At 45.6% G+C, this 144,179-nt stretch overlaps 3 protein-coding genes across 9 annotated transcripts in view; all 3 read left to right on the top strand.

The window, feature by feature from the left end:
* Nucleotides 1-7,202, top strand: part of LOC135546350 (uncharacterized) — a 9,888-nt gene extending 2,686 nt beyond the window's left edge. The window contains exons 1-2 of one of the 2 annotated variants that reach the window (XM_064974704.1): nucleotides 3,940-4,071; nucleotides 5,985-7,202. In XM_064974704.1, the coding sequence (XP_064830776.1) occupies nucleotides 6,174-7,175 (1,002 nt within the window). In that variant the 5' untranslated portion in view covers nucleotides 3,940-4,071; nucleotides 5,985-6,173 and the 3' untranslated portion in view covers nucleotides 7,176-7,202. Of the gene's footprint in view, nucleotides 1-3,939; nucleotides 4,072-5,984 lie in introns of those variants that run through there. The other variant, XM_064974703.1, reaches the window with a different exon arrangement.
* Nucleotides 7,203-45,675: 38,473 nt separating this feature from the next.
* LOC135546351 (stAR-related lipid transfer protein 13-like) lies at nucleotides 45,676-117,173 on the top strand. Of its 2 annotated transcripts, none has more exons than XM_064974706.1 (14): nucleotides 45,676-46,147; nucleotides 87,417-87,488; nucleotides 91,698-91,779; nucleotides 97,217-97,280; nucleotides 98,172-99,568; nucleotides 99,864-100,034; nucleotides 100,156-100,315; nucleotides 110,789-110,987; nucleotides 111,690-111,786; nucleotides 111,824-111,922; nucleotides 113,286-113,400; nucleotides 113,652-114,148; nucleotides 114,312-114,488; nucleotides 114,624-117,173. In XM_064974706.1, the coding sequence occupies exons 1-14, from the start codon at nucleotides 46,024-46,026 to the stop codon at nucleotides 114,739-114,741; spliced, it is 3,372 nt and encodes a 1,123-aa protein (XP_064830778.1). In that variant the 5' UTR covers nucleotides 45,676-46,023; the 3' UTR covers nucleotides 114,742-117,173. The 2 variants fall into 2 exon arrangements, with proteins under 2 accessions (XP_064830778.1, XP_064830777.1); XM_064974705.1 differs by lacking the exon at nucleotides 45,676-46,147 and adding an exon at nucleotides 59,593-59,918.
* Nucleotides 117,174-120,145: 2,972 nt separating this feature from the next.
* Nucleotides 120,146-144,179, top strand: part of LOC135546348 (neurobeachin-like) — a 334,302-nt gene continuing 310,268 nt past the window's right edge. For all 5 annotated transcript variants that reach the window (XM_064974700.1, XM_064974698.1, XM_064974697.1 and 2 more), the window contains exon 1: nucleotides 120,146-120,621. In XM_064974700.1, the coding sequence (XP_064830772.1) occupies nucleotides 120,358-120,621 (264 nt within the window). In that variant the 5' untranslated portion in view covers nucleotides 120,146-120,357. The remainder of the gene's footprint in view (nucleotides 120,622-144,179) is intronic.

Here is a 144,179-nt window from a genome sequence, read left to right as displayed (position 1 = left end):
GGCAAATACAGCTGCACCATTGAGAGCATCCTGACTGGCTGCATCACCGCTTGGTATGTCAACTGCTTGGCATCCAACCAAAAGGCACTACAGAGGGTAGTGCGTACGGCCGAGTACATCATTGGGGTTGAGCCCCTTGCAATCCAGGACCTCTATACAAGGAGGTGTCAGAGTAAGGCCCTAAGAATTGTCAAAGACTCCAGCCCCCCAAGTCATAGATTGTTCCCTCTGATACCGCAAGGCTGAACCCTGAACAGGACCCTGAACAGCTTCTACTCCCTAACCATAAGACTGCTAAATAGTTAATGAAATAGTTAACCAAATAGCTACTGGGACTCTCTGCATTGACCCCTTTCACACTCATTCTTTTGACTCATCACGTACGCTGCTGCTACTGCTTATTTTCTTATTGTTATACTGGTACTATGTGTATATAGCCAAGTTATTGTTACTCATTGTGTATTTATTCCTTGTGTTATTATTATATAAGGCGGTGTGATTTCTGCATAATGCCACTTTAAATATGCACTCTGCAGAAATTGCTCCTCCCTTTCCTGGTTCTTAAAATTCTAATAGTTCGCCTAATTTCAGTTTATTTGACAAAAAAAGCAAGTATTGTGTGAAGAATCATTGTACCATTTAAATCGCTGTGAAATATGTATTCCATAATCAAAAATGTTGTATTTTCAGCTGTTTGAAGCAGGTGTACAAAACCAAAAGTAAAAGATGCAAAACTTAACTTAAAACATAGAAAAACAAATAGCGCACATAGAACAGATCTACAGATCTTCAGCATTTGTGTATTTGAGCAGTTGTTATAAGAGCTAGAGTCAGGGCCATGGTCCAAGATGCAGTAGCTGCTTGGCTCTCAGGGCAGCAGGGTATGTGTGTGTGTGTGTGTGTGTGCGTGCGTGCGTGCGTGTGTGCGTGTGTGTGTGCGTGTGTGTGTGCGTGCGTGCGTGTGTGCGTGTGTGTGTGTGTGTGTGTGTGTGTGTGTGTGTCAACAGAGCAGTAGGCTATACTGTAGCTACATGGGCACCAGATCTCTGATTCTCCATAGCTGTTTCATGGATAGCTGTGTCTCAGCTTCGGAGTCATCAGCAGGGTAGGCTAGTGGTTAGAGTGTTGGACTAGTAACCGAAAGGTTGCAAGTTCAAATCCCCGAGCTGACAAGGTACAAATCTGTCGTTTTGCCCCTGAACAGGCAGTTAACCCACTGTTCCTAGGCCGTCATTGAAAATAAGAATTTGTTCTTAACTGACTTGCCAGGTAAAAAAATAAATAAATCCATTATACCATACACACTTAGAAAAAGGTGCTAACTAGAACCTAAAAGGTTTATTTTACTGTCCCAATAGAAGAACCCTTTTTTGTTCCAGGGTAGAACCCTTTGTTTCCCGGTAAAACCCTATTAGGTTCCATGTAGAACTCTTTCCACAGAAACCAAAAAGGTTTCTACCTTGAACCAAACAGGGTTCTCATATGGGACAGCCGAAGAACCCATTTTTGCAACCCTTTTTTCTAAGTGTGTACAGATCAACCATACTAATAAATAACCATCCATTACAGCATACAGATCATCCATACTAATCAATAATCATCCATTGATCACGCCCTGACCATAGAGAGCCCTCGTGTTCTCTATGGTGTTTTAAGTCAGGGCGTGACTAGGGTTTTTTCTAGTTTTCATTTTCTATGTTGGTGTGAGTATGGTTCCCATTTGGAGACAGCTGATGATCGTTGCCTCTAATTGGGGATCATACTTAGTGTGGTCCTTTTCCCACCTGCGTTGTGGGATAGTGTTTGTGTTTAGTGCTATGTGCAGTACGAACTTTGGCGGGAGTCACCAAGGAGTATAGGAGGACAGCGACGACGCTGGGGTCCGCGGCCACAGAAACCCCAACATTACGGTCGAGGCAAGGAGAGAGCCGGAGACCGTTGGGGAGTCGATGGAGCAGTGTGAGGAGGGAGATGATGGTTAGGTGTATTCTGCTGTGCATTCGCCCTGAAGAGCGCCTTTCCCAGCCTGGTATGTCCTGTGCCGGCTTTCCCGCACTCGCCCTGAAGAGCGTGTCATCAGTCCGGTGAAACCTCTGCCGGCTCCACGCACCAGGCCTCCAGTGCGCCTCCCCAGCCCGGTACATCCTGTGCCGGCTTTCCCGCACTCGCCCTGAAGAGCGTGTCATCAGTCCGGTGAAACCTCTGCCGGCTCCACGCACCAGGTCTCCAGTGCGCCTCCCCAGCCCGGTACATCCTGTGCCGGCTTTCCCGCACTCGCCCTGAAGAGCGTGTCATCAGTCCGGTGAAACCTCTGCCGGCTCCACGCACCAGGCCTCCAGTGCGCCTCCCCAGCCCGGTACATCCTGTGCCGGCTTTCCCGCACTCGCCCTGAAGAGCGTGTCATCAGTCCGGTGAAACCTCTGCCGGCTCCACGCACCAGGCCTCCAGTGCGCCTCCCCAGCCCGGTACATCCTGTGCCGGCTCCCCGCAATCGCCCTGAAGAGCGTGTCATCAGTCCGGTGAAACCTGTGCCGGCTCCACGCACCAGGCCTCCAGTGTGCCTTCCCAGCCCGGTACATCCTGTGCCGACTCACAGTCCAGACCTTCCAGCGACGGTTCACAGTCCAGACCTTCCAGCAACGGTTCATAGTCCAGACCTTCCAGCAACGGTTCACAGTCCAGACCTTCAAGCAACGGTTCACAGTCCAGACCTTCAAGCAACGGTTCACAGTCCAGAGCTTCCAGCGACGGTTCACAGTCCAGACCTTCCAGCGACGGTTCACAGTCCAGACCTTCAAGCGACGGTTCACAGTCCAGAGCTTCCAGCAACGGTTCACAGTCCAGACCTTCAAGCGACGGTTCACAGTCCAGAGTTTCCAGCTACGGTTCACAGTCCAGAGCTTCCAGCGACGGTTCACAGTCCAGACTTTCCAGCGATGGTTCACAGTACGGTGCCATGGCCGGCGCCTTCCTCTGCTCCGGTGCCCAGTCCAGGCACAGCGTCCAGTCCCGCTCCATAGCCGGAGTCTTCCTCTGCTCCGGTGCCCAGTCCAGGCACAGCGTCCAGTCCCGCTCCATAGCCGGAGTCTTCCTCTGCTCCGGTGCCCAGTCCAGGCACAGCGTCCAGTCCCGCTCCATAGCCGGAGTCTATCTCTGCTCCAGTGCCCAGTCCAGGCACGGCATTCAGCCTGGCTTCATGGCCGGATCCGCGGTCTGAGCGGGTGCTACGTCCCGCACCGGAGCCACTACTGACGCTAGTTGCCCACCATAACGCACCCCATCTAGGTTCAGGATTTGCGGTCGGAGTCGCACCTTTGGGGGGGTTTCTAATCAATAGTCATTAATTTCACCATACAGATTAACCATACTAATAAATCATCATTCATTACACCATGCAGATCATCCATACTAATCAATGGACTTTTAGCTCTCCATACATACAGAAGGCAAAGTTCTTGTACAGAGAATATGAGGACAGTTGCAAAGGCATTCATGACTGAGTTTAAGCTGAAGCATGACCTCACAGTTGGGGTTAGTGTATCTATCTGTGAAATGTAGGGAATGCAGTCACTGATGTAACTTTGTTATCAGCTTGTTTGGAAAGAGCTGTCTGAGAAAAGCCTCCCTTTGTACCCTGAACAGATGGGGATCCCTACACAGAGTGGAGTGCTAATGGAATGTGTGTGTGTACAGCTGCTGCTGTCAAGAGTAGCTATATTCCTGTGTGCAGAGATGTCACTGCCATAGTGTTAGAAACGGATCCAGACTTGAACGTTGCGACTGCAGCCAGATGTTCAGATTCATTGCTAGCAGCTCCTCTCTAGGGCTGTGTTCCAAATGGCACCATATTCCCTACATAATGCAAAACTTTTGACCAAAGCCCTGTGGACCCTGGTCAAAAGTAGTGTAATGCATAGGAAATAGGGTGCCATTTGGAATGCAGCCTGAATATGAGCTCCGCTGGACTCTGGCTTCACCCTGCTGTACTTAGTTCACTGCTAGTAGGAGAGTCAGAAGGGGAGAGACGAAACACACTTACAAAATACTAGCTTAGTAGATCTGTGCTTAAAGGTAAAGTTATTACTATTATTTTAGTTGAGATGGATGTGTGTGATGGATCTGAACCCGAGGACAGCAGGCAGTCTTTGAGAAATGTCGCTGTGAGGTGTTTATGACTTGGAACTAATGTTTTTTTTAGTCTGTTTGTATTAATGCAGTATCTTCTCTAATGCAGTATCTTCTATGTATCTTCTCTAATGCAATATCTTCTATGTATATTCTCTAATGCAATATCTTCTCTAATGCAGTATCTTCTATGTATCTTCTCTAATGCAGTATCTTCTATGTATCTTCTCTAATGCATGATCTTCTTTGTATCTTCTCTAATGCAGTGTCTTCTCTAATGCAGTATCTTTTAAGTATATTCTCTAATGCAATGTTTTATCTAATACAGTGTATTTTCTAATGCAGTATCTTCTTTAATGCAGTATCTTCTCCAATGCAGTATCTTCTCTAATGCAGTGTCTTTTCTAATGCAGTATCTTCTATATTGCTGTATCTTCTCTGTATCCTCTCTATTGCTGTACCTTATCCGTATCCTCTCCAATGCTGTATCTTCTCTGTATCCTCTCCAATGCTGTATCTTCTCTGTATCCTCTCCAATGCTGTATCTTCTCTGTATCCTCTCTAATGCTGTATCTTCTATATTACTGTATCTTCTCTGTATCCTCTCTAATGCAGTGTCTTATCCGTATCCTCTCCAATGCTGTATCTTCTCTGTATCCTCTCTAATGCTGTATCTTCTATATTACTGTATCTTCTCTGTATCCTCTCTAATGCAGTGTCTTATCCGTATCCTCTCCAATGCTGTATCTTCTCTGTATCCTCTCTAATGCTGTATCTTCTATATTACTGTATCTTCTCTGTATCCTCTCTAATGCAGTGTCTTATCCGTATCCTCTCCAATGCTGTATCTTCTCTGTATCCTCTCTAATGCAGTACCTTATCTGTATCCTCTCCAATGCTGTATCTTCTCTGTATCCTCTCTAATGCTGTATCTTCTATATTACTGTATCTTCTCTGTATCCTCTCTAATGCAGTGTCTTATCCGTATCCTCTCCAATGCTGTATCTTCTCTGTATCCTCTCTAATGCAGTACCTTATCCATATCCTCTCTAATGCAGTGTCTTATCCGTATCCTCTCTAATGCAGTACCTTATCTGTATCCTCTCTAATGCAGTACCTTATCTGTATCCTCTCTAATGCTGTATCTTCTATATTGCTGTATCTTCTCTGTTTGTTTAATGTTGTAACGTTATCTTCAATCTTTGTTTTGCTGTATCTTCTCTGTATCCTCTCCAATGCAGTACCTTATCCATATCCTCTCTAATGCAGTGTCTTATCCGTATCCTCTCTAATGCAGTACCTTATCTGTATCCTCTCTAATGCAGTACCTTATCTGTATCCTCTCCAATGCTGTATCTTCTATATTGCTGTATCTTCTCTGTTTGTTTAATGTTGTAACGTTATCTTCTATCTTTGTTTTGCTGTATCTTCTCTGTTTTAATGCTGTATCTTGTCTGTTTTTAATGCTGTATCTTGTCTGTTTTTAATGCTGTATCTTGTCTGTTTTTAATGCTGATTATTGTCTGTTTTTAATGGTCTATCTGGTCTGTTTTTAATGCTGTATCTTGTCTGTTTTTAATGCTGTATCTTGTCTTTTAGTAATGCTGTATCTTGTCTGTTTTTAATGTTGTATCTTGTCTGTTAGTAATGCTGTATCTTGTCTGTTTTTAATGCTGTATCTTGTCTGTTTTTAATGCTGTATCTTGTCTGTTTTTAATGCTGTATCTTGTCTGTTTTTAATGCTGTATCTTGTCTGTTTTTAATGCTGTATCTTGTCTGTTAGTAATGCTGTATCTTGTCTGTTAGTAATGTTGTATCTTGTCTGTTTTTAATGCTTCATCTTCTCTATTTGTTTCAAGTGATCTGCTGTTTGATCTATGTGAAGGTTGGTGTTGCTAAGCCAGGTGATGAGGATGTCTGAGAGGAACATGGCAAATCCATATAGCTCTTTCATCAGTCAGCAGTCCCTCTGGATCTACCTGACCACCAGCCACACCACCAGACTACCTGTTCCCTAGTAACACACTGTAACAGACTGTAGAGACAACATGGACACAGCTCTGATGTTTACTCTCAAGGTGGGACAATCTCTGGCCATGTCAGGATCACCAGGCAGGACCTTCTCACCACAGACACAGCCAACGGCACAGACACAGATACAGAAACAGACACAACCACAGACACTAACACACCAGTCCTCTTCAGACTGTGCTCCAGAGTCTTCTCATGATGACGACAGCTCCACAGAGAGCAGAGAGGATGTCTGTCTGCCAGGACCTCTAAGCCTGGAGCTGTCGAAACTGGAACTAGACAACCAGGACACACCCCAGCAGGACAGGGAGGCTGGTTGTGAATATAACAGTACTGGAGCCCCTGGGATAGAAGGAGATCTAGCTGTTAGTACTGGAGGTCCAGGAGGGCCAGCAGAGTCTGGTTTTGATGTCTCCCCCCCTGACCCTCTAGACCTAGACCAGATCGTCTGTCCCGCGGGTCTAATCAGTGAGCCAGGCAGTGTCACATCACCATCGCCTGATGATGCCAATAACAATGGATTGGATTTACACAGCAGTTCTCCAGGAGCAGCTGAGGACCACTGCCTAGCCTCCAATGTTCCTTCTCCTAGGATAGATGGAGATGTGGATGTTCTTGCTCCTAGGATAGAGGAAAACCTGGAAGTTGAGGACAGTAACAGATGTGTAGAATCAGGACATACCCTGGATGCTAACCTCTCTGGTCAGCTAGAGGACATGGTACTGGGCCATACCTCACCCAGGCAGACAGAGACAGGCATGGAGCTGGGCCATACCTCACCCAGGCAGACAGAGACAGGCATGGAGCTGGGCCATACCTCACCCAGGCAGACAGAGACAGGCATGGAGCTGGGCCATACCTCACCCAGGCAGACAGAGACAGACATGGAGCTGGGCCATACCTCACCCAGGCAGACAGAGACAGACAGGAGCTGGGCCATACCTCACCCAGGCAGACAGAGACAGGCATGGAGCTGGGCAATACCTCACTCAGGCAGACAGAGACAGACATGGAGCTAGAGGAGGAGTCACCCAGGCAGACAGAGACAGACATGGAGCTGGGCCATACCTCACCCAGGCAGACAGAGACAGACATGGAGCTAGAGGAGGAGTCACCCAGGCAGACGGAGACAGACAGGGAGCTAGAGGAGGAGTCACCCAGGTGGACAGAGGCAGACAGCCAGGACTACTCAGAGGGACCTGTGGAGAACAGACAAGTCCCTACTGATCTGGAACACACAGAAGACAACCATGTCTCCGTCCCTCTAGTCCCAACAGAGAATGGACATATCCCTACCCTTCTGGTCCAATCAGAGACAGAGTTCAGCCACGTCACTATCTCTGAGGTCCAATCAGAGGCTTTTAGCTCCATCCCTTCTCTAGTGGTCAGTGTAGACAACAACATGGATCCCTTCACACATCCCTCCCTTACCCTGGCCCTATTTGAGGCCCCCTTGGTAGGGCTAGGCCTCTGCGATCACCCCTGCATCATCAAACACAAACCTAGCTCCATCACCTTCTCACACTTCACCTGTAGTCCCTCCACCTGCCACTCTAGCACCGACCACAGCGTCTTCATCAACAATAGCTCTGACTGCAGGGAGTCTTCCTCAGAGAAGGATGATGAAGGTGATGATGAAGATGGGGATGATGAGGACACATTCCCAGAGCTGCTTCAGAGCAGGGAGTTCCTGGTCAGTCGGAGGAGAAGGAGCAGCAGCAGAGACAAAGTAGTTAAGGAGAGAGGATCTATGAGTCCCCAGGCGGAGGCACCAGTCAGCTCTACAACCAACTCTACAGCCAGCTCCCACCTCTCCTCCTCCTCTAAAAACCAGAACCACAGCGGCTGCGAGGCAGAGACTGAGACCAGCAGCACAGAGGTAGGCTACTGTTTATTGTCATTACAGACGCATTTTAGAGACACAACTGTAAAGATCGTCCCACCTGTATTCCTCACATATTGATGTAATATTCATGTCCACCTGAGGTCATCTGGTTCAGTAGAGGTGTGTTTCAAAGTTCATGTCAGGGTTATTGACTGTGTACTAACTGTAGCTCAACACCATTAGATACAGTGTATTAATGTATATGAATCCATCGTATGTTAATATAATCCAGCCTGTTCTCTCAATGAGGAATGGTGACTGTTTCTCCCCCAGGCCGTGTATTTCCTGCCTCTTTGCCAGGGGCCATATGATCAATGGTCTCAGAGTTCTGCCTTATAGATAGATGATAATGAATATGATTACATGGACAGAGGGGACCTGATCCAAGAGGATAATGAATATGATTACATGGACAGAGGGGACCTGATCCAAGAGGATAATGAATATGATTACATGGACAGAGGAGACCTGATCCTAGATGATAATGAATAAGATTAAAATTGACAGAGGGGACCTGATCCTAGATGATAATGAATACGATTACATGGATAGAGAGGACCTGATCCGAGATCACCACTCATACTCTGAGATGCTTGATACAAAAAAAGTATTATATTATTTAATTCCACTAAGGTTCAGTACAAACACAGTGCTTTGCTATACAAACACCTTCAGTAGTCTTTTCCCCACTGTTTGTTGTTATTACATTCTGAGATATTACTCTGCTGGAATGAGTGTGTAGGAGTACATTGATCTAGTATTTTCCCCAGCGTTTAAAAACACAAAACCCAGCAGGTCTTGCAGGAATGCATACATAAATGCACACATGCATCCTTAAACAGTTTGTGCTTTCCCTCCGGTTTTGACAGAGCTCCTATGCAGGCATCGTTGGGTATATTACAGTAGCAGTGAACATAGTCTCCTATTACCAACAGCTAGATTCTCTTCTTCAATCTCTATAGTGCACTCCTCGGCTCTGGTCAAAGTAGTGCATTATAGGGAATAGGGATCCATACTGCCGCAGCTCTGTTGTGTTTTCTTCCAGCCGTCCCCCTGACCTTGGTAGTTACCAGGCTGTGAATCCATCCCTCCAGGTTTAATAGTTACCAGGCTGTGAGTCCATCCCTCCAGGTTTACTTGTTACCAGGCTGTGACTCCATCCCTCTAGGTTTAATGGTAGTTACCAGGCTGTAACCCCTTCCCTCTAGGTTTAATGGTAGTTACCAGGCTGTAACCCCATCCCTCTAGGTTTAATGATAGTTACCAGGCTGTGACTCCATCCCTCTAGGTTTACTAGTGTCACGCCTTGGTCTTAGTATTTTGTGTTTTAGTTTAGTAGTTAGTCAGACCAGGGTGTGACATGGGTTTATTATGTATTGTAGTTTCATATTGTGGTTTGTAGTAGTTGGGATTGTAGCTGATTAGGGGTGTGGTTGTTTAATAGGTTTGGCTGCCTGAGGCGGTTCTCAATCAGAGTCAGGTGATTCTCGATGTCTCTGATTGGGAACCGTATTTAGGTAGCCTGGTTTTCGCTTTGTATTTCATGGGTGATTGTTCCTGTCTCTGTGTAGTGTGCACCAGTCAGGCTGTAATAGGTTTCACGTTCTGTTTTTTGTTTTTGTATTTATTAGTTATTCGTGTATAGTTCGTTCGTTTGTCTTCCTAATAAACATGAGTAACTTACACGCTGCATTTCGGTCCGACTCTCCTTCAACAAAAGAAGAACGCCGTTACAACTAGTTACCAGGCTGTGAGTCCATCACTCTAGGTTTAATGGTAGTTACCAGACTGTGAGTCCATCCCTCTAGGTTTAATGGTAGTTACCAGGCTGTGACTACATCCCAAAAGGTTTAATGATAGTTACCAGGCTGTAACCCCTTCCCTCTAGGTTTAATGGTAGTTACCAGGCTGTAACCCCATCCCTCTAGGTTTAATGGTAGTTACCAGGCTGTAACCCCATCCCTCTAGGTTTAATGGTAGTTACCAGACTATGAGTGACCCCATCCCTCTAGGTTTAATGGTAGTTATCAGACTATGAGTGACCCCATCCCTCTAGGTTTAATGGTAGTTACCAGACTATGAGTGACCCCATCCCTCTAGGTTTAATGGTAGTTATCAGACTATGAGTGACCCCATCCCTCTAGGTTTAATGGTAGTTATCAGACTATGAGTGACCCCATCCCTCTAGGTTTAATGGTAGTTATCAGACTAGAGTGACCCCATCCCTCTAGGTTTAATGGTAGTTATCAGACTATGAGTGACCCATCCCTCTAGGTTTAATGGTAGTTATCAGACTATGAGTGACCCCATCCCTCTAGGTTTAATGGTAGTTATCAGACTATGAGTGACCCCATCCCTCTAGGTTTAATGGTAGTTATCAGACTATGAGTGACCCCATCCCTCTAGGTTTAATGGTAGTTATCAGACTATGAGTGACCCCATCCCTCTAGGTTTAATGGTAGTTACCAGACTATGAGTGAATGGTAGTTACCCCCCCATCCCTCTAGGTTTAATGGTAGTTACCAGACTATGAGTGACCCCATCCCTCTAGGTTTAATGGTAGTTACCAGACTATGAGTGACCCCATCCCTCTAGGTTTAATGGTAGTTATCAGACTATGAGTGACCCCATCTTCCAAGGTTTACTGACATCTAAAAGTCTCTTCTGGATGTTTATGAATCATGTTTACATCTATGGTTTAACTTTACAAGTGTCAGAGACACCAGATCTCTGACAGTGCATAGCTGTCATTCCTCAGCTAAACCGTTTTGTAGATAACAACATATAACAGCATCCCTAACCCTGGAGATAAGAACATACAGTAAAACAGAGGGGAGAGGTTAGGTAGGGTACACTCCCACTGTCTCTGCTGATAGCCCTGGCAGGCTTTACAGGCTGTTTGATACAACACTGGGAATTGGCTGTTTGTGAGCATAAAGGTTGTTTGGGGAAAGGGAGGAGGAGTGCTTTAAATACCTGGAATTGGTTTAAACTGTGACCTTGTCAAAAGTTGCACATTAGATAGGAACCAGGGTGCCATTTGGGACGCGACCAGGAGATCTGACAGGCAGCACTCATGTTTGTTCTTCAGGCAGGCCATTTTAACTGCAGCTTTTCTTACTAGCCATCTGAGGGCACCATTGCTACATCGTAATCCTACAAGTAAACCTATTCTCTCTCTCTCTCTCTCTCTCTCTCTCTCTCTCTCTCTCTCTCTCTCTCTCTCTGTGCATCAATCAGTTGGTTATGGTATGTTTGTGTATACTGTAAAAAGACACATGTTGCTGTGATGTTGTTTATATTTCTATAGTTTATAAGTGAAAGGATTCTACTGGTGTGACTGTTCTCACCAGGCAATAGACCTGGGAACATAGCGGGTAACTCCTGGAAAGTTAGGAGAGACTGGGTCTTAAGTTAGGAGAGACTGGGTTTTAAGGTAGGAGAGACTGGGTTTTAAGTTAGGAAAGACTGGGTCTTAAGTTAGGAGAGAATGGGTTTTAAGTAAGGAGAGACTGGGTTTTAAGTAAGGAGAGACTGGGTTTTAAGTAAGGAGAGACTGGGTTTTAAGTTAGGAGAGACTGAGTTTTAAGTTAGGAGAGAATGGGTTTTAAGTTAGGAGAGAATGGGTTTTAAGTTAGGAGAGACTGGGTTTTAAGTTAGGAGACACTGGGTTTTAAGTTAGGCGAGACTGGGTTTTAAGTTAGGAGAGAATGGGTTTTAAGTAAGGAGAGAATAGGTTTTAAGTTAGGAGAGAATGGGTTTTAAGTTAGGAGAGACTGGGTTTTAAGTTAGGAGAGACTGGGTTTTAAGTTAGGAGAGACTGGGTTTTAAGTAAGGAGAGACTGGGTTTTAAGTTAGGAAAGACTGGGTGCCTAGCCGTTGTGCCCTTTCACATGCCTCCCTGCTCAAACTCTAACCCAGTCATCTCCAGTCCTCTCCCTGACTGGTGATCTGTACCTCTCTCAGTGGGTGGTACAGTCCAGGCACGGTGCCCAGAGCTCACGCACTTAACTCCTCATTACCATGTCAAAGACCCAGCCGTGGGGTTTACAATGTGGCCAATTTGCCCTGATGAAGTTATCGGCCCTCTCACATTTAGCTATCTTCCTGAAGATAACACTACTCATACCGGCAGCATTGCCATGGTATCAGTGTTTCTCACTATTGATGGGACCAGAGAATGGAGAAGAAAGGAATCATGGGTAGTGTCTTTCTCAGCTTCAAGCCTCTGGAATTCCACTCATTCTGAGGAAATGTGTTCGCATTCCGAGGCAGGCAGGAAGCACTGTGTGTGGCTGTCAGAGAGAATGGAAACAGTGGGAGACAGTGTGTTGTAGTGTGCTCCAAATATAGCACAGAGACAGACTGACAGATTGAGGAGTTTCCCCTGTCAGAGATCAACCAGCTGACCTTAGGTGGACTGACTTCTGCTCTGATCACTAGCACCCTACTGGTAACATCTTTATGTGTTCGGAACTCTCTAGAGGAATTAACACCTCTAGTTCCCTGTCACTACATTGATTGTTGTTTCCCACCAATTGTATTTCCTATATTTTCTTGTCAATTCCCATTTTGTTTTCATTCTGATGAAGGCCATTGACGGCCAAAACGTCATGGCTTTAACTTGAACTAGAATAAAAAAGGATCAAGATTTTAATTGATAGGGAAAGTCGTTCCTATATACTGTATGTTGTGAGTGTGACTCTGCCTTTACATTGAAGAAGGAAGAACAGGAAGCCAATGGGAGGGTCACACCCATCTCCACCCAAGGAGCCTGTGGCTCAGACACCAGCACTACCGTAGCCCTGCTAGAGAACACAACCCTCAATAGGATGATTGTTAGGAGGAAAGGGGTTTTAATGCAGCATGAAGAAAGAACTGGGGGCACAGGGACTCCTGGGGGCCCTAACAGACAGAACACAGAGCCGGGGGCCAGGGGCTTCCAGGGTCCAGGGGCTCCAACAGACAGACAGACACACTCAGAACACAGACGACAGTTCCACAGTTTAATTCCAGGAAATGAATGAATGGCTTTGTGTTGGCTGCTTGTCTTCTGAGTCACACCGTTGCGCAACAAGGGTCTCAAAGAGAGAGCGAGAGATTGTAACCTCCAGATCCTCTAACACAGCTCATGTTTGTCTCTGGATGCATCCCAAATGACACCCTATTGCATATGGGCCCTGGTCAAAAGTAGTGCACTATAAAGGGACCAGGGTGCCCTTTTCCACACATCCAGAGACAAACATGAGCTGTGTTAGAGGATCTGGACTGGAGGTTAAGGTCTGTGTTATGACGTGATGGCTGCTGAGAACTAGGTGGTGAAGCTATCACATTTCCCTCTATGGTGGTCTGTACTGTTTACTGCTGTTAACTTTCACTCTGACATTTATAAAAGTATTTTATTGCTCCTCTAATGATCTCTTAAATGTATTTAGAGTTTTTAGTTGTCACCTGGTGCTCATAACCTTCTCCTACTGTCTGAACTATTTCAATGTTATTATCCTGAGAATTCAATGGTAACTCTCTGAATGATCTTATTTACTACTCCAACTACAGAGTAGTGATTGTTGTGGTCCTCACTCATTTACCTTTGTTTCTGATAACTGCATGCTCCAGTTTAGTACATGGTGTCACAAAAGTCTGTTTCTGCAGGCTCTATAGGTTTCTCCAGTGTTGTCTAATCACACACTCTTCCCCCTGCCTTTCTCTTCCCCCAGGAGTCTCCCCTGGTCCAGCCTCAGACCCCATGGTGTGAGTCTATGAGCCAGCTGATGAGGAAACTGGACCAGCTCAACCTGGACATAGAGGAGGCTCTGAGTGCATCATCCTCCCCCTCGGACACACCCTGCACGGCACGCAGACAACAGGTCAGTCACACACACACCATGCACCGCACGCAGACAACAGGTCAGTCACACACACACCATGCACCGCACGCAGACAACAGGTCAGTCACACACACACCCTGCACCGCACGCAGACAACAGGCCAGTCACACACACACCATGCACTGCACGCAGACAACAGGCCAGTCACACACACACCATGCACCGCACGCAGACAACAGGCCAGTCACACACACACCCTGCACCGCACGCAGACAACAGGTCAGTCACACACACCATGCACCGCACGCAGACAACAGGCCAGTCACACACACACACACTGCACCGCACGCAGACAACAGGCCAGTCACACACACACCCTGCACCGCACGCAGACAACAGGTCAGTCACACACACACCCTGCACCGCACGCAGACAACAGGTCAGTCACACACACACACCATGCACCGCACGCAGACAACAGGTCAGTCACACACACCCTGCACCGCACGCAGACAACAGGTCAGTCACACACACACCCTGCACCGCACGCAGACAACAGGTCAGTCACACACACACCATGCACCGCACGCAGACAACAGGCCAGTCACATACACACCCTGCACCGCACGCAGACAACAGGCCAGTCACATACACACCCTGCACAGCACGCAGACAACAGGTCAGTCACACACACACCCTGCACCGCACGCAGACAACAGGTCAGTCACACACACCCTGCACCGCACGCAGACAACAGGTCAGTCACACACACACCATGCACCGCACGCAGACAACAGGCCAGTCACATACACACCCTGCACCGCACGCAGACAACAGGTCAGTCACACACACACCATGCACCGCACGCAGACAACAGGTCAGTCACACACACACCATGCACCGCACGCAGACAACAGGCCAGTCACACACACACCCTGCACCGCACGCAGACAACAGGTCAGTCACACACACACCCTGCACAGCACGCAGACAACAGGTCAGTCACACACACACCCTGCACCGCACGCAGACAACAGGTCAGTCACACACACACCAGGTGTCACACACACCCTGCACCGCACGACAACAGGTCAGTCACACACACCCTGCACCGCACGCAGACAACAGGTCAGTCACACACACCATGCACCGCACGCAGACAACAGGTCAGTCACACACACACCATGCACCGCACGCAGACAACAGGCCAGTCACACACACACCCTGCACCGCACGCAGACAACAGGTCAGTCACACACACACCCTGCACCGCACGCAGACAACAGGCCAGTCACACACACACCCTGCACCGCACGCAGACAACAGGTCAGTCACACACACACCCTGCACCGCACGCAGACAACAGGTCAGTCACACACACACCCTGCACCGCACACAGACAGACAGCAGGTGACATGACCATGTTAATTGAAATGCGAGCCATGTACTGACCAGTGGTACATATGGGAAATGTATACATTCTTCTGCAGCCTATCATGATGCCACATGCTTTTTCATGCTCTCTGCTGTCTATAATCAATTACTGAGCTTTGTGAAGAGGAAATCCAGATGGATTATTGTTATAGTCATTCAACAGGTGTCTAACAAGACTATAAGTCCATGCTGCTATATCATGTACTGTCCATTACACATACATTCACCTAGCTAAGCCCCTGACCCAGACAGAGAGAAGACTAGACTCAGGATCAGTCCCAAATGGCACCCTATTCCCTTTATAGTGCACTACTGTTGACCAGAGCCCTATGGGTGCCATTTGGGACGCATACCTCAGAAGCCTGTAGGTCTGGGAAGGACTGTTCCGTCATAAGCCTTAGGATAACTGTGATATATGTTGATATACATACAGTTTGTTGTCATACAGTGGAAGCTGTCTGTCTGGAACACTATGGCCATTGTCAGGCTGTCTTTGATTTCGCTTCTCTGACTGCTGCTGGCATCCATTTTATGTTATAGTATGTAGTGTGTCTAGCAGTAGTCTTGCCAGGGTGGTGGGCCAGGCGGGGCGGAGACAGACAGACAGCCATTGTGTAGAGATGTTGTTACCGGGACCTTGTAGCTCTGGTCCTACATAAGACTCCTCTCATGGAGGCTTGCATCATGACATACCCCAGCAGTCAGTTAGCAGAGGGCAACAACAGACTGTATGGTTCTGTATGTGATCAGCACAGAGGTCTTGTTGTGTGGGTAGAGGAGGTTGTTTGTATGATTGAGCACGTTAGGAATGGTTACAGAGTGGATTGCAGAGGGGCACATGCCTGCAGGCATCAAATCAACAGCCATAACACACATTCACTGAGACAGCTTTAACTAACAGCCAGCCGTTGGTGGAGGAGATCACACAACGTCTTTACTAGGGGGAGTTGACAAGGTCCTTTGTCCTTTCAAAGGACGATTAACACATGATACAGGCTGCCTTGTCACTATCTGTTACTGTCTGTCCAATAGAATTGGAACTGAGGACTGCGTTCCCTGCCGCTGACCATCCCAGAGACAGACAGACAGACAGACAGACAGACAGACAGACAGACAGACAGACTGGCTGACTGACTGGCTGGCTGACTGACTGACTGGCTGGCTGACTGGCTGGCTGGCTGGCTGACTGGCTGGCTGACTGACTGACTGTGTTGACGGTTGTTGTTGTGCTGTTATTGCAGTATGGAGCTGTGTCTGGGACGGCAGTAAACCAATCTCTTAACGAGGAGGACAGTACACTGCTGCAGCGAGGGGAACCAGATACAGAAGAATGTCTCAGACAGGACCAACACAAGACCTTGGCCACAAGTAGCTCAGCCAAAGGAACCAGAGCCAGGACCAAGAAGACAGTCGTAAGTTCCTATCAGAGTCTCCCCCCTCCTCTCGACTCCTGCATGCTCTGTGCCTGTCTGTCTGGGTCTGGGTGAAACCATTTGGTAGAGATATCATCAGTTAGCTCTCACTTTACATACAGTGCCTTCAGAAAGTATTCATACTCCTTGACTTATTTCACATTTTGTTGTGTTACAGCCTGAATTCAAAATAGATAACATAGATGTTTTCCCCACCCACATACACACAATAGCCGATAATGACAAAGTCAAAATATGTAAAAAAAAAAAAGTTTTGCAAATCTATTTAAAAAAGTATTCACATAAGTATTTACACCCCCTAAGTCAATACATGTTTGTATCACCTTTGGCAGTGATTACAGCTGTGAGTCTTTCTGGGTAAGTCTCTAAGAGCTTTCCTCACCTGGATTGTACAATATTTGCATATTGCACATATTGCACATATTTTTTTTTTTGATCATTGATGGAAAACCCTTTCCAAGTCTCGCCATAGATTTTCAAGCCGATTTAAGTCAAAACTGTAACTAGGCCACTCAGGAATATTCAACGTCATCTTGGTAAGCAACTCCAGTGTATATTTGGCCTTGTCTTTTAGGTTTTGTCCTGCTGAAAGGTGAATTTGTCTCCCAGTGTATGTTGGAAAGCAGGTTGAACCAGGTTTTACTCAAAATTTTTGCCTGTGCTTATCTCTATTTTGTTTATTTTTGTCCTAAAAAAACTCCCTTGCCGATGACAAGCATACCCATAACACGATGCAGCCACCACCATGCTTGCAAATATAAAGAGTGGTACTCAGTGATGTGTTGTGTTGGTTTTGCCTCAAACATAACACTTTGTATTCAGGACATAAAGTGAATTTCTTTGCCACATTTTTTGCAGTTTTACTTTAGTGTCTTACTGTGTAAAAGTTAAATAAGATACAAATATTACAAACAGGATGCATGTTTTGTAATATTTGTATTCTGTGCATGCTTCCTTCTTTTCACATTTAGGTTAATATTGTGGAGTAACTACAGTACAATGTTGTTGATCCATCCTCAATTTTCTCCTTTCACAGCCATTAAACTCTGTAACTGCTTTAAATTCACCATTGGCCTCATGGTGAAATCTCTGAGTGGTTTCCTTACTCTCTGGCAACTGAGTTAGGAAGGACACCTGTATCTTTGTAGTGACTGGGTGTATTGATAGACCATACAAAGTGTAATTAATAACTTCACCATGCTCAATAGGTGGCCTTCTTTGCGAGACATTGGAAAATCTCCCTGGTCTTTGTGGTTGAATCTGTGTTTGAAATTCAACTGAGGGACCTTACAGATAATTGTATGTGTGGGGTACAGAGATGGGGTAGTCATTCAAATATCATGCTAAACACCATTATTGCACACAGAGTGAGTCCATGCAAGTTACTGTGTGACTTGTTAAGCACATTTTTAGTCTTGAACTTATTTAGGCTTGGAATAACAAAGGGGTTGAATACTTATTCACTCAAGACATGTCAGCTTTACTTGTTTATATGAATTTGTAAAAAGTCTACAAAAATAATTCTGCTTTGACATTATGGGGTATTGTGTGCCGGCCAGTGACACACAACATCTCAATTGAATACATTGTATATTCAGGCTGCCTTCAGCTAGCTACAGAAAGATAGACTTGCTCTCTACGAATGTAAACAACATTCCTCTTATTAGCTGGGAAATGTAATTCATGGACTAAGGATGGCAGCAAGCATTAACGTTTTAAGTGATATACTGTACATTTTCTTTTTGTCCAGATGGGATAAGGCAGTATTCAGTGTGATGGCGATTGCGTCATCTGTGGTCCTGTTGGGGCGGTATGCAAACTGAATTGAGTCTAGGTTGGCCAGTAAGGTGGCGGTGATATGATCCTTGACTAGCCTCTCAAAGCACATCATGATGACAGAAGTGAGTGCTACGGTGTGGTAGTAATTTAGTTCAGTTATCTTTGCCTTCTTGGGTACAGGAACAATGGTAGCCATCTTGAAGCATGTGGGGACAACAGAATGTGATAGGGAGCGATTGAATATGTCTGTAAACACACCAGCCAGCTGATCTGCGCATTCACAGAGTTCAAGTAACAGACACATCTCAACATCAACTGTTCAGAGGAGACTGCGTGAACCAGGCCTTCATGGTCAAATTGCTGCAAACAAACTACTACTAAATGACACCAATAGAAGAAGAGACTTGCTTGGGCCAAGAAACACGAGCAATGGACATTAGACTGGTGGAAATCTGTCCTTTGGTCTTATGAGTCGGAATTTGAGATTTTGGGTTCCAACCGCCGTGTCTTTGTGAGATGCAGAGTAGGTGAACGGATGATCTCTGCATGTGTGGTTCCCACAGTGAAGCATGGAGGAGGAGGTGTGATGGTGTGGGGGTGCTTTGCTGGTGACACTGTAGGTGATTTATTTAGAATTCACACTTATCATGGCTACCACAGCATTCTGCAGCGATACACCATCCCATCTGGTTTGCTGTAAGTCGGACTATCATTTGTTTTTCAACAAGACAATGACCCAACACACCTCCAGACTGTGTAATGCTAATTTGACCAAGAAGGAGAGTGATGGAGTGCTGCATCAGATGACCTAGCCTCCACAATCATCTGACCTCAACCCAATTGAGATGGTTTGGGATGAGTTAGACCGCAGAGTGAAGGAAAATCAGCCAACAAGTGCTCAACATATGTGGGAACTCTTTCAAGACTGTTGGAAAAGCAGTCCTGGTGAAGCTGGTTGAGATGCGTAGCACTCACATGTGTAGCCATGAAGTGCTTTGAAAGGCTAGTCATGGCTCACATCAACACTATTATCCCAGAAACCCTAGACCCACTCCAATTTGCATACCGCCCCAACAGATCTACAGATGATGCAATCTCTATTGCACTCCACGCTGCCCTTTCTCACCTGGACACAAGGAACACCTACGTAAGAATGCTATTCATTGACTACAGCTCAGCGTTCAATACCATAGTACCCTCTAAGCTCATCACTAAGCTATGGGCCCCAGGACTAAACACCTCCCTCTGCAACTGGTTCCTGGACAACCTGACGGGCCGCCCCAGGTGGTCAGGGTAGGAAACAACACATCCGCCGCGCTGATCCTCAACTCAGGGGCCCCTCAGGGGTGCATGCTCAGTCCCCTCTGTACTCCCTGTTCACCCATGACTGCATGGCCAGGCACGGCTCCAGCACCATCATCAAGTTTGCCAACGACACAACAGTGGTAGGGATGATCACCAACAACGATGAGACAGCCTGTAGGGAGGAGGTCAGAGACTTGGCCGTGTAGTGCAAGGACAACATCCTCTCCCTCAACGTGATCAAGACAAAGGAGATGATTGTGGACTATAGCAAAAAGGAGGACCGAGCACACCCCCATTCTCATCGATGGGGCTGTAGTGGATCAGGTTGAGAGCTTCAAGTTGCTTGGAGTCTGCATCAACAACAGGCTATCATGGTCCAAACACACCAAGACAGTCGTGAAGATGGCACGACAAAACCTATTACCCCTCAGGAGACTGAAAAGATTTGGCATGGGTCCTCAGATCCTCAAAAAGTTATACAGCTGCATCAGCTGCCTGGTATGGCAACTGCTCGGCCTCCGACCGCAAGGCACTAGAGAGGGTAGTGCGTACGGCCCAGTACATCCCCGGGGCTAAGCTTCCTGCCATCCAGGACCTCTATATCAGGCAGTGTCAACATTTTTAAAGACTCCAGTCACCCTAGTCACAGACTGTTCTCTCTGCTACCACACAACTAGCTGTACCGGAGCGCCAAGTCTAGGTCCAAGAGACTTCTTAACAGCTACACCAAAGCCTTAAGACTCCTGAACAGCTAATCAAATGGCTACCCAGACTATTTGCACCCCCCACACACCCTGCCTTTACACTGCTGCTACTCTCTGGTTATTATCTATGCATAGTCAATCAAATTTCAATCAAATTTATTCATAAAGCCCTTTATACATCAGCCAGTGTGTGTGTGTGTGTGTGTGTGTGTGTGTGTGTGTGTGTGTGTGTGTGCGCACGTGCGTGCGTGCGTGTGCCAGGCTCTATAACACTGACCTCGGGTCAGGGTTAATGATAAGCCCAGGATTACTTCCCTACAAGCCCCAGGCTGACTCCAGGATCTAGACCACCCCTAACACATGCACACACCCCTTGGCCTCTTACATGAGGGTTCTGGAGTAGGTGTGAAAGCAGTGGAGAGAGAGAATGTGATGTTAGAGTCTGAGCTGCTGCTGTCATGATGAGGGGCTCAGAATAACCTGACCAGGGTAACTAATTACTGTCATGTGACTGGAAGGCTATGAGTTGATAGAGAGGCTGCGACCCAAATTACACCCTATTCTCTATATTGTGCACTACTTTTAACCAAAAGGTTTTATGACCAAAAAAAGTGCACTATATAGGGAATATGGTGCCATTAGGAACACATACAGAATGTTTGGAGTCATTGTTTATCATGATGTTGTTATGGAAGTTCCCCCTGACCCTGCCTGTCTGTAGGTTAGGGTCACCATTTTTCAATTGGTTTCAACATGATGTAATGGGTCCTATGTGTAGCTGGTGTAGAGAGTCAGGCGCAGGACAGCAGATATGAGTAATCAACATACTTTTACTCAAAATGTAAAATATACAAAGTAACAAATACACGCACACCATGACAGACTGAAAATACAATAAACAATCACTCACAAAAAAACATGGGGAACAGAGGGTTAAATAATGAACAAGTCATTGTAGGATTGAAATCAGGTGTGTAAAACAAAGACAAAACAAACGGAAAATGGAAAGTGGATCGGTGGTGGCTAGAAGGCCGGTGACGTCGACTGCCGAACAACGCCCGAATGAGAGGGACCGACTTCGGCGGAGGTCGTGACATATGACCCCTGTTGTTTTGACATGCAGATTCTTGTCCACAATGGTTTGCTAGATGGAAAGGGTAATTCATTCCTAACATTCTGGTTCCACCTCCACCTGCACCCACTGCGTAGTGACTGTGAGGTATCTGTTCTGTGTTTGATGCTTGAGGGTGAGACCATCAGGTATGTGTCCGGTGTTTAAATGTTCTGCAGCACATGTGTTCCTGTTTGTCTCAACATGACTGCAGCCACTGCATTCCTGAGACCTTACACTTCAAATAGAGAAAAGTTCCTCCTCAGAACCTGGAAGGACAGAGCTGGTCTGATGGTCCTGGCAGACATAGGGTCAAAGCATCAAAAGACCCACAGACAGACACACATCCAGAAAGGCAGCAGTGAGGGATGAATTATAAATGATCCTCTGACATGCTAGAAGGTCTTCCTATTGGTTGTGACCCATTGAGACAGTGTTCTAAATATAGCCAGGTGTTATAGTGTCTGTCCAGGGGTTGGATAGAGGAGGCAAAGGATGAGGCTGGTCTACTGCTTTACTGGTCTACTGATCTACTAGTCTACTAGTCTACTGTCTAGTCTACTGGTCTACTTGCTGGTCTACTGTTCTACTGGCTGGTCTACTGGTCTACTAGTCTGCTGGCTGGTGTACTGGTTGGTCTACTGACTGGTCTACTGGTCTACTGGCTGGTCTACTGGTCTTCTGATCTACTAGTCTACTGGCTGGTCTACTGGTCTACTGGCTGGTCTACTGGTTGGACTACTGACTGGTCTACTGGTCTACTGGCTGGCCTACTGGTCTACCGGCTGGTCTACTGGTTGGACTACTGACTGGTCTACTGGTCTACTGGCTGGTCTACTGACTGGTCTACTGGTCTACTGGCTGGTCTACTGGCTGGTCTACTGGCTGGTCTACTGGTCTACTGGCTGGTCTACTGGTCTACTGGCTGGTCTACTTGTCTACTAGCTAGTCTACTGGTCTACTGGTCTACTGGCTGGTCTACTGACTGGTCTACTGGCCTACTTACTGGTCTACTGGTCTACTGGCTGGTATACTGGTCTACTTGCTGGTCTACTGGTCTACTGGTGCCTACTGGCTGGTCTACTGGTCTACTGGTCTACTGGCTGGTATACTGGTCTACTGACTGGTCTACTGGTTGGCCTACTGGCTGGTCTACTGGCCTACTGGCTGATCTATTGAGACCACATCTGACGAGGAGCAGAGCAGACGCCCAATGATCTCTTTCTATCCCTTATTTTTTCTTAGACTTTGAGTAAAACTAGGGTTATTTTCCCAGGGACATAGATTGTAGGTCTGAGGTTTTATTTTACAACCGAGACAACTATCTGAATGTTGTGGAGAGAGATGGATTCAGTCCTGTGAGTTCAGCCCATAGATACGTGTTATGAGTTAGGGGTTGTGGATCATGGCTATGCCTTGGCGTAGAGGCCAAGAGGAAGTCTCTGGAGATATGCTGTTAGAAGTCACAGAAGAGTAATGGCCGTGGAGAGACCTCATCCATCCTACACTGCCCTGAGCTATGATGAGAGGCCTGGATCGTTACATATAGCTGCATCCCACATGACAACTCATTCCCAATATAGTGCATTACATTTGACTTGGGCCCATTGGGCTCTGACCAAAGTAGTGCACTATGTAAGGAATAGGGTGCCATTTTGGAGGCAACCATATACAACTATAGGTCTGGTTATATAATATCAGTCATGGGTTTGGGGTTCTCTGTATTTCTCTGTGAACAAATGTGATTCAGGTTAGTCGCGCATGCCAATGAAACACAATGAATGATTGGTGGGGTAACCTCAGACTTCACTCTGTGGGGTTGGGTGTGTTCCGGACTATTAAATCCATCCCAAATGCAACCCCATTCCCTGTATTGTGCACTACTTCTGCCATTTTGGATGCATCCTAGACAGACAACAGGGCTCTGTGTTGGGTTGAGAGTGTACTCTACATAGACCACAGGGCTCTGTGTTGGGTTGAGAGTGTACTCTACATAGACCACAGGGCTCTGTGTTGGGTTGAGAGTGTACTCTACATAGACCACAGGGCTCTGTGTTGGGTTGAGAGTGTACTCTACATAGACCACAGGTCTCTGTGTTGGGTTGAGAGTGTACTCTACATAGACCACAGGTCTCTGTGTTGGGTTGAGAGTGTACTCTACATAGACCACAGGTCTCTGTGTTGGGTTGAGAGTGTACTCTACATAGACCACAGGTCTCTGTGTTGGGTTGAGAGTGTACTCTACATAGACCACAGGTCTCTGTGTTGGGATGAGAGTGTACTCTACATAGACCACAGGGGGGAAGGGGGGGAGTTGAGAAACGCAGGGGAAAGTCAAACACAAACGTCAACGTTGTTCATGGATGTAAAGAAATGCATGATGGGGATTATGTAATTCCTTACAGATCTCGTGTGAGCTTTGTACGGCATCCCATTGCCAGTTACAATGTATAACAGCATCTCAGAGAGTACTATTAGAAAGCATGGACATGTCCCATAGTCTGTTAGGAATGTTTTCCACTTGTGTTGTCTGAACTAGTTGATTTATTTAGTCAGTGCAGTAGACAGGTAGACCAGACCAGTTATCAATCACTAAAGACCAGACATGTCAGTCCATATAAAACTCTTGGTTGTTGTAGCAGAGGTAGCTTCCTGATAGGGCTGTCTTCTTTCTGTGTCTTGTCACCTGACCCCTGACCTCTAACCCATAACCCGACGTGGTGATTGCTCAGAACTGAAGCGGTGTGGTATAACCTTAGAGATAGACGACTCTAGAGCCCAAAGGCCTGTTTTAGCTTGAGCAGTGCTATTGAGGACTTTCAACATTTTGAAGGTGTTAGCTGGGAGAGACTTCCTAGGGGTTAAGGAAGGATCACATAATTCCATACAGGTTACCTGGAGGGATCAGCCAATGCATTAGAGTCATGAGGAAACATTCCATAACTGCAGGTGTCAGTAAATAGCCAACCATGGCTTCATACCAGTTCAAACAACACTCTCCAGGTGGCAGTGTGCACCCTTTGTTTGTTTGACAACTCATAGGAGAAGAAAATCTACTACTTCAAAATGGAGATGGCCTCAATGGTGCGATGCCCATGCTCTCACAGATGCCACAATGGGACATATCCAATGATGCAATGTCTTTCTAGGTCCATGGGTATAACTAAACCAGTGAAGAGGAAAATGGAAGGACACTAACAGGACTTTATCCGGGCTGTCGAGTGACAGAAATAAATCTAGGACAGTCTTTGAAGCCCTTTGAGTAAAGGACAAACTGGTATCTCCATTGGGGCCATTCAGTCAGTTCTAGTAGGCTAATTTTCATCACAGCTTTATTTGTAGTTGTGGGTCAGAGCCTGTTATTAGATCTATTATGTTAACACACGTCAGTTTAGAGTTTAGACAGTGAACTTTAACACCTTCCCACAAAGAAACTGTCTTCCTATTCTATCCTCCTGATACCTACGCTCCCAGAGCGCTAAGAACCTTGGCGTGATCCTGGACAACACCCTGTCGTTCTCAACTAACATCAAGGCGGTGGCCCGTTCCTGTAGGTTCATGCTCTACAACATCCGCAGAGTATGCCCCTGCCTCACACAGGAAGCGGCGCAGGTCCTAATCCAGGCACTTGTCATCTCCCGTCTGGATTACTGCAACTCGCTGTTGGCTGGGCTCCCTGCCTGTGCCATTAAACCCCTACAACTCATCCAGAACGCCGCAGCCCGTCTGGTGTTCAACCTTCCCAAGTTCTCTCACGTCACCCCGCTCCTCCGCTCTCTCCACTGGCTTCCAGTTGAAGCTCGCATCCGCTACAAGACCATGGTGCTTGCCTACGGAGCTGTGAGGGGAACGGCACCGCAGTACCTCCAGGCTCTGATCAGGCCCTACACCCAAACAAGGGCACTGCGTTCATCCACCTCTGGCCTGCTCGCCTCCCTACCACTGAGGAAGTACAGTTCCCGCTCAGCCCAGTCAAAACTGTTCGCTGCTCTGGCCCCCAATGGTGGAACAAACTCCCTCACGACGCCAGGACAGCGGAGTCAATCACCACCTTCCGGAGACACCTGAAACCCCACCTCTTCAAGGAATACCTAGGATAGGATAAAGCAATCCTTCTCACCCCCCCTTTAATGATTTAGATGCACTATTGTAAAGTGGCTGTTCCACTGATGTCAGAAGGTGAATTCACCAATTTGTAAGTCGCTCTGGATAAGAGCGTCTGCTAAATGACTTAAATGTAAATGTAAATGTACTTACAACCAAAAATTAAAGCAGGAAGCACCAGTGACTCAGTCAATAAAAAAGTGGTCAGATGAAGAAGATGCTAAGCTACAGGACTGTTTTGCTAGCACAAACTGGAAAATGTTCCGGGATTCTTCCTATGGCATTGAGTAGTACACCACATCAGCTATTGGCTTCATCAATAAGTGCATCGATGACGTCGTCCCCACAGTGACCGCACATACATACCCCAACCAGAAGCCATGGATTACAGGCAACATCTGCACTGAGCTAAAGGCTAGAGCTATCACTTTCAAGGAGCGGGATTCTAACCTGGAATAATAAATCCCGCTATGCCCTCTGACGAACCATCAAACAGGCAAAGTGTCAGTACAGGACTAAGATCGAATCATACTACATCGGCTCCGACGCATGTCGGATGTGGCAGGGCTTGCAAACCATTACAGACTACAAATGGAATCACAGCCGAGATTTGACCAGTGACACGAGCCTACCAAACTAGCTAAACTACTTCTATGCTCGCTTCGAGGCAAATAACACTGAAAAATGCATGAGAGCACCAGCTGATCTGGACGGCTGTGAGATCACGCTCTCCGCAGCCGATGTGAGTAAGACCTTTAAACAGGTCAACATTCACAAGGCCGCAGGGCCAGACGGATTACCAGGACGTGTACTGCGAGCATGCGCTGACCAACTGGCAAGTGTCTCCACTGACATTTTCAACATGTTTCAAGCAGACCACCATAGTCCCTGTGCCCAAGAACACTCAGGTAACATGCCTAAATGACTACCAACCTATAGCAGTCACATCTGTAGCCATGAGGTGCTTTGAAAGGCTGGTCATGGCTCACATCAATACCATTATCCAACCCTATGACTGAAGAGGACAGAAATGTAATAATACAATTCGACCCTCTTATGCTGAATCTCACAGTCAATAAGCAGGGATACTTTGGTAACAACATCAGTCCCTTCACCTCATAGTGTTCTGCCTGAGACCGAATATTGTCTGTATGTCTCCACCTGTTAACCATCTCACTCCTCTGCTGTTGGACAGAGGATAATATTTGTAATGTGTATGTGTTTCCTCATACTGTAGGCTGCTCTACCATGGGTACATCCCAAATAGCACCCTATTCTCTATATAGTGCACTATATAGTGCACTATTCCGGCTGTCCTATTCAGCCACCCATGGCGCTGCACAACCAACAACTGACCTCTAATATCACAATATATTTTCTCTGGAGACAAAGTATAAACACCATGGGACCACGCAGCCGTCATACCGCTCAGGAAGGAATCTGACTCCTGGAGATTAATGTACTTTGGTGAGAAATTCCAGAACAACAGCAAAGGACCTTGTGAAGATGCTGGAGGAAACAGCTACAAAAGTATCTATATCCACAGTAAAACCAGTCCTATATCGACATAACCTGAAAGGCTGCTCAGCAAGGAAGAAGCCACCACTCTGCAACTGGATCCTGGACTTCCTGACTGGCCATCCCCAGGTGGTCAGGGTAGGTAACAACATTTCCACCACGCTGATCTTCAACACAGGGGCCCCTCAGGGGTGCGTGCTCAGTCCCCTCCTTTACTCTCTGTTCACTCATGACTCCACAGCCAGTCATGATTTCAACACCATCATTACATTTGCCAATGACACAACAGTGGTAGGCCTGATCACCGACAATGACGAGACAGCCTATAGACAGCCTATAAGGAGGAGGTCAGAAACCTGGCCGTGTGGTGCGTAATCAAGACAAAGGAGATGATTGTGTTCTACAGGGTAAGGAGGACTGAGCACACCCCCATTCTCATCGACGGGGCTGTAGTGGAGCAGGTTGAGAGCTTCAAGTTCCTTGACCAACAAACTATCACGGTGCAAGCACACCAAGACAGTCGAGAAGATGGCACGACAAAACCTATCCCCCCTCAGGAAACTGAAAAGATTTGGCATGGGTCCTCAAATTGTCAAAAGGTTATACAGTTGCACCATCGAGAGCATGGGCACGTCACTGTCTGGTATGGCAACTGCTTGGCCTCCGACCGCAAGGCACTACAGAGGGTAGTGCGTACGGACCAGTACATCACCGGGGCCAAGCTTCCTGCCATCCAGGAACTCTAAACCAGGCAGTGTCAGAGGAAGGCCCGAAAAATTGTAAAGACTCCAGCCACCCTAGTCGTAGAATGTTCTCTCTGCTACCGCATGGCAAACGGTGCCGGTGCGCCAAGTCTAGGTCCAAGAGGCTTCTAAACAATTTCTACCCCCAAGCCATAAGACTCCTGAACATCTAATCAAATGGCTACCCTGACTATTTGCATTGCCCACCCCCTCTTTTACGCCGCTGCTATTCTCTGTTATTATCAATGCATAGTCACTTTAATAACCCCCTGTATACAGTCTCGCTATTGTTATTTTACTGCTGCTCTTTAACTACTTGTTACTTTTATTTCATAATCTTAATCTTATTTTTAAACTGCATTGTTGGTTAGGGGCTTGTAAGTAAGCATTTCACCTGTTGTATTCGGCGCATGTGACTAATACCATTTGATTTGATTGGATTTGAATGATGCAGAGGTTGAAGATAAAGCTCACCACAAGTCATTAGTGACACACTCCTGATGGAAACACAATAACACGCGAGTTTACATTAACATAAAACACTGGCGACTCACTGGTGTGGTGGTAAGCCTCAATGGAAAAGCACCATGTTGTAGTGCACCCTGGTCAACAGTATTTCCCCATTATAGAGATTCGGATGCCATTTGGGATTAAAACCATGTGGTTTGTCTAAATTGGTCTAATAACACTGGACAGTGGATGTTATAAATACTTAAGCGATGTACAAACATGAGCCAGCTGTCCATATTGAACCAGCCATCAGGTCTCTATGGCAACACAGTAAAGCAGTCAGCAGCCATATAGATCAGCCATTAACCCTTAACTTTTATGGCTGTGTCATTACCAGGATACAATTCAGTTCAATATTCCTCACCTCTCTGAATATATCCTCTGTGGCATTACTAGGATACAATTCAGTTCAATACTCCTCTCATCCCTGAATATATCCTCTGTGGCATTATTAGGATCCACAGACACCTGAGCTGTATAACACTGTAGTATTTATAACATTTTGAAAAGCGGTGTATTCTTCAACCAATCTGTTTTGTTGTTGTTTGTGACAGCCATGCAGTTAGAGTGGTATTGAGGGCTGCAGTAAACTCTGTTGTTGTCTGACTCACCATTGTCTGTTTCTCTTCTTTGCAGATGTGCAGTAAGATGACCAATGCAGGTGCAGGTAAGGCTTTTTCATGTTCATGTTCATACATGTTTCACCAGGCTGTGTTGGATTTGGCATGTGCCCTAACTAGAACCCCATTCCCTACATATTGCTCTGTTCAAAAGTAGCACACTATAAGAGGGAAAATAATTAAAAAAATACAGTGCCATTTGGGACGTAGCCACTGTTATTAGATTGTCTTCAGATGGTTCTCGCTGAAGGACAGTTTTAATTCTCAGCACTGTTGGCCTGACACTCTTCTCTGTTATCCCAGGGTCTGCTCTGTTAGTCCAGGGTATGCTCTGTTAGTCCAGGGTATGCTCTGTTAGTCCAGTGTATGCTTTGTCAGTCCAGGGTATGCTCTGTTAGTCCAGGATATTCTCTGTTAGTCCAGGGTATTCTCTGTTAGTCCAGGGTATGCTCTGTTAGTCCAGGGTATTCTCTGTTAGCCAGGGTCTGCTCTGTTAGTCCAGGGTATGCTCTGTTAGTCCAGTGTATGCTTTGTCAGTCCAGGGTATGCTCTGTTAGTCCAGGGTCTACTCTGTTATCCCAGGGTATGCTTTGTCAGTCCAAGGTATGCTCTGTTAGTCCAGGGTATGCTCTGTTAGCCAGGGTATGCTCTGTTAGTCCAGGGTATGCTCTGTTAGTCCAGTGTATGCTTTGTCAGTCCAGGGTATGCTCTGTTAGTCCAGGGTCTACTCTGTTAGTCCAGGGTATGCTTTGTCAGTCCAGGGTATGCTCTGTTACTCCATGGACTGCTCTGTTAGTCCATGGTATGCTCTGTTAGTCCAGGGTATGCTCTTTTAGTCCAGGGTCTGCTCTGTTAGTCCAGGGTCTTCTATTTTAGTCCAGGTTATGCTCTGTTAGTCTAGGGTATGCTCTGTTAGTCCAGGGTCTGCTCTGTTAGTCCAGGGTATGCTCTGTTAGTCCAGGGTCTTCTCTGTTTGTCCAGTGTATGCTCTGTTAGGCCAGGGTATGCTCTGTTAGTCCAGGGTATGCTCTGTTAGTCCAGGGTCTTCTCTGTTTGTCCAGTGTATGCTCTGTCAGGCCAGGGTATGCTCTGCTAGGCCAGGGTATGCTCTGTTAGGCCAGGGTATGCTCTGTTAGTCCAGGGTCTTCTCTGTTTGTCCAGGGTCTTCTCTGTTAGTCCAGGGTCTTCTCTGTTTGTCCAGGGTTTTCTCTGTTAGTCCAGGGTCTGTTGTCATTCAGGGAGCATTCCAAGTGTAACAGAGGTGATTGAGTGAACCTTTCTCGGATGACCAGTAACCTTGCATGAGACCTGAAGTCGTGCATTAGCCAATGCCTGGACTTTAGCTCAGTGGGCTTACACATAAGACCTGCATGGTTTCAAAACCAGTACGTCACATAAGGCTTGCCTGCAAGTGCTGTGGTCTTGTTCTGTAGGATGGTACGGCTGTTGCTGTGAGACAATGGGGTTGTGAGTGACGGATGGGGACAGGTGTGCCAGCCAGGGTCCAGGTTTCACTCCCCAGCTGTGTCTAGAGAATGTCCAGAGAATGTCCCTCCTGACACACAGCCTGCCAGGCTCTTCTTTTAAAGACCTATTTATACTGACTGCCTGGCTTGGTGGGACACAGATAAAATTAGGAGGCATGCCAGATCATTGTTACTAGTACTACATAGTTACTGCTGAGGGAACTATTTGTCGTGTTTTGGCCCTGGGGGCAGCTGGGGGATTATGGGGCGATGCCATTTTAGTCTCAGGTTCCACTCTCACATGAACTCTATGATCAGGAGGGGTAATGGGGAGTACCAGGGGGTATGTCAGTAATGTACAGGAGACCCTGTTCACATTCCATCACTCTCACCTATATGTAGGAATGTCTGCTGTGTGGTCTGGCTGTGATTTATGAAGTGCTCTGTGACTGATCACCACTCATACCATAATCTAGAGTATCCCTGCTAATGGTTGTACATCTATGGGCTTTGTGTGGTATTTACCTTGTTGATGACTTCAGTAACTATTTGTCAACACAAACAAGACATTTCCTTCCCTATTGTCCTGTTGATGTCATATTTGAGTACAGTGTGTTTCTGCCATCTCTGCTTTAATAGAGTACAATATATTTAGCCACAAGACTCTCGACATGCCGTCTCCCTTTTACAACCATATGCTGGCTGAAATAAGACAGACAAAAGTCGGTGTCAAAGTCAATCTGATGTGGTCAGAATCACCTACAATAAGGTGAAGCGTAGTTAACGGAACATCTGTCTTCAATAGAAACACAGCTTATGTCCCAAATGGCACCCTATTCCCTATATAGTGCACTACTTTTGACCATAGCACATATGGGACACTGGTGAACAGTAGTGCACAATACAGGGAATGGGGTGCAATTTGAGACGCCGACACAGTCAGGGTAATAACTGTGAGTAGGATGATGATGATGACGTAAAGAGATGAAGCTAACTCTGAGCGCTGATATTCTCTGTCTATATTTGACAGCCGTACCGTAGAGACTGTATAGACTGCATGATGTCATGTTACTGGCCCAGATGGTCTTCAGAATCAATGGTTATGTCCCAAATGGCACCCTTTTCCCTATATAGTCCACTAATGTTGACCAGAGCCATATGGGCTCTATAAAGGGAAAAGGGTGCCATTTGGAACACAGCCTATAACATAGCACCAGTCATCATAACCACCAGTTCACCTCACTATAGTGACATAGTCCAGCCGAGGAAACCTCTCTGGGCCCATATCCCAAAAAGCCCCGCGTGTGATTAAACACACCATGTACATATATACCCAAACCACATTTGAGCACTGTCTAGGGTAGAGGTTAGGGTGGTCAGATCTCTGGGTAGAGGTGAGGAGAAACATAAGTCAGACGGAGGCTTAAATTCTCATCTCTCTGAACCATGGCCTGTGTGACCTGAAGGTATTATATGTGTAGTCTCCTGACCATAGCTTATGGCCTTTAAAATCTATAGTGATGTATATCTGTTGCTATGTTCTCATGTTGAGCGGAAACTCCAAGCATATATGGGAAAACGCCATACCTTTCTGTCCAACAAGAATGTTTTTAAACCCCAGACCTTTCTGCCCACTATAATGTTTTTAAACCCCAGACCTTTCTGCCCACTATAATGTTTTTAAACCCCAGACCTTTCTGCCCACTATAATGTTTTTAAACCCCAGACCTTTCTGCCCACTATAATGTTTTTAATCCCCAGACCTTTCTGCCCACTATAATGTTTTTAAACCCCAGACCTTTCTGCCCACTATAATGTTTTTAAACCCCAGACCTTTCTGCCCACTATAATGTTTTTAAACCCCAGACCTTTCTGCCCCACTAAATTTTAAAAACAATCCAGAATATTTTTGTTTGCTTGTTTTCCCTCAACTCCCAGAAGGACAGGTTCAGGGACAGTTTGTTAGTTTTAACAAAAATCAACAGCTTATATTTTAGAACATTTTACCAACACTTCACGACAGAGAGATGGAGATGGAGAGAGGGAGACAGGGAGATGGAGACAGGGAGATGGAGACAGGGAGATGGAAAGAGGGAGCTGGAGAGAGGGAGTTGGAGAGAGGGAGATGGAGAGAGGAAGCTAGAGAGAGGGAGATTAAGAGAGGGAGATGGAGACAGGGAGATGGAGAGAGAGAGCTAGAGAGAGGGAACTAGAGAGAGGGAGAGAGGGAGATGGAGAGAGAGAGCTAGAGCGAGGGAACTATAGAGAGATGAAGAGAGAGCTAGAGAGAGGGAACAATAGAGAGATGGAGAGAGAGCTAGAGAGAGAGAACTAGAGAGAGGGAGAGAGGGAGATGGAGAGAGAGAGCTAGAGAGAGGGAACTATAGAGAGATGAAGAGAGAGCTAGAGAGAGGGAACAATAGAGAGATGGAGAGAGAGCTAGAGAGAGGGAACTAGAGAGATGGAGAGATGGAGATGGAGATGGAGAGAAGGAGATGGAGAGAGTGAGATGGAGATGGAGATGTGACACAGTGCAAGAAAATAGCAGTTGCACTTAGCCACTGTGTCGTTCAGACGTGGCCTGTAACCTGCAGCTTTAATAACCGTCCGGGTGTTTTGTTATGGTAAACATCACCTTGGCTGACCTGCCCTCTCACAGTGATGGGACAGGACACCGCAGTGCCCTAGAACTGTCGATCACTGTCCTAGACCACACGCACACACATACGCGCGCACACACACACACACACACACACACACACACACACACACACACACACACAACACACACACACACACACACACACACACACACACACACACACACACACACACACACACACACACACACACACACACACACACACACACACACACACACACACACACACACACACACACACACACACACACACACCACAGATCTCCTCTCTGAATACATCCTCTAATCTGTGTTGACTGGTACAATCTAAAGCCAGTTATTCTGTGGTTCTGTGAAAACAAAGGAAGAGCTGTGTGGAAAGGGTTCATTCTCTTAATAAGACTCTCTGTGTCTGAAGGCTCCATTGGGTTATTAAGACACTGTGTTCCTCACACCTCTCTGTGTCTGAAGGCTCCATTGGGTTATTAAGACACTGTGTTCCTCACACCTCTCTGTGTCTGAAGGCTCTATTGGGTTATTAAGACACTGTGTTCCTCACACCTCTCTGTGTCTGAAGGCTCTATTGGGTTATTAAGACACTGTGTTCCTCACACCTCTCTGTGTCTGAAGGCTCCATTGGGTTATTAAGACACTGTGTTCCTCACACCTCTCTGTGTCTGAAGGCTCCATTGGGTTATTAAGACACTGTGTTCCTCACACCTCTCTGTGTCTGAAGGCTCTATTGGGTTATTAAGACACTGTGTTCCTCACACCTCTCTGTGTCTGAAGGCTCCATTGGGTTATTAAGACACTGTGTTCCTCACACCTCTCTGTGTCTGAAGGCTCCATTGGGTTATTAAGACACTGTGTTCCTCACACCTCTCTGGGAATGACTCCAGGGCAAAGCATTCAACAACCTGGCTGACTTCCCTCACCAGGAAAAAGGACGCATCTTTAAGACTCTTTGTAAAACGGTCTTTCTTCTTTGGTTTACTTCCTCTTCACTCTTCAATTTCACCTTGTTATAATAAGGACTTGAGGCATGCTGCTGGTCCTATTGACTCTACTGTCAGGCTGCTGCTTTGATCAACTCTGCAGAGTACTGACTGACTGACTGGTTAACCATGGAGGAGTCCTCCTCCTCATGATTACACCCCAACACGTCAGATCAGGCTATACCCTAGTACATTCATTTGCAGCGAATAGTTGTGAGTAGAAATGCTCTTTTGGAGGTTTCCTAATCTAATGGATGCTAACTGTTTTGTTTATATGTGATTTACTATAGAGTTCTGCACCATTAATATGAACTTGGCTGAAGCTGAGTGTAGTCAATTGATGTTGCCACAGGGACCATTCCTGGAACAGTAGGGAACACTAGATCAGGAACATTAGAAAACTTGGGAACACTATTAAAGATAATGTGGAATAATACCTCTGTGAAATTCTGCATGCTGCCAAGCTGTTTCTTCCCCTCAGACTCCCATAACATTGCTGTGGTCAGTGTGATCATTCATCTTGGTGTAAACAAGGTATGTACTAGCCCAGTCAGTATATACAGTATTCTAAATCACTACTCTGGGTCCTGGGTCCAGATGACTCCAGTGCCTGTTATATAACTCCAGGCCAGGCTGGTGATAATCATCCAGAAGATGTGTCTTTTATTTTTGTTTGACTCATCTCTGTCCCACCAGAGGCACATCACATTGCTCCCAGCTGCCTTCTCAAACCGAGGCCTCCTTCTCTCTCACTCTCTCTTTCTCGCTATCTCTCTCTTGCTCTCTCACTCGCTCTCTCTCCCCAGCCTCTCTCTCTCCCTCCCATCTCTCTGCAACCTCTCTCTTCCTCTTCCACCTTCAACTAATTTCTCCTATTTCCTTTCTCACCCTCTTTTCCCTCTGCCAGTGACCCTAGACTTCTGCAGTTTCTCTGCTCCTCTACCAGAACACTCCCAGGCTGTCACATGCACACACACTCACACGCACACGCACACGTACAGGCACACACACACACACACACACACACACACACACACACACACACACACACACACACACACACACACACACACACACACACACACACACACACACACACACACACACACACACACACACACACACACACACACACACACACAGGATTGATGATGAGGGAGAATGGGGTATCACCTGTAGAACCGTAGACAGAACACATGCAGAATGTAGGCACAACTTAGTGTGAGGGCGAGTATGTTGAACTCAGACAGTCCCTATCTTACTGATGCGTTTATGATCACATCTATGTATGGCGTCAGTCAAGGTCATAAGGGGGACAGAGGGGGAAGAGGGCCGAGGGGGAAGAGGACAGAGGGGGAAGAGGACAGAGGGGGAAGAGGACCGAGGGGAAGAGGACAGAGGGGGAAAGAGGACAGAGGGGGAAGAGGATCGAGGGGGAAGAGGACAGAGGGGGACGAGGACAGAGGGGGAAAAGGACCGAGGGGGAAGAGGACCGAGGGGGAAGAGGACCGAGGAGGAAGAGGACCGAGGAGGAAGAGGACCGAGGGGGAAGAGGACAGAGGGGGAAGAGGACCGAGGAGGAAGAGGACCGAGGGGGAAGAGGACAGAGGGGGAAGAGGACAGAGGGGGAAGAGGATCGAGGGGGAAGAGGATCGAGGGGGAAGAGGACCGAGGGGGAAGAGGACCGAGGGGGAGTCTAGCAGAAGGTGTGTGTAAGGGGGGGGGGGCACTCACTATGCCCGGTTGGAGAAGATGACCAGCGACAGAACTGGAACAGAGATGTCAGGACAGATCTATAGATTCTATACAGAAATACGTGACATATTCCCTACACAGTGCACTACTTTGACATGAGACATATGACCCTGTTTAAAAGTAGTGCACTACATAGGAAAATAGGGGTTAATTTGGGAAGTAACCACAGTGTTATGGAGAAGTGGCTGAAGGATCACCGGCTGGATGAAGCATGTCGTTGCTGTGGCCTCAATAGAAAACAGGTGTTCTCTCCAAGGTGGCCTATATATTTAGTGAAGGCGCTGTGTGCGTTCGTTTGTGTTTTCCAGTGAATGTGGCCTGGACATTCAGTGTTTTTATCCTTTTTGCGACCTTAAAATACTATAGTAGACAGCAGGTCTGGACTGTGTTGATGTGTCAATAGTGACTAGGCTCAGAACTTGGAACTCCTGGAAAACCTGTTACCATGTCATCAGACTGTTACTCACTCCCCCTCCTCTCATTGGCCAGCATGGTCTGATCTATGACATCATGTGTTATATTTACTAGCCAGTCGTCATGTGGAGCTTTATAAAGAGCTCCTGGCCTGGCCAGAGAATGAAACATTACACACGGGGAAAGATGGATAGTAACTTGTGGTTTCGTGAGGCCACATACCAGCCAGGTGAAAAAACGGTCCTAGGTTTAAAAAAGACTCTTTCCTATATATACAGTCATTAGAGAGACTCTTCTTCATTAGGCTTCGCAGAAGATGTGAGAAACTACTTCAACTACTTCAAACTACTACTAGAAACCATTAGTAATGTTGTATTAAAGCTTTTGTCATTTGAAATGCCACGTTACTTCTGATGCCTTGTATCCTGGATAAAACCATGAGCATGGCCACCAAATCCCCATCATTACCAGATTGAATGACCCAATATAAATCCATCCTGTAGTTTGATTGTGCCATTGTGAACAGTTAGTCCATGCTGCCTGCACTGTGTCACAAATGCACCTGCTTCCCTATATAGTGCACTACTTTTGATAAGCGCTCTGGAATAGGGAAAAAGGTGCATTTGTGAGGAAACAGGGTTTAGTCAGAGTTAATGAGGCAGGATGGCCATTAACAGCCCAGGACTCTGCTCTGGGACATGCCTACAGAGCCAGCATGACCACCTCCATTTCTGTTGAATGGCAGTCAGTCTGTCTGTCCTCTCCTGGCTGTGTGTTTGTCCAGTGGAGCTTGGCTGTGAGGAAGCATGCAGCAGGAGCTTTACATAGCTCTGTGCTTTCACCTGTACACTGCTGTAACATTGGTACATCAACACCCTCTAATAACAAAAGGCTACTTTATGCCTCTTTACAGAGGATTCAACTACAGTGTGTGACTCAGTAATCAAAGAGCAATAAGAGAGAGACAGAAAGAAAGACAGAGAGAGAGAGAGAGGAGAGAGAGAGAGAGAGAGAGAGAGAGAGAGAGAGAGAGAGAGAGAGAGAGAGAGAGAGAGACTACGGTGGGACTCCTTGGGGAGATTCACCTATTGTTCACCTCTTGGCTACAGCACAGTGGACTATATGATTACAGACATGGACCCTTTCTCTCTGAGCTCAGTCATTGTCAAGCCCCACTAACACCTCAGTCTGATCACAGCCAAATTACGTTGTTCCTCAAAAGAACAGACATGGAAACAACCACACATTCACAGCCCAGTAAGCTGTACAACATCAGAAATTCATACAGATGGGCCCAAAACAGCACAGAAGAATACCAGAAACCAACCAGTAACCAAAATAGAGATGGATACCACATTCACTCACAGTAAATATGGTATCAATCTACAACATCAAACGGCAAAAGAAGCACAACTTAAATTGCTAAAAAACAAAACAAAGAAGACCACAGATGACAACTGGTTTGATTCAGATTGTAAAATCCAACCAAAAGCACAGAGACCCAAATAATGGTGAATTACGCCTTCATCAAAACTTTATAAACGTACACTCAGAACCAAAAAGGCCCAGTACAACAGCAAGCAGCTGACACTAATTGAGGAGTCCAGAAACACAAACAACTTCTGACAAAATTTGAAATAACTAAACAAATCTAAACAAGAGGAATTAGTGATACAAAATGGTGACACATGGACAACCCATTTTAAAACACTCTACAACACCGTTCAAATTGACACAAACGCAGAACAATGCCAAATTCATGAGAAGTTGAATGGATTAGAAAAAGCCATAAAGGACAATAGAAATCCATTGGACTCCCCATTTACTGACCAGGAGCTCTATAAGAAACTTCAGGCCCTCAAATTTAAAAAAGCATGTGGACCTGATGGCATCCTAAATTAGATGCTCAAACTCACTAGTGCAAAATGTCAATTGGCTATATTAAAACTGCTTAATTTGATCCTGAGTGTAGGTTACTGTCCTGACATCCGGAATCAAGGACTCATAACCCCAATTTTTAAGAACAGAGACAAATTTGACCCTAACAACTACAGAGGCATTTGTGTGAACAGTAACCTGGGAAAGATGTTCTGTAGTATTATACATTTAAACTTCCTTTATAGCACAATGTTTTGAGTACAAGACAAATTGGATTTATACCAAAACATTGTACGACTGATCATATTTACACCCCAAATACCCTGATAGATAAACATGTTCATCAAAATAATACCATCACGTATGCTTATGACATGACGTTGGCCAGTTGGGGGAGGTTTATGGCCCCCATAAATACCTTTCCCCTTTTCCCTCTCTCTACTCTACCGATGTGACTATTGAAAATCCCTTTGTTAACATAGAGAGTCTGGTAACATCAAAAGGTGGGAAACTGAACCATATTTCGGTAATCCAACCAGTTGATAATATGCATTGGTACTTAATTAATATGTTGTCACATCAGTTGGCATCTGAGACATTATTACTGATGATAGGATGACATAAACTGTATCTTGGAAAGTCTACACATTCCAGTTATCAGATTCACATGGAATTGTTGTGCAATTTAAACATTTAAATGTGAAACTATTTGTGAATAGATTAAATATAATTTTAGCTTCTTAATGAGAGTTTACTCGGAAGATAACAGCTCTATAAACAGTATTTTGTGGTGCCACGACTTTCTAGTTAATTACAATTACCTGATGAGCTTAATCAGGTAATATTAATTACAGAGAAATTATTTTATAGAATAGCATGTCATATCACTTAATCCGGCATAGCCAAAGACACAACACTTGCTTTATTGACTTCCAAAACACATTTGATTCTATTTGGCATACAGGACTGTTCTACAAAGTTATTGAAAGTGGTGTCGGGGGTAAAACATATGACATAATTAAATCAACGTATACTGGCAATACATGCAGCATCAAAATTGGCAAGAAAGGAAGAGAATTCTTTAACCAGGGACGGGGCCTTCACCAGGGTTGAAATCTGAGCCCTGTACTCTTCAATATTTACATTTGGCCACTATTCTAGAAAAATACTCAACCCCTGGTGTTAGTCTACACAATTCAGAGTTTAGATGCCTGCTCTTCGCAGATGACCTATGCCTGCTATCACCCACAGCACATGGCCTACAGCAGAGTCTGGACCTGCTAGAGCAGTACTGCCAGACCTGGGTCCTGGCAGTAAACCACAAAAAATATAAAAATAATTCATTCTGAATTCTGCATGCAGAGACCAATCAACCTGCACATGTGTCCTCTACTGTATGCTTATTGTTATTGTTCATTGTATGGTTATTTTGACCTGTCACGTTCTGACCATAGTTCTGTTATTTTTTTATTTTTTTTGGTATGGTCAGGGCGTGAGTTGGGGTGGGCAGTCTATGTTTGTTTTTCTATGTTGGTTTTTGTGTTCGGCCTAGTATGGTTCTCAATCAGAGGCAGGTGTCGTTAGTTGTCTCTGATTGAGAATCATACTTAGGTAGCCTGGGTTTCACTTTTGGTTTGTGGGTGTTTGTTTCCGTGTGAGTGTTTGTTGCCACACGGTACTGTTTCTGTTTTCGTTCATGTTCACGTTTATTGTTTTGTATTTCATAGTGTTCAGTTTATATCTTAAAATAAAACGTTATGGACACTTACCACGCTGCGCATTGGTCTTCTGATCCTTCTCGTTTCTCCTCCTCAGAAGAGGAGGAGGAATGTCGTTACATGACCCTTGGTTATTGTTGTTACTGTTTTGATTTTGATTCTCATTATTTTTATATTGTAAATATCCAAAGTAAGCTTTGGAAATATGTACTGTACGTTGTCACATCATGCCAATAAAGCAAATTGAATTTAATTGAGAGATGGAGAGAGAATTCAGAGAGAGAGAGAAATTCAGAGAGAGAGAGAGAATTCAGGGAGAGAGAGAGAATTCAGAGAGAGAGAGAGAATTCAAAGAGAGAGAGAGAATTCAGAGATAGAGAGAGAATTCAGAGATAGAGATTACACAGATCCACAAAGAATTCAAAAACAAATCCAATTTTGATAAACTCCCATATCTACTGGGTGAAATTCCACAGTGTGCCATCAGAGCAGCAACATTTGAGACCTGTTGCCATGAGAAAAGGGCAACCAGTGAAGAACAAACACCATTGTAAATACAACCCATATTTATGCTTATTTGTTTTATCTTGTGTCCTTTAACCATTTGTACATTGTTAAAACACTGTATATATATAATATGACATTTGTAATGTCTTTATTGTTTTGAAACTTCTGTATGTGTAATGTTTACTGTTAATTTTATTGTTTATTTCACTTTTGTATATTATCTACCTCACTTGCTTTGGCAATGTTAACACGTTTTCCATGCCAATAAAGCTCTTGAATTGAATTGAATTGAGAGATAGAGAGAATTCAGAGAGAGATAGAGATTGAATTCAGAAAGATATTGAATTCAGAGAGAGAGACAGGGAGAGAGATTGAGATTTAGAAATTGAGATTGAATTGAGGGAGAGAGAGACAGAGAGAAAGATTGAATTGAGAGAGAGAGAGAGAGAGAGGGGGAGAGAGAGAAATTGATAGAGAGAGAGAGAGATAGATAGAGAGAGAATTCAGAAATCAAGAGAGAATTCAGAGATAGAGAGAGAATTCAGAGACAGAGAGAATTCAGATATAAAGAGAGAATTCAGAGATAGAATTCAGAGATAGAGAGAGAATTCAGAGATAGAGAGAGATAGAGATTGAATTCAGAAAGAGATTGAATTCAGAAAGAGATTGAATTCAGAGAGAGACAGAGAGAGATTGAAATGAGAGAGAGAGACAGAGAGAAAGATTGAATTGAGAGAGACAGAGAGAGAGAGAGGAGAGAGAGAGAGAATTGAGAGAGAGACAGAGATAATTGAGAGAGAGAGAGACAGAGAGAGAGATTGAATTGAAAGAGACAGAGAGAAAGGGGGGAGAGAGATGGGGAGGGAGAGAATGGGGGTGAGAGGGAGAGAGAGAGAGAGGGGGAGATGGAAAGGAGAGAGAGATGGAGACAGAGAGAGAGAGAGAGAGAAATAAAGAGAAAAGAGAAAGAGGGGAGAGAGTGAGAGATAAAGACAGGAAAATACAGACATTTGTATGTTCTGTGATTCATGTTTAATACTCTGGCTCCCACACTTTATCTTGCTAGACAAACATATGAAATCTATCCTTCACAAAACATTATCCATCCACCCCCTTTCCTCCTCTTCTCTTCCGTCTCTTTCTCTTAGTGTGTGTGATTGTCCGTGCATAAGCGTGTGTGTATGCATATGTGCGTGTGCGTGTGTGGGGAGGGGGCGGGTTGGGTTCAGTGCTAATAGAAGCCAGGTGGTGCAGACAGTAAATGGGTTCCCATGGATTATAGTGGCTAACAGAGCCATTACATGCCATGTCATTCTCGTCTTGTTAAACAGTGAAGAAACAATAGCCTTGTTAGCTTGGCTTGCCAGTTACACTCTCTCTCTTCATTTCACTTTGTAGGCCTTTGAGTGGTCACTCCTGTTATTACAATCCTGAAACTAACAGTCTATTACAGTCTAGTATGATATGAAATGTACATACTTTAGCAGCAGGCATCATCATGGTGTGTGTGTGTTTGTGTGTGTGTATGTGTATGTGTGTGTGTGTGTGTGTTGTGTGTGTGTGTTTCTGGAGAACCCTACTCCTACTCTCTAACCCCTAACCCATCATCTAAACCCACATACACACCACATGTTGCTCCTCTGAAAAAATTAAAAAGCATCTTGGGAATATATGGCCGGGAAATGTATAGTGCTTGAGTGAGATGAGCCTGTAAGAGTGGGGCGAGGGAGAGACTGGGCCGTGAGAGTTCCCTGGTGCGTCTTGTTTCCATTAGGTTGGGAATGTTATCCCCTGACTGTTGAGGGGGCGTGGCCTGGGATCTCATCATCCAATCACAGAGCAGAATCAGCTTCTCCACATCTGGGATTTTCTCACTGCGCCGATCGGACAACATTCCACACATACACATGCACCCACGCACCCACACACACACACACACACACACACACACACACACACACACACACACACACACACACACACACACACACACACACACACACACACACACACACACATAATGTAAACATGCGAGAGGGAGAGAGAGATGGAGAAAGAGAGAGAGAGATAGAGATAGATGGAGAAAGAGAGAGAGAGATGGAGATGGGGAAAAAGAGAGAGAGAGAGAGATGGAGATGGAGAAAGAGAGAGAGCATGTTTCTCAACGAGATGAGGAGTGGTTTGAGTGGCTTGTCCAAAACAAACATTCAGAGTCAGAGAGGAGATTATTGATATTTCCTCTCTCTGCACCTCCCCCCCCTTATCTCTCTCTCTGGCATGGGAAACATATGTTAAATATTGCCAAAGCAAGTGAAGCAGATAATATACAAAAGTGAAATAAACAATAAAAATGAACAGTAAACATTACACTCATAGAAGTTCCAAAAGAGTAATACATGTTATGTACATATACAGTGTTGTAACGATGTACAAATGGTTAAAGTACAAAAGGGAAAATCAATAAACATAATAATGGGCTATATTTACAATGGTATTTGTTCTTCACTGGTTGCCGTTTTATTGCGGCATCAGGTCACAGATCTTGCTGCTGTGATGTCACACTGTGGTATTTCACCCAGTAGATATGGGAGTTCATCAAAATCGGGTTTGTTTTCAAATTCTTTGTGTATCTGTGTAATCTGAGGGAAATATGTGTCTCTAATATTGCCATACATTTGGCAGGAGGTTAGGAAGTGCAGCTCAGTTTCCACCTCATTTTGTGGGCAGTGTGCACATAGCCTGTCTTCTCTTGAGATCTAGGTCTGCCTACAGCGACCTTTCTCAATAGCAAAGCTATGCTCACTGAGTCTGTACATAGTCAAAGCTTTCCTTAGGTTTGGGTCAGTAACTGTGGTCAGGTATTCTGCCACTGTGTACTCTCTGTTTAGAGCCACATAGCATTGTAGTTTGCTCTGTTTTTTTGTTAATTCTTTCCAATGTGTCAAGTAATAATATTTTTTTTTCTCATGATATGGTTGGGTCTAATTGTGTTGCTGTCCTGGGGCTCTGTGGGGTGTGTTTGTGTTTGTGAACAGAGCCCCAGGACCAGCTTGCTTAGGGGATTCTTTTTCAGGTTCATCTCTCTGTAGGTGATGGCTTTGTTATGTAAGGTTTGGGAATCGCTTCGTTTTAGGTGGTTGTAGAATTGACTGGCTCTTCTGGATTATGGTAATTAGCAGGTATCGGCCTAATTCTGCTCTGCGTGCATTCATTTGTGTTTAACGTTGTACACGGAGGATAGTTTTGCAGAATTCTGCATGCAATCTTCATTTGGTGTTTGTCCCATTTTGTGAATTCTTGGTAGGTGAGCGGACCCCAGACGGACGGACGGATTAAAAACTAAACTAATTAAAAAGGCAGACAAACTAAACGGAGCACAGAGATATATACACACAAAATGTTTCCCTCAGCCATTACATGCGGAATGGTCGGTCGGTCGGTCTCAGTCTAGCCATAATCTTCTATAGAGATAACAACAGCCTTTGTTCGGGCTGGTAGAGGTTTTCATAATCAGGGTCGGGGTCAATTCAGTGTGTGTACTCGTGTGCGTGTGTGTTCCTTCAGGCATTCTGCCCAATGGGGCATGGACAAGTGGAGCTGAAAATAGCAACAAGCAGGTCACCGCGGAGGAGTTCCATGCATAGCATAGTTATTAGCCTTTATAGAGAGAGCAGCAGTGTGTTGTTCTCCAGTAAGATATAGCCTGGTGCTGACCATCCAGTGTGTTGTTCTCCAGTATGATATAGCCTGGTGCTGACCCTGCGGTGTAAATCACCAGCCTTAACCCTATACCAGGGAAGAGCAATGAGCGGTGAATGTCCTGGTGGAAATTAAGTAATGTTATCCCAGCTGGACACAGAGAGGGAGAGAGTGAGGGAGAGAGTGAGGGAGAGAGTGAGGGAAATAGAGGGAAGAGTTAGGGAGAGAGAGAGAGTGGGGGAGAGAGAAGGGGAGATAGGTTAGAGGGAGGAGAGAGGGGGAGAGAGAGGGGGAGACAGAGAGGGAGAGAGAGTGGGAAAGAGAGGGAGAGAGAGAGGGAGAGAGAGGGAAATAGAGGGAAGAGTTAGGGAGAGAGGGGGGGTGTGGGGGGGGGTTACAGCAGAGTTCAGGTCAGGAGGCAGGATTATCTATTATAGAAGCTGTCTGTCAGTGTCCAGCTGGTCCTTGTGTATTGGGCTGAACAGGGAGTAAGACAGATATTGCACTTCTTCTACACTGTCTACTTCTACTCATGGCACCCCGATTATCTCGGTAAAGCATTTTTTACTTTTATATATGAAAAACGTTGAGTAAGCTACTGCAGACTGAATCGGTTGTTGTCACGATAACATCTGGAGTTGAACTTATTATGATATTGACACAGCAAAGTCACTATGATGTCTGGTGTGATATTGACACAGCAAAGTCACTATGATGTCTGGTGTGATATTGACACAGCAAAGTCACTATGATGTCTGGTGTGATATTGACACAGCAAAGTCACTATGATGTCTGGTGTGATATTGACACAGCAAAGTCACTATGATGTCTGGTGTGATATTGACACAGCAAAGTCCCTATGATGTCTGGTGTGATATTGACACAGCAAAGTCCCTATGATGTCTGGTGTGATATTGACACAGCAAAGTCACTATGATGTCTGGTGTGATATTGACACAGCAAAGTCACTATGATGTCTGGTGTGATATTGACACAGCAAAGTCACTATGATGTCTGGTGTGATATTGACACAGCAAAGTCACTATGATGTTTGGTGTGATATTGACACAGCAAAGTCACTATGATGTCTGGTGTGATATTGACACAGCAAAGTCACTATGATGTCTGGTGTGATATTGACACAGCAAAGTCACTATATGATGCTGGTGTGATAGGCTTAACTTTCCTCTCCTTCAGGGGCGTTTGACCTCTGATAAGTTTGTGTATCAGAAAGAAAAATACACTTCATTTTAACTCACTTTTCTTCTTAACATAAAACCCAACATCTCTATCAATCAATTTTGCTGTAGCCCTAATTTCAAATTTTCTGAAACATTCCATGTTTATTACTTATTCACAAGAGTGCAAGCTCTGTATAGTGTAGTGAAAGTGAGTGTAGCCTGGTGAGTGAGAGGGAAGAAGGGAGGGAGGGAAGTGGAGGGTTGAAAGATAAAGGGAGGGAGAGAGAGCAGCGAGAGTAGTCTATCTGTGAGTATAGACTGACCGTCACCGTGGTGGAAACTTCAAACGCCACACATCTGGTCCTAGCTTTGTCCAGCACCGGGGCTGCCGAATCAAATATCGTTTAATTGAAGGACTTGGCAAAGATGGATACTTTATACAGAACAGGTATCTGTTCTTCGGTCAAATGTATGGCTGGTTAATTAATGGTTACACTCTACTCTGCGACTGTAACTCAGTCCTAATCAGATGAAGACCCATCGGCGCGAGCGCAGTGGTGGTGCATTAAGAGGAAAGACGCAATAACGGGTTCATGAGGATCGGGATTTGTTTTATTATGACGGACACACGGATTTACTATGACAACTAAGCGCAAATCGATGAAACTGAAGCTGCGGCGGTGTTTCAGTGAGACGCTGCGCGATTCCACGTCGAAAGCCTGGGATCTACTATGGAAAAATGTCAGGGAGCGAAGACTCGCAGGTCAGTCTTCAAAAAGTATCGGTGTAGTATTGAATGCACACTATATTTATTTGATATGTATTTATTCTGTTAGAAAATAGCCATTCTTAACTTTATTAGATTAAAACTTTTTTTTTACACAAATAGAGTCCAGCATATAACTGTTTTCCAACATGATTTTATTTATTAAACAAGTAGCTTAAATAAGCCCACTAATTTACAAACTTGGCTGTAGTTAATGTTCTAATCAATCAAGTGAATGTTGAAGGGGCAATCAGCAGTTGCTAGATCCAGTTTTGGACGTATACATTAATGATATGTAACCTTACCCATTGATTCTTGAAGAGTATATCTTATAAATGCCTCATATGAGTTTAGTTCAACTGTCATACCCCATCAGAACCCAAAATATAAACTTGTTTTACTGCAATGTCTGTAAACACAGTTAATGTAAACAAAAACGACGTAGCCTCAAAACATGGTTACAACTATAATTGTGATATCATGGATGGTCAGTCCTTGAGTCCATAACTCTGTCTATGAATTTGAATGGTTGTCCAGCCCCATCAGTCAGCTTTTTAACGAAACAGGTACGCGGAAAACGCTTTGTTATTGTTCCTACTGATGATTGCTGCTTTAAACTATACATCGTACCGCTGATTGGTGGATTGACCTAAAGCAGCCCAAATCTGATATTTTTCCCAAGAATTGGTCTTTTGACTTTTCACATCAGATCTTTTTCAGAGCTGATCTGATTGGTCAAAAGACCAATTAGTGGAAGAAAAAAAATCAGAATTGAGCTGTCTGTGTAAACGCAGCCTGTATGCACAGAATACATTCTGCACAGTTGTCCTCATAATTCTTCTTCTACAGTAATCATATCCATTAACACGTGTTCACCAGGTGTACTTACCTTAGTTTTACATGTGACTTACCTGGCTCTTATTTTTTTTTTTTAAAGATCTTCTAATTTACAATAATAATTATAAATTACCAAACCAATTTGCAATACAATTGCACTTTTTATTCACTGCTGGTTGGTTATAATGATTGATTTGGATTGAAAGTAAAACAATATCACAATATATGTGAATAATGTTCTCACATGTAGCACCAAAGCAAGACCCATGTGAGTTTGTGCTAAGCCTGTAGTAGAAGATGTATGAAACGGTGGGTTCGAGACCAGACTCCCTACTGCCACTGCCGCTGAATGCTATACTTAATGGTTAGACGTGTTTCCTGGATTAGTTTGCCTCATAATTCAAATGTGCAGAATATGCATCCCAAATAACATTCACTGTATATAGACTTAAAAAATATATATATTTTAAATTCTCTACTGTATTATTATTGACTGTATGTTTGTTTATTCCATGTGGAACTCAGTGTTGTTGTTTGTGTCGCACTGCTTTGCTTTATCTTGGCCAGGTCGCAGTTTTAAATAAGAACTTGTTCTCAACTAACCTACCTGGTTAAATAAAGGTGAAATAAATGTAAAAAAATAATTCCCTTTATAGTGCACAACTTTTGACCAGGACCCATAAGGCTCTGGTAAAAAAGTAGTGCACTATACAGGGAATAGGATGCCATTTGGGACACATCCACTGATAGTTATTTCCTTCAGGTACCTTTCTGCCAGAGATTTAAAATACAGCTGGAGCTGCTTGCTGGGATAATTATATTGTATTTTCAAAAGAGCTGCTGAATCATGGTCTGTGTGTGTAGGGAGACCAGTACACCACTAGGGGGTGCCAGTCAAATTATCCATACAGCAGGACAGTAGTCTAGTATTTTATTAAATATTTTAGAGGGATATGTTCTCCATCTATATTTCAGTATTATAATGATGTTATGATGTTATGTGATAGATGTTGACCTCAACTGTCCCAGGAGACTGTAATTGAATCAGATTGGTGCCAGTTATGTCTTCTTATTGCAATAATATGGGCTGGTTTCCTGGACACAGTCCTGACTGTGCACTTTCAATTGTGATTTTCCATTGAGTTTGGTTTTTAGTCCAGGACTAGGCTTAATCTGTGTTGCAAATTTTATTGCAACACTGTAGGGGATATAGAGTGCCTTCGGAAAGTATTCAGACCCCTTGACTTTTTCCATATTTTGTTATGTTAAGCCTTATTCTAAAATTAATTAAATAAAACAAATCCTCAGCAATCTACACAACACCTCATAATGACAAAGCGAAAACAGGTTTTTAGCATTTTTTGCAAATGTATAAAACATAAAATTCAGACCCTTTGCTATCAGGTGCATCATTGATCATCCTTGAGATGTTTCTACAACTTGATTGGAGTACACTTGTGGTAAATTCAATTGATTGGACATGATTTGGAAAAGCACACACCTGTCTATATAAGGTCCCACAGTTGACAGTGCATGTCAGAGCAAAAACCAAGCCATGAGGTCAAAGGAATTGTCCGTAGAGGTTAGAGACAGGATTGTGTTGAGGCACAGATCTGGGGAAGGGTACCAAAAAATGTCTGTAGCATTGAAGGTCCCAAAGAACACAGTGGCCTCCATCATTCTAAAATGGAAGAAGTTTGGAACCACCAAGAATCTTCCTAGAGCTGGCCACATGGCCAAACCGATCACGGGTCTTGGTCAGGGAAGTGACCAAGAATCCGATGGTCACTCTGACAGAGCTCTAGAGTTCCTCTGTGGAGTTGGGAGAGCCTTCCAGAAGGACAACCACCTCTGCAGCACTCCACCAATCAGGTCTTTATGGTAGAGTGGTCAGACGGAAGCCACTCCTCAGTAAAAAAGCACATGACAGCACGCTTGGAGTTTGCCAAAATGCACCTAAAGACTAAAGCCTCTCAGACCATGAGAAACAAGATACTCTGGTCTGATGAAAGATGGAACTCTTTGGCCTGAATGCCAAGCGTCACGTCTGGAGGAAACCTGGCACCATCCCTACGGTGAAGCATGGTGGTGGCAGCATCATGTGGTGGGGATATTTTCAGCATCAGGGACTGGGAGATATTTTCAAAGTACAGCATCTGATCCAGGGACTTGGAGACTAGTCAGCCAAGATGGCGACAAGTCTCTGAAATATCCCAGCCACCCATCCAACCTGATCCAACCTGAGCTTGAGAGGATCTGCAGAGAAGAATGGGAGAAACTCTCCAAATACAGGTGTGACACTCTTGTAGCGTCGTACCCAAGAAGACTCAATGCTGAACTTGCTGCCAAAGGTGCTTCAACAAATTACTGAGTAAAGGGTGTGAATACTTTTGTAAATGTGATATTTTAGTTTTTATTTTTAATAAATTTGCAAATTTTGCTTTGACATTACTGGGTATTGTGTGTAGATTGATGAGGAAAAAAATATAATTTTATCAATTTTAGAATAAGGCTGTAACGTAACAAAATGTGGAAAAAGTAAAGGGGTCTGAATACTTTCCGAATTCACTGCACAGTATGTGATGAACCTTCACAATATTGTCTCTGTCTTGTTTTAGCAACATGTCTGTCGAGTCTCTGTGTATTTAATGTTGTTTAAATCCTGTCAGTCCATCTCAGCTGTGGAGTACTGAAACACCTCTCGAGTTTAACTGACTTTAGAGTCCTGTGGCTGCATTGCTGCTTTGTTGTTGCTGCGTTGTTTGAAAGGTTGACACATGAATCCAACATTCTATTCCATATTTGTATCCTGGTGATATGCCATGATGCCATGTATCTGGCAGCCCATCCATTGGACCTACTACTAGCCTTGGCCTGCTGTCTGTTTAGAAGCACTCTAAACAATCAGGGACTGTTTATGGGCTGGGCTGCTGACTGTCTGGCCTGTGTGTGCATGCGTCGATCAGACTTGGCTGGCTGGTGTTCTATTGCTTCTAACTGTCATAATGAGTCATCATTTTAACACATCTATTACATTTTTATGAGACCATTAAGTAACAGCACCTCTTTGGAAATGGTCTGGTCCTATGACCAGGTTGTCCTATGCCTGTAGGTTGTTTTCACTGAGGAGTAATTCTGACATCTATAACAGAAACAATAGTTACATGTCCTATAATCCAGCTCCATGAGAAGACCTGGCTGACATTGAGGGATAAAGTCTCTCTTCAGCTGGCACCTGCTCTAGAACATGTGCTTGGCGTGAATAAGAGACTCCCAGCCAAGACTGTCCTCAAAGTGAAAGCACCTGCTACAGTCATATTGGTCCTGTGATTTCTCTCTGTGTCTTCAGTTCTTACAATCAAACAGGACATTCCTACTGCAGCCCAGCATTATACCCAGTCTAACAGGTTGTTTTTTTGGATCATGGGGTGGAATTCATCAGTCATTCTGAAGCTACCACAGGACAGGAGCCAGAACAAAGCCAGAGTCATGCAGGGCTACCATCGTTTCTCTCTGAGTAACTCCCCACTTCATACCAGACCAGAGCCTAAACATTTACCCAGTTGCTTCTGATCAGTCCTGAATCCAACCACCTAGTAATACTATCTCCAACCCTGGGTCCAGCCACCTAGTTATGCTATCTCCAACCCTTGTTCCAGCCACCTAGTAATACTATCTCCAACCCTGGTTCCTGCCACCTAGTAATACTATCTCCAACCCTAGTTCCAGCCACCTAGTAATACTATCTCCAACCCTGGTTCCAGCCACCTAGTTATGCTATCTCCAACCCTTGTTCCAGCCACCTAGTTATACTATCTCCAACCCTGGTTCCAACCACCTAGTAATACTATATCCAACCCTGGTTCCAGCCACCTAGTAATGCTATCTCCAACCCTGGTTCCAACCACAAAGTAATGCTATCTCCAACCCTGGTTCCATCCCTACTACCTGTTGGGATAAATAATAAAAATGTATTATAGCAGATAGAAGCAGATAGAAACACATAGCACCACATAGCACCTAGCAACACATAGCACCTAGCAACACATAGCATCTAGCAACACATAGCATCTAGCAACACAAAGCACATAGCAACATATAGCACCTAGCAACACATAGCATCTAGCAACACAAAGCACATAGCAACACATAGCACCTAGCAACACATAGCACCTACCAACACATAGCACCTAGCACCACAAAGCACATAGCAACACATAGAACCTAGCAACACATGGCACCTACCAACACATAGCACCGAGCACCACAAAGCACGTAGCACCACATAGTACCTAGCAACACAAAGCACCTGGTAACACAGAGCACTAGCACCACAGAGCACCTAGCACCACATAGCATGTAGCACCACAGACCACCTAGCAACACAGAGCACCTAGCAACACATAGCACCTAGCAACACATAGCACCTAGCACCACATAGCACCTTGCAACACATAGCACCACATAGCACTGAGCACCACAGAGCACCCAGCACCACAGAGCACCTAGCACCACAGAGCACCTAGCACCACATAGCACTGAGCACCACAGAGCACCTAGCACTACAGAGCACCCAGCACCACAGAGCACCTAGCACCACAGAGCACCCAGCACCACAGAGCACCCAGCACCACAGAGCACCTAGCACCACATACTGTAGCACCTAGCACTACAGAGCACCTAGCACCACATAGTACCTAGCACCACAGAGCACGTAGAACCACAGAGCACCTAGCACCACATACTGTAGCACCTAGCACCAAAGAGCACATAGCATCACAAAGCTCAGACTATAGGAATGATCAGAGCAGTGCAGCCACCCAACACACCAGAGACAGGGACCTCCACCCCCTCACTTCCATGAACTAACACCCTTAGTTTGTGTGTGTGGGTGTGTGTGTGTGATTAACAGTAGAGTCAACACATGAAATCATTTGCACAATGTCACAGCACCACCCAATACCTGAACAAACAGTTTATCCACAGTACCACAGTATAACAGCTCCTGGTGTGTGTGTGTGTGTGTGTGTGGGGGGGGGGGGGATAGCTAGTCAAAGCCAGAGGTAGTGCATGAAAGCATATAGAGGGTTGTGGTGCTCTGAAGTGAAGGGAGCTGTGGGTGAATGGTGGTCTTTGTTTCTCAGGGAGGGTCCTGCCAGCCAGAGGGACAGGGGCTGTTTGACCGTTTTGTCTGCATCCCAAATGGCACCACCCTATTCCCTATATAGTGCACTACTTTTAACCAGAGCACTGTAGGGAATAGGGTGTTATTTGGGCAGGGTTCATGTAATCTGTTACATGTAAGGGATTACAAAACCGGTAACTGTAATCCGTTACACTCCTAGCCTATATATTGTAATCAGATTACAGATAACCTTTGAATAACTAGATGATTACTTCGAGAATTAATTTAAATTCAGAAAAACACATTGACACTGTTTTCTCAATAACATTGAAATCAGCATTGAAAAAAGGCGGAAGTTTTAGTTTGTTCCACCTGAGCGAGTCTGACCACAAGTCAGAGACCACTATGATGACACACCAAATGTGTTTGATGGATCACTGGAAAAGAGCAGGAATAGGCTTTTGTAGGCTACAGTCAAAGCTATGTCTTCCAATGGTTATCCAACTTGAATAAATGCTTGGAGGTAAGGATGACAGCAGTGGTGTAGACTACGACGATACGGATATCACTTATTATTGAAATCTACATAGCACATTCATGTGAATCAGTGTGATTCTCATTTAGCTATTTGCGCCTTGCGGATTGTGGTTGTTGTGGATGGCTGTTCACAAATCTAAATGTGTATTTGAACCCAATAATGTTTGAATTCAAGAAGTTTAAGTTGCCTATCAATCATTGTTTTTCAAACCAGTGGACATCCAGTGAAAAATGCGCTCTTGCAACAGCTGCATATTGCGGATCCCAGCCTATGGAATAAAAATTGGCCGTTTATTGCTCAATCTAATTCATGTCGATAAAAACAATTAAATTCATAGGCCTTTTAAAATTATAAACTTGAATTAGCTAACACAACGTGCCATTGGAACACAGGAGTGATGGTTGCTGATAATGTGTAGATATTTCATTAAAAATCTGCGGTTTCCAGCTACAAGTCATTTACAACATTAACAATGTCTGCACTGTATTTCTGATCAATTTGATGTTATTTTAATGGACTTTTTTTTTGCTTTACTTTAAATAACAAGGACATTTCTAAGGGACCCCAAACTTTTGAACGGCAGTGTACATTTTTGTCTTCTTCTGTAACGGTTGTCGTATGAAGGAGAAGAGGACCAAGGTGCAGCGTGGTATGTGCCCATATCTTTTAATAAAGAACTTGAACAGTGAACAAAAACAATAAACCAACAACGGAAAACAGTTCTGGCTGGTGCAGACACACAACAGAAAACAGACAATAATCACCCACCCAACACAATAGAAAACAGGCTCCCTAAATATGGTTCTCAGTCAGGGACAACAATTGACAGCTGCCTCTGATTGAGAACCATACCAGGCCAAACACAGAAATAGCAAATCATAGAAAAACATAGACAACCCACCCAACTCACGCCCTGACCATACTAAAACAAAGACATAACAAAATAACTAAGGTCAGAATGTGACATCTTCTAATGCCTCTTAAGGGGAAAGTAATCAAATTACATTACTGATGACAATTTTGGACAGGTAACTAGTAACCGTAACGGATTACATTTAGAAAGTAACCTACCCAACCCTGTATTTGGGAGGCACCCTTTGACTCTTAACTTGGTGGTGTGCCCTCTAGCAGCGCCAGTCCCATGTGGAGCCCTGTGCTGCTGGACACAGGCAGGCTGTATGTTGAGAGGGGTGACAGCACCAGAATGGCCCGCTGAGACTGGGAGTGGGTGGGTCTGCTCTGTTTGCAAGGATGTGGACTCTGTTTTAAATGTGAATGATCACTTCTATTGTTCCATCCTGTTCCAAATTCAACAATACTACTGGAAGGTTATCAAGTTTCACGATCTACTTTTATTATTATTTAGTTTAAACTTCACTATTGCCAACTGCTGTAACGCGGTTCGTCTGAGGAAGAAGGAGTAGACCAAAGCGCAGCACGTATTCATATTTCCTTTAATTAACTGAACACTAAATACAAAAGAACAAGAGAATAAATGAAAACTCAAACAGTCCCATATGGTGCAAACACTGAAACGGAAAACAACTACCCACAAACACCAGGTGGGAACAGGCTACCTAAGTATGGTTCTCAATCAGAGACAATGATTGACAGCTGCCTCTGATTGGGAACCATACAAGGCCAAACACATAGAACTATAACACACAGAACAAACATAGAATGCCCACCCCAATTCACGCCCAGACAAACTAAAATAGAGACATAAAAAAGGAACTAAGGTCAGGACGTGACAACTGTATCTTATCATCATATCTCAATCTCAAATTCTAGAGGCTGTAATGTTGTGGCAGTAGCATGGCTGTTTTGATGAACCGGAAAGTTACTGGGGTCTGTATTAACCAGTTGATATTCATTATAATCCCAGTGTTTCGGCTCAATGGTTTCTTCTTCACAAGGTGCCGCAGGCTTCCTGTCCTGTTGAACACCACTGTGAATGGAGACGGGCTGAGCGTGGTGTTAGAGAATGGGTGTGGGCGGGGGCCTGGGGGTGGAGAGGGGGTTGTTGGGGAATGGTGAGTTTGGGGAGGAGAGATGAGCATTCTCCCTCTCGTTCATCTCTCTCCTTCTTTTTACTCTCTTCATTCTTTCAATTCAATTCAATTCAATTCAAGGGGCTTTATTGGCATGGGAAACATATGTTAACATTGCCAAAGCAAGTGAGGTAGATACTATTCAAAAGTGAAAACATTCCACTCACATAAGTTCCAAAAGAATAAAGACATTACAAATGTCATATTATGTATATATACAGTGTTGTAACAATGTACAAATGGTTAAAGTACAAAAGGGAAAATAAATAAGCATAAATATGGGTTGTATTTACAAAGGTGTTTGTTCTTCACTGGTTGCCCTTTTCTTGTGGCAACAGGTCACAAATATTGCTGCTGTGTTGGCACACTGTGGTATTTCACCCAATAGATATGGGAGTTTATCAAAATCGGGTTTGTTTTCCAATTCTTTGTGGATCTGTGTAATCTGAGGGAAATATGTGTCTCTAATACGGTCACACATTGGTGCAGTAGGTCAGGAAGTGCAGCTCAGTTTCCACCTTGTTTTGTAGGCAGTGTGCACATAGCCTGTCTTCTCTTGAGAGCTAGGTCTGCCTACAGCGGCCTTTCTCAATAGCAAGGCTATGCTCACTGAGACTGTACATAGTCAAAGCTTTCCTTAGGTTTGGGTCAGTCACAGTGGACAGGTTATGGAAGGTTTGGGAATCGCTTCCTTTCAGGTGGTTGTAGAATTGAACGGCTCTTTTCTGGATTTTGATAATTAGCGGGTATCGGCCTGTAACTGCTTTCTTCTGTTGAAGGAGGCGCGGACCAAAATGCAGCGTGGTACTTTTGAGACATATTTAAAAAACACGAACAATACAAAAACAACAAAACGGAAACGTGAAACAACCTAAACAGTCCTAATCTGGTGAAGACACAGAGACAGGAACAATCACCCATGAAAACACTAAAAGAATATGGCTACCTAAAAATGGTTCCCAATCAGAGACAACGATAATCACCTGACTCTGATTGAGAACTGGCAGCCATAGACTATGCTGACAAAACACACCACAAATAAGCCCATGTCACACCCTAGCCTGACCCAATAAATGAAGATAAACATAATAAATATAGACCAGGGCATGACAGAACCCCCCCCAAGGTGCGGACTCCCGGACGCACATCAAAACAATAGGGAGGGTCCGGGTGGGCGTCTGTCCATGGTGGCAGCTCCGGCTCTGGCGCGGGACGTGGGACCCACTCTATAAATGTCTTAGTCCCCCTCCTCGCGAGGATAGTCCACCTGGATGGCCTAGTAGTCCTCACCCAGAACCCCACTAGACTGAGGGGCAGCTCGGGACTGAGATCTGAGGGGCAGCTCGGGACCGAGGGGCAGCTCGGGACCGAGGGGCAGCTGGGACCGAGGGGCAGCTGGGACCGAGGGGCAGCCCGGGACCGAGGGGCAGCTCGGGACAGAGGGGCAGCTCGGGACAGAGGGGCAGCTCGGGACAGAGGGGCAGCTAGGGACTGAGGGGAAGCTCGGGACTGAGGGGAATCCCGGCACTGAGGGGAAGCCCGGCACTGAGAGGAAGCCCAGCACTGAGAGGAAGCCCAGCACTGAGAGGAAGCCCAGCACTGAGAGGAAGCTCAGCCAGATATTTGGATCCGGCAGATCCTGGCTGGTTGACGGTTCTGGAAGATCCTGGCTGACTGGCAGATCTGGAAGAATCTGGTTGACTGACAGATCTGGAAGAGTCTGGCTGACTGGCAGATCTGGAAGAGTCTGGCTGACTGGCGGATCTGGAAGAGTCTGGCTGACTGGCGGATCTGGAAGAGTCTGGCTGACTGCGGATCTGGAAGAGTCTGGCTGACTGGCGGATCTGGAAGAGTCTGGCTGACTGGCGGATCTGGAAGAGTCTGGCTGACTGGCGGATCTGGAAGAGTCTGGCTGACTGGTGGATCTGGAAGAGTCTGGCTGACTGGCGGATCTGGAAGAGTCTGGCTGACTGGCGGATCTGGTTGCTCCATGCTGACTGGCGGCTCTGGCTGCTCCATGTAGACTGACAGCTCTGGCGGCTCCTTGCAGACTGACAGCTCTGGCTGCTCCATGCAGACTGGCAGCTCCGGCTGCTCCATGCAGACTGACAGCTCCATGCAGACTGGCAGCTCCGGCTGCTCCATGCAGACTGACAGCTCCGGCTGTTCCATGAAGACTGACAGCTCTGGCTGTTCCATGTAGACTGACAGCTCTGGCTGCTCCATGTAGACTGACTGCTCTGGCTGCTCCATGTAGACTGACAGCTCTGGCTGCTCCATGTAGACTGACAGCTCTGGCGGCTCCTTGCAGACTGACAGTTCTGGCTGCTCCATGCAGACTGGCAGCTCCATGCAGACTGACAGCTCCTTGCAGACTGACAGCTCCTTGTAGACTGGCAGCTCCTTGCAGACTGACAGCTCCATGCAGACTGGCAGCTCCGGCTGCTCCATGCAGACTGACAGCTCCATGCAGACTGGCACCTCCGGCTGCTCCATGCAGACTGACAGCTCCGGCTGTTCCATGAAGACTGACAGCTCTGGCTGTTCCATGAAGACTGACAGCTCTGGCTGTTCCATGAAGACTGACAGCTCTGGCTGCTCCATGTAGACTGACAGCTCTGGCTGCTCCATGTAGACTGACTGCTCTGGCTGCTCCATGCAGACTGGCATCTCCGGCTGCTCCATGCAGACTGACAGCTCCATGCAGACTGGCATCTCCGGCTGCTCCATGCAGACTGACAGCTCCGGCTGTTCCATGAAGACTGACAGCTCTGGCTGTTCCATGAAGACTGACAGCTCTGGCTGTTCCATGAAGACTGACAGCTCTGGCTGCTCCATGTAGACTGACAGCTCTGGCTGCTCCATGTAGACTGACAGCTCTGGCTGCTCCATGTAGACTGACAGCTCTGGCTGCTCCATGCAGACTGACAGCTCAGGCTGCACTAAACAGGCGGGAGACTGCATCAGCGCTGTAGAGGAGGAAGCCTCTGGCTGCGCTAAACAGGCGGGAGATTCCAGCAGCGCAGGAGAGGAGAAAAGCTCCGACAGCGCTGAACAGGCGGGAGGCTCCGGCAGCGCAGGAGAGGAGAAAGGCTCCGGTAGCGCTGAGCAGGCGGGAGGCTCCGGCAGCGCAGGAGAGGAGGAAGGCTCTGGCTGCGCTAAACAGACAGGAGACTCCAGCAGCGCAGGAGAGGAGAAAGGCTCCGGTAGCGCTGGAGAGGTGAGGCGCACTGTAGGCCTGATGCGTGGTGCTGGCACTGGTGGTACTGGGCCGAGGACACGCACAGGAAGCCTGGTGCGGGGAGCTGCCACCGGAGGACTGGTGTGTGGAGGTGGCACTGGATAGACCGGACCGTGCAGGCGCACCGGAGCTCTTGAGCAACGAGCCTGCCCAAATTAACCTGGCTCGATGCCCACTCTAGCCCGGCCAATACGAGGAGCTGGTATGTACCGCACCGGGCTATGCACCCGCACTGGAGACACCGTGCGCTCCACAGCATAACACGGTGCCTACCCGGTCTCTTTAGCCCCCCGGTAAGCACAGGATGTTTGCGCAGGTCTCCTACCTGGCGTAGCCATACTCCCTGTGAGCCACCCCCCCAATAAATTTTTGGGGCTGACTCTCGGGCTTCCAACCGCGTCGCTGTGCTGCCTCTTCATACCAGCCCCTCTCCGCTTTCACCGCATCCAGTTCTTCCTTGGGACGGCGATTTTCTCCAGGCTGAACCCAGGGTCCTTTACCGTCCAGTTCGTCCTCCCATGTCCATTCCTTCTCTCGCTGCACCTTGGGGCGGCTACACTCCCCTGGTTTAGCCCAGGGTCCTCTCCCGTCGAAGATTTCCTCCCAGGTCCAGAAAGTTTTGTCAACCTGCTCCTGCTGTGGCTGTTGCCTGTTACCACGCCGCTTGGTCCTGTTGTGGTGGGTGATTCTGTAACGGCTTTCTTCTGTTGAAGGAGGAGCGGACCAAAATGCAGCGTGGTACTTTTGAGACATATTTATTGAAGAACGAAAAAACACGAACAATACAAAAACAACAAAACGGAAACGTGAAACAACCTAAACAGTCCTAATCTGGTGAAGACACAGAGACAGGAACAATCACCCACGAAAACACTCAAAGAATATGGCTACCTAAATATGGTTCCCAATCAGAGACAACGATAATCACCTGACTCTGATTGAGAACCGCCTCAGGCAGCCATAGACTATGCTATACACCCCACACAACCCCAAGACGAAACACACCACAAATAAGCCCATGTCACACCCTGGCCTGACCCAATAAATGAAGATAAACATAATAAATATAGGCCAGGGTGTGACACGGCCTCTCTCTCTCTCTCTTTCGCAGTCTCTCTCTCTTTCTCCCGGGCATCAGCCTAATTCTGCTCTGCATGCATTATTTGGTGTTCTTTCTCCTCTGTCTTTTACCTGAGTCCATTTGTCAGCGTGGTAGAGAGACTCCCATCTCTTGAGTAAACTTGTAGGTCATCATTGTAAATAAGAATGAGTTTTTAACTGACTTGCCTAGTTAAATAAAGGTTAAATGTAAAAAACAAATTTACTTGCCACTTGTGTGCAAGTCCACACTCCACAGCGGAGGATTGTTTTGGGCAGGGCGGGTCCTAACAATACTGTTTTTCTAAGCCCTCCCATGTCCTCCTCCCTGTCTCGTCCTCCTCCCTCAGTCAGTTCACAGGCTTTCTTCTGGTATTTATATTTCCCTCCAGACCCGCGTTCAGGAGTTCAGTCGGTTCCTCTCCCTCTCTCACACAGACAGACACTGGATTGAGCTCAGCAAGGTGGGCAGTACTATAAGTACTGATCTGCCACTGGCTGCTGTCTGATCACCTGACCTGGAGAGGTGTAGCTGGCACTCCTCCTCCCTCCCCTCTAGCCTCTCAGCTCTCCTTCCGAGCCCCAGACTTTCAGATCAGAGGCCAGCGTAGAGGGTGTTTGTGTGTGCAAGTCTAGCAGTGCCAGTGCTGCAGTAGCAGTCATGTACAGGGATCTGTCTGACAGTCACTCTGAGTCCCAGGGACCAGACAGTGAGTGTCTGGGCAGCAGTATGAGTCAGGACAGCCAGGATTGTCTGGGCAGTATGACCCAAGAGAGCCAGGATATCTACCTAAGGATGGACCACCACCGCCGTCGCTCCGGATACCGCCTGGGACGCATAATTGCCCGGCAACAGCTGCTCCGGAAGATAGCTGGAGGTAGGAGGAGGAATGGTAGCTCTAGTCCAGGGTGTTGTGTGCGGCTTGCTGTCACGGCCTTAAGCGGTAGCAAGCCTCACCTGTTGCACTGGACTAGAGCTAGTGGAGTGGATACTATAGTAGGAGTGGTGGTGGAAACTCACTCTAAGTGTGTAAGGACATGGCAAGGTGCATGTCATGGAGTAATTCTGGTGTTGCTTAACTTAATAACACTTTTAGCAAGCTGTGTAAAGGGTGACTAATATTGTTGCTCTAGACTAGCACACCACAGTGTTCCTACATTCCAGAGGGTTGATTTTGTGTATGTAACATACCTGGGCTGTGTCATTCGCTGAATTGTTGTTTTGATCCTAAATACGATATGCAAGTCAAGACAGATCAGAACACCAGAGTAGGCGTGTGTTGGGAGCATGACAAGCTATCAGCCCCACCTGAACCTTGATACAGGAGGTGACCTACAGGGCCTTAAGAAAGTATTCACACTCCTTGACGTTGTCCACATTTTGTTGTGTTACAGCCCGAATGTATTAAATGTAGATTTTGTGTTACTGGCCTCCATATAATGTCAAATTGGAATTAGACATTTTTACAAAATAATTAAAAATGAAAAGCTGAAATGTCTTGAGTCAATAAGTATTCAACCCGTTTGTTAAAGCAAACCTAAATAAGTTTAGGAGTAAACATGTGCTTAACAAGTCACATAATAAGTTGCAATAATAGTGTCTAACATGATTTTTGAATAACTCATCTCTGTACCCCACATATACAATTATCTGTAAGGTCCCTCAGTCGAGCAATGAATTTCAAACACAGATTCAACCACAAAGACCAGGGAGCGTTTTCAATGCCTTGCAAAAAAGCAAACATTGAATATTATCTCTTTGAGCATGGTGAAGTTATTAAGTACACTTTGGATGATGTATCAATACACCTAGTCACTACAAGAGAGGAAGGAAACCACTAGGATTTCACCATGAAGCCAATGGTGACTTTAAAACAAGTTTAATGGTTGTGAAATTAACTTTATGTCCTGAACAGAAAGCGTTTGAAGAGTACCACTCTTCAAATGTTTAAGCATGTTGGTTGCTGCATTGTTTTATGGGTATGCTTGTCATTGGCAAGGACTGGGGAGTTTATTACAATAATAAGAAACGGAGTAGCGCTAAGAAAAGGCAAAATACTAGAGGTAAACCTGGTTCAGGCTTCTTTCCAACAGAGACTGAGAGACAAAGTTACCTTTCAGCAGGAGCACAAGTCCACATTTACACAGGAGTTGCTTACCAAGACGACATTGAGTGTTCCTGAGTGGCCTGCTTACAGGTTTGACTTAAATCGGCCAAGGCAGCAGCTACTCTTCTTGGGGTCCAAACACATTAAGGCATTTACATTACATGTAAAACGAAATATAAAATAGTACATCATATAACATTATTACACAACAACATATCTACAATACAAAATGTATAATACCACCATACAATAATATTACAATGTACGTGTGTGTAGAGTGTGTGTGCTAGCGCTTGTGTGCAAACGCTTATGTCTGTACCTTTGTGTGTCTCTCTTCTGGGTCTGCTCTTGCTTGATGATGTATGTGATATCAACAGAGAGGTATATTTTCTGGGTGATTTAAGTATTGACTGGCTTTCATCAAGCTGCCTACTCAGGAAAAAACTTTAAACTAACCAGTGCTTGCAACCTGGTTCAGGTTATCAATCAACTAACCAGAATAGTTACAAACAGCACATGAATGAAATCATGAACATGTATTGATCACATCTTTATTAATGCTGCATACATTTGCTTTAAATCAGTATCCAAATCCATAGGATGAAGTGATCCCAATAAAGTTACCATATTTAGGAAAACTACAGTTCCAAAGTCTGGGTCTAATATAGTGTATAAGATGTCATACAATACGTTTTGTAGTGATTTTTATGTCGATGTTGTTAAGAATATTTGCTGGTCTGTGGTGCATGATGAGCAGCAACCAGACGCTGTACTTGACACATTTATGAAATTGCTTATTCCAGTTACTAATAAGCATGTACCCCTTAATAAATGACTGTAAAAACTGTTAAATCCCCTTGGATTGATGAGGAATTGGACAGTTTTATGCTTGAGTGGGATGAGGCAAAAGGTATGGCAAATAAGTCTGGCAGCATAACCGATTGGCAAATGTAATGCAAATTGAAAAATCATGTGACTAAACAAAAGAAAAATACACTATACTATGAAACAAATTAATTATTTAAAGAATGATAGTAAAATGCTGTGTGTCACCTTGGTATAAAGGGTCGGGAGACAGGCGCAGGAATGTGTATGTCATGCCCTGACCTTAGAGATCCTTATTATTCTCTATGTTTGGTTAGGTCATGGTGTGACTCAGGTAAGGAAAGTCTATGTTTTCTATTTCAGAGGCAGCTGTCTATCGTTGTCTCTGATTGGGGATCATATATAAGTTGTCTTGTTTTCTGTTTAGTGTCTGTACCTGACAGAACTGTGCGCTTTCGTTTTCACTTTGGTTATTTTGTTTGAGTGTTGTTTTGTTATACAAATCATGAACACTTTCTATGCTGCGCTTTGGTCCACTCCTTTCAAAGAGAGCCTTAACAGTGTAATAGTTTTAAAAATGTCTTTACCCAAATTACAGCGTGCCATGTACAGGCATGGGGATGAAGACCAAACAAACACGTATACAAAACACAGGGTTGAGACCCAAACAAAAGAGCGAGGAGTACCTCGAATAAATACACAAGCGCACACAATGATTATCACAAGAGACGTGACGCGTAATCATCTGCGCAATACAAATGGTACGAAAGCCAAAACACAGCACAGGTACTCACACGACCAACGGACATTGGGACAATAATTGACAGCTCAATGGTGAACCAAAGGGCACACTTATACAATTACTAATCATTGGGAAATGGGCACCAGGTGTGCGTAATAAACAGTTCCGGAGGGATCCATGACCCCCCCCCCCCTCCATCTCGAAGGACCATGTAAAAACTATTGGTCGCTAAATCTGGAGAAATGATGGACCATGTAAAAAAAGGTTGGCTGGTATGCCATCACCCGTCTGAGCGGGCGGCTGTGAATGCCCTCTCCCACTATATACTTATAACTGATTGGTTTGGTTCTGCCCACTATAGTTCGCTCCGGTTAGAACATGATGTTGAGGCCCATACTGAACACTTGGTCACCACCACATGCACACACACGCAGACACAGTTGTTTCTATTTGAGGATGATGCTTATATGATTGTGGTAGTCCGAATGACTTTCAATCTAATTGTTGTGGTGATTTTCATGCACGCACAACATTCAAACATTTGTGTTATTGTCGACAATAGCAAGTCCTCCGAAACATGCGTCTTCACCCTTCAGATGACGATAGCACTCTGACCTGAGTGTGCGGGTGCAGTGTCCAGATGCACATTTCCAAGTGTTCTGAGCTTAGTCATGGACTAAAACGCTGTTTCAAAGGAGATTCTTCATTGATCATGCTATTTATTCCAGGATGTTCGCAAAACTGGCCCATAAATTGCGGGTACTATCAATACACTCAACCTTTTGTCACACACAGTTGTATTAGAGTCTGTCCAGTGAACTGACCTCCTCCATCCCCTGTTGTGGCCTGTCTCTCCTGGCTGGAGCATTCCAGCTGGCCAGCTGCATTGACGTAGCAGGCTAGGAGAGGGAGGGACTGGGCTACCACACCTGGGTTCAAATACTATTTGAAATCATTTGAAATACTTTATCTGTGCTTGAGGCAGAAAACCCCCTCTATCTTGCACTCCAGACAGGCTAGAACAAACACTCAAAGTATTGGAAAGATTGCAAATATGATTTGAAACCATGTCTGGGGTTTACCCGGCCATAGTGACTGGTAATATAGCAGACTGTGGGAGGGAGTGACTGGGAGCTACTGGTAGTTTGTATAGTTTCACCCTGAATTCCCGTGAAGCTTGTCCAGGGGTCTTAGTCATGTTTCCCATCTGATGGCATTGCAGTGAGACTCCAGCTACGAATGTGTGGGAGTGTGTGTGGGTCCCATTCAACTGCTTACAGCCAGTCAAAGAGAGTCCATACCAATGAGCTGCTACAGTGTACAACATTCCCAGACCCATTTTGTATTATATAAACATTTGGCAGAGTAGGCCTACAGAGCTGCGACTGTGGTCCAATATCTAGCAGGGTTTTCCTGGTCCACAGAGTGAAGGAATGAGCCAGTTTATCTGCAGCTGGGTATGAGGATGAGGCCAGTCTCTCTGCAGCAGGGTATGAGGATGAGGCTAGCTTCTCTGCAGAAGGGTATGAGGATGAGGCCAGGTTCCCTGCAGCAGGGTATGATGATGCCAGCTTCTCTGCAGCAGGGTATGAGGATGAGGCCAGCCTCTCTGCAGCAGGGTAGGTATGCATCCCAAATTGAACCCTATTCCTATATAGCTCCCTACTTTTGGGGATTGGGGGCCAGGGCCGGTCCCATTTGGGACTCAGCCTATGTGTATGAGGGAAGAGGCCGGTGTTCTATTCTAGAGGAATGTGTCTCTTTCCTGTCAATATTCCTGCAGTCCAACTCAATCTCTCTCTCTAGATCTATAGAGCAGACTGACTGCATCTCTCCCTATATCTGCTGCTGCTGCTATTAAGGGGAGTGGAAAAACCCAACACTTCACATCCGAATATAACTATATAGGTCCTCTGTGTCCAATTCCCCCATACTCACGAACACAGACCCTCACACACGTGGTTATCATCCCATTTGCCCCTCTGGCCGTACACAATACCCCCTCTGTCCACAGTCAATGATCTTTTCATGCCGTCATGGAGAGAAATTTCTTGCAGAATTCCTGTCTAACGCCCAAAGTTATTTTCACCCGAACTTCATCCCTTTCATCCCAATTTGCTTTGGATGATGTTCTACTGGCAAACCCATTATAAAATACAGAACCCAGAAGATTAGTCAACTGCTCAGTCAGAGTTAATGCAATAGATCATGCCTGGAGTAGTGGATATTGGTGCTTTGGCCCTGGTATGTTTATCAAGACTAAATTCCTGTATAACTGGCTGTCTATTTCTTTCTCTATATATCTCTACCTATATCTATAGTTGCACATGTATCTGTAGTGGGGATATACTGCATATCAGTGGAGGCTGCTGAGGGGAGGACGGCTCATAATAATGGCTGGAATGGAATAAATGGAATGGCATCAAACACATGGCAACCATGAATTTGATGTATTTGATACCATTCCACCTTTTAAAATGTTTTTTATTTGACCTTTATTTGTACAGGTTTTTTCTCATTGAGATAACATCTCTTTTCCAAGAGAGACCTGGTCCAATAGCAGCAGGGGGAACAACATTTCAGACAAAACAACTTACATACACTAAAACAACATTAAACAAAACTATAAACACACATACAGTACAACAATTACATATTACATTAAAAACACAAACGTCTTGACTAAAAACAGCTGGCCTAAAAACAATTACACTCTTCTATGATATTTATATCGATCAAGTGTTTAAACTCCACCAACTCCACCATTATTATGAGCCAGGTGTCTTTTATACTGATAACAAGTTCAAACAGGTGCCATTAATACAGGTGGAGGACAGAGGAGCCTCTTAAAGAAGAAGTTACAGGTCTGTGAGAGCCAGTAATTTAGCTTGTTTGTAGGTGACTAAATACTTATTTTCCACCATAATCTGCAAATAAATTCATAAAAAATCCTCCAATGTGATATTCTGGATTTTTTCTCTAATTTTGTCTGTCATAGTTGAAGTGTACCTATGATGAAAATTACAGGTCTCTCTCATCTTTTTAAGTGGGAGAACTTGCACAATTGGTGGCTGACTAAATACTTTTTTTGCCCCACTGTATATAACATCACTAAAATCTAAAAACCGACAGTAATGTACATCGTACCAGCTCCTTCCTGGCCTCAAAAGAAAAACATGCCTTATGCCAGTAATACAATCCTATTTTCAGCTTGAGCTTGCTTCAAGTTCTCTACATGCACAGTGAAGCTCAGCTTATCATCAACCCACACACCCAAATATTTGTACACTTTAACTTGCTCTATAGTATGTCCAGCCAATGTAGCAATGACATGATTTGTAACATGCCTGGCATTTGAAAATACCATGCATTTTGTTTTACCCAAATTTAGAATCAGCTATAAATCCTACAGATTCTGCTGTATGATGTTAAATGCTCTTTGGGCATTTTCAAAAGCTGAAGATAAACTACTACCACTTGAATAAAGAACAGTATCATCTGCATAAAAATGAACATCCGCTGTTTCAGTAAGATCCCCAATGTTGTTGATATACAAAATGAACAACAGTGGGCCCAAAATAGAACCTTGCGGAACACCTGAGCACACCTCTATGGACTCAGATTTACAACCATCCGCCATTACACATTATGTATGATTTGATAGGTAATTTATAAACCAATCTAGAGCATGACCAGTAATTACACAACATTTTAACCTTTGCACTAACACAGCATGGTCCACGGTGTCAAAAGCCTTCGACAAATCAATAAAAACAGACATACAATGTAACTTCTTATCAAGAGCACAGTGGATGTCATTTAAAACCTTCAATGTTGCTGAAACAGTGCTGTGGTCAGACTTAAAACCTGATTGCATTCCATCTAAGATGTTGTTTTCTTGGAAGTAGACCTTTAGCTGCCTACTAACTAAGGACTCCAGTACCTTTGACAGTACAGACAATTTTGAGATGGGTCGATGGTTGTCAAGTAGCGAAGGATCTCCACCTTTCAGGAGAGGCAGTACAAAAGCGGATTTCCATAACTTGGGGATTTCCTTAACATCAAGCGTGAGGTTAAAAATACATGTTAAGGGGGAGCAATGATGTCTGCAGCTAGGTGTAGGAGGCGGGGTCTAGTTCATCAGGGCCAGGGGATTTTTTAAAATACATTTCTTTCAGGGCTTTACACACTTCTGAAACAGAGAAGGATGAAAAGGAGAACCTGGTGAAGGAGTGCACAGGGGTGTCAGGTAAATTCATAGGGGGCTCAATTATACCTTTGACCTTTTCAAATAAACTACCTGCATCTATAAAATGCCAATTCTAGGCTTTCAGAATGGAGGTTCTCTCAGTTAAAATCGGTGTATCGACCAACAATTGTTTGGGAAGCTATGTATATTTTTTAAAGACTGAAATGGTGCTTTACTGTGGTAGAAGTCTAAACCATGAAGAAGGCTGGCTTGCTGACACCGTTTGTTTTCTTCATGTCTTCACTGAGGGGTCTGTGTTTGGAACAAGTCCTCCTGTCCAGTCTGACCTCCTAGCTGACCCCCGAGCCTGATCCTCTAGTGGCCCTTCACAACGGCCCTCTGACCACCCTCTGAATCTCTTGTTGTAGCCAGTGGCTCCATTCTCTCTCTGTGAAGACAATTTGCTCTCTCTCTCTCTCTGTCTCAGCGCTCAGGACACTGTTGGCACCTCATCTACTGGTAGGAGTTACAGCCTGGCAGCTGAATAGTAATAGGCTGGAGATAATCTGTCTGTCTCCTCAGGAGGACTGTGATAACTAGCAGTGTGGACTGAAGGTGCAAGGTTGTTGTGTACTGTAGATTACACGACTTGGTGGTTGTGTACTGTAGATTACATGACATGGTGGTTGTGTACTGTAGATTACATGACATGGTGGTTGTGTATTGTAGATTACACGACTTGGTGGTTGTGTACTGTAGATTACATGACTTGGTGGTTGTGTACTGTAGATTACATGACATGGTGGTTGTGTATTGTAGATTACATGACTTGGTGGTTGTGTACTGTAGATTACATGACTTGGTGGTTGTGAACTGTAGATTACATGACTTGGTTGTTGTGTATTGTAGATTACATGACTTGGTGGTTGTGAACTGTAGATTACATGACTTGGTGGTTGTGTACTGTAGATTACATGACTTGGTGGTTGTGTACTGTAGATTACATGACTTGGTGGTTGTGTACTGTAGATTACATGACTTGGTTGTTGTGTACTGTAGATTACATGACTTGGTGGTTGTGTACAGTAGCTGTATGATTTAAGGGTTATTATGCATCATAGAACCAGGCTACATGCCTGCTAGCCACCATGATAACCCTCTGTAAAATATAGCCATGTTGATCACATTAAGGATACAGTACCTTAACAGGAAGAAGCTTCGGCCTCCCAGGTTTCGAGGTGGGCTGAAAGCCTGTGACAGAGCCTACGCTGTGCCCTACTAAACACGACCCTGATGGTGACAGAGCCTACGCTGTGCCCTACTCAACACGACCCTGATGGTGACAGAGCCTACGCTGTGCCCTACTAAACACGACCCTGATGGTGACAGAGCCTACGCTGTGCCCTACTAAACACGACCCTGATGGTGACAGAGCCTACGCTGTGCCCTACTAAACACGACCCTGATGGTGACAGAGCCTACGCTGTGCCCTACTCAACACGACCCTGATGGTGACAGAGCCTACGCTGTGCCCTACTCAACACGACCCTGATGGTGACAGAGCCTACGCTGTGCCCTACTAAACACGACCCTGATGGTGACAGAGCCCTACTCAACACGACCCTGATGGTGACAGAGCCTACGCTAAACACGACCCTGATGGTGACAGAGCCTACGCTGTGCCCTACTCAACACGACCCTGATGGTGACAGAGCCTACGCTGTGCCCTACTCAACACGACCCTGATGGTGACAGAGCCTACGCTGTACTCCTACTGATGGTGACAACACGACTCCTGATGGTGACAGAGCCTACGTTGTGCCCTACTAAACACGACCCTGATGGTGACAGAGCCTACGTTGTGCCCTACTCAAATGGTGACAGAGCCTACGTTGTGCCCTACTAAACACGACCCTGATGGTGACAGAGCCTACGCTGTGCCCTACTCAACACGACCCTGATGGTGACAGAGCCTACGCTGTGCCCTACTCAACACGACCCTGATGGTGACAGAGCCTACGCTGTGCCCTACTAAACACGACCCTGATGGTGACAGAGCCTACGCTGTGCCCTGCCCTACTCAACACGACCCTGATGGTGACAGAGCCTACGCTGTGCCCTACGACCCTGATGGTGACAACACGACCCTGATGGTGACAGAGCCTACGTTGTGCCCTACTCAACACGACCCTGATGGTGACAGAGCCTACGTGCCCTGTGCCCTACAGAGCCTCAACACGACCCTGATGGTGACAGAGCCTACGCTGTGCCCTGCCCTACCCTGATGGTGACAACACGACCCTGATGGTGACAGAGCCTACGTTGTGCCCTACTCAACACGACCCTGATGGTGACAGAGCCTACGCTGTGCCCTACTCAACACGACCCTGATGGTGACAGAGCCTACGTTGTGCCCTACTCAACACGACCCTGATGGTGACAGAGCCTACGCTGTGCCCTACTCAACACGACCCTGATGGTGACAGAGCCTACGCTGTGCCCTACTCAACACGACCCTGATGGTGACAGAGCCCTGATGGTGACAGAGCCTGTGCCCTACCCTGATGGTGACAGAGCCTACGCGACCCTGATGATGGTGACAGAGCCTACGCTGTGCCCTACTCAACACGACCCTGATGGTGACAGAGCCTACGACCCTGATGGTGGCAGAGCCTACGTTGTGCCCTACTCAACACGACCCTGATGGTGGCAGAGCCTACGCTGTGCCCTACTCAACACAACCCTGATGGTGGCAGAGCCTACGCTGTGCCCTACTCAACACGACCCTGATGGTGACAGAGCCTACGCTGTGCCCTACTCAACACGACCCTGATGGTGACAGAGTCTACGCTGTGCTGATGGTGACAGAGCCTACGCTGTGCCCTACTCAACGCGACCCTGATGGTGACAGAGCCTACGCTGTGCCCTACTCAACACGACCCTGATGGTGGCAGAGCCTACGCTGTGCCCTACTCAACACGACCCTGATGGTGACAGAGCCTACGCGGTGCCCTACTCAACACGACCCTGATGGTGGCAGAGCCTATGCTGTGCCCTACTCAACACAACCCTGATGGTGACAGAGCCTACGCTGTGCCCTACTCAACACAACCCTGATGGTGACAGAGCCTACGCTGTGCCCTACTCAACATGACCCTGATGGTGACAGAGCCTACGTTGTGCCCTACTCAACACGACCCTGATGGTGACAGAGCCTACGTTGTGCCCTACTCAACACGACACTGATGGTGACAGAGTCTACACTGTGCCCTACTCAACACGACCCTGATGGTGGCAGAGCCTACGTTGTGCCCTATTCAACACGACCCTGATGGTGACAGAGCCTACGTTGTGCCCTACTCAACACGACCCTGATGGTGACAGAGCCTACGCTGTGTCCTACTCAACACGACCCTGTTAGTGGCAGAGCCTACGCTGTGCCCTACTCAACACAACCCTGATGGTGACAGAGCATATGCTGTGTCCTACTCTGGTGATGGTGGCAGACAAGGACTTCTTATCTATTTCTCTAGGGAAAGTGGTGTCGCACAGGCTACAGGCCAAATGACAATCCTGGTCCCATTTAGCAGCAGTACTGCCTCTCCTACAGCCTGTGTGTTTAACCTGACAGCTGTCATGTGCAGACCAGCCCAGTCATAGAGCAGGCTAATGATTGTCTACATACCTGATATCCAGTGTAACGATACACAAAAGTCATATATTAACAGAACCAGGCTGGAAAACTCTCACTGCTCAGCTCAACTCAAAGGTCAATCACGTTCCTGAGGGGAAATGCTTACTAGCGGAATAATTTCCCAGTGCAGTGAAGTAGCACAAATCAAGTCAATAACTAGGTACTAACTAATTGTATCTCAGTAACAGTTACTGAAATAATACTTTTTTAGGTCAGTATGTATTAACTGTGGACTGTGATTGTGTCATTTGAAAGTGAAGTCCAGGCCTCTCTTGATCTTTACATTAACCTCAGATGGAGTGTGTGTGGGAGTATGTTTGTATGTGTGTGTGTGTGTGTGTGTGTGTGTGTGTGTGTGTGTGTGTGTGTGTGTGTGTGTGTGTGTGTGTGTGTGTGTGTGTGTGTGTGTGTGTGTGTGTGTGTGTGCGTGCGTGCGTGCGTGCGTGCGTGCGCGTGTGTGTTGGAACATACACAGGGTGTTTTCATGGCAATTCGAGTGGAATAAGATATTAGAGATGAGAGGTTATTGGTTGTGCCTCCTGGTGATTCAGTAGCCTGTCGTCACTGTTCCACTCGGTTTCCTCACGTCACTGGGTTCATCCTTTCTGCTGTCCTCCTCTGGCAGTGATGTGTAACTGCACCACCACATGGAGTGTGTGTGTGTGTGTGTGTGTGTGTGTGTGTGTGTGTGTGTGTGTGTGTGTGTGTGTGTGTGTGTGTGTGTGTGTGTGTGTGTGTGTGTGTGTGTGTGTGTGTGTGTGTGTGTGTGATCTCCTAGCCCTGTATGAGTGATAGCTGTGGTTCTGGGTCAGAGAAAACTGGCTGTTTGTCTGTTTGTCAGTTATTCATGAGGATCTATCTCCAGTTGTATTACACAGCTCATGGAAAACCAAATGACAGTGTTTGCTATGCAATCAAAGACAGGAGAATTACAGCATACAGGCTTACACACACACACACACACACACACACACACACACACACACACACACACACACACACACACACACACACACACACACACACACACACACACACACACACACACACACACACACACACACACACACACACACACACACACACACACACACACAACACACACACTGCTTATAATAGGTGATTTACAGAGGGCTGCTGTCAAAGTGGTGCACATGCATGTCCATTAGCAGAAGGACAAGGTTACTAACTACATAGTACTCAGTGGTGTTATACACTGCACTGGGGGGGGGGGGTAGAACAGAGAGAGAGAGAGACTGTCAGTAAGACTGTTGTGGTTGTGGCAGCAGTAGCAGGAGGACAGCCAGGCATGCAGTGGTGTGGTGTGGGGACCATCTCTCTCTCTCTGTCTCTCTCTCTGGCTGGAGCCTGTTTCCTCTCCCTGTATCTGCACCCAGAGACCCACCAATGCCAACAGGTACCTCTCTACTCTCTCTCTACAGCCTGCCCTATACAGTACCTCTGGCCACAGGTATTAGCCCTCTCTATAACTCTCTGGCCTCACACAGGTCTGTGGATTTTTCATGCCGATGTCTAGTTTGATAACACTGCTCTATATCTCGTAGACCAAAAACAACAGAAGATAAAAAGGCGTTGTTTGATGTTATCATTCTTCTGAGAAAAGAAAACTTCTGAGTTAAGTGTAATCATTTAGTAGCTACCGGTAGTTCACTATTTGGGAACTTACATCAGTCATCTGGTATGGTAGTGTTTCTATGTCCCATACTGAACTACTCAGGTTATCTCTTAACGTTAACAACTAACACTCTGGATGCATCCTGAATGGAATCATATTCCCTATATAGTGCACTTATTTTGACCAAAGTCCTATGGGCCCAAAATATAGGGAATAGGGTGCCATTTGCGACTCATGGTCTGATTCCTGAGCGGCGAGGAGGGCTGGTGGTGGTACACAATGTGTTGAGAGGGGGTGACAGACGTATGCCTTGTTGAATTGAAAAAGGAAATCTCCAAAAGCCAAAGTTAGTGTTTTTCTCTCCTCTATGAAGGGCCTCCAAGATAGCTGTCAAAACACTTTAGCATGTGTGGGAAAATGGCCCCGCTCCATCGCCTGGAAATGTTTATGTAGAATTTGGGGCTGACGTGGGGGCTAAAGCTTGAGATTGATCACTGTATGTATCTCACAGAATGCATGGCTGTTTGATTTATGATCTGTTTGGAGCTGCTGGCTGAGTGGGGTAGAGGTGTGAGGGGCTGTGGAGAGTGTACGGGACGGGATCTGTCGAGGTGTTTTCTCAGCCCTGTCTGGGGTCGGGAGGTTCCCTGGTATAGGCCTCTCTTCCAGGATTTCTCTTCCAGGACTTGGTAAAGGGATTCATGTGGGTCAGGGTGAGGTTTAGATCTGAGAAGTACTATGGTCAAGAGTAGTGGGGAGACGGGAACACCACTACTCTATGAGACCAGACCCGACCACTACCCTATCCTTCCCTCAGCCAGGAACAGGTCTGTAAATCACAGTGATGCTTGAAGAAATGTAAAGCTCGGGTGTATCTCTGAGATCATGACCGGTCTTCACCATGTATAAGCTCTGATTTAGAACATATGTGATGTCTGCTTTTTTAAAACAACTTGAAGTAACCCCCCATGTCTTTAACACCCCTTGAGGATGCATCATTCTAAAAGGTTCCATGTGTTTAAACTAAAGGGGCAGCAACCATATAACAAATTCAGAGTCAGAGGGGGGTTTTACATCCCTGTGGGCGTTGGATGTTTTGGTGCTGTTGTCATAGTAGACATTGTAGACAGTGGTGGGTGTGAGAGTGGCTGTCAAGGTATGTTGTTGTAAGTATGTCTTTGTGTCTTGTGTAGTTGAGACATGGTATGTGTCACTGTGTTGTCTAAGGTATCTTTTGTTCTAATAGCATTAGAAGTCTGCTCTGTGCTGGGTGAAAGGATTGGTGACTATTTTGGAAGAGAGAATCGGAGAGTCAGTTTAAGAGCTGTTTTTCTGCCAGATAAAAGGCTGGTCTTTCTGGGTGATCTTCTGAGCTGTTCCACGGGGTGCATGCAGTGTTGCTACAGCTGTGCTGTTCTTGTTTCAACTCCATACCAGAGTATGCAAGCGGAGCTGAGCTGGAGTGGAAATTTTACTGGAGCGCAAGAGCGAGATTCCCAAAGGCTGGAGCGTCGGCCTTCTCGCCGGCTCCAAATTCACGGCAGTAGCTCTCCAGTAGCTCTCCAGTAGCTCTCCAGTAGCTCGCCCTTCACGAATTCAGGACATGTCCGGCCCACCATGTATTTGTAGTCTACTTGTGTGCTGCAAAAGCCCCTTGCTTTAGCTACTGTTAAATCAAATGAAATTGTATTTGTCACATGCGCCGAATATAACAAGTGCAGACCTTACCGTGGAACGCTTACTTACAAGCCCTTAACCAACAATGCAGTTTACAAAATAGAGTTAAGAAAATATATGCTAAATAAACTAAAGTAAAAATTAAACATAATAGGATTACATAATAATAACGAGGCTATATACAGGGGCTACCTTTACCGAGTTAATGTGCGGAGGTGCAGGTAAGTCAAGGTAATTGTTGGTGCCTTCCTCTGATACTGCCTAGTATACAGGTCCTGGATGGCAGGAAGCTTGACTCCACTGATATATTGGGCCGTACACACTACTCTCTGTAGCTCCTTACGGTCGGATGCCGAGCAGTTGCCATATCAGGCGGCGATGCAACCAGTCAGGATGCTCTCAATGGTGCAGCTGTAGAACCTTTTGAGGATCTGGGGACCCATGACAAATCTTTTCAGTCTCCTTGGTGTGTTTGAACTATGATTGTGGTGATGTGGACACCAAGGAACTTGAAACTCTCAACCTGCTCCACTACAGCCCTGTCTATATTAATGGGGGCCTGTTTGGCCCTCAGTTTCCTGTAGTCCACGATCATCTCCTTGCTACATTGAGGGAGAGGTTGTTGTCCTGGCACCACATGGCCAGATCTCTGACCTTCTTCCTGTAGGCTGTCTCATCGTCGTCGGTGATCAGGCCTACCACTGTTGTGTCGTCAGCAAACTTAATGATGGTGTTGGAGTCGTGCTTGTCCATGCTCTAGGGCAACGTTGTGCTCTAGGGCAACGTTGTTTAGATGGAATTTGTATTGGTGGTCCTGGCCCCTGGACCTTTTTTGGAACACCATTATTTGTGTCTTACTGAGATTTACTGTCAGGGCCCAGATCTGTCAGAATCTGTGCAGAAGATCTAGGTGCTGCTGTAGGCCCTCCTTGGTTGGGGACAGAAGCACCAGATCATCAGCAAACAGTTGACAATTGACTTCAGATTGTAGGAGGGTGAGACCAGGTGCTGCAGACTGTTCTAGTGCCCTCGCCAATTCGTTGATATATATGTTGAAGAGGGTGGGGCTTAGGCTGCATCCCTGTTTCACCCCCTGGCACTGTGGAAATAAATTAGTTTTTTTTGCCAATTTTATCTGCACATTTGTTGTTTGTTTAGATGGATTTTAAAATATTGTATGTTTTTCCCCAACACCACTTTCGATCAATTTGTTTAGCAGGCCCTCTGGCCATTTGGTAAAAAGCCAATTTCACATTTGCTCTGTACATTGTTTTCGCTGAGGAAATGTACAAGTCTGCTGGTAATGATAATGCAGAGGATTTTCCCAAGGTTGCTGTTGACACATATCCCAAGGTAGTTATTGGGGTCAAATTTGTCTCCACTTTTGTGGATTGGGGTGACCAGTCCTTGGTTCCAAATATTGGGGAATATGCCAGAGCTGAGAATGAGTTAAAGAGTTTAAGTATAGCTAGTTGGAATTCGTAGCCTGTATATTTTATCATTTCATTTAGGATACCATCAACCCCACAGGCCTTTTTGGGTTGGAAGGTTTATATTTTGTCCAGTAGTATTCAATGTAATTGAGAATCTAGTGGGTTCCGGTTTGTCTTTAATATTTGATTCTAAGATTTGTATTTGATAATGTACATGTTTTTGCTGTTTGTTCTTTGTTATAGAGCCCAAAAAATTGGAGAAGTGGTTTATCCATACATCTCCATTTTGGATAGATAACTCTTTGTGCTGTTGTTTGTTTAGAGTTTTCCAGAAGTGGTTAGATTCTATGGGATTCTTCAATTACATTGAGCTGATTTCTGACGTGCTGTTTCTTCTTTTTCCGTAGTGTTTCCGTATTGTTTTAGTGATTCACCATTGTGAAGGTATGCTCTCTCTCTCACACTCCCACTCTCTCGGTCTCTCTGTTTCTGTCTCTCTCTTCCCCTCTCTCTCTCTCTCTCTCTCTCTCCCACTCTCCCACTCTCTCACTTGCCTCACATGGTGTTGGGTAGATGAGGGAGTGAGTGGGAAAGAAAGGAAAGGGGGGTACCTAGTCAGTTGTACAACTGAATGCCTTCAACTGAAATGTGTCTTCTGCATTTAACCCAACCCCTCTGAATCAGAGAGGTGAGGGGGGCTGCATTAATCGACATCCACGTCCTCGGTCGTATGAGGAACAGTATGTTAACTGCCTAGCTCAGGGACAGAACAACATATTTTTACCTTGTCAGCTGGGGGTTCAATCCAGCAACCTTTCGGTTACTGGCCCAACGCTCTAACTGCTAGGCTACCTGCTGCCCCATTCACTGCCGCCCCTATCACAACCCTCCTGGTAGAAAGTATTGAAGTATGGGCTGTGGTATGGGGGCATGAGGGGGTATTGTGTGGCCTGTTTTACGGGGGCTTGAGGGGGTATTGTATTGAAGTATGGGCTGTGGTATGGGGGCATGAGGGGGTATTGTGTGGGCTGTGGGCTGTGGTACGGGGGAATGAGGGGGTATTGTGTGGGCTGTGTTACGGGGCATGAGGGGGTATTGTATGGGCTGTGGTACGGGGGAATGAGGGGGTATTGTGTGGGCTGTGGTACGGGGGAATGAGTGGGTATTGTATGGGCTGTGTTACGGGGGAATGAGGGGGTATTGTGTGGGCTGTGTTACGGGGGAATGAGGGGGTATTGTGTGGGCTGTGGTACGGGGGAATGAGGGGGTATTGTGTGGGCTGTGGTATGGGGGCATGAGTGGGTATTGTATGGGCTGTGGTATGGGGGCATGAGGGGGTATTGTGTGGGCTGTGGTGACGGGGGAATGAGGGGGTATTGTGTGGGCTGTGTTACGGGGGCTTGAGGGGGTATTGTATGGGCTGTGGTACGGGGGAATGAGGGGATATTGTGTGGGCTGTGTTACGGGGGCTTGAGGGGGTATTGTGTGGGCTGTGTTACGGGGGCTTGAGGGGGTATTGTGTGGGCTGTGGTACGGGGGAATGAGGGGATATTGTGTGTAGTGGTGGTGGAGAGGTATTAGGATGTAGCCCTGAGGGTGGCAAGAGGACCATGATGGAAACATGGGGATGTTAATTAAAAATAGACCCACGTTGTTCCCACGACACTGGCAGAGTGACTTGGGGAATGAGCCTGAAGCCGGCGCTTGGAAGGGGGTAGGGGGTATGGGGAGGGTAAAGTGTACCAGCAGAACCTGGGGCTAGGCTATATTAATAATCCATCTACTGCTTCGCCAGCACTCTGCTAGGCTCTCACTGGACCTATTACTGCCTATTCCTGGCTCTGTGTACAACTACCTACGTACAACCAGTCACTTAGGGTCTCTCCATTGAGGCTACAGACTACTATTTATAGACAACTACTTAAGCCTCAATTAGCTCTTCCTATTGTCCATGCACAATTGAACTCTGTCAGACAAGGAAATGTTAGACAGAGACAGTAGGAAATGTAGGCTTGTTTCAGACATGAGACATCTGTGGTGGTGGTTGTGGTTGACTAGAAGGGGCATATTGTTTCCTCCTGCCTGTCTGTCTGCCTCAGGCTGTTAATGTAAGGTAGTGTGATCACTGAGTATGTGTTTCTGGTGTTATTCTAAGGTAGTGTGAGTCTGTTTGTGACCAGACTGCCGTCCCTCCTGAATCCTTCCCCAGGGCAGTCAGACAGACAGCAGGGGAGTATTGCCCTAAACTATTGTTTTCACAGCCACAACTCTTGCTCACTCTTTTTATCCATTCTTTCTTTCTTTCTTTCTTTCTTTCTTTCTTTCTTTCTTTCTTTCTTTCTTTCTTTCTTTCTTTCTTTCTTTCTTTCTTTCTTTCTATCTCTTTCTTTACTCTCTCTTTCACTCTCTTTCACTCTCTCTCTCTCTCTCTCTCTCTCTCTCTCTCTCTCTCTCTCTCTCTCTCTCTCTCATGCAATAAATAGTAAATAGGGAGTAGGGTACCATTTGGGATGCTTTCTGAGGATCTAAGTAAGATTCATGGCTGCTGATTGTTGACGGTTTATGTCATGGTTTTATGTCATGCTTTGGTTTTCCCCACTTTAGCTGCCCACGATTTTCCATTCCGTCGATTTGCTGGAAAAACATCTGGATCAAGAAACTTCCCCTCCACCCCGTCCTCCCTCTCCCTCCCCGTCCTCCCTCTCCCTCCCCTTCCCGCCTCCTCCCTTACTCCCCCTCTAAATCTAACAATGTCCAGCTCTCTGACTGTGTGACAGGGAGGAGGTGGTAGAGGGGTAAGATCTGGGATGAGTAAAGGATTCTCAAGCCACGGATCCAAACTATACTCTTTTTTTTATGTAGCATTTGATTGTAGTGATGAGGTTTCATTGGAATTACGTCTTTGGAGAGAAAAGTCCCACATTGCACACAGGCATTGGTACGCACAGCTCCTGTTGCTTGGATCCTGGCATGATGTTCTCTGCCAAAAATGTGCCGAGAGAGATGTAGTGGGCAGAACTGGGTAGGAGGGTACCGGGGGGTAGGGTAGGGGTAGGGGAGGGGTAGAGGAGGGTAGAGGAGGGGTAGGGGAGGGGTAGAGGAGGGTAGAGGAGGGATAGAGGAAGGGTAGGGGAGGGGTAGAGGAGGGGTAGGGGAGGGTTAGAGGAGGAGAGTGGTAGAGGAGGGGAGGGTAGAGGAGGGATAGAGGAGGGGTAGGGGAGGGAAGAGGATGGGGTAGGGGAGGGGAAGAGGAGGGGGGTAGGGGATGGGTAGAGGAGAGGTAGAGGAGACATAGAGGAGGGGAGGGTTAGAGGAGGAGAGTGGTAGAGGAGGGATAGAGGAGGGGTAGGGGAGGGAAGAGGAGGGATAGAGGAGGGGAGGGTAGAGGAGGGATAGAGGAGGGGTAGGGGAGGGAAGAGGAGGGTAGAGGAGGGGTAGGGGAGGGAAGAGGAGGGGGTAGGGGAGGGGTAGAGGAGGGTAGAGGTAGAGGAGACGTAGAGGAGGGGAGGGTAGAGGGGGTTAGGGGAGGGAAGAGGAGGGTAGAGGAGGGATAGATGAGGGAAGAGGAGGGTAGAGGAGGGGTAGAGGAGGGAAGAGGAGGGGGTAGAGGAGAGGTAGAGGAGGGTAGAGGTAGAGGAGGGGAGGGTAGAGGAGGGGTAGGGGAGGGTAGAGGAGGGATAGAGGAGGGGAGTGGTAGAGGAGGGGAGGGTAGAGGAGGGATAGAGGAGGGGTGGGGTAGGGGAGGGAAGAGGAGGGTAGAGGAGGGGTAGGGGAGGGGTAGAGGAGGGAAGAGGAGGGGGGGTAGAAGAGAGGTAGAGGTAGAGGAGAGGTAGAGGAGGGGAGGGTAGATGAGGGGTAGGGGAGGGAAGAGGAGGGTAGAGGAGGGATAGGGGAGGGAAGAGGAGGGTAGAGGAGGGGTAGAGGTGGGATAGAGGAGGGGAGGGGTAGGGGAGGGGTAGAGGAGGGAGAGGTAGAGGAGGGAGAGGTAGAGGAGGGATAGAGGAGGGGAGTGGTAGAGGAGGGGAGGGTAGAGGAGGGATAGAGGAGGGGAGAGGTAGAGGTAGAGGAGGGGTAGGGGAGGGGTAAAGGAGGGTAGAAGAGGGATAGAGATGGGGTATAGGAGTAGAGGAGGGGATGGAGGAGGGGTAGAGGAGTAGAGGAGGGATGGAGGAGGGGTAGAGGAGGGATAGAGGGTACAAGGAGGGGAGAAGAGTGGGGAATAGCGGAAAGGGGTGGTGCTGGAGAGAGATCAGAGGGTGGCCACATGGCGGTTTGAGGGTAGATGGAAAGAGAGAGAGAGGGAGAGAGAGAGAGAGGGAGAAAAGGAGAAGGGAGTGAGAAACAGGGATGTTTGGATGTGAAAGGGATCCGTAGAGATCAGAATCGCTCAGCAGCAGGTCGTGGTACTAGGAAGCTGGAATCTAACGTTACTTACTGCTGTGTGGGAAGAGGAGAACTAATACATCTGTAGAACCCGATCATGACTGTATGATGAGGATAACCAGTGAGTAAACCACCATCTGTTTCTTACAGTCTGGTCATTACATAGTTGAGAATATTTGGGATTTTCTATTATCTTGGACCAATACAGGGAGCATTTGTATCTCAAGAGTTACTCTTATAAGTCTAGTGTAGTGATTGTATTTTTAGTTTCGTTAAAATCATGTTGTATAGGTGTTGATCTACAGTTAACAGTATAGCTAGTTAGCTTTGTTAACCACTTGTATCATTCCGGACTCTCATGCCTCTCTGTCATGTTGTTGGCAGCCAACCAGGCAGTCAGGGTTAGGGTAATGATTAGGGCTTGTACTAGCAAGGTCAGCTCAACCCTCCACCAGCCACTCTCCAAGTCTGTATCCCTATGAACCCTGGTCAAATGTAGTGTACTATATTATTAGGGAATAGGGTGCCATTTGGGACACTACCAGGGAATGCTCCTATAAAGGGAATCTTGTTGCGCAAGAAGAGGAAGGAGCATCCCCTGTAGGGATAGGTTGGTCGGCCACACACACACTTTAGTAACACACCTACTTCTGGTGACCTTCCGGACCTTTGTCCCTCCACCGTGCAGGGTTTCATGTCATTTTGGCAATGCAACATTACACTGCACACAGTAACATGATTACACTGTACACAATAACATGATTACACTGTACACAGTGTTACAGCCATGGTTGTGTAGTAACAGGCAGTTCTCGTCATGGCTCGCTGACAGACCTGGGGTACGTCCCAAATGGTACTCTATTTTCTATATAGTACACTACTTTTGATGGGCCCTGGTCAAAAGTAGTGCACTTACAGGCAATAGGGTGCTATTTGGGATGCAGTCCAGCCGTTTCTCCATGGAGGAAAGGAAAAGGGACTTTGGAACGTCAGTTGGATCAGAATGTCTCGAGATTGTGGAATTCCCAGATCGTATTCCCTGTTCTGTTCCCAACAGTCCCACCTCCAGCTGTGGGACAAAGAATGGAGCTGGAGGCACTCTCACCATGTGGTTTAGTAGAACAATAGAGCTCGACTGTACTCAGTACAATGTACAACTGGCAGGACAGGCTAGTCGGAAGAGAGAGAAAGACCTGAACTCACAGAAACTCTTAGTTCTTTTACTTCTGTGACCTCTGATGCTGCTATCTTAAGACTAGTGACAGTGACTGGAGGTTTTCCTTTTCTATCATGTGTCCTGCACTCAAAGACTTGTACGTAGATAGAGTTGAGCACGCTGATCCTTTGTTCCACTAGGAACTGTCTCGTTGGCCAGCTTAGTGTCAGTTATCTTTGCTGCTGGGAGATTTCTCATGTTGACTCAACCTGTGATGTGATCCTGTTATGGAGGTCATTGGAGTGATTAGTGATCTGACGTGAATGTAGAGGTAAACAAGGACGTTGTCATCCAGGGACCATCTCTCTGCATTTCAAATGGTACCCTAAACCCTTTATAGTGCACTACTTTTGACCAGATCCATATGGGCTCAAAGAGCTCTGCTCAAAAGTCTTACACTATTTTTATTTATTTCATCTTTATTTAACTAGGTAGGTTAGTTGAGAACAAGTTCTCATTTACAATTGCGACCTGGCCAGGATAAAGCAAAGCAGTTTGACACATACAACAACACAGAGTTACATGTGGAAAAAAACAAACATACAGTCAATAATACAGTAGAAAAATAAGAATATATACGATGTGAACAAATGAGGTGATATAAGGGAGGTAAAGGCAAAAAAAGGCCATGATGGCAAAGTAAATACAATATAGCAAGTAAAACACTGGAATGGCAGATTTGCAGTGGAAGAATATGCAAAGTAGAAATAGAAATAATGGGGTGCAAAGGAGCAAAATAAATAAATAAATACAGTAGGGGAAGAGGTAGTTGTTTGGGCTAAACTATAGATGGGCTATGTACAGGTGCAGTAATCTGTGAGCTGCTCTGACAGCTGGTGCTTAAAGCTAGTGAGGGAGATAAGTGTTTCCAGTTTCAGAGATTTTTGTAGTTCGTTCCAGTCATTCAGAGAACTGGACGGAGAGGCAGCCAAAGGAAGAATTGGTTTTGGTGGTGACCAGAGAGATATACCTGCTGGAGCGCGTGCTACAGGTGGGTGCTGCTATGGTGACCAGTGAGCTGAGATAAGGGGGAACTTTACCTACCAGGGTCTTGTAGATGACCTGGAGCCAGTGGGTTTGGCGACAAGTATGAGGCGAGGGCCAGCCAATGAGAGCGTACAGGTCGCAGTGGTAGGTAGTATATGGGGCTTTGGTGACAAAATGGATGGCACTGTGATAGACTGCATCCAATTTATTGAGTAGGGTATTGGAGGCTATTTTGTAAATGACATCGCTGAAGTCGAGGATCGGTAGGATGGTCAGTTTACGAGGGTATGTTTGGCAGCAGGAGTGAAGGATCGGTTGAAGAGCATGCATTTAGTTTTTCTTGTATTTAAGAGCAGTTGGAGGCCACGGAAGGAGAGTTATATGGCATTGAAGATTGTCTGGAGGTTAGTTAACACAGTGTCCAAAGAAGGGCCAGAAGTATACAGAATGGTGTCATCTGCGTAGAGGTGGATCCAAGACACACAAGCAACAAGAGCGACATCATTGGTGTATACAGAGAAGAGAGTCGGCACAAGAATTGAACCCTGTGGCACCCCCATAGAGACTGCCAGAGGCCCGGACAACAGGCCCTCCGATTTGACACACTGAACTCTATCAGAGAAGTAGTTGGTGAACCAGGCGAGGCAATCATTTGAGAAACCAAGGCTGTTGAGTCTGCCGATAAGCCTTTGCCAGGTCGATGAATACGGTTGCACAGTATTGCCTCTTATCGATGGAGGTTAAGATGTTGTTTAGGACCTTGAGTGTGGCTGAGGTGCACCTATGACCAGCTCTGAAACCAGATTGCATAGCAGAGAAGGTGCGGTGGGATTCAAAATGGTCGGTAATCTGTCTGTTGACTTGGCTTTCAAAGACCTTAGAAAGGCAGGGTAGGATAGATATAGGTCTGTAGCATTTTGGGTCAAGAGTGTCCCCCCCTTTGAAGAAGGGGATGACCGCAGCTGCTTTCCAATCTTTGGGAATCTCAGACGACACAAAAGAGAGGTTGAACAGGCTATTAATAGGGGTGGCAACAATTTCGGCAGATCATTTTTGAAAGAAAGGATCCAGATTGTCTAGCCTGGCTGATTTGTAGGGGTCCAGGTTTTGCAGCTCTTTCAGAACATCAGCTGACTGGATTTGGGAGAAGGAGAAATGGGGAAGGCTTGGGCGAGTTGCTGTGGGGGGTACAGTGCTGTTGACCGGGGTAGGGGTAGCCAGGTGGAAAGCATGGCCAGCTGTAGAAAAATGCTTATTGAAATTCTCAATTATAGTTGATTTATCGGTGGTGACAGAGTTTCCTATCCTCAGTGCAGTGGGCAGCTGGAAGGAGGTGTTCTTATTCTCCATGGACTTTACAGTGTCCCAGAACGTTGTTGAGTTTGTGTTGCAGGAAGCAGATTTCTGCTTGAAAAAGCTAGCCTTGGCTATTATATAACTGCCTGTGTATATTGGTTTCTAACTTCCCTGAAAAGTTGCATATCCTGGGGGCTGTTCGATGCTAATGCAGAACGCCATAGGCTGTTTTTGTGTTGGTTAGGGCAGTCAGGTCTGGAGAGAACCAAGGGCTATATATGCTCCTGGTTCTAAATTTCTTGAATGGGGCATGCTTATTTAAGATGGTGAGGAGGGTGTTTAAAAAACAGGCATCCTCTACTGACAGGATGAGGTCAATATCCTTCCAGGATACCTGGGCCAGGTTGATTAGAAAGGCCTGCTCGCTGAAGTGTTTCAGGGAGCGTTTGACAGTGATGAGTGGAGGTTGTTTGACCGTTGACCCATTACGGATGCAGGCAATGAGGCAGTGATCGCTGAGATCTTGGTTGAAAACAGCAGAGGTGTATTTAGAGGGCAAGTTGGTTTTGGATGATATCTATGAAGGTGCCCATGTTTACAGCTGTGGGGTGGTACCTGGTAGGTTCATTGATCATTTATGTGAGATTGAGGGCATCAAGTTTAGATTGCTGGATGGTAGGGAATAGGGTGACATTTGGTACACACACTCTCCCTCTGGGAACTGTTAATATTTATTCAGTTGGTGGTCTGACCTGTCGGTCTGTGGACCAAAGTCACTAGTCATTGACATGTAGACACAGCGCTGTAATAACACAGGTTAGTGACAACACAGGTTTGTCACAACACAGGTGAGTCACAAAGTAAATGGTCTCTGTGTTTGAGAGAGGAGTGGGGTATAGTATAGCCACAGAGTGGGGGTTGGAGAAAGGTGTGGTACAGACAGGACAGATTAAGTTTCAGTGGAAGGTTATCTCTGTCACAGACAGTTCTGTATGGAGACCTAGGTGGGATGAACTGTGATAATCAACTCTTACGATAAGTGAGTCACAGAGTGTCAGACACAGACAGGCGCGGGAACAGACAAACCACACTGCAGTCCTGGTCGTGGTCAGTCCCTGGATGGGAGAACAGATGCTTCTGGAAGTGGTGTTGGAGGGCCAGTAGGAGGCACCTTTTCCTCTGGTCTAAAAACATTTCAATATCCCAATACCCCATGGCAGTGATTGGGGACATTGCACTGTGTAGGGTGCTGTCTTTTGGATGGGACGTTAAACAGGTGCCCTGACTCTCTGTGGTCACTAAAGATCCCATGGCACTTATCGTAAGAGTTAACCCTGGTGTCCTGGCTAAATTCCCAATCTGGTCTTCATACTGTTCCATCATGGCCACCTAATCATCCCCAGTTTACAATTGCCTGATTTACCCCCCCCCTCTCCCCTGTAACTATTCCCCAGGTTGTTGTTGTAAATGAGAACATGTACTCAGTCAACTTACCTGGTAAAATAAGGGTAAAAAAAAAAACATGCTGTGATACCTGTTTGGAGTGGAGTGGTCCTCTGTCCTCTTTATCTACACCAGACATATTGTTGAGGTGACTGTCGATGGATATGGGCTGAGGGATGTTCCCATTGTGTTGATCTACAATGATATTAATAACACTAGCTGTGATCTAGTCAGTCTACACACCGACGTACCTGGAGTATACTGCTTCACTGCACAAGACTTCACTGTGGAGTTGGGATCATATTGGAACAGGAGGGCAGGTTCTAGAACATATCAGATCTGGACGGTCTATGTCTGTAGTGCCAGGCTCGGGGAGTTGAGAATGTTTTTGTTCATAGTACATGGAAAATAAAGGGAAAGTGTTTTTCATTTTACTAGATCATCTTCTAGTAACCTATTGATTTTGTAGTGAGAGTGGTGTTTTGGCTGAGAAGTGAGAGGAGTGAGAGGGGTCTGGTGTGTAAGTTGAGGAGTGATAGAGGAGGGAGACTGAGAAAGAAGTGACAGCAGTAAGTGAGAGTGAGAGAGGAGAGAGTGAGAAAGGAGGGAGAGGGGTCTGTTCTGTTAGTTAGACAAGAGAGGCCTGTCTGCTTCCTTTCATGTGGGTCAGGAGCTTGGAATCAGAGAGGGGATGTCACCCCTCAGGTGTCAGCATGGTCAGGTCATGATCCCACCTCAGGGGTCACTGCTTGGGGTCACCTGTAGGGGACAGGGTTAGGGTTAGGACAGGACAGCTGCTCTGTCAGGAGGCTGCCTGGACACTTAAATGCAGGTTGTGTTGCAGCCCCAGCCCCTTTGATTATTGTGCTGACCACCATATACACTACATGACCAAAGGTATGTGGACAACTGCTCGTTGAACATCTCATTCCAAAATCATGGGCATTAAAATGGATTTGCTCCCCCCTTTGCTGCTATAACAGCCTCCACTCTTTTGGGAAGGCTTTCCACTAGATGTTGGAACATTATTGCGGGGACTTTCTTCCAATTCAGCCACATTAGTGCATAAGTGAGGTTGGGCACTGATGTTGGGCGATTAGGCCTGGCTCGCAGTCGGCGTTCCAATTCATTCCAAACATGTTTGATGGAGTCTGTGCAGGCCAGTCAAGTTCTCCCGCACCGATCTCAACAAACCATTGTGTATGGACCTCGCTTCGTGAAGTTGGGGGCATTGTCATGCTGAAACAGGAAAGGGTCTTCCCCAAACTGTTGTCACCAAGTTGGAAGCACAGAATAATTTAGAATATCATTGTATGCTGTAACGTTAATATTTCCCTTGAAAAACAGCCTCAGACCATTATTCCTCCTGCACCAACCGTTCTCCTGGCATACACCAAACCCAGATTAGTCCGTCGGACTGCCAGATGCTGAAGCGTGATTCATCACTCCAGAGAACGCCTTTACACTGGTCCAGAGTCCAATAGTGGTGGGTTTTACACCACTCCAGCCAACACTTGGCATTGCTTATGGTGTTCTTAGGCTTGTATGCAGCTGCTCGGCCATGGAAACCCATTTCATGAAGCTACCAATGAACAGGTCTTGTGCTGATGTTGCTACCAGAGGCAGTTTGGAACAGTTTGGACAGATGATTTTTACATGCTACGTGCTTCAGAACTCGGCGGTCCGGTTGTGAGCTTGTGTGGCCTACCACTTTGTGGCTGAGCCGTTGTTGCTCCAATACATTTCAACTTCACAATAACAGCACTTACAGTTGACTGGGACAGCTCTAGTAGGGCAGAAATCTGACGAACTGACTTGTTGGAAAGGAAGCATCCTATGACGGTGCCAGATGGAATGTCACTGAGCTCTTCAGTAAGGTCATCTTTTATGGAGATTGCATGGCTGTGTGCTCCATTTTATATACCTGTCATCAACGGGTGTGGCTGAAAAAGCCGAACTTGAAGGGGTGTCCACATACTTTTGTATAGTGTATCTAGTGAACATAAGACTGTCAGTCCAGGACAGTTTGATCTGCTGGCCTTGCTTTGCTATGATATCTATATTTAGCATGATTAGTAGATTTCTTCTGTTTGAGAAGTCTAATCTTTTGTAAATCAGATAAAAAATACACACAACAAAAATGCAGTGTTGAGACAATAAAAATGATAGCTATGACTTTTAAAGGTGCAGTTCTAGAAATACATATCCCATGTCTTCCTGTGCTGATCCCTCTGCTGTCCAGCAGTGCATCCTGACTTCTTTCACCCCTCCCAGAGCTCTGTGGTCAGGTTATAGAGCTCAAATCCAAGCTGGAAGAGTTAGAAGTTTAGAGAGGTTTTATGTCTGTCTACCTGAGGGACCAACTATCTATCACCTTAGTTCAAGTTCAACTTTTATTGTTACATACAGTACCGTGAAATACTTAGCTTACATACTATCTAACAGCTTTATGGTTTCAATCTCAATCTCTGTTTCTGTTTTTCTGTTCTTCCAAGAGAACAGCCTTCCATGGTGGTTGCTGGTTGCTTATAGTCGTCATAAAGGCATTTGACAGGCTGTATTTTTGTTGTTGTTGACAAAAAAACATTTGGACAAATGGATGGATTTTCTTCCCATAATTGATAAGACACAAAAGTTCAATTGTTCAGTGAAACCCAGTGAAACCCCCTACCCACCACTCCATGTTGGACATAATGTTTATTGTTTTTAGTCTGAATGACAAGAAATGTTTTCTTGTTCTGTTTCAGAACTCGAGGCGAAGGAGGCGTGTGATTGGCTACGAGCGGCAGGATTCCCCCAATACGCTCAGCTCTTTGAAGGTAATAAACTCAATCACCCAATAATACACCAGAACAATGCAACGCTGGCATGTGCACACACACACACACACACACACACACACACACACACACACACACACACACACACACACACACACACACACACACACACACACACACATAAAGTCATAACAGGCCAACTATAAAACAAACGGCAGTTTTATTTTGAAACGTAACATCCATTGTGAAATGAGCTACTGTTGATTTCAGCTTTGTCTAGAATGTCATTGTGTACTGTAGCATTAAGATTTCCCTTCACTGGAACTAAGGGGCCGTGCCCGAACCATTAAAAACAGCCCCAGGCCATTATTCCTCCACCAAACTTTACAGATGGAACTATTTACAATTGGAACATTCGGGTTATTATGCTGATGTTGCTTCCAGAGGCATTTTGGAACTCGATAGTGAGTTATGGAACCGAGGACAGATGATTCTAACACACTACACGCTTCAGCACTCGGTGGTCCCGTTCTGTGAGCTTGTGAGGCCTACCACTTCGTGGCTGAGCCGTTGTTGCACCAATACATTTCCACATCACAATAACAGCACTTACAGTTGACTGGGGCAGTTCTAGCAGGGCAGAAATCTGACGAACTGACTTGTTGGAAAGGATGCATCCTATGACGGTGCCACATTGAACTTCACTGAGCTCTTCAATAAGGCCATTCTATTGCCAATTGTTGTCTTTGGAGATTGCATGGCTGTATGCTCGACTTCATACACCTGTCAGAAATAAGTTTGAATATGAGGAGTGAATCATCTGGCACAGTCTGGCTTCCTCTTACACTGCCCAGCCCTACCCAACCCAACCATGTCCCATGTCGTGTCCTTTCCATTCCTCTCCTACGCTGTCATGTCCTCTCCTCTTATGTCCTCTCCTCTCATGTCTTCTCATCTCCTCTCATGTCCTCTTCCCTCCTCTCATGTCCTCCTCTCATGTCCTCTCCCCTGCTCTCCTCTCATGTCTTCTCCCCTCCTCTCCTCTCCTCTCATGTCCTCTCCTCTCCTCTCATGTCCTCTCCTCTTATGTCCTCTCCAATCATGTCCTCTCCGTTCCTCTCATGTCTTCTCCAATCATGTCCCCTCCCCTGCTCTCCTCTCATGTCTTCTCCCCTCCTCTCCTCTCATGTCCTCTCCTCTCATGTCCTCTCCTCTCATGTCCTCTCCTCTTCTATTATGTCCTCTCATGTCCTCTCATGTCCTCTCCTCCCATGTCTTCTCCTCTCCTCTTAAGTCCTCTCCAATCATGTCCTATCCTCTCTTCTCATGTCCTCTCCTCTTCTCTCATGTCCTCTCCTCTCCTCTTATGTCCTCTCCTCTTATGTCCCTCCTCTCATGTCCTCTCCTCTTATGTCCTCTCCAATCACGCCCTCTCCTCTCCTCTCATGTCCTCTCCTCTTCTATTATGTCCTCTTATGTCCTCTCCTCTCCTCTTATGTCCTCTCCTCTCATGTCTTCTCTTCCTCTCATGTCCTCTCCTATGTCCTTTCCTCTTATGTCCCTCCTCTCATGTCCTCTCCTCTCCTCTTATGTCCTTTCCAATCATGTCCTCTCCTCTCATGTCTTCTCCTCTCCTCTCATGTCCTCTCCTCTCCTCTTATGTCCCCTCCTCTTATGTCCCTCCTCTCATGTCCTCTTCTCTCCTCTTATGTCCTCTCCTCTTATGTCCCTCCTCTCATGTCCTCTCCTCTCCTCTTATGTCCTCTCCTCTTATGTCCTCTCCTCTTATGTCCCTCCTCTCATGTCCTCTCCACTCCTCTCATGTCTTCTCCTCTCCTCTCCTCTTATGTCCCCTCCTCTTATGTCCCTCCTCTCATGTCCTCTCCTCTCCTCTTATGTCCTCTCCTCTTATGTCCCTCCTCTCATGTCCTCTCCTCTCCTCTTATGTCCTCTCCTCTTTTGTCCCTCCTCTCTTGTCCTCTCCTCTTTTGTCCCTCCTCTCATGTCCTCTCCTCTTATGTCCCTCCTCTCATGTCCTCTCCTCTCCTCTTATGTCCTCTCCTCTTTTGTCCCTTCTCTCATGTCCTCTCCTCTTATGTCCTCTCCTCTTATGTCCTCTCCAATCATGTCCTCTCCTCTCCTCTCATGTCCTCTCCTCTTCTATTATGTCCTCTCCTCTCTATTCATGTCCTCTCCTCTCCTCTTATGTCCCTCCTCTCATGTCCTCTCCTATCATGACCTCTCCTCTTATGTCCTCTCCTCTCCTCTCATGTCCTCTCCTATCATGTCCTCTCCTCTCATGTCTTCTCCTCTCCTCTCATGTCTTCTCCTCTCCTCTTATGTCCTCTTGTCTCATGTACTCTCCTCTCCTCTTATGTCCTCTCTTCTCATGTTCTCTCCTCTTATGTCCTCTCTTCTCATGTCCTATCCTCTCCTCTCATATCCTCTCCTCATGTCCTCTCCTATCATGTCCTCTCCTCTCCTCTCATGTCTTCTCCTCTCTTCTTATGTCCTCTCCTTTCCTCTTATGTCCTCTCTTCTCATGTCCTGTCCTCTCCTCTCATGTCCTCTTCTATGATGTCCTCTCTTCTCTTGTCCTCTCCTCTCCCCTCCTCTCATGTCCTATCATCTCAGGTCCTCTCCTATCCTCTCATGTCCTCTCCTCTCCTCTCATGTCCTCTCCTCTCCTCTCATGTCTTCTCCTCTCCTCTTATGTCCTCTCCTCTCATGTCCTATCCTCTTCTCTCCTCTTATGTCCTCACTTGTCCTCTCATGTCCTCTCCTCCTCTCATGTCCTCTCCTCTCATGTCCTTTCCTCTGGCAGTCTCATTTGCACAGCTGTCCTCAGGAGTCTCAGGTCTACAGCTTCTTTTAACTCACTCAGGGAGGGAGGAGAGAGAAAAGTGACAGAGCGACAGGGGGGACTGCTGAAAGAGAGAAAGAGAAAGACTCAGTTGGGCTTTGGTCTGGATAGTTCCTGGCTAGAGTTACTACCCAAACATGTCCAGCCCACTAAAACAAAGAGGTCATGGGAAAAAGTTTTATCATCATGGTTTAGAAGCAGCCAGCTCTCCTCACCCCTACTACCCTCTCCTCCTCACCCCTGTTCCCCTCCTCCCTCTTCTTCCCAGCAGCCTCGGTGCTCCAGGTCTTTTGAAGTGAGAGGGTGTCATGAATCTCTTAGTGACAGGGATTGTAGCCTGTTGTAAAGGAGACAGTTTGTTTGTATGTGCGTACGTGTGGCTGCATGTGCGATTGTATCAGTGTGTATGTTAAGCCGCTGCTACAATCTCTCCACATTATGTCCCTCTGTATTCAGCGCCATACAGCCTGCTCAGTAAAGGAAACAATGTATTTTTTATGTGTATCTTATGGCCTACACTGGCCAAATCTGGATGACATTGGGCCAAGTGTGCGCCACCCTATGGGACTCCCAATCACAGCCAGTTGTGATACAGCCTGGATTTGAACCAGGGTGTCTGTAGTGACAACTCTAGCACTGAGATGCAGTGCCTTAGACCACTGCGCCACTCAAAACCTCACTTCATGTGAAGCTGTTGTATTGAGGCAGATGAGTGGACTTGAAGATTGAGTATAAAGTACATTTTTAAACAATTTCACAATTGCTGACGGCTGCGGTTCCCCTGACCCAGATCTGTCTGAGTGTATTCTGATATCTGTGTTTCTCCTTATGTGACAGACCATGCTGCGTTGCTTTTCATAAAACAGTTAATGAAACCACATGAATGCAGTAGGATGTAATATTGAGGGTCTTAAGTGAATCTTTGACTGCGTCCCAAATGGCACCCTATTTCCTACATAGTGGACTATGGGCTCTGGTCAAAAGTAGTGCACTATGTAGGCAATAAGGTGCCAATTGGGACGCAGATGGTGTGTTACATAGCAGGAGGCCAATACCCAGAGACAGACGTAATGCTGCTGCTGCTGCTACTGCTCAATGTCTCAGCGCCGTTATTTGGGCAAGCCCTGTCTCTCTTCATTACCATCTCTCTCTCTCTCTCTCTCTCTCTCTCTCTCTCTCGCTCCTGGATAGGTCTCTGGAAACAATGTGCTTTCCTTCTCATAGCTGTTCCGTTCAACTTCCTGAGTTAAAAAGTGAAGCTGGTTGTGATCTGCCACGTGTCCAGCCTGCTGCCCTATTAAGGAGCTAGATAACTACTGAGAGGAGAGTTGTATCTTTAATCTAATAGCAGCATTTAATCTGTTAATCTGTTTCCTCCTCCTCAGACTCCCAGTTCCCCATCGACATCTCTCCTGTGAAGAAAGACCATGACTTTCTGGACAACGACCTGGTGGAACCTCTCTACAGGTGAGTGGATTAAACCTGGTTGGATTTTCCATACTGCTTCCATACATTTAGTTGACGTTGACTGTGTGAGTTTGTATGCCAGTCAGTAAGGTAACACCAGAGAGAGTGTTTGGGCCTCAGGGAAGTTAAATGGATCTCCACCGCTTAAAACGACAGAGTGATAATCACTGTGAGCAACAAGCAACTCACGCATCTAGCAGTCCTTCACTAGACAGACGTCACAGAAACCTCACACTAACGTTACACAGCCACCATAAGACAACAACAGCACAATAGATGATCAAACCGAGCAGACCAGAGGAGTATACTGCAAAGTAAGATCAATGATTTAGCCAGCTAACTAAAATATTGTGAAATCCCTTTTTCTTTTATGGAAAGATAAAATTGAAATGGGCAATCTCTAATTGACTCAACAACCAAAAACGCATACAGTGCTTTCAGAAACTATTCAGACCCTTTGAATTTTTCCACATTTTGTTACGTTAGTCTTATTCTAAAATAAATTGAATATATTGTTTTCCTCAACAATCTACACACAATACCCCATAATGACAAAGCGAAAACAGGTTCAGAATTCTTTGAAAATGTATTACATGTATAAAAAACCTAAATACCTTATATTTACATACTGTATGTATTCAGACCCTTTGCTATGAGACTCGAAATTGAGCTCAGGTGCATCCTGTTTCCACTAAACATCTTTGAGATGTTTCTACAACTTGACTGGAGTCCACATGTGGTTAATTCAATTAATTAGATGTGATTTGGAAAGGCACACACCAGTCTATATAAGGTCCAACAGTTGACAGTGCATGTCAGAGTAAAAACCAAGCCATGAGATCGAAGGATTTTTTTGTAGAGCTCCGAGACAGGATTGTGTCGAGGCACAGATCTGGGGAAGGGTACCCAAAAAATGATGCAGCATTGAAGGTACCCAACACAGTGGCCTCCATCATTCTTAAATGGAAGAAGTTTGGAACAACCAAGAATCTTCCTAGAGCTTTCCGCCCCTCCAAACTGAGCAATCAGGGGAGAAGGGCCTTAGTTAGGGAGGTGCCCACTCGGACAGAGCTCCAGATTCCCTCTGAGGAGATAGGAAAACCTTCCAGAAGGACAACCATCTCTGCAGCACTCCACCAGTCAGGCCTTTATGGTAGAGTGGCCAGACGGAAGCCACTCCTCAGTAAAAGGCACATGACAGCCCACTTGGAGTTTGCCAAAAGGGACCTAGATGATTCAGGCCATGAGAAACAAGATTCTCTGGTCTGATGAAACCAAGATTGAACTCTTTGGCCTGAATGCCAAGTGTCATGTCTGGAGGAGAATTGGCACCATCCCTACAGTGAAGCATGGTGGTGGCAGCATCATGCCTGGGGATGTTTTTCAGCGGCAGGGACTGGGAGACTAGTCAGGATCAAGGGAAAGATGAACGGAGCAAAGTACAGAGAGATCCTTGATGAAAACCTGCTCCAGAGCGCTCAGGACCTCAGACTGGGGCGAAGGTTCACCTTCCAAAAGGACAATGACCCGAGGCACACAGCCAAGACAACGCAGGAGTGGCTTCGGGACTAGTCTCTGAATGTCCTTGAGTGGCCCAGCCAGAGCTCGGACTTGAACCCGATCTAATTTCTCCGGAGAGACCTGAAAATAACTGTGCAGTGATGCTCCCCATCCAATCCGACAGAGCTCGAGAGGATCTGCAGAGAAGAATGGGAGAAACTCCCCAAATACAGGTGTGCCAAGCTTGTAACGTCATACCCAAGAAGACTCAAGGCTGTAATCACTGCCAAAGATGCTTCAACAAAGTACTGAGGAAAGGGTCTGAATACTTATGTAAATGTGATATTTCAGTTTGTTTTTTATTATAAATTTGCAACAATTTCTAAAGACCTGTTTTTGTTTTGTCATTACAGGGTATTGTCTGTAGATTGATGAGGAATAAATCAACTTAATCTATAAGGCTGTATCATACATTTTTGGGGGAAAAACTCAAGGGGTCCAAACTAGCCCTGCAGACAATGCCTCCCAGCTCCCACCTCCCTGTGAGTGCCACCCCCCTACACCATCCTTGACTTCTCAGCTCTGACACTTTCTCCCTCCACACTGGCCATGGAGCTGAGAGGAACACTTTCTCCCTCCACTCTGGCCATGGCCTGAGAGGAACACTTTCTCCCTCCACTCTGGCCATGGGGCTGACACTGGCCATGGGGCTGAGAGGAACACTTTCCACTCCCATGGGGCTGAGAGGAACACTCTCCACTCTGGCCATGGGGCTGAGAGGAACACTTTCTCCCTCCACTCTGGCCATGGGGCTGAGAGGAACACTTTCTCCCTCCACTCTGGCCATGGGGCTGAGAGGAACACTTTCTCCCTCCACTCTGGCCATGGGGCTGAGAGGAACACTTTCTCCCTCCACTCTGGCCATGGGGCTGAGAGGAACACTTTCTCCCTCCACTCTGGCCATGGGGCTGAGAGGAACACTTTCTCCCTCCACTCTGGCCATGGGGCTGAGAGGAACACTTTCTCCCTCCACTCTGGCCATGGGGCTGAGAGGAACACTTTCTCCCTCCACTCTGGCCATGGGGCTGAGAATAAGAAAAAAATCTTATTTTCAATGACGGCCTAGGAACAGTGGGTTAACTGCCTGTACAGGGGCAGAACGCCAGATTTGTACCTTGTCAGTTTGGGGATTTGAACTTGCAACCTTCCAGTTACTAGTCCAAAGCTCTAACCACTAGGCTACACTGCCTCCCCTGAAGTTAGGTGCCCTCAGCACTCTCTATAGGCTCTACGGGCTCCAACAGCTACTGTAAGGACTATGGGAACTAATCTAAGCTGAGTCGGAAATGGCAACCTATTCCCTATAGTGCCATACATTTGACTAGAGCTCTATGGGCCCTGGTCAAAATAAGTGTACTATATAGGGAATAGGTTACCATTTGGGACACACATACTGTAACCTGTTGGCTCCAGAGCAGCAGGAGAAGGCTAGAGGCTAGCATCTTCTAGCTTTTTACTGTCACAAAATCCACATAAAACCCTAGCATGGGACAATATCTGGAGTGGCAAAACGTTATGACTGTCACGCCGCAAATCTTCTGTCAAGTGCCATTTTGCTGGCGTGGGATTGGTTAGGAATGTGTCGTCATGTTTACCTCTTGTTGTTGTTGTTGTCGTTGTTGCTTTAGGCAGGGCAGCTTGTTGGCCTGTGTGTTTCTGTGTCATTTACTTTTGCAGTTGACCAACCTCCCAAACTCTCTGCCAGGCTAGCTGTTCCACAGGCCACTACTCTCCTACTCTCTGCCAGGCTAACTGTCCCACAGACCCCCTACTCTCCTACTCTCTGCCAGGCTAGCTGTCCCACAGGCCCCTACTCTCCTACTCTCTGCCAGGCTAGCTGTTCCACAGGCCACTATTCTCCTACTCTCTGCCAGGCTAACTGTCCCACAGGTCCCTACTCTCTGCCAGGCTAGCTGTTCCACAGGCCACTACTCTCCTACTCTCTGCCAGGCTAACTGTCCCACAGACCCCCTACTCTCCTACTCTCTGCCAGGCTAGCTGTCCCACAGGCCCCTACTCTCCTACTCTCTGCCAGGCTAGCTGTTCCACAGGCCTGTACTCTCCTACTCTCTTCCAGGCTATTTGTCCCACAGGTCCCTACTCTCTGCCAGGCTAGCTGTCCCACAGACCCCTAGTCTCCTACTCTCTGCCAGGCTAGCTGTCCCACAGGCCCCTACTCTCCTACTCTCTGCCAGGCTAGCTGTTCCACAGGCCTCTACTCTCCTACTCTCTGCCAGGCTATTTGTCCCACAGGCCCCTACTCTCTGCCAGGCTATATGTCCCACAGGCCCCTACTCTCCTACTCTCTGCCAGGCTATTTGTCCCACAGGCCCCTACTCTCCTACTCTCTGCCAGGCTAGCTGTCCCACAGACCCCTAGTCTCCTACTCTCTGCCAGGCTAGCTGTCCCACAGGCCCCTACTCTCCTACTCTCTGCCAGGCTAGCTGTTCCACAGGCCTCTACTCTCCTACTCTCTGCCAGGCTATTTGTCCCACAGGCCCCTACTCTCTGCCAGGCTAGCTGTTCCACAGGCCTCTACTTTCCTACTCTCTGCCAGGCTATTTGTCCCACAGGCCCCTACTCTCTGCCAGGCTAGCTGTTCCACAGGCCTCTACTCTCCTACTCTCTGCAAGGCTAGCTGTCCCACAGGCCCCTACTCTCCGCCAGGCTAGTTGTCCCACAGGCCCCTACTCTCTTACTCTCTGCCAGGCTAGCTGTCCCACAGGCCCCTACTCTCCTACTCTCTGCCAGGCTAGCTGCTCCACAGGCCTCTACTCTCCTACTCTCTGCCAGGCTATTTGTCCCACAGGCCCCTACTCTCTGCCAGGCTAGATGTCCCACAGGCCCCTACTCTCCTACTCTCTGCCAGGCTATTTGTCCCACAGGCCCCTACTCTCCTACTCTCTGCCAGGCTAGCTGTCCCACAGGCCCCTACTCTCCTACTCTCTGCCAGGCTAGCTGTTCCACAGGCCTCTACTCTCCTACTCTCTGCCAGGCTATTTGTCCCACAGGCCCCTACTCTCTGCCAGGCTAGCTGTTCCACAGGCCTCTACTCTCCTACTCTCTGCCAGGCTATTTGTCCCACAGGCCCCTACTCTCTGCCAGGCTAGCTGTTCCACAGGCCTCTACTCTCCTACTCTCTGCCAGGCTAGCTGTCCCACAGGCCCCTACTCTCCGCCAGGCTAGTTGTCCCACAAGCCCCTACTCTCAGACTGCATCCCAAATGGCACCCTATTCCCTATATTGTGCAATACCTTTGACCGTAGTGCACTATATAGGGGATAGGGTACCATTTGGTACATAGTCACAGCCTTCCAGGCAGTTTAACTGTTTGTAGGGTGTATTGTAAATTCCCATTGTTACTCTAGAAACTTGTGGGTGGGATTTAATAGAAACCAACTTGAACTCTTTGGTTAGAGCTGGTTAGCACAGTTTTCTGTGGGTTTTTAAAATCCTACTGGAAAGAAGGAGAGAGTGACTAAGAAGGAGCAGGGACATGAAGTCTGTGTGTAGCTGGAGAAGCAGCAGAGACTAGTCCATTAGCTGCTGATGGAGAATCTCTGTGAACCACAGCGCCTCAGCAGTCTTCACCAATTAGGTCCCTGTCAGGGAGAGAGAAGCCAGAAGCAGACGGACTGGCAGGGAGATAGAGCGAGAGAGGCCAGAGAGCATCTGTCCATTAACATTAAGTTATTAGCCACAGTTAGCAGGCATGATTAGGTTTGTGCAGCCCTGGCTGGGTAGTCGTCAGACCCACAGTCATTTAACTCCTGGACTGAACAACTGACTGTGTCTATTCCTGGTGACTTCTCTCGGAGAGAAGGATGATCTCTGAGATTGTTATTGTTTACATCCATCTGGCTTGTTTCTCTTCCAGACGACTCAACACCTTGAACAAGTGTGCCTCTATGAAACTAGATGTCAACCTTCCTAAGAAAAAGGTAAGCAGAGGTTTTAATCATTATAATATTATTCTATATGATGACCGTTATGATCCTGTTCAGTTGCACAGTGATATTGTATAACAGCTTTAGTCAATGCAAGGCTATTATCTATACCTGTCTAAGGTATTATGGTAATAATTACTGAGGACATCGGCCAAGTAGTAGTCCTGTAACAACAGAAAACTCCTCCTCCTCTTACCCCTCTATCCTTCCATCCCTCTTTCCTTCCATCCCGCTAACCCAGATCCTGTGATATGTGAGATGTGTCCATTGTCGTATTCCCTAAAGTGTGCACTACTTTTAACCAGAGCCCTATTAGCCCTGGTCACATGTAGTTTACTATAAGGAATAGGGTGCCATTTGGGACGCACACATCACCTCTGTTGTTTCAACTTCCTTCAGTGTGGAGGGAAGTCCCTCTAGGCTTCAGGACATTTACGATTGGTTTATTTATGGCTGCAAAAACCAGATTAGGAGGTTATATCATCATGATTATGTGATCGATGTATAGAACTGTAATGTGATTATAACTGAACAGACACATCCTCTGGCTCCGCTGTTAACTGTCAGGAAAACACAGATGACATTTGTCTCTCCTTCCTGGAACAGATAGATATACAGACAGGCTGTGATGCTATACCCTCACAGATCTCACAATATCTAGCTTTCCCATCAGCTTATAACTACAACCAATCATTCAGATTGTGTCTTGCCACCATGTGTTGATAACAGTGTACTGGCAGTGCTATGTGTCTTCTCTCTTCCTGTGTGTCCAGAGGGAAGACTCGGATGAGTGTGTTTATGTAACTGTTAACTGGTTTAGATTTCTACCTGACTAGGTGATCATGTGTTGATAATTGATTTTGTGTTGTCTTCCTGTGTATTCAGAGTGAAGACTCTGATGAGGAGGACCTGCTTGCCATCAGTGACAGATGGACGTTTGAGTGGACGAGCCGCCGCTGGTCCAGACTAAAGGGGGAGGGGCGGAGTCCCAGGGAGCGGGAGGGCCGGGGCCTGCGGAACACTACCAGTAGCGAGAGTGTTCTAACTGACCTCAGCGAACCAGAGGACTCATCTCTCCACAGTGAGAGCAGCGGGGGGAGTGGCCACCAGGCTGTGAGCACAGAGGACTCAGACTGCTCTAACCGGAACTACTCTGACTCTGCAGCCATGCCTGAACCTGACTCCAAATCCCTTACCCTGCCACACCTCCGTAAGCACCTCCCCTATTACGGCTCGTTGCCCACCAAAAACAACCGTGCCGGACGGACCCGAGCCAAGGACTTCCTGCGCCACATGGAGACGCTACGTTCCCGGGGCACGTTGGATAGGGGGAGGAGCAAGATGCTGGTTATCAGCGCTCCGGTACTGCAGATGGAGCCGCAGGCCCTGAAGACGATGCGCTGTGTGGAGATCACCAATGGGGACGGGTCAAGGGCGGAGGTACCCACTGGGGGACCAATCCTAGGGCTAACCCCCCAGTGCCCCTCCAGCAGCGAGGGCAGCCACTCCAGCGGCAGCACCGTCTCCTCCCCCAGTCTAAAGGAGAGGAAGCCCCACTCCCAGCGGACGGACCGGTCTGACGCCAAGCGCAGTGGCATGTATCTGGAGGACTTGGCTGTGTTCTCCAGCCTGCAGGGGAACAGTGGCGTGGCCGAACACAACCGGCATAACGAGTTCCGCTCCTACGAGGACCTGGTGGTCCACATACCCAAAGACCACAAGCCTGGCACCTTTCCCAAGGCCCTGTCCATAGAGAGCCTCTCCCCCACCTTGGGGGCCTCTGTCCCCTGGCACAGCTGCAGCCTCAATCCCCTGGAGCCCCAGTCCGACCCCAACCCCCGACCTGACTCTAACCCCAGGGAGTTCCACCCCCGCCCCGCCACCCAGTTCTGCCCACGGGGCAGTAGGATCAGTGTGTACGACAACGTCCCTGGGTCTCACCTCTATGCCTCTACTGGAGATCTGTTGGACATGGAGAAGGAAGACCTGTTCCCCCACCTGGATGACATCTTGCAGCACGTCAACGGCCTGCAGCAGATAGTGGACCGCTGGTCCAAGAACATGCTGCCCTCTGCAGGCCTGGACAGACAGGGGATCCAGTCTGCAGGTATGGCGTCTTCCAGCCAGATCACGCTGGACTTTGAGGGAACGTCTGTTCTGGAGGGACAGAGCACAGCCAGTGACAGGGACAGAGACCGTGTGTCACTCATTGAGACTCACTGTACAGGACACAGAGAGAGGAGGGACTCAGGCGTGGGAGCATCGCTAACCAGACCCAACCGGTAAGAATCATAGTCCTCAAATGTTTATTAACATCTCAGTGTTTAGTTCCTTGTAGAAGTCATTATCCTGTCCTTATTTCCATACTGATAGTGCTAAACACTTACTCAAAATGTCTGTATTTTAGAGGTGAAGTCTTGCATCCGAAATGGCTCTCTATTCCCAAGATTGTGCACCTTTTCCCTGCATACTTTCCCTTTAGGGATATGATCAAAAGTAATGTGCTATATAGGGAATAGGGTGCCATTTGGAACGTATATTAATTGTTGTCCTTCTTCTCTCTCTCTCTGGCATTAGTCTGCGATGGCCCAGCTTCCAGATGTCCAACCGGCTCAGCCACTCAGTGGCCTCGCTCCAGATCACCAACCAATCAGCAGGCCAGCTCAGCCTGCTGCAGAAGTTCTCTCTCCTCCGCCTCACTGCCATCATGGAGAAATACTCCATGTCCAACAAACACGGATGGACCTGGTGAGCACTATCAATCAATCAATCAATCAACCAATCAATCAACCTAAGCTTGTCAAGGCTGCACCCTATTCCTGTGTGTGTGAGTAGACATGGGACTCATCCTGTGTTGTCTCTCTGTCAGGTCAGTTCCAAAGTTCATGAAGAGGATGAAGGTTCCTGACTACAAGGACAAGAACGTCTTTGGTGTTCCTCTGATTGTTCACGTCCAGCGCTCTGGTCAGCCCCTCCCCCTCAGCCTGCAGCAGGCCCTTCGATATCTCAGGAGCCAGTGTCTTGACCAGGTCAGTCTCTCTCTGTTAAACTGTGTAACAGTAGACTGTCAGTCTCTCTCTGTTAAACTGTTCTATAGCAGACTGTCAGTCTCTCTCTGTTAAACTGTTCTATAGCAGACTGTCAGTCTCTCTCTGTTAAACTGTTCTATAGCAGACTGTCAGTCTCTCTCTGTTAAACTGTTCTATAGCAGACTGTTAGTCTCTCTCTGTTAAACTGTTCTATAGCAGACTGTTAGTCTCTCTCTGTTAAACAGTTCTATTGAAGACTGTCAGTCCCTCTCTGTTAAACTGTTCTATAGCAGACTGTCAGTCTCTCTCTGTTAAACTGTTCTATAGCAGACTGTTAGTCTCTCTCTGTTAAACTGTTCTATAGCAGACTGTCAGTCTCTCTCTGTTAAACTGTTCTATAAACTGTTCTATAGCAGACTGTCAGTCTCTCTGTTAAACTGTTAAACTGTTCTATAGCAGACTGTTAGTCTCTCTCTGTTAAACAGTTCTATTGCAGACTGTCAGTCCCTCTCTGTTAAACTGTTCTATAGCAGACTGTCAGTCTCTCTCTGTTAAACTGTTCTTAAGCAGACTGTCAGTCTCTCTGTTAAACTGTTCTATAGCAGACTGTCAGTCTCTCTCTGTTAAACTGTTCTATAGCAGACTGTCAGTCTCTCTCTGTTAAACTGTTCTATTGCAGACTGTTAGTCTCTCTCTGTTGAACTGTTTTATTGCGGGATCACGTGACCCTTGAACGAGATGGCCGCATGAACTAAGAGCTCCGCACAAATAGTTTCCAATTCCTAATCTTACCTCCACTCCAAGTTCAAACTCATTTAGCTTTAGTAAGAAAAAGTCATGGCGGCTACAAAAGGCGACACTACAGGTGACATTTTTACCCGGACTCAGGTATTAGCGACGGAAAAAGCCTCCAAGAAGAAGCTAGCTTCAGAAAAAACTAGCGCCATTCCAGGAGCAAGAGAACCCGCTCCCCCCGAGGCACAACGAATGCCAACCTCGCACTCTGTCGAAGACATCCTTTCTGAGTTGAGATCCCAACGTACAGAACTAAACACTAAATTAGATGCCATTAACTCTCAGCTCAGTGCGATAGGGGGCAAGGTGACAATCCTGGAAAACGTGTTGCCTGACATCAACAACAAGATAACCATAAACGCGGGGCGCCTGGACGAGGCAGAGGGGCGAATCCTATCCATGGAAAACTTATTGACAGATGCCATGGAAACAATAGCATATGCTAAAAAGAAAATCGAGCATCTGGAAGAGAAAACAGAGGACCTGGAAAACAGGGGGCGAAGGAATAATTGTGTTCTATTCAATCTGGGCGAAAAAGAAGAGGGAAACATGCCACTGATCCGCTACCTGCAAGACAAACTTCCCGAGTGGCTCCACATGTCCACCGACAGGCCCATAGAACTCGAGAGAGCTCACCGAGCACTGAGGCTCCCACCAGCAGCCAGACAACCACCGCGCCCAATCACCATACGTTTCCTGAGATTCACCGACAAGGAACGAGTCCTACAGGCGGCGAAAAACAACACCATCACAGTGGGAAACGCCAAACTCGATTAACACCAGGGCCTGTCAGTTGGAATATGCCGAACGCGCCGAGAATTTGACGAAGTGAAGAAATACTCCATTGACCGAGGCATCTTCAGGGGATTCAAATACACAAACGAGCTCAGGATTCTTCACCAAGGAGCCTTGCGACAGTTCAAAACTCCCGAAGAGGCTAAACGTTTTTTGAAAGACAATCCTGGCCAATGAGAAACAGACCAATGACCAAATGCGATTAATGCCATTACTAAAGGAGGTAAGACAACATATAGCCGATATCCAAAGATCCACCCTCTAAATGTCATTATAGCTGTCCAATTTATATTTATTTTCCTTTAGCTGAGAGGGATAGGCCCAACATAACCTAGGCCTACTAATGTTTCAGCCTACTTTTATTTCCCTGTTTTGTTGTTGCTATTATTACTTGGGGTTCCCTATGTCCCTTGGGGGAGGTATATGTAGGCTGGGCTATTGATTTTATTTTTCTCCCCTCTTTTACTATGATCTGGACGAGAGCAACTGTGTCATTTACTCAATGCGGGATGGAGAGGATGAGACATTTCTTTGGTGGGGAGAGGGAGACGTTGTGCGTTGCTAACTGTTCCCGGTTTTTGTTTTATTCGGAACACATAATTGAGACTGAGCGGGGGGGGGGGGGGGTAATAGATCCAACGGGATGTGTCGAGTTGTTTGGGAACTCGGCTGGGGTGTTCAGAGATTATTATTTTATGTACACCATTTATTTACCTTTTATGGGACTGATAGATATCTGGAGATAGACTAATAGCTCATCTATGGACTATACATACTACTCTAATGTCCATTACACCTACTCCCGTATAGATTACATTTTTATCCCAAAGAGTTTCATAAATTCAGCCACTTGTACTATCGGAGCCATAGCACTTTCAGATCACGCCTTTGTTCACCTCCGCTTTGACCTCTGCAAAATCATCCCGAGGTCAAAGAGCTGGAAATTCAACACCTCCATGCTATCAAACGAAGCGTTCCATACATTGGTAACTACATGGATAGACAACTACACAAAGATTCTCCTGTTTCTCCGGCCACAATGTGGGACGCTGCTAAAGCCACACTAAGGGGCCATCTAATTGCATATGCTTCCTCTAAGAAAAAAGCAATGGAAGCACACAGGCTAGATCTTGAGGGAGCTGGAATGCTGTGAAAGAATACATAAACAATCCCCAGACAGCACCTCTGGAGTCATCTTAAAGCAGCCAAAGACAAACTGAATTTGGACTACACTCGGGAGATAAAAAAAAGGTTTTCTTTACTAAACAGAAATACCATGAGTATAGCAATAGGCCCAGTAGATTGCTTGCTTACCAATTAAAAAAGGAACAGTCAGAGCGTACAATCATGGCTATCCACACAGCAGAGGACGAGGTCACATATGACCCAAAAAAGATCAATTTAACTTTTCATGATTTTTACTGCAAACTATATACCTCTGAGAGAAAACACACGGAGGCAGAACTCCAATCTTTCCTGGATGCAGAACTCCACTCTTTCCTAGAGGGAATCTCGCTACCTAAACTATCAGAGACCGACCAAGAAGATCTCAACTCCCCCTTCACTCCTGAGGAGATCCTGGAGGCAATTACCTCCATGCCACCCAATAAGTCCCCAGGCCCAGATGGATTCCCCAGAGAGTTCTACAAAGCTTTTTGGCCCCAGCTCAGCCCTATCTTCATGCCAATGCTGGAGGATTTTTGCAAAAACGGAGTTCTCCCAGACTCAATGCACACAGCTCGCATTACAGTGTTGCTAAAAAAGGACAAGGACCCCCTATCCTGCTCATCCTTCCGGCCCATAAGCTTGTTGGATTTCGACTATAAAATAATTACCAAATTGCTCGCCAAAAGACTAAACACTCTTCTTCCCAAAATAATAAAAGCGGACCAAACCGGATTTATTAGAGACAGATACTCTTCTGATAACATTCGCTGTCTTTTTGATATTATTGATCAAGTAAACGCACAGAAGACCCCTGTCCTGCTGGCTTCACTGGATGCTGAGAAGGCGTTTGACAGGATGGAGAGGAGCTTTCTGTTTTCAGTCTTAGAAAAGTTCAATATGGGCCCAAATTGTATTAAATGGATCAAATCACTATACTCTCATCCAAATGCCATGGTGACTACCAATGGACTGAACTCTGACAGATTCCCTTTGGAACGGGCATAAGACAGGGGTGCTCGCTGTCCCCCCTACTCTACTTGTTGGGGGCGGAGCCTCTGGCAGAGCTGATAAGGAGCAATCCAAGTATTATGGGTGTTTCTGCAGGCGGCCTGCAGCACAAGATTTCGCTTTACGCGGACGATGTCTTGCTCTACATATCCAACCCTGAGAAATCCCTCCCTCTCATTTTAGACACAATTGCTCAGTATGGCAAGTTGTCAGGTTATAAGATCAATTTTAACAAATCCACTGTCTGCCCTCTCAATATTACACTCACCAGCTCTATGAAGACACTTTGTCCTTTTCAATGGAAAACACAGGGGTTTCAATACCTCGGGATCTTCATAACACCAGATCTGAATAGCCTTTTCAAGGAAAATTATCTTCCACTCCTGGATCGAATCAAGAATGATCTCCAAACCTGGATCTCCCTCCCAATTAGCTTAGTAGGAAGAATTAATGTAATCCGAATGAACGTCCTCCCTAGACTGAACTACTTATTTCAGATGCTCCCATGCTATCTCCCAGTTTCCTTTTTCAAAACAACTAACCAAAGCATCACCAAATTTATATGGGGCAATAAAAAACCTAGGATCAAGTTTTCCACTCTATCGAAACCTGAATCTAAGGGTGGTCTTGCCCTTCCCTCCCTTCAATTGTACCACTGGCATGCCCTAATCCGCAACATGCTAACATGGATCACAAACAGACAAGAGTCAACGTGGATTCAGATAGAAGCCCAATCCTGTGGTTCATTGCCCTTAAGCTCAATTATATTCATTAACCTGTTGAAACTCCCCATCCCGGATCCGGGATCGTGACTAAAGCCTCAGGCTCATTAGCATAACGCAACGTTAACGATTTCTGAAAATCGCAAATAAAATGAAAATAATGCGTCTGCTCTCAAGCTTAGCCTTTTCTTAACAACACTGTCATCTCAGATTTTCAAAATATGCTTTTGAACCATAGAAATTGACTAATTTGTGTAAGAGTATGCAAAGCTAGCATAGCATTTTGAGTAGCATTTAGCACGCAACATTTTCACAAAAACCAAATAACCAAATAAATAAAATAATTTACCTTTGAAGAGCTTCTGATGTTTTCAATGAGGAGACTCTCAGTTACATACCAAATGCGCAGTTTTTCCTGAAAGCGTCTGTGTGTAGGAGAAATCGTTCCGTTTTCTACATTGCGTCTGGCTACCAAACGAACCGAAAATTCAGTCACCTACAACGTAAAACTTTTTCCGGATTAACTACATAATATCGACCGAAACATGGCAAACGTTGTTTGGAATCAATCCTCAAGGTGTTTTTTCACATATCTCTTCATTGATATGCAGTTCGTGGAAGCTTGCTTTCCTCTCTGTATCGCATGGAAAAATACTGGCAGGTGACTTTTGCACCAATTTCGGCGCAGGACACCAGGCGGACACCTGGTAAATGTGGTCTCTTATGGTCAATCTTCCAATGATCTGCCCACAAATACGTCACAATGCTGCAGACACCTTGGGGAAACGACAGAAAGGGTTGACTCACTCCTCTCGCATTCACAGCCATATAAGGAGACAATGGAAAACAGAGCCTCAAAAATCCTTGTCATTTCCTGGATGCCATCTCATCTTGGTTTTGCCTGAAGCTCACGTTCTAGGGCACGCACAGAGAATATCTTGGTATTTCTGGACACGTCAGAGTGTTTTCTTTCGAATGGTATCAATTATATGCATAGTCGAGCATCTTTTTGTGACAAAATATCTTGTTTAAAACGGGAACGTTTTTCATCCAAAAATGAAATAGCGCCCCCATAGATGTAAGAGGTTAATAACTTTAGTGAAGTGGCAACATAGCCAAAACCTTTGTGATTTACAGCACCCTACTAGCGTGGAGGGACTGTAAGAAATACCTGGGCATTTCCTCCCAAATATGTTCCCACTCGCCTATAGTAGTCAACCCAGACTTGCCAAAAGCCCCGAGGGATGCCAACTTTAATCTTTGGCATACTCTAGGAATCAGGACCTTTTCAGACCTATTTCATCAGAAAACCACTACACTGAAATCCTTTCAAGAGCTCTGCAGTGAATTCGATGTGCCAAGATCCCATTTTTTAAAATATCTTCAAATTAGACATGTAATTTCCTCATTTACCTCCAAGAGGAGGTTTAGAACTCAGTTGAATGAAGTTGAAACCCTTCTTGTCACAGCACAATCCATTAAAGGCAAAATATCTTACATCTATAGACTCCTTTCTGAGAAAGGAGGCTCCCCTTTACTCCTTTGAAAATAATCTGGGAAAAGGACCTTGGTCTGACTATCAGTGATGAGTTATGGGCGGAGGTCTGCGACAGGGTATACTGCTCCTCTACCAGTGTAAAAAATGAAAGAATCTAATTACACATTTTTGTACACATTTTATTATACTCCTTTGAGACTCCATAGAATGAAAACAGATATGTCTCCTAACTGTAAAAGATGTACCTCTGAAAGTGGAACCTATATGCATGTATTTTGGAGCTGTAGAGAGATTGCCAGATTCTGGCAATCTGTACATACTGCTGCACAGAAAATACTAGATGTACAATTTGATATGACCCCATGTATCTATCTTCTTAATGCCCAGCAGGACTTTGTTATTGATCCTGACAGAGAAAATTTGCTTATGACTATTACATACTTTGCTAAGAAATGTATTCTTCTATTGTGGGCCTCTAATACCCCTCCTACATTTAAAATGTGGATTGACCAGATACTTGACTTTCTTCCTCTTGAAAAGCTCACTTATGACCTCCACAAGAGACAGCCCAAGTTTGATAGACTCTGGTCTCCACTATTCAACTATATTTCAAACCGGACAGAGTGAACGGGGTGACTAGGGAAAGGCTCAGATACATGTTGTGTAAGGTACTGTAAAACCTAAAAACGAATTATTGGCCCGTCGTCTCAGCGAATGCTAGAAATAGCTGATAAGAACCTTGATAGTGCTGCTGCAAGTGTTGTTGTTTTTTTGTGTTTTTATTTTAATTTAGTTTTTGAGTACGTGTGCGTATGTATGTGTGTGTGTGTATGTAGGTATGTATATATATATATATATATATATATATATATATATATATATATATATATATATGCACCAAGGAAAATAAATAGATTAAGAAAAATAAATGTTTTTAATTTGACTTTATCATTCATTTTAATTGTATTTTTATTTTTTCAAATGTATTATTTTTTGACTTTTTTTTATTTTTTAAGCTTGTCACATCTGTGAATGTTGAATGTGTTCTGTTGGTTGATTGAAAAACAAGAAAACTTCATAACTTTAAATTGAAAAAAAAAGAACTGTTCTATTGCAGGCTGTCAGTCTCTCTCTGTTAAACTGTTCTATAGCAGACTGTTAGTCTCTCTCTGTTAAACTGTTCTATTGCAGACTGTCAGTCTCTCTCTGTTAAACTGTTCTATAGCAGACTGTTAGTCTCTCTCTGTTAAACTGGTATATAGCAGACTGTCAGTCTCTCTCTGTTAAACTGTTCTATTGCAGACTGTTAGTCTCTCATTGTTAAACTGTTACAGCAGACTGTCAGTCTCTCTCTGTTAAACTGTTCTATAGCAGACTGTCAGTCTCTCTCTGTTAAACTGTTCTTAAGCAGACTGTCAGTCTCTCTGTTAAACTGTTACAGCAGACAGGTAGTCTCTCTGTTGTACTGTTCTATAGCAGACTGTCCGTCTCTGTCTTTTAAACTGTTCTTAAGCAGACTGTTAGTCTCTCTCTGTTAAACTGTTCTTAAGCAGACTGTCAGTCTCTCTCTGTTAAACTGTTCTATAGCAGACTGTCAGTCTCTCTCTGTTGAACAGTTCTATTGCAGACTGTCAGTCTCTCTCTGTTAAACTGTTCTATAGCAGACTGTCAGTCTCTCTCTGTTAAACTGTTCTATAGCAGACTGTCAGTCTCTCTCTGTTAAAGTGTTCTATTGCAGACTGTTAGTCTCTCACTGTTAAACTGTTACAGAAGACTGTCAGTCTCTCTCTGTTATTAAACTGTTCTATAGCAGACTGTCAGTCTCTCTCTGTTAAACTGTTCTATAGCAGACTGTTAGTCTCTCTCTGTTAAACTGTTCTATAGCAGACTGTTAGTCTCTCTCTGTTAAACAGTTCTATTGCAGACTGTCAGTCCCTCTCTGTTAAACTGTTCTATAGCAGACTGTCAGTCTCTCTCTGTTAAACTGTTCTATAGCAGACTGTCAGTCTCTCTCTGTTAAACTGTTCTATAGCAGACTGTTAGTCTCTCTCTGTTAAACAGTTCTATTGCAGACTGTCAGTCCCTCTCTGTTAAACTGTTCTATAGCAGACTGTCAGTCTCTCTCTGTTAAACTGTTCTATAGCAGACTGTCAGTCTCTCTCTGTTAAACTGTTCTATAGCAGACTGTCAGTCTCTATCTGTTAAACTGTTCTATAGCAGACTGTCAGTCTCTCTCTGTTAAACTGTTCTATAGCAGACTGTCAGTCTCTCTCTGTTAAACTGTTCTATAGCAGACTGTCAGTCTCTCTCTGTTAAACTGTTCTATAGCAGACTGTTAGTCTCTCTCTGTTAAACTGTTCTTAAGCAGACTGTCAGTCTCTCTCTGTTAAACTGGTATATAGCAGACTGTCAGTCTCTCTCTGTTAAACTGTTCTATAGCAGACTGTTAGTCTCTCTGTTAAACTGTTACAGCAGACTGTCAGTCTCTCTCTGTTAAACTGTTCTATAGCAGACTGTCAGTCTCTCTCTGTTAAACTGTTCTATAGCAGACTGTTAGTCTCTCTCTCTGTTAAACAGTTCTATTGCAGACTGTCAGTCCCTCTCTGTTAAACTGTTCTATAGCAGACTGTCAGTCTCTCTCTGTTAAACTGTTCTATAGCAGACTGTCAGGCTCTCTCTGTTAAAGTGTTCTATTGCAGACTGTCAGTCTCTCTCTGTTAAACTGTTCTATAGCAGACTGTCAGTCTCTCTCTGTTAAACTGTTCTATAGCAGACTGTCAGTCTCTATCTGTTAAACTGTTCTATAGCAGACTGTCAGTCTCTCTGTTAAACTGTTCTATAGCAGACTGTCAGTCTCTCTGTTAAACTGTTCTATAGCAGACTGTCAGTCTCTCTCTGTTAAACTGTTCTATAGCAGACTGTCAGTCTCTCTCTGTTAAACTGTTCTATAGCAGACATATATAGTCTCTGTCTGTTAAACTGTTCTTATAGCACCAAAAAAAGTCTATATTAAGAAAAAACTGGTATAAATGTTTTTAATTTGACTTTATCATTCATTGTATTTTAATTTTTTATTTTTTCAAATGTATTATTTTTTTTACTTTTTTAAAATTTTCTAAGCCTGTCACATCTGTGAATGTGGAATGTGTTCTGTTGGTTGATTGAAAAACAAGAAAACTTCATAAAACTTTAAATTGAAAAAAAAAAGAACTGTTCTATTGCAGGCTGCCAGTCTCTCTCTGTTAAACTGTTCTATAGCAGACTGTCAGTCTCTCTCTGTTAAACTGTTCTTAAGCAGACTGTCAGTCTCTCTCTGTTAAACTGTTCTATAGCAGACTGTCAGTCTCTGTCTGTTAAACTGTTCTTAAGCAGACTGTCAGTCTCTCTGTTAAACTGTTCTATAGCAGACTGTCAGTCTCTGTCTGTTAAACTGTTCTTAAGCAGACTGTCAGTCTCTCTCTGTTAAACTGTTCTATAGCAGACTGTCAGTCTCTCTCTGTTAAACTGTTCTATAGCAGACTGTCAGTCTCTCTCTGTTAAACTGTTCTATAGCAGACTGTTAGTCTCTCTCTGTTAAACTGGTATATAGCAGACTGTCAGTCTCTCTCTGTTAAACTGTTCTTAAGCAGACTGTCAGTCTCTGTCTTTTAAACTGTTCTATAGCAGACTGTCAGTCTCTCTCTGTTAAACTGTTCTATAGCAGACTGCCAGTCTCTGTCTTTTAAACTGTTCTTAAGCAGACTGTCAGTCTCTCTGTTAAACTGTTCTATAGCAGACTGTCAGTCTCTCTGTTAAACTGTTCTATAGCAGACTGTCAGTCTCTCTCTGTTAAACTGTTCTATAGCAGACTGTCAGTCTCTCTCTGTTAAACTGTTCTTAAGCAGACTGCCAGTCTCTCTCTGTTAAACTGTTCTATAGCAGACTGTCAGTCTCTCTCTGTTAAACTGTTCTATAGCAGACTGTCAGTCTCTGTCTTTTAAACTGTTCTTAAGCAGACTGTCAGTCTCTCTCTGTTAAACTGTTCTTAAGCAGACTGTCAGTCTCTCTCTGTTAAACTGTTCTATAGCAGACTGTCAGTCTCTCTCTGTTAAACTGTTCTATAGCAGACTGTCAGTCTCTCTCTGTTAAACTGTTCTTAAGCAGACTGTCAGTCTCTCTGTTAAACTGTTCTATAGCAGACTGTCAGTCTCTCTCTGTTAAACTGGTATATAGCAGACTGTCAGTCTCTCTCTGTTAAACTGGTATATAGCAGACTGTCAGTCTCTCTCTGTTAAACTGTTCTATAGCAGACTGTCAGTCTCTCTGTTAAACTGTTCTTAAGCAGACTGTCAGTCTCTCTGTTAAACTGTTACAGCAGACAGGTAGTCTCTCTGTTAAACTTTTCTATAGCAGAATGTCAGTCTCTCTCTCTGTAGAACCGGTCAGTCTATCAGTGTCTAGACCAGGTCTGTCTGTCTGTCTGAATGTTCTGCTCTACTCCGTCTGCAGGTGGGTCTGTTCCGTAAGTCTGGTGTGAAGTCTCGTATCCAGGCGCTGAGACAGATGAATGAGTCGTCTCCTGATGATGTCAGCTACGAGGACCAGTCAGCGTACGACGTAGCAGACATGGTTAAACAGTTCTTCAGAGACCTGCCTGAACCTCTACTGACCAGCAAGCTGGGAGAGACCTTCCTACACATCTACCAGTGTAAGGACTGATACACACAGGCACATACACACATGCTTACACACATGCACACACAAACTCAGTCTTGTACAGCTAACGTTTTTGAGTCACACAATTCAGTCCCATTCAAAATCCAATTTTCCCTAATCCTAAACCTAACCCTAACCCGTACTCTTCCCCTTCCCCTAACTCTATCCTTAACCCAAAAATCTAACCTTAACCCTAAACCTAACCCTAGCTCCTAACTCTACCCCATAACGTAATTCAAATACTAATTCTAACCTTAACCCTAAACCCCCTAGAAATAGCATTTCACCTTGTGGGGACCAACACAATGTCCCCAGTTGGTCAAATTTTGGTTGTGGGGATTTCCAGTACCCACAAGAATAGGTAAACACACACGCACGCAGGCAGGCAGGCAGGCAGACAGACAGACAGGCAGGCAGGCAGGCAGGCAGGCAGGCAGGCAGGCAGGCAGGCAGGCAGGCAGGCAGGCAGGCAGACAGACAGACAGACAGACAGACAGACAGACAGACAGACAGGCAGGCAGGCAGGCAGGCAGGCAGGCAGGTAGACAGACAGACAGACAGACAGACAGACAGACAGGCAGGCAGGCAGACAGACAGACAGACAGACAGACAGACAGACAGACAGACAGACAGACGTCTCTCTCCATTGCCCATGGTAGAATAGTTCAACACTTCCTCCCTCTCCTCCCTCCAGATGTTCCTAAGGACCAGCGGTTGCAGGCTGTGCAGGCGGCCATCATGCTGATGTCAGACGAGAACAGGGAGGTGCTCCAGATGTTGCTCTGCTTCCTGTCTGAAACGAAACTTCCTCTGTGGAGGATTGCAGAGAGATGTTAAGAACCAGATGACTCCCATGAACATCGCTGTGTGTTTGGCCCCGTCCCTGTTCCACCTCAACATCCTGAAGAAGGACAACCTCTCCCCCAGGTACACTACACCACAAACACACAGGTACATCACCTGATCAGCTCTAAAGTAGAACCAAATGAGGATCCCTGGACTGTTACTTCAGCAGTGTCTATAATGGACTAATATAACTACATCCCACTTGGTCTAGTATTTCCTATATACAGTATGCCCTCCTATTAGACTCCCCAGTGATGATGTCCTCCTAATTAGGTTTCTGTTAAGACTGATGTTAACTAGGTGGGAGTCTGGTTTGGTCATCAGGGGTTCAGCTACAGTCGACTGGCTATCTGGCTCTGGGCGGTTTTTATTTAGAAGGTTCTGGAGCTCCAGGGTACTCTTTAAAACACTGTGTTTTATGACATCACGCTGTGTACAAACAGAAACCTCTCATTTAACTAACTGGTGGAAGTGATTCTTTAAGGATTACAGGATCAAAGGGGCAGCATGCAGAGAGATGTTGAGATGACAGAGAGGAGGGAGAGGAGAGAGAGGATGGAGAGAGGGAGAGGATGGAGAGAGGGAGAGGATGGCAGGGAGAGGATGGAGAGAGGGAGAGAGGGAGAGGGGAGAGGGTGAGAGGAGGGAGAGAGGGAGAGAAACAGGGAGAGGAGGGAGAGGGGGAGAGGAGAGGGAGAGGAGGGAGAGGAGAGAGAGGAGGGAGAGGATGGCAGGGAAAGGAGGGGAGAGAGGGAGAGGATGGAGAGAGGGAGAGGATGGAGAGAGGGAGAGGATGGCAGGGAGAGGAGGGGGAGGAGGGAGAGGATGGCAGGGAGAGTAGAGAGAGAGAGAGGATGGCAGGGAGAGGAGAGAGAGAGGGAGAGAATGGCATGGAGAGGAGGGAGAGGGTGGCAGGGAGAGAGGGAGAGGGTGGCAGGGAGAGGAGGGAGAGAGGGAGAGGGTGGCAGGGAGAGGAGGGAGAGAGGGAGAGGATGACTGGGAGAGAGGGTTAGGAAGGCAGGGAGAGGAGGGAGAGAGGGAGAGGAAGGCAGGGAGAGGAGGGAGAGAGGGAGAGGATGGCAGGGAGAGGAGGGAGAGAGGGTTAGGAAGGCAGGGAAGGAAGGAGGGTAGGAGAGAGCGGGTTAGAAGAGAGAGAGGGTTAGGAAGGCAAGGAGGGAGGGAGGACAGGATAGAGAGGGTTAGAAAGGCAGGGCAGGAGGGAGGACAGGAGAGAAATGGTTAGTGGGTGTCTCGGCTGCATGGGGGACTCTGTTTATCTAGTGGGCTGGGAGGAAAGTTAACTAGCTGTATTCAGTGGGAGTGAGGGAGGAGGTCAATGTGTTAATTGAGCACCTCAGCTGATTGACTCTTGCTGCTATGTTCATAATTGTCTCATTACCCATGATCCTTTGCTGTGTTAATAACTGTTACCCATGATCCTCAGGGCCATGCAGAGGAAGTACACGACAGGCCGGCCCGACCAGAAGGACCTGAATGAGAACCTTTCCGCGACGCAGGGACTTGCCCACATGATCATAGAGTGCAACCGACTGTTTGAGGTTTAGACCTAAATAGAATACTTCATTACTACATTAGATGCCTTAGATACATTGGATGTCATAAAATGTTATAAGCCTCATTATAAAACATTATAAAGACTCATACCTGCTGACAGGTAAGATATAAAGCATTATACCTTCTGCCTTTTATGTGTTATCGAACCATTTAAAAACCTTGTTTTGTCATTTAGAAGACGCTCTTATCCATAGCGACCTGATCTCTAATGGATCTTTCTTCTCCGACCAATCAGATTCCTCACGAGATGGTGACTCAGTCCAGGAACTCGTATGCGGAGGCAGACCTTCACGCTCCCACCTTAGAGGAGCTCTGTAGACAGCAGGAGGAGGACGATGCGTCCTACCAGGCAGAGGCCAGACCCTGCCAGACACACTCCGAGACCAGACCGCAGAACCTGTACCAGAGCTACGTAGAGAGCAGGCTGCAGGAGCTCCTGAAGGAGGCCAGAGAGAAGGCTAAGGGCTGGGTGTCCTGCACCAGCTCAGACAACACTGAGCTCTACTGTAAGAAGGTTGGTGATGGGAACCCTTTGCGGCGGTGGCGTGTGGCGGTAGAGGTGGAGGCCCCTCCCTCGGTGGTGTTGAACCGCGTGCTGCGAGAGCGCCACCTGTGGGACGTGGACCTGCTGCAGTGGAAGGTAGCTGAGACTCTGGACAGACACACTGAGGTGTTCCACTATGTCCTCAACCGCATGCCACCACACCCCAGCAGAGACTTCCTGGTCCTACGGTGAGTGTGTGTGTCTGCGTGTTTGTACTTAGAATTTTGACATTTACATTTCAATTCAACTCAGTTTGTTGTTCCTGTAGAGCTCACATCAACCTAAAGCCCTGTCGGTTCCAACTGTGCTGAATGAAGCAGACTTTGTCTGTCTTTCTCTGTCTCTCTGTAGGTCATGGAGGACTGAACTTCCCAAGGGGACGTGTGCATTGGTGTGTGTGTCTGTAGAACATGAGGACTGTCCCCGGGTCGGTGGGGTAAGGGCTGTGGTTCTAGAGTCTAACTACCTTCTAGAACCCTGCGGCTCTGGGAAGTCCAGACTCACTCACATCTGCAGGGTGGACTTCAAGTGAGTCCACACATAACATACCTTAGCATATACTGTATAAATAGTAAGTTAATTTCCGAAGATTGTGTAGATGTGTGTGTGAATCTGACTGTGTTGTTGTTGTGTTTGAACCTGATCATGTTGTTGTTGTTCCAGAGGGCGGAGTCCAGAGTGGTACAACAAGGCCTTTGGTCACCTCTGTGCTGCTGAAGCAGCTCGCATTCGCAACTCCTTCCAACCAATCAGCACAGAGGGGCCAGAGACCAAGATCTGACACTAGAGTCTTCCATCCATAGAGCTAGACCGACACATACCTGGAGGGAACTAGTCACAAACTGGCCTGGCCTAGAGCTAGTGTTACCGAGTTGGATTTGTAACCTCACTCCCAAGCCTGAAATATCTCCACCTTCACTATCGAACTGCTAACTTTTCGGTAGCATAGTTGGCTAAGACGTTGTCAAGATGCTAGTCACCTGTGTTTGCTAGACAGAGGATGCAAGATCAAGGACCAGTAAGGATATGTGAGTGAGGAAGCTATACCGAGGAGGCACAGTGATGTCTGTTACACTAGACCGAATGATGTCTGGAGCTCCAGTAGGTGCTAGAGGAGGACTGAGAGGAGGAGTATATATTCATACTGTCCTGAAGCCAATAGGCAAAGCTGAAGCACTAAACCAGCGGATGGCCCCGCCCTTTCGCCTCTGACCACCGAACATCGATCATCATTTTCTATTTATTTCCCGACGATTCTACATGTTGAATCGCCGCCGTTTGTCGACCCCCGGCAGGTGTGTGCAGCCAACGTTCATGTTGGTCTGTCTTGAAATGTGATGCCAGAACACAGGGACTAAAGAGAGTATGGAGCTTTCTGGACTGTCTACACAATGACACAACATGAGCTCCTTAGGTGCTGGACGTTATTTAGACGTAATTATGATGTTATTATGACATGTATTATTATTATTATTATTATTATTTGTATTATTATGACCGAAAGGGGAACAGAACGATCCATTCAATGTCCATTAGTATTCAGTATTAGAGTTATGTCTAGGACATTTAAGCTCTTTAAAGCTTCTGGAAAGCTGTATATTATTTTATTCATGTAAAATGTCATGCTTTATGTTAGATATGCTGTATGTGCACGCATGTGTCTGTATATATATATATCTGTGTGTGAAAACATACAAGTATACTAGCTGTATATACTGTATAATTGAAAGGCTTAATGCTACAGCCTGCATTGTGTCATAGTTATTATAATTCATTTGGTACTAATCTGTAAACTGGTTTTACTGGGCTTCAACAGTGCTGTGTGTTTCTGAATGGGTGTAATGTTATTCTATATGACCTTATTGTTTAAGGTTGAAAACATGTCTGCGTCCTAAATGGCACTCTATTTCCTATATATTGCACCACTTTTAACCAGAACCTCCATAGGGCTCTGGTCAAACATAGTGCTCTATATAGGGAATAGGGTGCCATTTTGGATGGAGCCCATGTGACTCAGGTTTGATCTCCAGACCTGCTGTTGAAAGCTGGCTGGACTGAGCTTCAGTTTAGTTCCAGAGACAAGATTTTTTAATTAAACAATGTAAAAAAAAACATTACATGTTTATATTGCCTATTTTTACACAGACAAATGCAATTAGAATGGATTAGAATAGAAACTTAATTGCTCTAAGGGAATTTGCTTAATTGAAAGTCGCTCTCTCTTCACTCCATTTGCACGTGTTTATTTGTATGTTGTATGTTCCGCTAGTCAACACCTCACCTCACGTGGTGTGTTCTCTACTTCACGTCCCAAATGGCACCGTATTCCCTACATAGTGCACTACTTTTGACCAAAGCCCTGGTTTAAAGCTGTGTACTATATAGGGAATAGGGTGCCATTCAGGATACATTATATGCCTTTACTCTATACCACCCTGCATCCCAGTGCTGGCTTCACTCTGAAGCTAAGCAGGGTCAATCCTGGTCAGTCCGTGGATGGGAGACCAGATGCTGCTGGAAGTTGTGTTGCGGAGCCAGGCAATGTGATTGGGAACATTGCGCTGTGTAGGGTGCTGTCTTTTGGATGGGACGTTAAACAGGTGCTCTGACTCTCTGTGGTCACTAAAGATCCATGGCACTTATCGTAAGACTTAACCCTGGTGTCCTGACTGAATTTCCCATAAACTCTATATTAGCCATAGAATAGTTATAACACTGGTCTCCTAATAGCAGCAGGCTAGGCAGTGGGTTGGTGTCCAGAGTCACGTGCTACACATACAGGACAGAATTGGACTAGAGGCCTTATTTCTGTCAAGAACACAATGACCAGGGGAGGTGTGGGAACACATAGCAGTGCCACGCCCTGATCTGTTTCACCTGTCCCTGTGATTGTCTCCACCCCCTCCAGGTGTCGCTTATTTTCCCCTGTGTTCCTGTCTCTCAGTGCCAGTTTGTCTTGTATGTTTTCCAAGTCAACCAGCGTTTTTCCCGTTCTCCTGCTTTTTGCTATTCTCCTTTTTCTAGTCCTCCCGGTTTTGACCCTTGCCTGATTTTGGACTCTGTACCCGCCTGCCTGACCATTCTGCCTGCCTTGACCACCAGCCTGTCTGCCACTCTGTACCTCCTGGACTCTGATCTGGTTTTGACCTTTTGCCTGTCCACAACCATTCTCTTGCCTACTCCTTTGGATGAATAAACATTGTAAGACTTCAACCATCTGCCTCCTGTGTCTGCATTTGTGTCTTGCCTTGTGTCATGAAAAGTGAAATGGAATCAGGGAGAGAATAGAGTGATACCGAACTTGAAATATTTCCTTTGAATAGCACCAAGAGTTTTTTTGAGGGTGGCAGAAGAATCTGTTGATGTGCCCTTGAGCAAGGCACTTACCCCTAATTTCCCCAGGGTCGCCGTTGAAAATGCCAGACCCTGGCATGACCCCACTCTCCAAGTGTGTCTTAAGGGGAGTTAGGCTATGCAAAAAACCCATTTACAATTCCCACATGTATTAATACACACTTGTACATGTGTGATGTCGGACAAATTTAAGCACCCACCAATTTATTATTATTTACAGGATGTTGCTCCCTGGTGGTCATACTGTGTATTACAACCTGCAGTCAGCCTGTTGAACGATCAACTCAGGGTTGATGTTCATCTGTATTTTGTGTTTCATACATATGGAATACCTTTTTATTTAAATAATCAGATTCATGATGGAGGGATCACAAAAGATTGCTTATCACAAATTGATCCCTATGCCGTATGAACTTGTGGCGATATGAAAGGATTTTACAGCTGGAGAAATATGGTAATAGCTCCAACTAGGACTCTGATAGGCTACTGCATACACCAATCAAGTACATAGGGCATAGGTTCTAGGGCACACGTGTCAAACTCATTCCACGGAGGGCCGAGTGTCTGCGGGTTTCGCTCCTCCCTTGTACTTGATTGATGAATTAAGGTCACTGATTAGTAAGGAACTCCCCTCACCTGGTTGTCTAGGTTTTAATTGAAAGGAAAAACCATTTTACTGAGTTACAATTCATATGAGGAAATCAGTCAATTGAAATAAATAAATTTTGCCCTTATCTATGGATTCCCCATGACTGTTGGTCACAGATACCTTTAAAATAAAATGGGCCACACAATGGGCCTCAGGATCTCGTCACTGTATTTTAGTGCATTCAAATGGTCATCGATAAAACTCAATTGGGTTTGTTGTCCGTAGCTTATGAATGTCCATACCATAACCTCACTGCTACCACGGGGCAGGCACTCTGTTCACAACGTTGACATAAGCAAACCACGCCATACACGTGGCCTGCGGTTGTGAGGCCGGCTGAACTTAGTGCCAAATTCTCTAAAATGACATTGGAGGTGACTTATGGTAGAGAAATTAACATTCAATTATCTGGCAACAGCTCTGGTGTATATTCCTGCAGTCAGCATGCCAATTGCACACCCCTTCAAAACTTGAGACATCTGTGACATTGTGTTGTGTGACAAAACTGCACATTTTAGTGTGGCCTTTTATTGTCCCCAGCATAAGGTGCACCTGTGTGATTATCATGCCTTTTAATTAGCGTATTGATATGTCACACCTGTCAGGTGGATGGATTATCTTGGCAAAAGGAGAAATGCTCACTAACAGGGATGCAAACAAATTTGTGCACAAAGTTTGAGAGAAATAAGCTTTTTGTGCATATGGGAACATTTCTGGGAGATTTTATTTCAGCTCATGAAACATGGGCCCAACACTGCGTTTATATTTTTGTTCTGTATAGTTAGTTTCCTCCCATCTTCACAGAAATGATGTATTTCTTTATCCACTGGATGGCGACATATGACTTCTGAACAATACAGGTTAATCAAACAGAAGATATGCTGAAGGTTAGATTTATTTAGCATCCCAATTGGCATACTATTCCCTATATAGTGCATTACTTTGACCAGGATCCCATCTCAAGTGGCCCCTATTCCCTACATAGTACACTACTTTTGACCAGAGCCCTATGGGCCCTGGTCCAAAGAAGTGCACTGTATAGGGAATTAGGTGCCATTGGGGACATATATTTAATAACTTCCCCCAAACCTGTTCTTTCTGTTCAGTCTATTCTTCTATGGTTCTGCAGGATGACTCTTCAAGGTCACTTTCACATCTACAGACTGTTCAACGTGCTGAAGAGACACCAGGAGTCCTATTTACATAATTAAATAAAAGACAAGTAGACAGCCTTACCCTGGTGTGTGTGTGTGTGTGTGTGTGTGTGTGTGTGTGTGTGTGTGTGTGTGTGTGTGTGTGTGTGTGCGTGTGCGTGTGCGTGTGTGTGGAATACGGTTTGATTAATTTGAATTATTTATTGTCTTGAGCTGCAATTAAAAAGAGATTTGTTTCCCCACACGGTTTAGATTCAATAATGATTTAAATTAAATAGATTTAAATTAAAACAGAAAAGGTACAGTAATTGAGTCTTTTTTCACTTCCAACATTTGGTCCAGTGATGGTTAAATTGTTCCATAGAATGAGTCACCTACCACAGTGAAGCTGTCTGGAAGTAAAAGGACATGTTAGAGTAGTGAGTAGAGTAGTGTCCTCCCATTGTAGCACTCATATAACTCAGGGGATGAGTCCCAAACGGCACTCTATTCCCTTTATAGTGCACTTTTGACCAGAGCCCTATAGTGCACTATAATGGGAATAGCGTGCCACTTGTATTTAGGCTACCTAACAATTCTTCAAACTGCCATCCAAGTTTTCACAATCTAAGCTTTAATAAGGTGCTTTCTCTATTGTGTAACTGGCTCTTTCACTAAAACCCCATAAAGCTTTTGAGTAACCTTTTCCTCCCTTCTATTGGCTACTTGGCTCCTGCTTTGATACATTCAGCATAGATAGCCATACAACCACAAAGATGGACTGATTCACAATCAATTCAACTGTAAAGGCTTTGTTGAATCCCTTTAAAGTATTCTTTCCTAAGGTTACAACCCATTCACCAATTACTCAGTTCAAGGTTTTTTTAGAGTGGTTATCTTACTTTAGTTTGTCTGCATGCAGGCTTGATGCGCTTCTTGCCGCAGGCAGGGGGCGGCAACATGACGGAGAGCGGCAGAGCAGTAGCCTAGAGACCCTGCAGCGGCTGCCGCGCTGTTCAGGTTCACTCTGTCTAGATTACCAGAAGACGTCTGCGTGATGGGAAGGACACGGCTCGTTCTACCCTCAATAAATTACTACCAGATTGCAGTTCCTATTCGCGCACGGCAGAGAGAGTGGATGTAACCGGTAAAGGGGTTTCTTTTTCGCCAGGCTGTTCCAGAATATACAATTTTTTCTCATATTCAATTGATGCAGTTGAACAGCGATTAAAACAGGTGACATCGATCTGGTTGAAAGGACATGACAAGCGAGAGGCCGGCGGCGAAGATGCCGGGTGCTTTGTCGCTTTCTGACCGACAAATCCCAGCGGGTCATGGGCAGCCGGGGGGCTCTGGTACTGGGGAAATAATGGTATCTGGCTCGGGCTCTATGGTTCTACCGGCCGGGATGATCAACCCGCAGGTTCCCATCCGGAATATCAAGATGAAATTCGCGGTTCTGATCGGACTGATCCAGGTGGGGGAGGTTAGCAACAGGGATATCGTGGAGACTGTGCTCAACCTGGTAAGGAAATATAGGCTATTTCAGCCACAGCATCTCGCACATGTAACACAACATCCTCAACACGCACAGAGCGCTACATTGTAGCGCCATAGTAAAGGGTAACGGTCTCAGCGGGTGATTCGATGACTGGCTGCATGTGTTCTGTTCTGTACAGGTCTGACATTGTAGTCTAGAGACCCTGTAACTAGACATTACAGATAGGGTGTTATTAGAGATGGGGTTCATTCTTATTAGGGATTGAGGCATTACTCCGAACTCTCTTATGGAGAGTGACACTGTTTCCTCAGTTGAGTTTGTGCTTGTTAGGCTACACTTCATCCTCTGAAGATGACAACTAACATAGCAGGAGCATTTACAATATTTAGAATCACACAGATCAGATACAGGAGGCATGAAGGGTCATCACGGTGCCCAGGTCTGAGGTGGTGGATGGGACCACGGAAGGTGTCCCACTGGGCAAAAACTGGTTGAATTGACATTTCCACATCATTTCAACCCCCAAAATCAAAGTGATGATTTTGAATCAACCTGGAATTCTGATTGAATTTGAATTTGCAGAAAGTCATCAATGGAAGAGCATTTGATATTTTTTTCACTCCATTTTTTAACCTAAATCCAATGACATGGTGACATGTGTTGTTGATTTCACATTGAATTCACATTAGTTGACAACTCAACCAAATGTAAATCAAAACTAGATGTGCCCAGTGGGGTGTGTCTGTTTGTGTCTGTCTGTTTGTGAGTGTGTCTGTTTGTCTGTAGGTGCGGGGAAGAGATGTGTGCTGCTGTGGTCTGGCTGCTAGACCCATTCCACCTGTATGCTCTGTCATCACCAGGGGAACCAGAAGTACACCAGCTAGCCCCAGCACATTGACACATCTCTACAGCCCCTCTGAATCAGATGCAGACTCATGCCATGATGTTCATAGACTTACTTCACCGTTTTGCTCTGTGGTGAGCATAGGTCTTCCACAATACTGCCACAATACAATCCATTATCATGACCACATGGACCCCAGGGATGGCAGCAGCTCAGATTGGAGACATGTTATGAATGTTTACAGGAGATTGATCAATCTGTCAACAGGCTTCAGCTTAGTGGAGTTGAACTTGAACACTTAGTGTGAAATTGAGACTAAATCAATGGTGATTATTTTCAATGGGGAAGATTCCTCTGTAGTACAGTAACGTAATATCTTCAATAGATGCCGATGTCAAAAGGGCTTTATAAAATATATTTGATTGATTGATTTGACATAGAAGTGTGTATATATAACTTTAGATGGACATTTGCTAGTGAAGGCTAGTAGCAACAGTAAATCCTGACTGTGGCTGATGCCACAAGCATAATGTTAGCTATAGTATGGTAGCCATTGTTGGTATGAAGATGGAACCAGTCCATTCAATTATCATATTTCACTAATAGTTCCCAGTTGGCCTCTTAGGCTTCCTGTCTAATATTTCTGGGTAAATGGTGAAATATCAGTCCTAATAGGCTACAGTTGTTTCATATGATAGCTTTCATTTGTAGAGAGATGTGTTGGATGGAAAATCTGTCTTTATTAACCATCATCCATCAACTCCTTGTGGAAGTGGAAATTGTAGTTGAGTCTCAAATGGCATCCTATTTCCTATATAGTGCACTATGTTTGACCAGAGCCCTATGGTCAAACATAGTGCACTATAGTAATAGAGTGACATGTGGGAAGCATACTGTGTTTCATTTGATGGTTTTTAGTGCTGCATATCAGAAGGTGTATTTTTAATGTGCCCCTGTATGATGAAACAGTGTGTTCTTTTTATTTAAACTAGGAAAGTCAGTTAAGAACAAATTCTTATTTACAATGGCGGCCTACCGGGGAACGGGGAACAGTGGGTTAACTGCCTTGTTCAGGGGCAGAACGACAGATTTTTACCTTGTCAGCTCAGGGATTCCATCTTGCAACCTATCGGTTACTAGTCCAACGCTCCTACCACTAGGATACCTGGCGGCGTATGATGATGAGCAGTTCTGTATCAGAGAACATTCTATGTATTTCTGAGTAATGTCTCCTCTCCTCTAACTAATGGTTCCATTAACACGTATCTCATCAGGCAGGACAAACTACAGTGCATGAGAACTAGAATTAATGGAATAACACTCATTTAGGGATTGTTAAACAGCAAAAAATGGAATCTAAAACGGTGTCTGCTGTAATGGAAAACAGACACAGGCAGGGTAGAAACGTAGTAGGCATTCCAAATGGAACCCTGTTCTTTATACAGTGGGCTACTTTTGACCAGGGTATTATAAAGAGAATAGGGTGCTATTTGGGACGCTGTATCTGTCTGTGATTCATATCCACATACTTCACTAGAGGTTGGATGAACACATACCGTAGCAGCACGGTCTCAATCAGAGAGAGACAGTGGGATGGAGGGAACATTTTAACATAATGCTAATATAATGCTAATCGTGTCTCTCCTGTGTGTATGAATTCATGATTCAGAGGGTCAGGGCTCTGAACAGAGACCAGTCTGATTACAGAACAATGGAGAGAGAGACGTGGAGAGACAGAGAGCAGAGTCAAGTAGGATCAGGTTGACAATGATGAGTGGATGAAAGGAGGAGTAGGAAGATGTGGAGGAGGTGGAGTAGAAGGAAAAGAGAGATTTAGGTTAAGTTCCTGCCCAACTAGATGTGCAGGCGCTGCATTGCATCAACCAATGGTTGCGTGCTACGTCGTCATCATCGATTATGCAGTCGGGCATCAGATGGCGATATCATATGATGTGGTTAGCTGTTATGTTGAAAATACTGTACCTATCCAGGCGTTGTAAGATCTGGCATGCGTCTGCATTGTAGTTTGGAAGGAACTCGACCATAGTGATCCATCATATGAGGCCCTGTAAAAACCTTGTATAAACCGTGCCACGGAGATTCATCTTTATGTGAACATGCATTCTGAACATAGGGACTGACATTTTGCATCTACTGTAGCTAGCGGTATGAATAACTAGGCTATATGACTGACGACTTGAGTTGGTCATCCATCGATGTAGACCAGGGCTCCGTACCAAATGGCACCCTATTCCATAGTGCACTACTGTATATAGAGAATAGGGTGCCATTTGGGACGCAAACCAAATGATGGAACACCACTTCTGGGTATGAAAGTGCTAAACCTTTGACAGATCAACATCATCCATCCGTTCGGACGCATCAAACTGTAGACCGACCCGTGGAGTAGAATAATGAACCTCCTATCAGACAGATGCTGTTACACGGTGTTGTGATGCTATAAGGCAGTATCCTGCCCCACGGTGCCACCGTCCCTCATCTCAGCTCATTAAGCCTGGTTAGCTCGTTTATCTTCTCTATAGAAGCCAGTCTGATGAAAGCTGTACTTAAGATAACATGTCATAATGAATGAAGTCTCTCCTCCAGGTGGGTTTAATTCAGCAGGGTTGTATTCATTAGTGCACACCGTTTCACAATGGGAAAAGTTTTGCAAACTAAAATATAGTTTCTTATTGGAAAAGTTCAGGTCCGTTTTCTTCCGTTTGCTTTCTAGTGAATACGACCCAAGAATTCAGTTGTTTAATGAAGGGTGAGATAAATCAGTTTTTTTTCTCACTTAGCAACATTCAGATTCAGAGTGTTTAATAATGTACAGGGTTGCAGGTGTGATTGCAGGGTACAGTGAATATCTTAGTCTCCGAGCTCCAACATGCAGGATTAAGTTAAATAAATAATGACAATGGTAATAAAAACAACAAAAGAAATAGAAATAGCACCATATACATCACAACAACTGTAGCAGTGATGAGTAAATGCATGTCCATTGGGGTGGAGGCAAAGTAAAGACTGTGGAGGGGATGAGCACAGGGGGATCAGAATGACATTGAGGGAGTATTGGGACCAAGTTAAATAAAAAAAACCTGTGTTGATCTTCACCTGTAGTTTGTCCCAGCAGCTCTGTAAATATGTCCATAAAGTGCTTTTCTGAAACCCAATAATGCTAAGATCAGGGACCAGTACACAGCACAGTGACATTTCCATAGTCTGGGTATTACTGACATGGTCAGAGAACTAGTCCTTCTACATTCTGGTCAGCTACTGCAGAGCCCCATTCTGCCTGGCTGGTGGTGTCTCTGGGTGGCAGCTGGCATGTTGCCATACCTCATATCACACATCTGTTTTACAGTGTGGATGGCTGGCTGATGGATGGTAACAGTGTGATGGATGGATCAGAGGCTGCTACTAATAGATGATGCAGTAGGCCTACAGTAACATTGTGATTAGTGATGCACCGATATGACATTTTGGCCGATACCGATATCCCAATATTTTCCATGCCGAAAAACCCGATAACAATAACCGATATTTAAAATTTTAACGTCATTCTAGTACAGTTAAATAGTTAACACACACACATGGACGCAGCGGTCTAAGGCACTGCATCTCAGTGGAAGAGACATCACTACAGTCCCTGGTTCGAATCCAGGCTGTATCACATTTGGCCATGATTGGGAGTCCCATAGGGCGGCGCACAATTGGCCCAGCGTCGTCCTGGTTTGGCCTGGGTAGGCCTAATTGTAAATAATACTTTTTTTATTAACTGACTTGTCCAAGTTAAATAATGGTTACACACATACACACACACCAAACTGACCAAAAGTTATTTTGTTGGCATTTAGATATGTCCCTATTACCAGTAAAACATATTCATAACCAATTTCTTTCACTTACAGTTGAAGTCAGAAGTTTACATACACCTTAGCGAAATACATTTCAACTCAGTTTTTCACAATTCTTGACATTTAATCCTAGTAAAAAGTCCCTGTCTTAGGTCAGTTAGGATCACCACTTTATTTTAAGAATGTGAAATGTCAGAATAATAGTAGAGAGAATGATTTATTTCAGCTTGTATTTCTTTCATCACATTCCCAGTGGGTCAGAAGTTTACATACGCTCAATTAGTATTTGGTAGCATTGCCTTTAATTTGTTTAACTTGGGTCAAACGTTATGGGTAGCCTTCCACAAACCTCCCACAATAAGTTGGGTGAATTTTGGCCCGTTCCTCCTGAGCTGGTGTAACTGAGTCAGGTTTGTAGACCTCCTTGCTCACACACACTTTTTCAGTTCTTCCCACATATTTTCTATAGGATTGAGGTCAGGGCTTTGTGATGGCCACTCCAATAGCTTGACTTTGTTGTCCTTAAGCCATTTTGCCACAACTTTGGAAGTATCCTTGGGGTCATTGTCCATTTGGAAGACCCATTTGCGACCAAGCTTTAACTTCCTGACTGATGTCTTGAGATGTTGCAGCATGACAACCTAAACGGACACACAAGCACACAGACACACACGCTGCTTTGTCATGTTTAGACAACAGGACATAAACTATGACAAACGGTAGCCTGAGTATAGCCACATTACTGATTTAGAAGTCATGGAAAATATAAAGATGAGAAATAGTAATCCTTACTCACACTGAGACTGAGTGCTTACACACTGAATGCATGAGCGGTCCTTATGAATATGAGCCTGTTGTTGGCAGCATCCCAAATGGCACGCTATTCTCCATATAGGGAGCCATTTCAAACACACTTTTTATATTACTGCAGCAGCAAGGTCACTGGGACTGGTCTCCTGGGGCTGAGTAGATTAATGAAGCTGGTACACTAATGCAGCTAGGCTTCACAGCCTCAATAACACGGTCGCTGTAGGTCCACTACTGAATTCATAACACGGTTACTGTAGACCAACTGCTGAATCTATAACACAGTTACTGTAGACCTACTACTGAATCTATAACACGGTTACTGTAGGCCTACTACTGAATCTATAACACGGTTACTGTAGGCCTACTACTGAATCTATAACACGGTTACTGTAGGCCTACTACTGAATCTATAACACGGTTACTGTAGGCCTACTACTGAATCTATAACACGGTTACTGTAGGCCTACTACTGAATCTATAACACTGTTACTGTAGGCCTACTACTGAATCTATAACACGGTTACTGTAGGCCTACTACTGAATCTATAACACGGTTACTGTAGGCCTACTACTGAATCTATAACACGGTTACTGTAGGCCTACTACTGAATCTATAACACGGTCACTGTAGGCCTACTACTGAATCTATAACACGGTTACTGTAGGCCTACTACTGAATCTATAACACGGTTACTGTAGGCCTACTACTGAATCTATAACACGGTTACTGTAGGCCTACTACTGAATCTATAACACGGTTACTGTAGGCCTACTACTGAATCTATAACACGGTCACTGTAGGCCTACTACTGAATTTATAACACGGTTACTGTAGGCCTACTACTGAATCTATAACACGGTTACTGTAGGCCTACTACTGAATCTATAACACGGTTACTGTAGGCCTACTACTGAATCTATAACACTGTTACTGTAGGCCTACTACTGAATCTATAACACGCTTACTGTAGGCCTACTACTGAATCTATAACACTGTTACTGTAGGCCTACTACTGAATCTATAAAACGGTTACTGTAGGCCTACTACTGAATCATAACACTGTCACTGTAGGCCTACCGCATCATCTATAACACCGTTACAGTAGGCCTACCGCATCATCTGTAACACTGTTACTGTAGCCCTACCGCATCATCTATAACACGATTACTGTCGGTCTACTGCACCATCTATAAGACTGTTACTGTAGGCCTACTGAATCATCTAAAACACTCTTACTGTAGGACTACTGCATCATCTATAACAATGCTTTTCTGATGTATCAAATACTTATGTCATGCAATAAAATGCAAATTAATAACTTAAAAATCATACAATGTGATTTTTCTGGATTTTTGTTTTAGATTCCGTCTCTCACAGTCGAAGTGTACCTATGATAAAAATTACAGGCCTCTACATGCTTTGTAAGTAGGAGAACCTTGCAAAATCGTCAGTGTATCAAATACTTGTTCTTCCTACTGTATATACGTACGTACGTGTCTGTTTTGGGCTTTGTCCCCGTCATGTTCATGACGTACACGATTTTGGGTAGAGAAATAAAAAATATCTATTTTCGTATTCCTGCGCCTGTCTCCTGGCAATATACAACGTGACAGAATATTCAACCCATCTAATGGAGACAGTCCGGGGTTGGTGGCAATGATCCAGTTCAGTGACGTCTAGAAGGCGGTGACGTAGACCTCCAGAGCTGGTGAATTGAATGAGCAGCAATACCGGGGGAATCCGTGACATTAATAGGGTTCCATTAGGGGGACATCACTGGTCTGTCTGTATCTGTGACGTTTCTGGGTCATAATGCTGCTTAGTACAGGAAACTTTCTAATGCCCCTGCCCCCTGTAGCGCTACATACCTGTCTGGATTAGTAGCCTTTAACCGGCATTACAGATCAAATACCATGACTGTGTCCCAAATGGCACCTTATTCCCTATATAGTGCACTACTTTTGAACAAGGCCCATAGGGCTCTGTTCAAAAGTAGTGCATTATATAGGAAATATGGGAACCATTTGGACAGATCCCAGGCTAAACACAAAACCAGCCTCAGAACCAACACTGCATCCCCTCATAAATGTTCATTGAGCAACGCTCTGGAACTAATCACAATGGAACACCAAGGTCCCTGTTTGGGCTTCATGCTGCTGGTTATTTCTCAGTACTCAGAAGAAAAACAATCCAATATTTTGCTGAGAAAAGCAGTTTATTTTCTCGCACCAAAAGAGTAGTTGATGTTTTTGGCCCGAGGCAGATTGAAACCTTTAGACACATTTACAGGATGTACTTAGTTGGGCTGTGATCTTTTAATTCCCATTAAAAGGCATATTGAGGTGTCTGATGAGGACAGGGTTGATCACACGTTACAGCCCGGGAGACTTCTGTCCTGTTGGCTTGTGGAGTTTGAGCTTCGTAGAATTAAGTTATTTACCTGATGATATGGACATTTAGAATGTGTCTGAGGAATGGACAGATGTATTTCAGCTTGTGTCAGCTCTTCACCCAGAAAGTAGACAACTCTGGAGGTTCTGATGACACTGCCAGAAAATAATGGTTACAACATGTAACATGCCAAAGGTATGTCACATATTAACATCCCCCTTCTTCCAGTGGCTGGGCCTGACTGTGAGTGTGATTGCATCTCAATTGTCACCCTTTTCCCTATATAGTGTACTTCTTTTGACCAGGGTTCTCGTCAAGAAGTAGTCCACTATATCGGGAATAGGGTGTCATTTAGGACACAACCTGAGAGAGATAGGAGGGTCTGATGTGAAGAAACAGACCTCACATCTCTGGATGAAAACAGATGTTTTGTCAGTATGCATGTCTCTTTCATGTTACTTTCCTAAAGATGAATTATTTTCCAAAGACCAAAAGCTGGCTGACAAATAAAAAAATACTGCATCTACTGTTACATCAGTCCTGTGGTGGGTCGTCTGTAGATATATAGATCATTTATAGATGTGTGGTTGTATCAGATCTAGAGGGAATAGCTTCGTATCAATCAGGAGAGTTGCGGTTGATTTACCACTAACAGTAACATCAGCTCTCTGTTCAGCTCAGCTCAATGGTGATGGCTTCTGGGAGACTTCCCTCCTCCTCCTTCTCCTTCTGCTCAGATCAGATGCTTCTCTTTGTTTTTCACGGGAGGCATCTAAAATTCATGTTGTCCCAGTTTCTCTGGTTGAGTTTCTCTGGGTTAAAGCCATGTTGCCACACTGCTGCTGTTTGCACTCTGGGACAGAGACATCTCCCTCTCTCACCATGTCTTGGTTGGGGAAATGTGAGTCTTAAGAAATATTGTTCATTTTCAGAACCCATCTCGACTCACATTGGGACTCACTCTGAACAACAAACCCAGACCCAGCAGGCCCTCTGAGTGTGTTTGATTGTTTTTAAACTCCAGCAGTTGGTTGAAGTGGAAACACGTCATTGGAGCCCTTAGGCCACTGGGCTGGGCCTGTTCACAACACACATCAACCCTGTACAATCTACTGACTAGGAATAAAGGAACGGCTATAGCAACCAGCAGTATAGCCTTTTAATTAGGAACCACAGTCTGTCTGTGCTGTCTAGGGACAATCAATAACAGTGGAAATACATAATAGATGAGCAGAGGAACTGGGGAGGGGGGTGTCTCCTTGGCCTCCACTATCATCTGGCTGTTCGTCTGTCCCAGAGCAGTCTCCTGTTTGTCCAGAAGGGATCAATCCTGGGTCGATGCAGCTGGTGTGATGGGGCAGAAGTAACATAGACCAGCCTGGTGGTGAGACAGAGCAGAGCAGTAAGACTGTGTCCCAAATGGCACCCTATTCCCTCCATAGTAGAACTGCCTGGAGTCTTTGTTTACATATGTTTACATTTTGTTTACATTATTTACACTCTCTGTTTACATGAACATTTATTCCATAATCATTTGAAAAGGGTGAATTTCCTTTTCAACTATGATCACATTGTTTAGCATTTTCTTGTGTAAAAAAAATATATACCAAAGCCCGTTTAATTTTAGACCTCTTCCTCTGTAGCGATCTGCCTTTTCATTCCAACTGCTCTCTATATTGATGTCATTTGTAGTCCCTTTACATACCATGCTCCAGGTTTTGTCTCAGTTATAGTGAGAAGTCTATACTTACACTGTTGGAGCGAGGAACACAAGCATTTTCACAACACCTGCAGTAACATCTGTGACCAATACAATGTTATTTTATTGACTGTTATGCTCCTCTTTGCTACTGTGGGAGTCAGTGCTTGCGTCCCAAATTTCACCCTATTCCTTACAGAGTGCACAACTTTTTCCAGGGCCCTGGTCAAAAGTAATGCTGTATATATGGAATAGGGTGCCATTTGAGACAAAACCAGTATGGTAGAGATGGCAGGCAGTAGCTTTGGCCTCTCTGTGTTGTCTCTCTGTGATGTCTCTCTGTGTTGTGTTGTCTCTCTGTGTTCTCTCTGTATTGTTGTGTCTGGGATGAAGTATCTATGTCACTGGAAACAAACCACTAATGCCCAGAGGAGCTGTTAAAGAGATGGGCCACAAGCCACCGCAAAGGCCATGGATCTCTCTCTCACCCTCCCTCTCTCCACCTCCCTCCCTCCACCTCCCTCCCTCCCCCTCCCTCCCTCCCTCCCTCCCTCCCTCCCTCCCTCCCTCCCTCCCTCCCTCCCCCCTCCCCCTCCCTCCCTCCCTCCCTCCCTCCCTCCCTCCCTCCCTCCCTCCCTCCCTCCCTCCCTCCCTCCCTCCCTCCTTCCCTCCAATTTCAATTTAAGGGCTTTATTGGCATGGGTAAAATATGTTAACATTGCCAAAGCAAGTGAAGTAGATGATAATCTCTCTGTAGGTGATGGCTTTGTTATGGAAGGTTTGGGAATCGCTTCCTTTTAGGTGGTTGTAGAATTTAACGGCTCTTTTCTGGATTTTGATAATTAGCGGGTATCGGCCTAATTCTGCTCTGCATGCATTATTTGGTGTTTTACGTTGTACATGGAGGATATTCTCTCTCTCCAATTCAATTTCAATTTAAGGGCTTTATGGGCATGGGAAACATATTTTAACATTGCCAAAGCAAGTGAAGTAGATAATAATCTCTCTGTAGGTTATGGCTTTGTTACGGAAGGTTTGGGAATCGATTCCTTTTAGGTGGTTGTAGAATTTAACGGCTCTTTTCTGGATTTTGATAATTAGTGGGTATCGGCCTAATTCTGCTCTGCATGCATTATTTGGTGTTTTATGTTGTACACTGAGGATATTTTTGCTGTCTCTCTCTCTCATTCATGCGTGGTAACACTGAATAATTCCTGATTGGGGATTTTGGCCAGCTGCTTACATTAGCATGATCCTGATGGAACATTATGTGGGCATTGCCTCACAACATTAGCATAAGAGGGCTGTAGTCCATGCCTCCCTGCTCTGGGTAATGGGGAACAGGAGCAAAGCTGGTAGGAAGAGGAGAGGAGGACAGGAGATAGGGGTACAGCTGGCTGGAGGAGGAGAGAAAAGGAGCAGCATGAGGAGGAGAGGGTGATACGGGGCTCTGGAGGATGAGATGGGGGCACAGCTGGCTGCTGTCTTGCAGCGGGAAGAGTGTAGAGGAGGAGAAGACAGGAGGAAAGGTGGGGGTGAGTATATGGCTGCTGCATGCCATCTTCCAGAAGGAGAGGTGGGGAGGAGGGAGATAAGCTGCACCATGTCTATAAGGGAATAGGGTGCCAGTTGGGACGCAGGCAAAGTGTTTTTACCAGTACATTTTTGTAATACTTCTTTGTAGACATTTTATTTAAAAAAAACTCCAACTCCCCACCACAGTGATGAAAACAAACTTTTACATTAGCCAATAATTTCAACACTTGGGTATCTGCTGGGATAGTTTAACAGAGTGTCTAAGTAATACAACCCACTGGGAAAGATGTCATTTCAATATCTAGTTTTGATTTAAATGTGGTTGAGTTGTCAACTAACGTGAATTGAATGTGAAATCAACAAAACATTTCACCATGTCATTGGGTGAAATTTGGGAGAAAACAAAAAATACAAAAACATTCCCTTATGTTGATTACTTTTTGCAAATCTAATAATTTTTCCACGCTGATTCTAATTCATCACATAGATTTTTAAAAATTATGACATGGAAACAACATTGATGCAACCATTTTTTGCTCAGTGGGAAGGATCAATCACTCTGAAGAATCAGTATTTGAGAAGTAGGTAGGAGAGAGGTTCAATGTTAGCTTCTATTCAGAGCCAGGGCTGTGTTCCAAATGGCACTCTATTCCCTATATAGTGCACAACTTTTAACCCATTCAAAACAGTGCTCAATATAGGAAATGTGGGTGCCATTTGGGACGCAGGCAGTGACTTCAGAAAGATCTTGAATGTCAGGCAGAGAGGATTCTGACGTTTAGATTGTCTTTCTGTTGACAGAGCCTGTTGTGTAATATCAACTGATGTTCAACTGCATAATAAATAGACTTGAATGATATCCAACACACTTGACATTTTAGTCATTTAGCAGAGCGACTTACAGTTAGTGCATTCATCTTAGATAGATAGGTGGGACAACCACATTGGGTTGGGGGGAGGGTGGGGATCGAGGTGAGGAGGAGGATCATTTTACCTTTTTAAACACCTTTCTCAAATCAGATTGTATTGGTCACATACACATGGTTAGCAGATGTTAATGCGAGTGTAGCAAAATGCTTGTGCTTCTAGTTCTGACAGTGCAGTAATCTCTAATAAGTAATCAAACAAATTAACAACGACTACCTTATACACACAATGTAAGGTGAAGGAATAAGAATATGTACATATAAATATATGGATGTGCGACTGCCGTGCGGCACAGGCAAGATGCAACAGATGGTATAAAATACAATATATATATATGAGATGAGTAATGTAGGATATGTAAACATTATTAAAGTGACGTTATTTAAAGTGACAAGTGATACATTTATTCAATCCGTTTATCAAAGTAGCGAGTGATTTGAGTCTGTATGTTGACAGCAGCCTCTATGTGTTAGTGATGGCTGTTTAACAGTCTGATGGCCTTGAGATAGAAGCTGTTTTTCAGTCTCTCAGTCCCGTCTTTGATGCACCTGTACTGACCTCGGGCAAAGGCAAGAATCTCTGGATTAACTTTCTAATGTTAGCTAAACGTAGTAATTCATAAATTAAATTACATTGCTTTAGATGAGAAATTCTGTCAACTGTCTCGTGCAAAATGAATGGTAGAAAAACGATTGGAACCAAGTGCCTGTTTGACTGCTAGGTTTTATAAGGATAATGACACCTTCAATGTGGGGCTCTATAGCTTTGAAAATAAATGAATGTCTCTGGATGATAACATAATTATGCTTTGTTTCGTTTCCACACAGTAACACTTTACCATCACTCTTTGAATTAAGGACTTGTCCATAGTTTTTGCTATGTCTCCTTGTATGTTTTTCTGAATGCTGTAACTTAACTTGTTCTAAATGTTATTTACTTGAATAGACGGTCTTTCTGTCTGTCTGTCCGTCCGTCTGTAGTTCTGGCGTGTCTGTTTAGACACTTCTGTATCCGTCTGTAGTTCTGGCGTGTCTGTTTAGATACTTCTGTGTCCGTCTGTAGTTCTGGTGTGTCTGTTTAGATACTTCTGTGTCCGTCTGTAGTTCTGGCGTGTCTGTTTAGACACTTCTGTGTTATGACACTGATTCCAGTGTCTTTTAATTCCAGCTTGCCTCTAACTAAGATATGTGGCTCATACATATATTCACGAGAGAGTAATGGACAACTGTACATGTTCCATTCCCATAGTTTAATTAAAGAAATGTAAGATGGCAGCTTGGCAGCCCTGTGGTTATTTATCCTCTTATTGCCTATTGTTCTGTTTTGAGCTGCAAGGCACAAGATGCGTCCCCAATGGCACTCTATTCCCTATACACACTACCTTTGACCAGGACCCATAGGTAATAGGGTGCCATTTGGGACATATACTCAACTAGCATAGAGAGAAATAATAAGGATTTATACTGTTGTTGCATATAAGAGAGAAACAAGGCTACAGATGTAGGATCTTAATCTGGTCACTTTTTTGTTGCTGAGAATTTTCCTGCACAACAGGAAATACAAACATGTAGTTTATTTGAGTTTTTAAAGGCTTAGAAAATGTGGAATTTCCACTATGAATTGATTTGCCCTACAAAAATGTTAATTCATTGTAATCCACATAATAATTCACATTTCCTGTTGCTGTAACAAACTGGCTCAAATTAAGATCCTACATCTGTATGTGACTCTATATTATTTATAATTCTGAATGCTGTAGACTTCTTATAGCATAGTGTCTGTAACAGTGCCATAGCCCTTCAGTGTTAGGAGCATGTTTCATTCTTTGCCAGTTGGGACTGAGATGAGAAAACGGATTTTGCACCAATGTTTTCTCTCATCTTGACAATCCGTTTTGCATGTGGAAATGTTCATGTCTCATTGTTTTGGTTGTTGTTGTTGCAACGCTGAAATGAACATTGCACATTTCCAGTCTTCTGACAGAAAATCCCTCAATCTTTGGAGAGGCGTGAATATGTTTGATGATAGTGTCCTACTTCAGGGCTCAGTGAAGAAGGTCTGCACTCTGCATCGTCTCTGCGCTCTTAGAAACAAGGGTTCCGAAACGTTTTTTTTTGGCTGCCCCCACAGGAGAACCCTTTTTGGTTCCAGGTAAAGAAAAAAAACATTTTGGTTTCAGGTGGAACCATTTTGGGTTCCATGTAGAACCCTCTGTTGAAAGGGTTCTACTTGGAACCCAAAACGGTTCTACTTGGAACCAACAAGGGTTCTTCAAAGGGTTCTCGAATGGGGACAGCCAGAGAACCCTTTTAGGTTCTAGATAGCACCTTTTTTTCTAAGAGTGTGGGTCTCGTTGTACTGAAGAAGCGTAGTAAAGAAATGGTGGATGCTTCTGTGCGTGTGTGTGTGTGTGTGTGCTAGGGTTTTGTGGTAGTGGCAGCTGCAGTGCTGCAGGTGAATAACTCAACCCAGGTTGTGTTTCTCCCACTGCTCCCCAGAGAGCTGTGTTTCTGGTGGCAGGAAGCCAGCTGGCCTGATGCTCTCTATGCATCCCAAATGGCACTCTATTCCCTAATTAGTGCACAACTTTTTACCATAGCATTATGGGCCCTGGTCAAAAGTAGTGCACTATATAAGTAGCAGGGTGTCATTTGGGATGCGCAATCTGATGGTCTGACCTCTGTTGATCTTGGAGTAACAGCACGTCTTACAGACTGGAGATTGGGTAGAGTAGCAACAGAGAACAGGCAGTAAATATGCCTGGAAAGAAGTCTTCTTTAGGTTAAAGTGTTTCCCAACTACAGTCCTGGAGACAAACTCACCTGTTTCAACTCATTGAGGCCTTGATAATTAGTTGGCAAGTTGAATCAGGTGTGCTTGTCTGGGGCCACAAGAAAAATGTGTGCTGTTGGGGGTACTGGAGGACTGGAGTTGGGAAAAACTGCATTAAAGGTTCAGTTCAGCACGGCCTCTCTCTCTCATCCCCAGAGCACCAGAGTTGGACCAGACCATATTAGGATGGTTCAGAGGCTTCTCTGCAGAAACATCAAACTGCATTGACACATCCCTGGCTTGCTCTGAGGCATTTCCGTCACACACTGAGTGGCTCTCCTAGCCACACCTACCCGCTGTCAGCTTGATGTTACCAATGACAATAGGAAGTATGTCTCATCAGGAAACGTCTTGTCATATTGTAAACAGCGGACATTGTTAGCATCTCCAGTCAACAGAGAGTGCATACCAAATGGCACACTATTCCCTATATAGTGCACTACTTTTGATGATATGAAGAATATGGATGCAGTCACTGATGTCACAGGAGAGGTTCCTGCTATCTGCTGTATGTCTGTCTGTTCTGGAAGTCTGACACATCCCTCACTTGGGTGTGTTAAACTATGAACACTGAAATTGGTCAGCTACTGTCTCTCTGTTCAGCTACTGTCTTTCTGTCCTTGGCCTCACACTCCTGTTCTCACAGAGAGTAGAAGAACAAAGAAAGAAGAAACCATATCCCTACAAGGCTAGAGCACAGACCTGATGACAGTTGAAATCATGTACCCCTGCCTATTAACATCCCACATTCCACCAGCCCAGAGTGTCCTCTCCTGACTGACTCCCAGCTGAGTAATGTTCTGTTCAGCCCTGGCTCCAACCACCTGCAGGACTCTGATGTGTGCCTGAACTGCCAATGAGAATATCTGTAGTGACAGTTGGAAGTGTTTGAGTCTGGCCAGCTTGGCCCTGGCTGCTGAGGGAAGGAGCTGCATTCTGAAACCAGCTGAGGAACTTATCTGGGACCTGAGTTTAACTGTCGGTCTGTCTGGCTTCACAATGAGTCTATTCTGTTATCGTTGTTTGTGTCCCTAATGGCATCCTATTCCCTATATAGTGGATTACTTATGACCAAAGCCCTATGGACTGATCTACTGCATTTGCAGTGAATACAACCCATTTAAACAAACAACTTATGATATAAAGGCTTTATAGAGCATTCATAAACACTAGAAAGATGCCTCACAAAGCAGCCAAAGCAGCATTAGCCTGAAAATGTGGCTAGCTATTTGCATCTCAAATGATGCATGTGTGTGTTTCCCTTGGCTGTGCAGCCCAGTATCCACAAAGCATCCCAGAGTAGCAGTGCTGATCTAGCATCAGTTTTGACTTATGGATCTTGATGAAAAAGATAGTATGGACAGATCCTAGAACAGCACTCCTACTCTAAGACCCTTTGTGGATATGGGCCCAGATCTTTCTTCAGAGGCTTAGTCTTAAGCCTGCTGCTGTTATCATAGAGAACAGTCTCTGCCTGGTTCTGGTTCTATTGGATGTTCCCATCCAGGCATCTTTGTCTCACTGCCTTGTGTTCTATTGTCACAGTGTCTCTGTTGGCTGGACTTTTATTTATATATATATATATATATACACACACACACAAAACATTGTGCTGTCCATTCTGTCTCCTCTCATCTCTCTGAGGGGATCAACAGACTCTGAGAGGAGGCGTGTGTGTGCGTGCGTGCGTGTGTGCGTGCACACGCAGAACTCCTAACTGGCTGAAGCCATGTTGTGTGTCCTGCCACCAGGAGAAAGAGAGGGGGAGAGAAAGTTTAAACAACAAAGCTTCAGTGTTTTTATTATTCAGATCTGGTGGAAGAATTGCATGTGCATGGATGTAATTTTATTCTGAGTGAATCAAAACAAGAAACACATATCATTCTATTAACAAATTCATTAGCTAGTAGCTCATGCAAAATGTAAAAGGCTGAGAGTGTGTCTTATAAAATGTAGACTGAGTATACAAGAACATTCAGCACACCTTCCTGAGCCCTCGCAACAGGCCCAATTTGTCGGGCATAGACTCTACAAAGCGTTCCAATGATTTCCACAGTTGTGTCAAGTTGGCTAGATGTCCTTTGGATGGTGGACCATTATTGGTTCACATGGGAAACTGTTGAGCGTGAAAAACTCAGCAGTGTAGCGGTTCTTGACACAAACCAGTGCGCCTGGCACCTACTACCAAAGCGCCCAATAAACTGCCCACCTCGCAGTAGCCCGAGACCACTGCAAAGCTCCCTGGGACCGCCATGCAGAACAAATATTAGCCCACAGAGAGAGACGCACAAGATTGAATTTCACTCAACTTTCTAGAGCAGTCACCAACCGGTCGATTACGATCTACTGGTGGATCTCCAGGGCATTCCTAGTCAATCGCCAAACATTTCTGAAAAAAACCCACTGGTAAAGCCTTGTGTTCCTAATTATTTTTATTAGTCTTGTGCTGTTGGTGGTGGGATGTACCCGATTCAGCTGCCTTGTGCTGTTGGTGGTGGGTGTACCCGATTCAGCTGCCTTGTGCTGTTCGTGGTAGGTGTACCCGATTCAGCTGCCTTGTGCTGTTCGTGGTAGGTGTACCCTATTCAGCTGCCTTGTGCTGTTGGTGGTAGGTGTACCCGATTCAGCTGTTGGTGGTGGGATGTACCCGATTCAGCTGCCTTGTGCTGTTGGTGGTAGGTGTACCCGATTCAGCTGCCTTGTGCTGTTCGTGGTACGTGTACCCGATTCAGCTGCCTTGTGCTGTTCGTGGTAGGTGTACCCGATTCAGCTGCCTTGTGCTGTTCGTGGTAGGTGTACCCGATTCAGCTGCCTTGTGCTGTTCGTGGTAGGTGTACCCGATTCAGCTGTTGGTGGTGGGTGTACCCGATTCAGCTGCCTTGTGCTGTTGGTGGTGGGTGTATCCGATTCAGCTGCCTTGTGCTGTTGGTGGTAGGTGTATCCGATTCAGCTGTTGGTGGTGGGTGTACCCGATTCAGCTGCCTTGTGCTGTTGGTGGTGGGTGTATGATTCCGATTCAGCTGCCTTGTGCTGTTGGTGGTGGGTGTATCCGATTCAGCTGCCTTGTGCTGTTGGTGGTGGGTGTACCCGATTCAGCTGCCTTGTGCTGTTGGTGGTAGGTGTATCCGATTCAGCTGCCTTGTGCTGTTGGTGGTAGGTGTACCGATTCAGCTGCCTTGTGCTGTTGGTGGTAGGTGTACCCGATTCAGCTGTTGTGCTGTTGGGAGGTGTATCCGATTCAGCTGCCTTGTGCTGTTGGTGGTAGGTGTACCCGATTCAGCTGCCTTGTGCTGTTGGTGGTAGGTGTACCCGATTCAGATTCAGCTGCCTTGTGCTGTTGGTGGTAGGTGTACCCGATTCAGCTGCCTTGTGCTGTTGGTGGTGGTGTATTCAGCTGCCTTGTGCTGTTGGTGGTGGGATGTACGATTCAGCTGCCTTGTGCTGTTGGTGGTGGGTGTACCCGATTCAGCTGCCTTGTGCTGTTCGTGGTAGGTGTACCCGATTCAGCTGCCTTGTGCTGTTCATGGTAGGTGTACCCGATTCAGCTGCCTTGTGCTGTTGGTGGTAGGTGTACCCGATTCAGCTGCCTTGTGCTGTTCGTGGTAGGTGTACCCGATTCAGCTGTTGGTGGTGGGTGTACCCGATTCAGCTGCCTTGTGCTGTTGGTGGTGGGTGTACCCGATTCAGCTGCCTTGTGCTGTTGGTGGTGGGTGTATCCGATTCAGCTGCCTTGTGCTGTTGATGGTGGGTGTACCCGATTCAGCTGCCTTGTGCTGTTGGTGGTAGGTGTATCCGATTCAGCTGCCTTGTGCTGTTGGTGGTGGGTGTACCCGATTCAGCTGCCTTGTGCTGTTGGTGGTGGGTGTATCCGATTCAGCTGCCTTGTGCTGTTGGTGGTAGGTGTATCCGATTCAGCTGCCTTGTGCTGTTGGTGGTGGGTGTCCCCGATTCAGCTGCCTTGTGCTGTTGGTGGTAGGTGTACCCGATTCAGCTGCCTTGTGCTGTTGGTGGTGGGTGTACCCGATTCAGCTGCCTTGTGCTGTTGGTGGTGGGTGTACCCGATTCAGCTGCCTTGTGCTGTTGGTGGTAGGTGTACCCGATTCAGCTGCCTTGTGCTGTTGGTGGTGGGTGTACCCAATTCAGCTGCCTTGTGCTGTTGGTGGTGGGTGTACCCGATTCAGCTGTTGGTGGTGGGTGTACCCGATTCAGCTGCCTTGTGCTGTTGGTGGTGGGTGTACCCGATTCAGCTGCCTTGTGCTGTTGGTGGTGGGTGTATCCGATTCAGCTGCCTTGTGCTGTTGGTGGTAGGTGTATCCGATTCAGTTGCCTTGTGCTGTTGGTGGTAGGTGTATCCGATTCAGCTGCCTTGTGCTGTTGGTGGTGGGTGTCCCCGATTCAGCTGCCTTGTGCTGTTGGTGGTAGGTGTACCCGATTCAGCTGCCTTGTGCTGTTGGTGGTGGGTGTACCCGATTCAGCTGCCTTGTGCTGTTGGTGGTGGGTGTACCCGATTCAGCTGCCTTGTGCTGTTGGTGGTAGGTGTACCCGATTCAGCTGCCTTGTGCTGTTGGTGGTGGGTGTACCCAATTCAGCTGCCTTGTGCTGTTGGTGGTGGGTGCTGTTGGTGGTGGGTGTACCCGATTCAGCTGTTGTGTGGTGGGTGTATTCCTGCCTTGTGCTGTTGGTGGTGGGTGTATTCAGCTGCCTTGTGCTGTTGGTGGTGGGTGTATCCGATTCAGCTGCCTTGTGCTGTTGGTGGTAGGTGTATCCGATTCAGTTGCCTTGTGCTGTTGGTGGTAGGTGTACCCGATTCAGCTGCCTTGTGCTGTTGGTGGTAGGTGTATCCGATTCAGCTGCCTTGTGCTGTTGGTGGTAGGTGTACCCGATTCAGCTGCCTTGTGCTGTTGGTGGTAGGTGTACCCGATTCAGCTGCCTTGTGCTGTTGGTGGTGGGTGTACCCGATTCAGCTGCCTTGTGCTGTTGGTGGTGGGTGTATCCGATTCAGCTGCCTTGTGCTGTTGGTGGTAGGTGTATCATTCAGCTGCCTTGTGCTGTTGGTGGTGGGTGTCCCGATTCAGGTGTGCTGTTGGTGGTAGGTGTACCCGATTCAGCTGCCTTGTGCTGTTGGTGGTGGGTGTACCCGATTCAGCTGCCTTGTGCTGTTGGTGGTTGGTGTAGGCTGTTGGTGGTGGGTGTACCCGATTCAGCTGCCTTGTGCTGTTGGTGGTGGGTGTACCCGATTCAGCTGCCTTGTGCTGTTGGTGGTTCAGGTGTACCGATTCAGCTGCCTTGTGCTGTTGGTGGTAGGTGTACCCGATTCAGCTGCCTTGTGCTGTTGGTGGTGGGTGTACCCAATTCAGCTGCCTTGTGCTGTTGGTGGTGGGTGTACCCAATTCAGCTGCCTTGTGCTGTTGGTGGTGGGTGTACCCGATTCAGCTGTTGGTGGTGGGTGTACCCGATTCAGCTGCCTTGTGCTGTTGGTGGTGGGTGTACCCGATTCAGCTGCCTTGTGCTGTTGGTGGTGGGTGTATCCGATTCAGCTGCCTTGTGCTGTTGGTGGTAGGTGTATCCGATTCAGCTGCCTTGTGCTGTTGGTGGTAGGTGTACCCGATTCAGCTGCCTTGTGCTGTTGGTGGTGGGTGTATCCGATTCAGCTGCCTTGTGCTGTTGGTGGTGGGTGTACCCGATTCAGCTGCCTTGTGCTGTTGGTGGTAGGTGTATCCGATTCAGCTGCCTTGTGCTGTTGGTGGTAGGTGTACCCGATTCAGCTGCCTTGTGCTGTTGGTGGTGGGTGTATCCGATTCAGCTGCCTTGTGCTGTTGGTGGTGGGTGTACCCGATTCAGCTGCCTTGTGCTGTTGGTGGTAGGTGTACCCGATTCAGCTGCCTTGTGCTGTTGGTGGTAGGGGTACCCGATTCAGCTGCCTTGTGCGGCGGGTAGGCAACTGTTGCCATTTTGAACCATTTCATGTGTCTGAAGGTAAATATACATTTCCGGCGCGCCCAATCTGATGGCTCAGATGTGTCTGCAGTAACGTAGCAGGCATGAAAGAAAGCGACAGCAAAGTTGATACTATGACATTTCAATACGTTTAAAACAATGACTAGAGAGAGACTGTCAAAGAATACAGGAAATAGATGTTTTTTTATGAGTGAGTTCATGTTTAAGTTCTTACTCAGCACTGTCAACACTTTTATAAACCATAAAATGTGTGCTACAACAAGCACTGCATATATAATGAATGAGTAGGAAAGTGTATCTATAGGCTTGCGTTGTTGTTATTAGCGGCTTGGGTATTTTTTAATATCGAGGAATATTTCACTTTCTCTGTTCAAACGAGTAACAGCATGAATTTGGCACGAGGCAGAAATAATGCAGTGCGGCTCGAGTTTTTGCCATCAGCTGGAAGACGGTAACTCTTTTTGGTCAGTGTCAGTGGAGGACAGGGAGAGAGGAAGGGATGTTGAGACCCTCAGTCTGCTGCTTTCTCCCTCTGCTGAGACTGACCATCAGATGCAGGCACCATCAGCACAGTAAAAAACATGATTTAAATGTATGTTCACTCAGCTGTGCCTCACAAGTAATACAAGAACGGATCTATTACCGGTGTGATCATATATCTCAAATTTGGGAATATAAACGGTCAGAACAACAATGCATTGGCAGGGCAATTCAAGCAAAGCCAGTATGTGGTGATAATGCATTGGGCCTACTGTATAGCTTACTGCACAAACCTTTTTTCAAGTCTAATGGAATGTAGGCCTTCATTGAACACCACACATTGGCTGCTACTGTAGGCTGAATGATAGAACAGCTATTTCCATGTTAAAATGTTATGGGATACATTTTCTCCATTGTTTGTTATGGAAGGCCACTCTTATGGTACATTATGATCAAATAGCCACAGTAGCCTACTTGGCCACTTAACTGTAACTGAAAGTGGATACAGCCTCAGTGTTCACAGTAAACACATGCTGAAAAATGCACAGAATTTTCACAACGTTCAAGTTTGCGCTCGGCAGACCTGAAATTTTGCTCAGTGCCTGAAAATGTTTGACGGAAACATTGCCTAATACCATCCCCCGTTCAAAGGCACTTAAATCTTTTGTCCTACCCATTCACCCTCGGAATGGCGTACACACACACAATCCATGTCTCAATTGTCTCAAGGCTTAAAAATCCTTCTTTAACCTGTCTCCTCCTCTTCATCTACACTGATTGAAGTGGATTTAACAAGTGACATCAATAAGGGATCATAGCTTTCACCTGGATTCACCTGGTCAGTCTATATCATGGAAAGAACATTCTTAATGTTTTGTTCACTCAGTGTATATTGTGTTTATAATGCAATGACCTTAAATACGGCCTTCTGTTTTTTTTTTTTCATTTAATTGAATCCACTAGTGTAGGGGCTGCAGTGACTATTATACTGATTATAATTATTCATTCTATAGCTAGAGGTCTCCTGATATCTCCAGAAGTGATACTGTAAGTATAATTTGTTAGAACTCAAATATATGTTCTCTAGCGCTGTCTTTTTGCTAGCCGGGGCCATCTACTTTAAGTGCTGCCTGTCTTCCCAGTAGCCTACTTGGTGCGTGAACTGGTGACTGATATCAACTTGCAGATGATTGTGGACACATCAACTAGGATTAAGGGGGAGGGGCAATATGTGAATGTTGTTGTCTTCATAATCAGTGACTGTATTGGAGGGGGAGTGGTCACTCCTCTCCCCGGCAATCAACTATTAGTTCCCGGGAGGTGTGCTCTTTACCTCTGCAAGGAAATTAGCAATTAGTGTTAGTAATTTAGTCTCCCCGGATTTCTCAGCTATAGTCTCGACGCAAAACAAAGACCGTTGCCGAAAACAAAGACAGTTCTGCCAAGTTGTTCTGTGAAGTTCTCCGGGGAAGGGAAGAGAAGAAGGCTCCACACCACTCTCTCATTTGAGTGTCTTACATAGTTATTTTCAGATCTCATTTTGCTCTTTTGTAGCTTTGGCAACTATGTGTGTGTTTCTATACCTGTTTGCACCTCTCCCTGACACTCCCCACCCTTTGGCTGAAGCCCTTGGTACACACAACCCATGTGGAATTCCTCGTCTCTGGCAGCATTTGGAACTGCCAATCTGCGGTCAAGAACGCAGAGTTCATCTCAGCCTCAGAGACATGGATCACCGTAGAGAACAGAGCATCTGGTCGTTGCAGTGGTGGCACAGGGCTACTCATTTCTCCTAAGTAGAGATATTCTCTTTTCTCCTTCACTTACCTGTTCATCTCCTCATTTGAATTCCATGCTATCACTGTCACTTGTCCACTCAAGCTTAACAATGTTGTCATATGTCGCCCATCAGATCCTCTTAGAGTTCCTCAATGAGCTTGACACGTGGATAAACAGTGACAGCATGGAATTTCTCTCCACTTTTCTTTTGACCTCTCCCTTTCCCAGTCCCCTCCCACTCACAAGGCAGGCTTGACTTAATCTTTACTAGAGGCTGTTAATTTACTAATCTCATTGCAACCCCCCCTCCCCCCTCCATGTCTCTGATCACTATTTTGTTTCCTTTTCTCTCCAATTCTCTTCCAGTCCTACCCGCTCAGCCCCTACCCTCTCTCTCGCTACTCTCTTCTCTTCTATCTTATCCTCTCTTCCTTCTGCTAAATTCTTCTCCCTCCTGACGCTCCT

This window comes from Oncorhynchus masou, chromosome 9 (assembly GCF_036934945.1).
Source record: "Oncorhynchus masou masou isolate Uvic2021 chromosome 9, UVic_Omas_1.1, whole genome shotgun sequence".
NCBI classification, from domain to species: Eukaryota; Metazoa; Chordata; class Actinopteri; order Salmoniformes; family Salmonidae; genus Oncorhynchus; species Oncorhynchus masou.
This window is presented reverse-complemented; position numbering and strand designations above follow the sequence as displayed.

Coding starts and splice junctions, on each gene's coding strand:
- LOC135546351 (XM_064974705.1), top strand. CDS start 59,702: ATGTACAGGGATCTGTCTGACAGTCACTCTGAGTCCCAGGGACCAGAC. Junction 111,787..111,823: donor CAGATGTTGCTCTGCTTCCT/GTCTGAAACGAA, acceptor AGGATTGCAGAG/AGATGTTAAGAACCAGATGA. Junction 111,923..113,285: donor AAGGACAACCTCTCCCCCAG/GTACACTACACC, acceptor CATGATCCTCAG/GGCCATGCAGAGGAAGTACA.